Source organism: Phragmites australis, chromosome 5, assembly GCF_958298935.1.
Source record: "Phragmites australis chromosome 5, lpPhrAust1.1, whole genome shotgun sequence".
Taxonomy (NCBI): domain Eukaryota; kingdom Viridiplantae; phylum Streptophyta; class Magnoliopsida; order Poales; family Poaceae; genus Phragmites; species Phragmites australis.
The window spans coordinates 41,529,469-41,670,916 of NC_084925.1; the positions used below are offsets into that span (position 1 = coordinate 41,529,469).

General features: G+C 46.4%; 9 protein-coding genes, 1 long non-coding RNA gene and 3 pseudogenes across 16 annotated transcripts; 3 read left to right on the plus strand and 10 right to left on the minus strand.

Annotated features, from left to right (window-relative positions):
• Positions 1–5,999: 5,999 nt before the first annotated feature.
• On the minus strand, positions 6,000–7,231 carry LOC133917699 (uncharacterized). Its single transcript, XM_062361567.1, has 5 exons — positions 7,034–7,231; positions 6,847–6,963; positions 6,516–6,775; positions 6,369–6,444; positions 6,000–6,271 (listed from the first exon to the last, which is right to left on the minus strand). The coding sequence occupies exons 1-5, from the start codon at positions 7,151–7,153 to the stop codon at positions 6,158–6,160; spliced, it is 687 nt and encodes a 228-aa protein (XP_062217551.1). The 5' UTR covers positions 7,154–7,231; the 3' UTR covers positions 6,000–6,157.
• A 3,274-nt stretch (positions 7,232–10,505) lies between these two features.
• On the plus strand, positions 10,506–13,312 carry LOC133917700 (uncharacterized; annotated as a pseudogene).
• Positions 13,313–14,233: 921 nt separating this feature from the next.
• Positions 14,234–17,482, minus strand: LOC133919746 (replication protein A 70 kDa DNA-binding subunit B-like). Of its 4 annotated transcripts, none has more exons than XM_062364238.1 (6): positions 17,192–17,482; positions 15,591–15,764; positions 15,224–15,503; positions 15,040–15,139; positions 14,672–14,968; positions 14,234–14,592 (listed from the first exon to the last, which is right to left on the minus strand). In XM_062364238.1, the coding sequence occupies exons 2-6, from the start codon at positions 15,756–15,758 to the stop codon at positions 14,556–14,558; spliced, it is 882 nt and encodes a 293-aa protein (XP_062220222.1). In that variant the 5' UTR covers positions 15,759–15,764; positions 17,192–17,482; the 3' UTR covers positions 14,234–14,555. The 4 variants fall into 4 exon arrangements, with proteins under 4 accessions (XP_062220222.1, XP_062220223.1, XP_062220224.1 ...); XM_062364239.1 differs by lacking the exon at positions 17,192–17,482 and having other exon boundaries at positions 14,672–14,750; positions 14,847–14,968; positions 15,591–15,868; XM_062364240.1 differs by lacking the exon at positions 17,192–17,482 and having other exon boundaries at positions 14,847–14,968; positions 15,591–15,868.
• A 618-nt stretch (positions 17,483–18,100) lies between these two features.
• Positions 18,101–23,420, minus strand: LOC133918082 (uncharacterized). Its single transcript, XM_062361841.1, has 3 exons — positions 22,831–23,420; positions 19,181–22,544; positions 18,101–18,970 (listed from the first exon to the last, which is right to left on the minus strand). The coding sequence occupies exons 1-2, from the start codon at positions 23,418–23,420 to the stop codon at positions 19,181–19,183; spliced, it is 3,954 nt and encodes a 1,317-aa protein (XP_062217825.1). The 3' UTR covers positions 18,101–18,970.
• On the minus strand, positions 23,284–24,492 carry LOC133917701 (uncharacterized). The gene is made up of 2 exons (XM_062361568.1): positions 23,870–24,492; positions 23,284–23,783 (listed from the first exon to the last, which is right to left on the minus strand). Exons 1-2 carry the CDS (start codon positions 24,411–24,413, stop codon positions 23,566–23,568), a joined length of 762 nt encoding a protein of 253 aa, XP_062217552.1. The 5' UTR covers positions 24,414–24,492; the 3' UTR covers positions 23,284–23,565.
• A 2,856-nt stretch (positions 24,493–27,348) lies between these two features.
• On the plus strand, positions 27,349–30,155 carry LOC133917703 (uncharacterized; annotated as a pseudogene).
• A 921-nt stretch (positions 30,156–31,076) lies between these two features.
• LOC133919747 (replication protein A 70 kDa DNA-binding subunit B-like) lies at positions 31,077–34,325 on the minus strand. 4 transcript variants are annotated; one of them, XM_062364242.1, is made up of 6 exons: positions 34,035–34,325; positions 32,434–32,607; positions 32,067–32,346; positions 31,883–31,982; positions 31,515–31,811; positions 31,077–31,435 (listed from the first exon to the last, which is right to left on the minus strand). In XM_062364242.1, exons 2-6 carry the CDS (start codon positions 32,599–32,601, stop codon positions 31,399–31,401), a joined length of 882 nt encoding a protein of 293 aa, XP_062220226.1. In that variant the 5' UTR covers positions 32,602–32,607; positions 34,035–34,325; the 3' UTR covers positions 31,077–31,398. The 4 variants fall into 4 exon arrangements, with proteins under 4 accessions (XP_062220226.1, XP_062220227.1, XP_062220228.1 ...); XM_062364243.1 differs by lacking the exon at positions 34,035–34,325 and having other exon boundaries at positions 31,515–31,593; positions 31,690–31,811; positions 32,434–32,711; XM_062364244.1 differs by lacking the exon at positions 34,035–34,325 and having other exon boundaries at positions 31,690–31,811; positions 32,434–32,711.
• A 618-nt stretch (positions 34,326–34,943) lies between these two features.
• LOC133918083 (uncharacterized) lies at positions 34,944–40,263 on the minus strand. The gene is made up of 3 exons (XM_062361842.1): positions 39,674–40,263; positions 36,024–39,387; positions 34,944–35,813 (listed from the first exon to the last, which is right to left on the minus strand). The coding sequence occupies exons 1-2, from the start codon at positions 40,261–40,263 to the stop codon at positions 36,024–36,026; spliced, it is 3,954 nt and encodes a 1,317-aa protein (XP_062217826.1). The 3' UTR covers positions 34,944–35,813.
• LOC133917704 (uncharacterized) lies at positions 40,171–41,335 on the minus strand. The gene is made up of 2 exons (XM_062361569.1): positions 40,713–41,335; positions 40,171–40,626 (listed from the first exon to the last, which is right to left on the minus strand). The coding sequence occupies exons 1-2, from the start codon at positions 41,254–41,256 to the stop codon at positions 40,409–40,411; spliced, it is 762 nt and encodes a 253-aa protein (XP_062217553.1). The 5' UTR covers positions 41,257–41,335; the 3' UTR covers positions 40,171–40,408.
• Positions 41,336–47,628: 6,293 nt separating this feature from the next.
• On the plus strand, positions 47,629–52,983 carry LOC133919749 (microtubule-associated protein 70-2-like). The gene is made up of 11 exons (XM_062364245.1): positions 47,629–48,068; positions 48,174–48,259; positions 49,655–49,720; positions 49,797–49,967; positions 50,118–50,288; positions 50,390–50,545; positions 50,646–50,792; positions 50,920–50,991; positions 51,079–51,609; positions 51,932–52,119; positions 52,501–52,983. Exons 1-11 carry the CDS (start codon positions 47,903–47,905, stop codon positions 52,538–52,540), a joined length of 1,794 nt encoding a protein of 597 aa, XP_062220229.1. The 5' UTR covers positions 47,629–47,902; the 3' UTR covers positions 52,541–52,983.
• Positions 52,984–58,862: 5,879 nt separating this feature from the next.
• LOC133919750 (MACPF domain-containing protein At1g14780-like) lies at positions 58,863–85,235 on the minus strand. The gene is made up of 8 exons (XM_062364246.1): positions 84,550–85,235; positions 82,662–82,903; positions 81,104–81,293; positions 80,924–81,010; positions 80,633–80,816; positions 80,321–80,490; positions 80,139–80,203; positions 58,863–59,744 (listed from the first exon to the last, which is right to left on the minus strand). Exons 1-8 carry the CDS (start codon positions 84,787–84,789, stop codon positions 59,105–59,107), a joined length of 1,818 nt encoding a protein of 605 aa, XP_062220230.1. The 5' UTR covers positions 84,790–85,235; the 3' UTR covers positions 58,863–59,104.
• Positions 85,236–100,849: 15,614 nt separating this feature from the next.
• LOC133919751 (nicastrin-like) lies at positions 100,850–106,038 on the minus strand (annotated as a pseudogene).
• Positions 106,039–112,266: 6,228 nt separating this feature from the next.
• Positions 112,267–113,442, minus strand: LOC133917705 (uncharacterized). The gene is made up of 2 exons (XR_009909713.1): positions 112,959–113,442; positions 112,267–112,654 (listed from the first exon to the last, which is right to left on the minus strand). It is a non-coding gene; the product is annotated as an uncharacterized LOC133917705 (long non-coding RNA).
• Positions 113,443–141,448: the final 28,006 nt, after the last annotated feature.

Below are 141,448 nucleotides of genomic sequence, written 5' to 3' on the forward strand. Positions count from 1 at the left end.
AGTGCTTCTGAATACATTATAATTTGCTTACGATTTTTTGAAAACTTGTTCATTACTTTACAAAACTTGCTTATCCGACTGATGGTTGATAAAGTAAAGTAATGATGTGGATGTTACGAAGAGAGTATGAACAGGATATGTATTGAAATGTGGTGAATAACTGAGGTGCATAAGGGAGTTTTTTTTTAATGTAGTAATATAGGTAATTTTAGAAAACCACTTAGGTATTTTAATTGGATTAGTCTAGTAATTTTTCAATTCTGATGTAGGTAATTTATCTCTGTCTAAAAAATTACACCAAAATATAATCAAGATGGATCTCATTTTGTTGATAAAAATATAAGGATTACAAACGTGCAAATGGGATCAGAGATTAGATACACGGTTTAAAAAATATAAGCATTTGTATTTGATAAAATTCTACTTTTCGTGTGCTCACACCTATCATCTTCTTTGTATGGAACACATGGATTTGATTTACCTTCACACGGTTCTATTTTTGCTTTTTGGATCATATGATTTTGCTTATATATTTTTGATAAATTTGCTTATATAATAGGGGTGTAAAGGGAAGAATAGATGTATTTTCATCAAGATTGTGCTTGGTTTTTTTCACACAATAATCATGAGATAAAAAAATTAAGCTCTAAACACGGGATGTTAATTATCAAAAACGAAAAATAGATATATGTATTCAGACCAACTTTTACTTAAATACTAGTGTGCAGGTTAAACAACTGTAGCATGGACGTCAGAAATTTAGCCATGTCCTTATAATATGTGATGGTTGGGGCAGTATGCTTAACTGCATATTTACATCCAGCTCCATCGTCCTTCAAACGCAAGCATGCCATGTGTGATGTGTCCATCATTGCTTTTTCCTCTATTCATGTACATTATCCCCTTTCAGTTTGGGCCCCCCCTAATACAAATTTTGGATTAGTGGGGAAGAATGTGGTTTGTGCTGTCACTACTTCACTAATGGATGGTTTGTGATGTCAAAGTCTTATTGGCTTGAACTTTTTGATGCATGCATGTGTCCAGGTAGTCCAATCTTGATGGGCCCACGCAATCTAATCAGGCAATCTAGTGCTGAGCAGAGAAGTTGTTTACCAACTACCAAATTCATTATTCCATCGATTATTTGTAGTTCAAATGGCAAACGATGTCCCATTCTTCACCCATAACTAATTATTGACCAGTACGACGCATGATAGCGCTCTTATTTTGTACACTTTTTTCTACATCCATCATCAATTATTACCCCCTCCGTTAAAAAATATAAGGCACATTTTGTTTTGAAAGAAGTCATTAAAAGCAAATTTTAACTGTTAATCTTTTATAATATATTGTTGATTGCTATAAAATTAAGATCATATTAAAATTACTTTACAATACAAATATATTGAAATAAAAATTTATATACTAAACATACCTATAATTTAACTAATTATCGATCAAAATATATTAAATTTATTTTTTAGAATAAATTACGTCTTATATTTTTAAACTAAGGGAGTGCAATTTTGTATGCGTGCTAGGATACCAACATCCTTCGACGAAGTAGTAAAAAACAGGTGTGAATATGTTGACCAGACAGGGTAATATCACTTGCATTCAATCGACACAGACACACGTGTTGGTGTATGCGGTGAAGAAGCGTAGCATATGACATCTGAAAATTAAGGGAAAATTAATTTGGTGCAGCCAAGCACGTAGGTAGCGGCGGAGCAAGAGCAACAAATTTCGACGTGCGCGCCAAACAGATTGAGACGGCAATGCACATCGATCGGTCTCGTGTAGGAATGCCACAGGGATCCTCGAGCACCTCTCTGAATTTTGGGGACCCGGCAATGAGATGATTAGGCAGTACTCTTCTTCTGATGTGACGCGAGCCTTTACCGCCTCGGATCCCCTCCAGGCTACACCAAGCTAGCTAGCTCACTGATTGTTACCCGTGCATGGGTACTTGGAATCTGTTTGGAACCTTTGGGGAGCTTCAGTTGTGAAGTTTGTAACTCGAAACAAGAAGTTTTTTTATGCCCTCCTAAACAAAATGTGTAGCAATGTATACAAAGTAAGCTTAACTCCATTTACACTCAGAAGCCGAACTTTACCTTGGATTATCCAAACGCCGGTTTCTGAAGCAAGTAGAACCTCACAGCAAAGGCCACTGATGAACTAGTTGGTTAAAACTTACAAAGGAGAAAACTTCTTTTTTTTGTTAGAGTGCACAACAATCTGTCTCAGCTCATTATACTTATGATCGAGCCAACCCTCCCAGTCCAGATATTAATGAAGTTGATATCGTACATGAATAATCGGAGCCACCATCAAGTTCCTAACCTAACTCAATTTAAAAGACTAGCTTAGTAGATGATGGATTATCATCTTTTTAAGTTGTGCTATTCCGTCATCAATTTTTAATATGCGAATAAATCCAACACCTTTCTGGCTTTGGTTTCGGTTTCTACTATCGGCGCATCAAGCTCTTGTGCGATCGGTAACAACGACCTCACAACCATAACCCTGGTAGTCCTTCTAGCAAAAGTGTAGTAGCAGCATCTGCAACCTGCACGTTGCGTGTAGGAGTAAGGGACGCGCCCTTGCTGGTTCTCTCGCTTCGTTACACGGCAACACATGCGCGCGTGCATCGGTGCATGTGGCCGCAGCTGCAACGACAGCGAGGCGGCAGCGGGCGACCCAAGGTGCGCCGCCCATACTCCCCTCATCGCTGGAAGATCACATAACAGCTAGCTCAGAGTTTTTATTTTATTTTTGAACATTTTTATTCTAATATTTTGATACTCCTTGCTCGTTAATTCCAAAAAAATATTAGAATATTTTAATACTCAGAGTTTTTATTAGAACAGCTAGCTCAGAGTTTTTAATATTTTTATTCTAATATTTTAATACTCCTTGCTCGTTAATTCTAAAAAGAAGAGATTTTATTTTAATCGCCCATACTCCCCTCATCGCTGGAAAAGTACGGACAGACAGGAATGGACCTTGTGTTCACGCCACCATATGCTGTCATACGAAAGGAAAAATGTGACATGACATATATGAGAAGACACCAAGCAAGAACTTTTTTGAATATGTAACATGAGAATAGTTAGGACGACTGACGCGATCATGGGTTAGGTCATGAAAATATAGTTTATTCTAGGTTAATATTAAAACATTAGAATAACAAGGTTAAAATAAACGAAAAATAAATCAACAGCTCCAGCCTCGGTTGATTTGCGTGCGATGCGCGGACGGATTACCGCGAAGACAGCAAGTCGAGTCAGATCGCATCACGCGGGCCAGTTCGGTACAGCGCGGCTGTACCACCGCTCTCGTGCTGACGGACGGCGGATCTCGTGCGCGTCACATGCGGATAGAGCAACGACGACGACGCCGCCGCGTGTAGGCGCGGGGCAGGCCGCGCCGTGGACCGCGCGCGTACGTGCTGCGGATGCATGCGAATACGCGGCACCGGCGGACCGGGCCCGCGTCGCCGACGGCTGGCGGGGAACGACCGGCGCGGAGGGGGAGGACCATGGGTTGGGTTGCATACTTGGTGGCCAACGGCGTGCGGCCGCGGTCCCCGGCCCTCGCGCGGGATTACGGCGTCGAGGGGTGGTCCATTCGTGCGAGCACGGCGGTGTTGGCCTACTGCAAATAGTACGAGGGAGCAGGGTGCAGTGCCGACGTCTGAACTAAGTTCGAGGAGCGTCACGTATTCGTAATCTCGCACACGACCAGCCGTGGGCGATTCGGGTATGTTCAGTAGATAACACAAGGAAACACCAAACGGTGAAAGTAACACTATTACCTGTACTTTTTTTAGTTGCTTGGACACTACTGCCTCTGCTTAAGCCCGGTAACCTGATTGCAACTTGACCAAGCAAAGCGTAACAAAAGAAGTGCGTCGAGAGGTACTCTGCGTCTGTCGCGATGTGGTGTGCTAAGTCATGCCTGCACATAAGCATCCACTTGCCTCTGGTTAACGCAGGCAGCACAGAGAGCAGTGTCAGTTAACCACTTTTCTAACCGGCCAACGCGCATGGGAACTGACCTGATACTGCAGCGCCAGTTTTGCTCACGTGCTCGTGATGGCCTAGCTAGCTTTTCTTCTTGGGCGGCGGAGAGATTGGCAGATTGCTCAGCTCAATAGCGTCCTGGGCTCTGAACTTCTGAAGACCGCACTTGAATCATGAGGTGCTTGCGACGTGCTGTGCAGTGGATGGAGCTGAGCATCCTATGCGCCTCACAGCTTCGTAGTTCATACCATTGAACCATCGAACGAGCATCATGTTAAGCATGGACGTAGAGATCAAGTGCTTAACTCCTTTTGGCTGTAGTGAGCTCTTTGTGATTAAAGCTCCTGTCGGTGTATAGAATAGAGAGTTTCTTATTCTGATGACTTATACTAGTTAATATCAGTTGGTAAAAGATTTTTTTCAGATTAGGATCACACCGTTCGATCAGTCTGCATCTTTAAGATCATGATCCTTACCACATAAGGGATTCTCATATCGCATGACATGTACACATCAAACCAGTCTATTCTCATTAAATATATTCTACTCAAGTGTTTCCTTCCCTGTGTACTCTTCCCTAACGAACAGGTTGTGACTAGCGCATTGGTACCATGTCCCGCCCCATAGCATTAAACGTTAAGAGACGGGCTCGCGGATGTGTTAGACTGCTTCATAGGCGTGCATACAAGACCGGTGATAGGACGAGGCGCATCGGCTGACCGGGTGACGTAGGCATGGAGGTGTCCAACGGATAGGATGTGCTCAGCTGCTTCACCAAAACAAAAGTGGCACATGCATCACCTATTTTAAATTGCCTTTGGGTGGGAGGTTGAGCTAAGGTATGAGTTAGCAGAAAAGAGTCCACTTGTACGATCTCATTCTCTCTGGTATATAAAGAGAGGAGAATCTAGTTTGTAAAGGAGGAAGGATAACCAATTCACGAATACTGATAACATAATACATAGAACGTAGGACTGTTATTCTTCGGGAGGCCTGAACTTGGATAACCCTGTGTTTTTAGTTCATCACAAACACCCGCATACTGCAAGAATCATTCACGGCCCATCGATCGGTACACCCCGAAATCATCGTTAGGGATTAACCCTCGACAGCTCGAAAGTAAAGATGGCGTACAAATGACAGAAAGGGAGATTAGTGGTGAGACCTCGTCTTGGTGGCTTTATGCCTCATTATGTTTGAGGTCTTGCTTTGGTGATTTGGTAGCTCAAGAGTTATGATCGGAAGAGACTTGGTGACTAAAAGTCTATCTTTTGTGGAGCTTCAACGTGGACTAGGGTGACTTACGTATCACTGATATTACATGATAAAAATTCTTTGTGCCAAGTTTGTCTCTATACATTATTTACATTTCTGTATTTATATATTTACAATATAATTTGCTAGAGTAGGTTATAATCCTCTTAGTAGTAGAGTAGACATGCTAGATAAATTTAAAACACATTTAGATAGAAATTAAGATAAATTTATCTTATAGAGCTTTTAGAATTATTAATTTTTAAATATCCTAACCCACTCTTCTTATAGGACGGCACAATTTCTCACATATTAAAGTATATACACTCATCTCTACTGGTTGGATTTTAAAATTTATTTAGATTTTTTTAAATTATTAGCTTAAGCCTATATATCTAACAAGTATTGCCTTGATTATGTGGACCATTCGAGCAGCGACGCATGGTTCCATGACTCCACCCTAAGTTGCCATCATGGTGTTATTATTAGGAATGGAATTTTACTATTGAATCATAGGTGCACTGCCACTCCGTTTGACCTCATTTTCCCCATCTCGTACGTGTCTTCAGAAGCACGCAAGTCCAAAACACGAAACATGTATCACAGCGGAAATGCAAAATATGGGTTTACATGCAAACCGCTTATCCTAACTGTTCATTTCTTACCTCTAACTAGTTGAGGGCCCGTGCGTTGCAACGGAAGATAAATTGTACAAGGTAACATCAAGTATTACGGGTAGATGTTTACGGTAACCTATTACAATTATAGATAACCAAAGTTATGAGCAAAAACTTAGTTAAAGAGAAAAATTAAACGGTACAATAGTCATAAGCAAAAATAATAGCACAACTAATCTTTCATTCCGAAACGATACACTATCTGATGCGTTTAACTAATTCTTGTACAACTTCAGGGATGTTGTCTTTTGATTCATTCCCATTGTATTTCAGCAGGTCAACCAAGAACTTCTTTCTAAGTTCGCGCACATCCTGTAATCGCATTATATTTCATTGTAATTGTCAAAAAAGTGCATAACCAGATGTCCAATTGCTTAATGTAAACAACAATTCTGTTGAGAACACTCACAGTGCAAATCGGTGGTTGTAGTTGTTTACCGTTCCACGCGCGCATGAAGTTAATAACAAAAAACCCCGAGTCGAACCTGCAAAAGAAAAAAATGTTACATATACGTTGATAGTCTAATTGATATAACCGATGTTGTAAGAAATTTACCAATCCTTTGTCTTTGGAACACAATTTGGTAGTATACGACGCCAATCACATATGTCGTCATTCCACGGGGGGTTTGCTACTTCTAAAGCTAGATTCAATTTATTGGAAATTTTGAGAGTTCTCAATAGATAGAAGCATATGAGTTCATGTCCTTTAAAAAAATCCGGTATAGGCAGTGGGTCCAATACCGATACACTTCTAGCCTCCATGTCGAATGCAAATAGTATGAAATGCCCATGTTGACATATCGGTAATAGAATCTGTAAACAACAGTCACTATTGTTAGGAGAAACTAAACCACGACACAAATAAACAACGAAACAAAACATACCAACTTGCACTGTGAAATATTGTACACCATCCCAGGCCACGTATCAAATGTTTTTGCCAACAACTGGACATCAAGCTTCCTTTTATATTTTGGATGTCGTCCGAAGTCACACAACAACTATGATAAATAAGAAAGCTCGTAAGATTATGTGCAAACATGATGATTACATGAATATATTATATCGTACCCAGAACTGAAGGTCCATGTAGTGATATTGGGTGTCCATTAACAAGTTGATCTCGTCGCAAGCGAACATCCTCACACCCATATTGAAACAATCCTTATCCATAGGCTTTTGCACATCCATTATTTCCTGTATCTTTTTTAGGCTTAAACTAATCGGTTGAGGCTTATAGCTCCGAATCCATTCTTTCCTACAAAACAATGTATTGCATTAGGTGCAATAACAAATAAAAATAATGTATATAAACAATACATATTATATGGAATTAGATAGACGTACTCCAAAGTTTCAGCATGGTCTATAGACATGATAAATTTGCAAAGCTCGCCTACTAACTCAGATGCATTTGTCGGCATGGTGACAATAGGAAGAGCACATAGTAACGATTGATCTTCCGTCTGATGTGATGTCTTCAAAAATTTGCCACACTTGGCAGGACTCTCTACCATCACAGCATCATCTGAACTTTTTTCTTCTTCGCTGTCATGTTTGAAATATGAATGTTCTTTCCTCGTGTTTAGTTTGGAGTCCAACAAAATTGCTCCTAGTTTTAGTCTGAAATTCGTCATATCACGCTACAGAATTGTAATTGAAATTAGTCGGATATCTGAATATAATATAAATATTTAAACATGTCGCAAACCTTTATGATCTAGCTTAAAATACCTGAGTCACACTATCAGATAGTTTATCTCCTGTCCAATATTCCATGAAGTTTAGCATGAACAGACCACAAGAGACGCTACAGTATTGCAGAAACTTCATTTAGTTATTAATTTAATTTAATCAATCAATGAAAGGTAATTATTTCAGCAAGTAATGATGTTTTAGTATACCTGTCAGTTTGTATTGCCTCTGAGAATTTCTCTATAACAGGCCATGTTCCAACCCTGAGGTCTTGCCACTTGTGGTCTTTAAACTCTTTCAACTGTGATACAATATTTATTTGTTTCTCCAATCCTCTTATCTGTTAAATAGAAATAGTAGAATCAAAGGTAAGATAATAACCAAAAAAGACTAATATTATATTAATAATAAAAAAAGTCTTATTATATTATAATGAAAGAAGAGAAAAGAAAACAGAAAAAAAAACAAAAGAAGAGGCTCTGCTATGTAGTCTTTTGTTTATATTGGAAATCGAGAATTTGTTAATGTTGTGCTTGGAATTGGAATTGGGTAGTAAGAGGTAAGAGCCATGTAGCAACTGTTCGGGTACAAGTTTTTATGTGAAGAGAGGATGTCCATTTTTCAGGCTTGGGAGATCAGTTGGATCAATTTGGTCACAGCTATCCTGGAAAAAGAAACTGTTCTTCCTACACGTAAAAAAATGGACCGTTCTCGTCAAAGAAATGGTATAATTTCTCTAAATTTTCAAGATACTTGAATGAATTCCATCAGTACTTAGTATTCAAGAACCGTGCCTTTTCTTGTGTACATTGCTCTATTTCCTTGAACATCACATATGGAGAAGTTATATAAATACTTACAGTAAGAGTGAGGTCGTTGCGGTCCATTGTAGGCCCTAGCGAGTCGAGAACATGTATCTCATATTTTTGGGCGTTCACAACTGCTAGGTACCAATGGCATCGTGTGATATTAATTGGAATGAATACCTAAAGCACATATTTGTCGTAAGCATTAGTCACAGATATATATTAACATAAAATTGATAGATATAGTGTTGATCATTACCATATCATGCTCCAGATAATTAACCACCCTTTTTTCGATGGTGTCATGCTTAGGATCTATTTTGTCCATCGTAAGCTCGCCATCACGCTTTAGAATGCTAGAAATGTAAGTATTCTCTAGGAAGACTTTTGCACCAGCCCTATAATGTAGATGCTCTTCAGCCCTTATACAATGAATATATGCGCTTATGACCTATAGTTACAAGTTAAAAATTATGATTAAATTATAGGACCGTGTTATATAACTGATTTATGCATGTGTACTTACTTCATCATTTAAGAATTCGTTAGGCTGTAGAAGGCATTCGAAATGGAACTTGTCTACAAATGCATCGTCGATGTCCACAAGCATTCTATTTTCAGGTAATGATTTGATGGATTCGACAATGGCAATATCTTCTTCAGTACAAATATAATCTGTAACAAAACAGATGAATAAGAGACTAATATAGCTAAAGAGAAAGAATAACAAACGTAGCGAAAATATGTACCTTGCGGTGTAACTCTAGTTATATGTGTCTTCTTTGGTTTGTTATACCGTGATATAACTTTTGATAGTGTACAGCTTAATGTGTTCTGGCTCCCTTCCAACATCTGAATGTCAGGACTTATACCAGTTGATTCTTTCTGATCCTCAAAATAATCCATCTATGACACACATGCATGTAGAAGGCAATCAATCTCTACCACCTGACATGCAAATATGTAAAAATTCGTTGCATGATTTTTTTATAGAATGAATAAGTTAGGCACACATGTTATCATGGGAGCACTGATGCATGCTTAAACAACAAACAAAAACCACAAGACGAGCAAGACTACTCTTATTGGGATGAGCAGTACAAGAATCATAGAAAGAATTCCAAAACAGTCAGCAAAGCTAGAAAAAATATTGTACGAAATTCTAGAAACCCCTCGCTTTTTGCAAAGCAAAACCAAGCATCCAAAACGTTTCTTACTTTGGCTCAGAGTATTTTATTCGATTCTATGCACCACAGACTTTCCTGGCTGCATGTCTCACATGCATATGGCATACGAACAATTTCGTACCAAAAATTGCCGTACTAATGGCGAACTTTGTTGTAGCAAGCTCGATAATTTGGGTTTACAACCAAATAAGCCATTAGTACCACTAATACCCAATGTATTATTTGATTTATGCACACTGTATGTATGGTACGTAATAATAATTAAAGAAAACAACCAATGAATGGCATAGTAATTCAAGCAAACATCTAATGAATGGTTTGGCAGTTCATCTAATAAAAAATCTATCATTTAATTTACACAAGTAACCATCAAACCCACATATACATGCTCAACATCTGATTTCAAAATTCCAGACCTTATATTCAGCATACAAATAGGTGACCATATGCACATTTAGAATAGATTGAAAGTTTCAAAAAGATGTTAAAATACGTAGCACCACTTATGCATGGTCGCTACTGACAACGAATATGCAGTTTGACACCGTGATCTAATCAAAAACACTAACTAATATATTCTATTTATTCCTTGATTAACAAACACTCAAACAGCCGAACTAATGTTGAAACTCACCAAAACGTCGTCGAAGATCTGCTTCGTGCTTGTAGGACGTCAGCGTCGGATCCCGACGAACTTTGGCGATGGAGGAAAATAGGAAATTTTCTCGGCTTTGGCTTGTGCTCCCTGCCGTGCGGTGTGCGCCGCCACCGTGTGCCGTCAATCCATCGTGCGTCCGTCCGCGTATATATATATATGAGAATACAAACGTTTCCATCCATCCGTCTGTCGTTCTGCGCTCCCCCGCCAAAAATGGGCTGAGTAGCATGTAGACGTCCCAACCCGGCCCATTCTACCAGCCGCCGCTTCTCGCAAACACCAATGAACGTGCAGCCTCATTCGCCTCCGCCTTCCTCTCTCCCAAACCCGCACCCCCAGCACCCGACCGATTCCCCCATGGCATCCCACCTCGACGAGGGCCTCGTCGGCGAGCGCGGCAAGCGCAAGCGCCGGGAAGAAGATGCCGAGGAGGCCGCCACTGCTGGTGACTCAATGGACCTCGACGCCGACATGCCCCGGCCGTCGAAGCTCCGTGCCGTCCCTGTCTGACCCATCGAGGCAGCCGACCTACGACGGCATCATCACGGGGCGCGTGTCGGGCCGCCGCTGGAAGGAGCCCCGCACCCGGCGCGCCTCGGCCGTGGTGGCGTTGCAGAAGCCGATCCCGTTGGAGCAGCGCACCCGGGAGAAATCGCTGAAGCGCGCCTACCAGGCCCGCGTCCCGGAGCTCAAGCAACTCAATGTCGCCAAGTCCAAGAAGCGCAAGCAGCTCAAGTCGTCCTCGACGAGCTCCTCGGTGGCAAGAAGTCCGAGGCCAGCCGCCGCATGCAGGTGCCCGGACTCTAGAGCTGAATCTGACGGGCTGATTTTATCTTTGTATGCTTTACATTGTTCAGCAAGGATTTTGTACTGCTTTTGGTTAAGTATGCATTCTAAGTGTTCAATTGGATCATAATATTATGGCATATTAAATTATGAGAGTTGTGATGGGAGATTTTACTGATACATTGCTAAAGTTGGTGCACACTGAACGTCTCGGATTCCTGACCTTTGTACCCGGCTTCATGTGGTTTCTTGCTCTTGATCAATGTTAGATTACATGTTCCAGTTTGTGTGTTGCAAAGGCTGGTGAGTATCAGCCTGAATACAATCTAATTGATTGAATGTGGGCTGAACAAAAGGTTTGTGAGGAAAGTGAAAGGTTGCGACAGCAGGAGCGAGAGCAAATTGCAGAGAAGCATAAGCGTGACATGGTAAAGTTCTATGCAATGTTATATGACTGGTATTCGTATGCCATAATTACACACATTTTTAATTGATGTGTTTGCATTGTAAGTCATAATTATTTAATCCTTTTTCGTAGTGGTAATTATTTAATCTTTGGATGCTCTTGTTTAGATGCTTTGCGCTCGTATAGCTGCTAAGGCAGAAGAAAAGAGGTTGGAGCTGTAGTACATTCTGTGAACTCAGCATCATAAAAAGCTATCCAATTTCTTAAGGTAACTTTACTGCTTCGCATATTTCTTCATTTTTACTGAAATCCACAATTGGGATCCTTATTTTCTTCAGTTGAGTTTTGCATACTTGGTAACACTGAGAACCGGGAAGAGTCAGCTATGGCTTTATCAACGGATCCGGACACTTATGAGAGGAATCAGATGGTACCAACCCTTCTCATCTCACTGCTTTGTCGGTCTGTTGTACTGCGACAATCATTACATGCTTGATATTTATAGAACTATTCGTATTTAGTTTTTGGAGGTTTCTGAGGTGTTTATAAAGAATTGTTTGAGTTTGCAACCTACAGGCTTTTGTGGTGTTTATAAAGAATTGTTTGAGTTTACAACTCAGCTCTCCGTGTTGTTCCTTTGACTTTGGCATGGGGCTGCCATGTTTTGCTTTCATCTGTCCATTTAAGTCAAGTGACAGCCACCTGATGAAAATTTTGTCGAATACATCCAGGTCATTAGTACTGTCTGCACATGGTCTTCCAGCTTGCCATAGCCAAAAGTCCCTACCAGTGTTGGGCCGTTGGCCAATTCCCATATAGAGGAAAGCACCTCTTATTCAACTTTTTAACAATAACCAAAACCTGTAGAGTTCTGTTGCTGACATCCAATAAATTGGCATTGTGGTTAGAATTCACAACCCCAAATAAATGGCTACTTGACAAGTTGGCATCATGTTTTATGTTCAATGGTGACTGCTAACATCTGAGCCAAATAGAAATCTATGAACTGCGAAGTTGATTGGCACCCAAACGTTAATGTATAGTTTGTGCTCGTAGTTAGGTAAATTGACGTGCCTAATACAGAACAAAGCTCTGCTATCATGTTTAAATTTATTATCATGAGTCTCAACTATGAGTACATAATTTCACAGTACCTCACATATAATCTTACCATATGCTTGATGTTATCTTATACAATTTTTATTTCCATTGCAATGCACGGGCACTCAACAACAACAAAAATACAAGTGTAATGATACTTGTTTTAAATGGTTGTGAGGTAAGGAAATACTAAACAGATGACCAATCGCAAATACAATATCTTACAAAATGTAAACCAATGCTAGCTCTTTACTTCCTTGTGGGTTCAGAGGTCCTAATGCTTCAAGGACATAAAATTGGTGATGTTCAGTGACTATCCAAGGTTGATCGGCCAATGCCTTTTGACATTGAATTTGTTTCCATTTTGTAGTTTGTATTCCAAAAATTCAGTTATCTCTGAACATACTGCTTTATCAAGATTTGATGCAACTTCATCAAAAAATCAGTATGCAACCTCAAAAGGCATCAGACCAAACAAAGGCAATTCGTAAAAAAAAAATCATCTAGACAATTTGAGTGCAATCAGTATGCAAGCATGCTGCATGGTAGGTTTCGATGTGCTCATCAGGGTTGTCTGCCTATCCCAGATTCTATTACTCCATCGTCTATTTGTCTTGCAAGTGGAGACTATGATTGACATAGTTGAGCCAATTACGGTTAGAATTTTTGTACTTCAGTTGAGTTTTGCATACTTCAGTTGAGTTTTGCATACTCTCATAATTTCTTTGCATGCTTTACAGAGCTTCCTGGAGGGTTAGTGGTTAGGGAGTACATAGTTGGAGATGCAAGCTACCCTCTACTTCCCTGGCTCATGACCCCATACCGAGGACAGGGTCTCCCGACGGCCATAGCGGAATTCAACAAGCGGCACACGGCAGCGACGACGGTGGTGCAGAGCGCATTGGCGATTCTCAAGGGGAGGTGGCGTGTTATTCAGGGAGAGCTGTGGCGCATTGGCGATGCTACTATTTGGACTTTATAACAGTTTCAAATTTGTAAATATGTTTAATACTGAAATGAAGATTGCTTGACAGCTAGAGGGCAAGCAACTCGTGTATGTAGTAGTACCATGAATACTTTCTCTGTAGTCTGCAAGTGCTCTCTAACTGAACATTATATGCCCACTGACAATAGTTGTCATACTTTGTTGGTGTAACCTGCACCCATTATGCCCATCATGGCATTGAGATTTTGCTCCAGGCAAACACTGCTCATTTAAACTGCAGGATAAAGATTCAAGTAGGTAGGATTGTGGGAGCTCAGGGATAAACAATGTCAAGCAGCAGGAACTTAAACAGTGCAAATATTGTTAGGAAATGGTAATTTTCCTCCAAAACCTCACATACCCATATAATATGAACATGTCATCTAGGGAAGGTTGCATGTGCCGCATTTTCATGGCGGCTCTAATCAGTCCTACTTGTTAAGCTTTTTTATGCATTCGTTACCCAAGAACATTCAGATTGCATATTCAGATTGCATATTGCTCACTTCGCCAAAAAAAGATACTCAGTACATCATGTCAATCGATCTTTCTCTTGTGTGAATGTTAACCATGCCCAGTCATTGCATCATCAATTCATGATTATGTAAATATTAAGTCCAGAGACCTAATTCATTTGTCATGAACTTGTACAAAGGTTGAAATGCTACAAGATACAAATAAAGAATTTCTTAAGCAGCAAGACTATTTGGAACTTAATATATATGTTCATTGACACGAAGTTCCCATATGCTTTCTCAATAAAAAAGAATGACTAAAGATTTCAGCGTCTACCGTCACAACTTAAACTTTGCTACAAATCATCTTCCCCTGACCTCATCTTTGACAGTCTATACTACTTTATTGAGTACTGGTTCTGCACCATGTACAAGATCGACGCTTAAATAAAACATAGTCCTATTATGCTAAGACTCCAGTTCTGCAACATGACCATAGTTCATCTTCTTTGACTCATGGAGAGGGTGGCCCGCTGAGCTCATTATTGATCCTACACAATTATTTGCAAGTAATAATTAATATAGCACATCGACCAAATAACAATATAGCTGCAATCAAACTTCAATTACCTTCGTCGTAATTCATGTGCAACTGCGATATCCGGATCAAAGTAGACCCTACTAAAATCCGTAGTGTGCAGGCTACGGTCTAATTTATTGAAGACAGAATAACAGTGTATATTAGGTAAATTTATTATCGCGTTTTTGATAAGGAATAGAATAATGCATGCACTTACGGACTTACCATCGCGCTTTGCATTTAACATCGTGGCCACAACAATAGCACGGTCCTCTGCGATTTTCTCCCAGGTACTTAGATTACCAGTCACTAACTTGTCCCATACAACTAACTTCACAATATTATAGCTGCAAAAACAATTACGATTTCAGAATCTCACTATTTTAGAATACAAATGTAAGAACTTTGAATTAGATACCTGCTGTGCATTAGAACAATATTTCTCAATGGGATCTTTCGATTGTAGAAACTGTACTTGTGCCCCATAGAACTCACATACATAACCATGCCAATGACATCTAGCATTTGAACAGGAAAAAAATTAATAGGACTTTTGTTAAAAACAACATTTGAAAGACGTAAAAAGAAACTGAAGCACTTACCAACATACATATCATTATCCAGAGTGAACTGCCAAACTTTGTCAAAAGGCATAAACGGTGGAAATAATGGGATAAATTGCTCGTTCACATTTCTTATCTCATTAAGTGCTGTCACTGATGTGAAACGACACACAAAGTGACTATCTGCAAACATGTAGTCTTGATTTCTCATAACTGGTTCTGCTGACATTCGCCACACATAATATACCCGTCCCTCTACAAGTAATGGCTCAAAACGATCCACCTCGTCATCATATATGACAGCTGCCATTTTCTTACCCTAAAGAAGTAGATAGATTGTGACAATCTAACTTTGATTAAAATATTATTTATTGCAGCTGAAATTAAATGTGTGCATAAGTACTACCTTCTCATCCAGTAACACCATGCTGAGCCTCTTCCTGCCAACAGCGAACCTCTCCGCATGGAATTTGTGGTACACCCGGACACACATACTCCACGTGGTGTAAGGATGCACGTCCTCGAGCGTTGGGATCCGTGGCGCTTCAACTCTCTTACGCTTCAATGGCCTCATCCTAACCTGAAAGAACAAATGAGCATCACAAGTAAAGCAAATAATTCCCTTGTGTAACAGAAAATGCATAAGTAACAGCGAGTTCTATGGGGGCATAGTATAGTCTTTGATCTTTGTATTTGGTTTTTCAAGTTTCATCAGTGCAACACAGAACATGCATAAAGTGAGTTCATATCATGGAATCAAATAGGGACCAGCTTCATTCAATCCTACTCTAATTGCTCCCTCAGACCATTGAGTCATCCAGAGAGGATACACAGGCAATCCTACGCTAAAGTGGAACAAAATTATAAAGGAGCTAGATATAAGTTTCATTAACCTGAGCAACGCAAAGGACATCCAATTCTAGAACAATGGGATTGTTACACTTACACAACCTTGTTATACTGTAGACCACACAGAACAGTGGTTGCACAATAACAGACTCTATTTTGTGTTTCATTTTTCATTAGCCCTAGCCATAAGTTGATCATCATATGTTTTCATTTTTTTGCAATATAAATATGACTCTGCAGCATGTGAAATTGAGGTACCACATTCAAATAAAAATCTGGAACAAATTAATGTAGCTGCAAATGTGGCAACAGATAGATCAGTTCATAATATGGCAATTATGTAGTTTATAGGTGCAAAAACACTGTAACCACATTTATAACTTATGCATTGAAACTGTTTCTAATGTATTTGTAAAATAGTATAATAAGATTCTGTTTTAACCATTAACATCAGTAAACAGTGAAATGAAGAAATAACCAAAAACACATCCAGGTACCTAGCCAATCATTCAATTTGCACCTTCAAGTATTTTAGGTTGCACAGTACTGGTCTGTATTTTCCTTTTTTCCTTTTTTTTTGTGTTGACCATTGGCATAACTTGTTAGATGAGGAAGACTGCTCTGCAATACAGCTCTAAGGGCTTGTTAGATGAGGAAGACTGCTCTGCAGCTCTCACACTTGGTTCAAACTTGAATTTGAGAACTTGGTTCAAGTCCTGACCTCAGGTTGACAATGAAATTGACAGGAACAAAGGTTGGACTTTGGTGTGCTCAAGCAACAGTGCAATTTCAAGGGTGATAGTTAGGCGCGTCCTAACACAAGCACACCTCCATTTGAGATTGATAAAGTTTACCCAACCATGTCTTTAGTTAATCAACCAGAAATGCCCGGTGCGAGGAAACATATTTTGCTAATATGTTACTTGTTAATGTGTAAAGGATTGCACAACAGAAGTTAGCATGTATCTAATACGGGTACGAAGAAGAATCATTCTCAGTAAACCAAACAGGTAAAAGTGAATAGCCTCAAACCAAAGCTACACATAATTTCAGGTTAATATCAGAAAACTAAATACAGAAATATATCAAAATCAAGGTAGAACTAAAGAAATTGCTTTAGCATAGATTTGCTTTCGAAGGGGGAAAGAAGCGCCTTACCTCAGTGTCAACTCTTTCGTCGTTGTCGTCGTCACTTGGAGATGGAAAGGAACAAGCAGCGAAATTCTTATAGGGGGCACGGAGGAGCCCGAGGGCGGGGCTAGCGGTGTTTTCGGCGGTGCTGTTGGCGGGCTAACCTCCATGGGCCCACGATGGGGTGCCGGGCGGGGCGCGGAGAAGGCGGAGGGATAGGGAGCGCGGAGGAGTCGGAGGGGGGGGGGCTGGCGGTGTTTCCGGCAGGCTAACCTCCATGGGCCCATGAAGGGGCGCCAGGAGGGGGGCGCGAAGAAGACGGAGGGCGGGAGGGGGGAGCGCGGAGAAGCCGGGGGCGGAGGGCGGGAGGGGGGGAGCGCGGAGAAGCAGAGGGCATTGTGCAGGGCGATGAGGGCCCACGACGGGGCGTCGGGGGCGCGCAGAGAAGGCGGCCGGGGGCGGTGCTGGCGGCGGCGGGTTGAGCGGATGAGCGGGGATTGATAGCTTCTAGATGGTTTTGCCTCGTACTGGAGTTGGATTGCAAAGGGTTGGAGGTAGGAGATGAGTCCTGCGCCTGAAAGGAAAAGGCAACGTGAGATGTGCTTTGGTCCGGACCTCAGCCCAATAGAGAGAGCAAGGGCCTGCTGCCCAGGTGGAAAGGGGAATGGTCTCAGAAAGTCTGGAATCAGCCCAAATAATGCGTCTCAATCTGAAATTCTCTTTTTTTTTTGGCCTTTCTTTATCCTTTTATGTTTGCTGCCAATGACCGTTCTTGTTACAGGGAACGTATCAATGAACGATCTTGTTGTTACAGGGAATATCGCAGTAGCAGAGTGTTTACAGGGAATGCGAATCGGCTTCGAGAACACGTGACTCGAGGATACCATTGATGGAGCACGAAATGAGATGAAAACGAATTGAACCAAGTACATAAATTGTATCAAATGAACCAGGTACATGGAAAAAGATAACTATCATAAACTCCTCTAAAAAAGATAACTATCATAAATAAACTGTATCAAATGAACCAGGTACATGGTAAAAAATAAGAGGCAAGAGATTTCTGCGGACGATGCTCTCCCAGAGGACCTCTCTCGCACATGGAGATGGGTCATGTTAGATTACATGGGTATAAATTGTACAATCGTACGGACAGACAAATCAGCAAACAATTCTCTGTTTGCTGTTTCAGGGAGCCAACTGGTGCTCCAATAGATACTTCAAATCTTCAATGTTGAATTCTGCATGGCCATTATGGGAGGAATGAAGCACAATCAGGGTTCCCACTGGGAATCTGAACTCTGATTCCTAAGCTTTCATTAGTCTTGAGCAGGCAGTGGAGTATGTCCATCGACTGTCACCTAACAGTGGAGTATATATTATGAATTCCCTTTAAGTAAAATGAAATGGTTGGTGGGGAACAGGGTTCTGAAAACAAGAGACATCATAAGAATGAGGATTTCAAGAGTAACAGCAAATTCAATCAAGGTCATATAGGAGGCAAAGTATTTGACATTATATAAGCATCCAATTCTACATTGATTCTATTCTAAGCTAATGGATCATCAACTGAATGCTAACATTATACAATGTCTGGCATTTACCTTTTCCGCCAAGCCAGTATCAGAACTTGTCAAACATAAACTATCCTAAAGAAATTAATACATGGATAGATGGGTGCTTGTATGGAGTCCAACTTACGGGCGTGGGCCATATATCTTGACTTGTCGGATATGAGTGTCCCTCCTAGTCAAGTGATTAGACAAAACCGCAATTTGGAGCATAAATGTATGAATGAATGTTTCTCTGCAGAGACATGCCAAGAAAGATAGTTATGCAACGGTAGACAAAACAGCAATTTGGAGCATAAATGTATGAATGAATGTTTCTCTGCAGAGACATGCCAAGAAGATAGTTATGCAACGATCTGCATCACATCATCAAAAGGAAATCGTGATGTCAGACATTAGTTAACCTAAGCTCTACAGAGTACCAGAAAAGGAAACAATATCTCACCTATGCCGTAAGGACCTCTCTATAGACGATGTTCTTCGTGTATGTCCCACTTTGCTTTGAGCACTTCTTTTTTTTGTCATCAGCTGGGACGACGAGGATCCTGATGTTCGCTCTGGCGGTGGCTCTAGATAGCGCGACATATAATTGACCGTGAGAGAACACCGGCTCAGGCAGGTAAATGCCGACATTGGGGATGGTTTGCCCTTGTGCCTTGTTGACTGTCATGGCGAAGCTGAGCCTGATAGGAAACTGCTTCCTCTTAAACTGGAAAGGGAACATCTCATCATCAGAGGGGCACAGGGGGATCCGAGGCAGAAAAACCCTCTTTCCAGCATGCTGCCCCAACACAATCTCTGCATCTATTGCATTTCTCTGGAACCCCCGGACCACCAGCCTCGTACCATTGCAAAGTCCGTTCGCGGGGTCAATGTTCCTAAGTAATATGATAGGACAGTTCATCTTGAGCTTTAGAACGTGTGGAGGTAGCCCGTTTGGTGTCAGCGAGTTAAGAAACTCAGGGGGGTAGTAGTTATGGGGATCGTCTTCTGCACGATCAAAGCTATGATATACCACCTCCTCCCCTCGGAAGCGACCGATCATCTTCATATTAATTTGGTCCACACAATCGTTCCGTGTGGACAAGATGGCTCTCGAGGTGATGTAGTTTGGATCCGACATATTATCATCAAGCATTGGAAAAACGTTATCTATCAGTTTATCGAGGTTCGTGTCCTCCCCTGTATACGACACGCATATGTCGCTAGGAAGACGTACTTCGCCATCACCATTGGCCTCCTCAGTGCCACCACCGATGCGCAGTAGGTACTCCGCAAACCACGGGTCGCTATGTGCCCTCATGTTGCGTACAAGTTTTAGGTGACGCATGCAATTCCATAGGTACGACCTACGCAGCGACGCATCAATTATCTGAGCCCTTGATCCCTTGCGGACAACAGGGAGGACCTGCCTGAAATCTCCACCAAACACAACCGTCTTCCCACCGAACGGCACTTCTGGTCGGCTCATTATGTCACGCATGCTGTTGTCCAGCGCCTCCACCGCCTGTCTCTTAGTCATGGAGGCTTCGTCCCAAATAATGAGTGAAGTCGCCCGCAGAAGCTTGGCAATCCCACTCTGTTTTGTGAAGCTACAGAACGCACCATCGTCAACATTAAGTGGTATCTTGAAGCGTGAGTGCGCGGTTCTTCCTCCATGCATTATGGAAGCTGCAACACCGGACGTAGCTGTTGCCACGGCAATCTTCTCCTGCCCGCGTATCGTTGCAAGCAATGCCTTGTACAAAAAAGTCTTCCCTGTCCCTCCTGGTCCATCCACGAAAAACACGCTGCCCTCGTCACTGTCAATAGCAGATAGAATCTCATCGTAGGCGGCCCTCTGCTCGGCATTGAGGGAATCCGACAAAGTTGCGTGCTCATGGTCAATCTCGATCGTGGACTCCTCAAAGATCTCCCTAGGCACACCGTTTGCCGTGTCATGTGCCTCGTCGATCTCAGGGAGAGGGAACGACCGTATATCTTTACCCATTGATTGTAGCATGTTTCTAATATCTATTAAAACCATTTGTTGGACCGCGAGTGTGCATGGATTGATGCGACGATAGTCTTCCGACATTGCCTCCCGGTGCTTGTTCCAAAGTCCACGCACGTCGCTGGGCTCACAGAATACCAATATTGTTGCAAAGAGCCTTCGGAGAGATGGTGGCATTTGGAACAACTCGGCTTCCATAAGACACTCGTCCAATGTGTTGTCTGCCTCAATCAGGCCCCTTCTCTCTGCGGCTTCACGAAAGGTAGGTAGGATCTCACCGTCAACCATCCTTAGGTTAGCAAAGGAGGTGGCGCCAGTCACGTGGTTTAGGAGAACCCGTAGGTAGTAGCGTTCCCCCTCGGCTGGATGAGCTGACACGATTCTACCAACCTGTCCACCTTCTCGTCTCCTTCGTTGCCAGAAATTTTTATTTTTACCTTTCTGCCAAGTATACCACTCGGGAAAATCCCGATACAAGATATCCCGAGCATGCTCATGTACTCTGTTCGCCTCGAAATACTCTGTTAGCATTGACTTCTCAGCATCTTCCCGATTGAGCACTTCTTGGATATCTTGGCCCTCTTGAAACGAAACCATGTGCATATTCGGGAGATGAAGTTGTAGTTGCATCACAGGTGGTGAGTTCTTGCTCAGGTCAAAGCCGTATATCCTCCACAAGGCTTCCGGAGGGGTCACCCATCTCGCGTCCCTATACTGCCTGATCTCATCGATGTTGCCATTGCTGTCAGCCTCGTTCACAGTCACAGACGCTCGGTCGTGGCCCTTGTATATGTACTTGAATAGGTATTTAACCGCTTTTATACTCGAGCATACCTCAACATTGATGTGGCAGTTGAACAGTCGTAGTAGGTAAGGGTTGTATGGGACGACCCACCTATTGTCTAGCTCGTGTTTTCGAACCATTGCATGCCGGCCATCATCACGTCTCCTATACACCGGGTAGGAGTCTTTGCCTTGTAAGGTAGTCACGTTGAAAGGTCGCGGATAATGATTCTTGCATGTGGGACGGTCCTTCGTGCATGGGCAATCGCGGTTCAGCACACCGCAAGGGCCATGCATCATATGCTTGACGACCATCTTGTATAGCTCTGGGTACTTATGCTTGTCCGGGAGCTCGGCAGAGATGATACAATCATACTGCTCCGGACATGTGAGCTTGTACCGCCCCTGCATGATGAGCAGGAAGTGGGCATGCGGTAGACCCCTCTTCTGGAACTCTACCACATAGACATAGGCCTTCACCTTGCCAAGCATGTGCTTATCAAGCAACTGCTTTTTTAGTTCCTCTAGCTTCGCCCTGAAAACACGCACGACGAGATCCGGACGATCCTGGGGTATCTGCCCAGGGTAGAGCACGCGTGTGATCTCATCCCAATTTGGGTTGCATGTCATTGTGAGGAAGATGTCCGGCTTCCCATATTTTTGCACTAAAGCCATAGCATCCAGGTACCGACGCCTCTTATCCCGAGGTCCACCGATAAATGATGTAGCCAGCACGGTCCGTTTTCCAACCGCGTCAGCTCTACCCTCCCCGGCATGCACGCTGTCCACCAAGCCTTGGTACAAGTCCGCCCTTAACTCCTTCTGATGAGCCCATATGTAGTCCAGCCGCGAGCTTTCGATCTTGATGTATGTGTCGACCGCGAACTGCTGAAAAAGACGCTTGCCAAACAGTATTGGGTTGAATATCCCTGGCCGTATCTGGAATTTGTAGCAGTAGTAATCCCGCACAGACACGCATAGCATGCCATTAGAATCTGCATAGAGCATATGACGTTCAAAGTTAGTGCCGAAACTAAGCGAATACAATGACAACAATTGACATTGCAAACATCATTTAAACAAAACACTAACTTGGGTCCCCCTGACGAGCCTGACGAGCTGCCCTCACCGCATCCATGGACACACCAACCTTTGGGATATCGGGATGCCAACCGAGTTCACCTCTAGGGAAAAAGAGAGGGTATGACAGAGCATCATAGCATCCATGATACGACCGGATGCCATATATTTGCTTATTCTTCCCCTGTAGGATAACGCTATTCTCGAAGTTCCTTCGCCGTTCGCTTCCCTCGACCCACACAGCGGCCACCTCTGAAGTCGCCGGGACGTTATATGTTCTCTGGTCCAACCTATAGTCAAGGTTCAGTGTCACACGGTAGTCCTCGAGGTCCTCAACCTGTCCCATACTCCTGAGGTGTTCAGAGTATGGGTTGCCACGAAGTATGCCAACCAGCATTGCAATGACTTTCTTGTCTTGCTGATACTGCTCTCGGCGGCAGTGGTGATACCGGTGCTCTAAACTGGGATCGTCATCATAGAAGTAAAGTTCCAGATGCTTGGGTTCCGAACCATCTCTACCAAACGACCGTATGTTGTGGTACATTTGGCCGTGGGCACGAAACGTATAAATACCACTTTTTTTCATGTCAGTTGTCTTACTGTCAAGGTGACAGTAAAGTGAGGTGAATGAGAAATGACCATTGAAAAATCTTATATTGTCACGGAAGTGCCTAGCATCAGTATCTGCACTCGACCAGAGCCTCATGAGCTCGGGTGGCGTATCTGGAGTGGACAATCCAATCTTTCCATTCCTGCAGCAGAACCCATTCGTCTCATGCTCAAACTTATTCGCACCGCAATATTTGCAGTTTTCAACAGGCTTCAGCATGTGAGTGGTTGAGGGTATGTTGCTATACACATGGTCATACGGATCGGGTACGCTGGAGATAGTGGCAGAGGCATCGTCAGCTTCATCGAATTCGACATCCTCGTCGGTGTCCCCGTCTGAAGTGATTTTTAGCATGCATGTGGAGTTAGATAAGGCTCCACAATATATTGATAGGAGAGGAAACAATGGCGAAAGTACCTTGACCAGCGAACATGTAGCCCTTATCCTCTTCGGAGTCCTCTTCGAATACGATGTCGTCATCATCACCTATCGAAATATCAAGAAAATTACCGTTATCGATAATTGGTGTCTGTGTTGGAGACGCTGCGGCGTTGGCAGTTTGAGGGGTTGGAGAGGTATTTTCTGTCAATACAACATGAGTATTGTACATCAGGATCTATATTTTGTATTGGAATCTGGGGAAAGCTGAATACAGGTACGAACATTACCGTTGTTAATGACGATTGATTGTGTTGTTGGCTCTATACCATTGGTGGATTGTGAAATTAAGGTTGGATTTTCTTCCTCCGAGGCAGAAGCTTTCTTGTCCCGTCTAATTGTAAAGCTTTCATTACGACAGGCTAGCAATGCTTGCCTTTCTCCGGGTGTTACACGTTGTCTACGTGATATTTGACTGGCATTCATCTCCCGGATCTCCACATCTGGCATCTGCTCCGAACCAGACTGGATGTACACAGGGGAGCCTTTGACTAAAGGAATGGTCCGATCACCAGTGATTACAGATCCAACCGACGGGATATACGTAGGGTTCTCCATTGCGATGGAATCTTGACTTGGAGTGTTACGTCGCAACTGACGGAGAGTGTTTCCTCGATCATACTTTGCCTGCTTCTGCTCAGGTGTCATATTTGCACAACGCACCCTCTGACGTGCGCGCCTTTCTTTAATTTCCTCCTCACTTAGGGAGTTACGTCGCAATGCGTATTGCACATTTTGATGATCACGTCTCTCCTGCCTCTGCTCGGGTGTCATACTCGCATGTCGCGCCCTCTCTCTCACACGCTTTGCTTCGATTTGCTCACTTGTTAACTTTCGCCTACGTGGATTCTCAACAGGGGAAGTAGGGGTAGCAGAATCACCATTGGTTATGGATTCAATTAAATCAAGGGGACATCGTGATTGCCTTCGTTCATCTGACATGCTAGTATGATGCGCTGCATCGCGAGGACGCTTCTTTCCTAAATATGAAGGCATCAGACCAAACAAAGGCAATTCGTAAAAAAAAATCATCTAGACAATTTGAGTGCAATCAGTATGCAAGCATGCTGCATGGTAGGTTTCGATGTGCTCATCAGGGTTGTCTGCCTATCCCAGATTCTATTACTCCATCGTCTATTTGTCTTGCAATAGTTGTCATACTTTGTTGGTGTAACCTGCACCCAGTATGCCCATCATGGCATTGAGATTTTGCTCCAGGCAAACACTGCTCATTTAAACTGCAGGATAAAGATTCAAGTAGGTAGGATTGTGGGAGCTCAGGGATAAACAATGTCAAGCAGCAGGAACTTAAACAGTGCAAATATAGGAAATGGTAATTTTCCTCCAAAACCTCACATATACCCATATAATATGAACATGTCATCTAGGGAAGGTTGCATGTGCCGCATTTTCATGGCGGCTCTAATCAGTCCTACTTGTTAAGCTTTTTTATGCATCCGTTACCCAAGAACATTCAGATTGCATATTCAGATTGCATATTGCTCACTTCGCCAAAAAAAGATACGCAGTACATCATGTCAATCGATCTTTCTCTTGTGTGAATGTTAACCATGCCCAGTCATTGCATCATCAATTCATGATTATGTAAATATTAAGTCCAGAGACCTAATTCATTTGTCATGAACTTGTACAAAGGTTGAAATGCTACAAGAATCGAGCGTGGATTGGGGTTAACCGAAGGTGCTGAAAAAGCCTAAGCCGGACTGGAATGGAATGAACAAAGATAGCACGGGCAAGAATCGAGCGACCAAGCAAAGTAAGAATAGCTCACCGCTTTTAGGAGGAACCTCCTGAGCTGGAGTTTGGTGGCGCCGGAGATCTTCTGGGCGACGGCTGCGGTAAAGGGACCGGATCCTAGCAGCAGCTCAGGGGAGGAATTAGGAAGCGGCGGCGAAAGCAAGGGATCCCGGCTGCTTCGGCTGCTTCGGGCGGAGTCGAGTCCGGCGATGTGGGGCGGCGTGGAGACCTGACGGCGGCACGAAAGCTTCGGGCGGAGATAGTCCGGTGAACATGAGAAAGGAGGGGGAGGTCGCCGCCGTGAAGGGCGGGCGTCGGAACGATGAGGGGCGCAACGTCAACGCTCGATCGCGGCGGACGACGGGCAGCCACGGCAGCTAGCTTGGAGCGGTACGGCGTTGAGGTGGGATGGGAGCGTGGGGGAAAGGGGCGCGGAGTGGCGGCGGTGGACGGGCGACGAGGAGGTGCGACAGGCGTGGTGGAGAAGGGCGGCGCGTGATTTTCGGGCGGGATCTGCTGGACGCGCGACGGGCGTGGTGGGGAAGGGCGGAGCGTGATTGCCGGGCGGGAGCTGTTGGACGGGCGATGAGGAGCACGGGCGCGCGGAACTGATCGGACGGGCGAGGTGCGGGCGATCGTCCAACTGGGGCAGACGAAAGATGCATTGCAAACGTTTTAAGTAGTGTCTTCTTTGGTTTGTTATACCGTGATATAACTTTTGATAGTGTACAGCTTAATGTGTTCTGGCTCCCTTCCAACATCTGAATGTCAGGACTTATACCAGTTGATTCTTTCTGATCCTCAAAATAATCCATCTATGACACACATGCATGTAGAAGGCAATCAATCTCTACCACCTGACATGCAAATATGTAAAAATTCGTTGCATGATTTTTTTATAGAATGAATAAGTTAGGCACACATGTTATCATGGGAGCACTGATGCATGCTTAAACAACAAACAAAAACCACAAGACGAGCAAGACTACTCTTATTGGGATGAGCAGTACAAGAATCATAGAAAGAATTCCAAAACAGTCAGCAAAGCTAGAAAAAATATTGTACGAAATTCTAGAAACCCCTCGCTTTTTGCAAAGCAAAACCAAGCATCCAAAACGTTTCTTACTTTGGCTCAGAGTATTTTATTCGATTCTATGCACCACAGACTTTCCTGGCTGCATGTCTCACATGCATATGGCATACGAACAATTTCGTACCAAAAATTGCCGTACTAATGGCGAACTTTGTTGTAGCAAGCTCGATAATTTGGGTTTACAACCAAATAAGCCATTAGTACCACTAATACCCAATGTATTATTTGATTTATGCACACTGTATGTATGGTACGTAATAATAATTAAAGAAAACAACCAATGAATGGCATAGTAATTCAAGCAAACATCTAATGAATGGTTTGGCAGTTCATCTAATAAAAAATCTATCATTTAATTTACACAAGTAACCATCAAACCCACATATACATGCTCAACATCTGATTTCAAAATTCCAGACCTTATATTCAGCATACAAATAGGTGACCATATGCACATTTAGAATAGATTGAAAGTTTCAAAAAGATGTTAAAATACGTAGCACCACTTATGCATGGTCGCTACTGACAACGAATATGCAGTTTGACACCGTGATCTAATCAAAAACACTAACTAATATATTCTATTTATTCCTTGATTAACAAACACTCAAACAGCCGAACTAATGTTGAAACTCACCAAAACGTCGTCGAAGATCTGCTTCGTGCTTGTAGGACGTCAGCGTCGGATCCCGACGAACTTTGGCGATGGAGGAAAATAGGAAATTTTCTCGGCTTTGGCTTGTGCTCCCTGCCGTGCGGTGTGCGCCGCCACCGTGTGCCGTCAATCCATCGTGCGTCCGTCCGCGTATATATATATATGAGAATACAAACGTTTCCATCCATCCGTCTGTCGTTCTGCGCTCCCCCGCCAAAAATGGGCTGAGTAGCATGTAGACGTCCCAACCCGGCCCATTCTACCAGCCGCCGCTTCTCGCAAACACCAATGAACGTGCAGCCTCATTCGCCTCCGCCTTCCTCTCTCCCAAACCCGCACCCCCAGCACCCGACCGATTCCCCCATGGCATCCCACCTCGACGAGGGCCTCGTCGGCGAGCGCGGCAAGCGCAAGCGCCGGGAAGAAGATGCCGAGGAGGCCGCCACTGCTGGTGACTCAATGGACCTCGACGCCGACATGCCCCGGCCGTCGAAGCTCCGTGCCGTCCCTGTCTGACCCATCGAGGCAGCCGACCTACGACGGCATCATCACGGGGCGCGTGTCGGGCCGCCGCTGGAAGGAGCCCCGCACCCGGCGCGCCTCGGCCGTGGTGGCGTTGCAGAAGCCGATCCCGTTGGAGCAGCGCACCCGGGAGAAATCGCTGAAGCGCGCCTACCAGGCCCGCGTCCCGGAGCTCAAGCAACTCAATGTCGCCAAGTCCAAGAAGCGCAAGCAGCTCAAGTCGTCCTCGACGAGCTCCTCGGTGGCAAGAAGTCCGAGGCCAGCCGCCGCATGCAGGTGCCCGGACTCTAGAGCTGAATCTGACGGGCTGATTTTATCTTTGTATGCTTTACATTGTTCAGCAAGGATTTTGTACTGCTTTTGGTTAAGTATGCATTCTAAGTGTTCAATTGGATCATAATATTATGGCATATTAAATTATGAGAGTTGTGATGGGAGATTTTACTGATACATTGCTAAAGTTGGTGCACACTGAACGTCTCGGATTCCTGACCTTTGTACCCGGCTTCATGTGGTTTCTTGCTCTTGATCAATGTTAGATTACATGTTCCAGTTTGTGTGTTGCAAAGGCTGGTGAGTATCAGCCTGAATACAATCTAATTGATTGAATGTGGGCTGAACAAAAGGTTTGTGAGGAAAGTGAAAGGTTGCGACAGCAGGAGCGAGAGCAAATTGCAGAGAAGCATAAGCGTGACATGGTAAAGTTCTATGCAATGTTATATGACTGGTATTCGTATGCCATAATTACACACATTTTTAATTGATGTGTTTGCATTGTAAGTCATAATTATTTAATCCTTTTTCGTAGTGGTAATTATTTAATCTTTGGATGCTCTTGTTTAGATGCTTTGCGCTCGTATAGCTGCTAAGGCAGAAGAAAAGAGGTTGGAGCTGTAGTACATTCTGTGAACTCAGCATCATAAAAAGCTATCCAATTTCTTAAGGTAACTTTACTGCTTCGCATATTTCTTCATTTTTACTGAAATCCACAATTGGGATCCTTATTTTCTTCAGTTGAGTTTTGCATACTTGGTAACACTGAGAACCGGGAAGAGTCAGCTATGGCTTTATCAACGGATCCGGACACTTATGAGAGGAATCAGATGGTACCAACCCTTCTCATCTCACTGCTTTGTCGGTCTGTTGTACTGCGACAATCATTACATGCTTGATATTTATAGAACTATTCGTATTTAGTTTTTGGAGGTTTCTGAGGTGTTTATAAAGAATTGTTTGAGTTTGCAACCTACAGGCTTTTGTGGTGTTTATAAAGAATTGTTTGAGTTTACAACTCAGCTCTCCGTGTTGTTCCTTTGACTTTGGCATGGGGCTGCCATGTTTTGCTTTCATCTGTCCATTTAAGTCAAGTGACAGCCACCTGATGAAAATTTTGTCGAATACATCCAGGTCATTAGTACTGTCTGCACATGGTCTTCCAGCTTGCCATAGCCAAAAGTCCCTACCAGTGTTGGGCCGTTGGCCAATTCCCATATAGAGGAAAGCACCTCTTATTCAACTTTTTAACAATAACCAAAACCTGTAGAGTTCTGTTGCTGACATCCAATAAATTGGCATTGTGGTTAGAATTCACAACCCCAAATAAATGGCTACTTGACAAGTTGGCATCATGTTTTATGTTCAATGGTGACTGCTAACATCTGAGCCAAATAGAAATCTATGAACTGCGAAGTTGATTGGCACCCAAACGTTAATGTATAGTTTGTGCTCGTAGTTAGGTAAATTGACGTGCCTAATACAGAACAAAGCTCTGCTATCATGTTTAAATTTATTATCATGAGTCTCAACTATGAGTACATAATTTCACAGTACCTCACATATAATCTTACCATATGCTTGATGTTATCTTATACAATTTTTATTTCCATTGCAATGCACGGGCACTCAACAACAACAAAAATACAAGTGTAATGATACTTGTTTTAAATGGTTGTGAGGTAAGGAAATACTAAACAGATGACCAATCGCAAATACAATATCTTACAAAATGTAAACCAATGCTAGCTCTTTACTTCCTTGTGGGTTCAGAGGTCCTAATGCTTCAAGGACATAAAATTGGTGATGTTCAGTGACTATCCAAGGTTGATCGGCCAATGCCTTTTGACATTGAATTTGTTTCCATTTTGTAGTTTGTATTCCAAAAATTCAGTTATCTCTGAACATACTGCTTTATCAAGATTTGATGCAACTTCATCAAAAAATCAGTATGCAACCTCAAAAGGCATCAGACCAAACAAAGGCAATTCGTAAAAAAAAAATCATCTAGACAATTTGAGTGCAATCAGTATGCAAGCATGCTGCATGGTAGGTTTCGATGTGCTCATCAGGGTTGTCTGCCTATCCCAGATTCTATTACTCCATCGTCTATTTGTCTTGCAAGTGGAGACTATGATTGACATAGTTGAGCCAATTACGGTTAGAATTTTTGTACTTCAGTTGAGTTTTGCATACTTCAGTTGAGTTTTGCATACTCTCATAATTTCTTTGCATGCTTTACAGAGCTTCCTGGAGGGTTAGTGGTTAGGGAGTACATAGTTGGAGATGCAAGCTACCCTCTACTTCCCTGGCTCATGACCCCATACCGAGGACAGGGTCTCCCGACGGCCATAGCGGAATTCAACAAGCGGCACACGGCAGCGACGACGGTGGTGCAGAGCGCATTGGCGATTCTCAAGGGGAGGTGGCGTGTTATTCAGGGAGAGCTGTGGCGCATTGGCGATGCTACTATTTGGACTTTATAACAGTTTCAAATTTGTAAATATGTTTAATACTGAAATGAAGATTGCTTGACAGCTAGAGGGCAAGCAACTCGTGTATGTAGTAGTACCATGAATACTTTCTCTGTAGTCTGCAAGTGCTCTCTAACTGAACATTATATGCCCACTGACAATAGTTGTCATACTTTGTTGGTGTAACCTGCACCCATTATGCCCATCATGGCATTGAGATTTTGCTCCAGGCAAACACTGCTCATTTAAACTGCAGGATAAAGATTCAAGTAGGTAGGATTGTGGGAGCTCAGGGATAAACAATGTCAAGCAGCAGGAACTTAAACAGTGCAAATATTGTTAGGAAATGGTAATTTTCCTCCAAAACCTCACATACCCATATAATATGAACATGTCATCTAGGGAAGGTTGCATGTGCCGCATTTTCATGGCGGCTCTAATCAGTCCTACTTGTTAAGCTTTTTTATGCATTCGTTACCCAAGAACATTCAGATTGCATATTCAGATTGCATATTGCTCACTTCGCCAAAAAAAGATACTCAGTACATCATGTCAATCGATCTTTCTCTTGTGTGAATGTTAACCATGCCCAGTCATTGCATCATCAATTCATGATTATGTAAATATTAAGTCCAGAGACCTAATTCATTTGTCATGAACTTGTACAAAGGTTGAAATGCTACAAGATACAAATAAAGAATTTCTTAAGCAGCAAGACTATTTGGAACTTAATATATATGTTCATTGACACGAAGTTCCCATATGCTTTCTCAATAAAAAAGAATGACTAAAGATTTCAGCGTCTACCGTCACAACTTAAACTTTGCTACAAATCATCTTCCCCTGACCTCATCTTTGACAGTCTATACTACTTTATTGAGTACTGGTTCTGCACCATGTACAAGATCGACGCTTAAATAAAACATAGTCCTATTATGCTAAGACTCCAGTTCTGCAACATGACCATAGTTCATCTTCTTTGACTCATGGAGAGGGTGGCCCGCTGAGCTCATTATTGATCCTACACAATTATTTGCAAGTAATAATTAATATAGCACATCGACCAAATAACAATATAGCTGCAATCAAACTTCAATTACCTTCGTCGTAATTCATGTGCAACTGCGATATCCGGATCAAAGTAGACCCTACTAAAATCCGTAGTGTGCAGGCTACGGTCTAATTTATTGAAGACAGAATAACAGTGTATATTAGGTAAATTTATTATCGCGTTTTTGATAAGGAATAGAATAATGCATGCACTTACGGACTTACCATCGCGCTTTGCATTTAACATCGTGGCCACAACAATAGCACGGTCCTCTGCGATTTTCTCCCAGGTACTTAGATTACCAGTCACTAACTTGTCCCATACAACTAACTTCACAATATTATAGCTGCAAAAACAATTACGATTTCAGAATCTCACTATTTTAGAATACAAATGTAAGAACTTTGAATTAGATACCTGCTGTGCATTAGAACAATATTTCTCAATGGGATCTTTCGATTGTAGAAACTGTACTTGTGCCCCATAGAACTCACATACATAACCATGCCAATGACATCTAGCATTTGAACAGGAAAAAAATTAATAGGACTTTTGTTAAAAACAACATTTGAAAGACGTAAAAAGAAACTGAAGCACTTACCAACATACATATCATTATCCAGAGTGAACTGCCAAACTTTGTCAAAAGGCATAAACGGTGGAAATAATGGGATAAATTGCTCGTTCACATTTCTTATCTCATTAAGTGCTGTCACTGATGTGAAACGACACACAAAGTGACTATCTGCAAACATGTAGTCTTGATTTCTCATAACTGGTTCTGCTGACATTCGCCACACATAATATACCCGTCCCTCTACAAGTAATGGCTCAAAACGATCCACCTCGTCATCATATATGACAGCTGCCATTTTCTTACCCTAAAGAAGTAGATAGATTGTGACAATCTAACTTTGATTAAAATATTATTTATTGCAGCTGAAATTAAATGTGTGCATAAGTACTACCTTCTCATCCAGTAACACCATGCTGAGCCTCTTCCTGCCAACAGCGAACCTCTCCGCATGGAATTTGTGGTACACCCGGACACACATACTCCACGTGGTGTAAGGATGCACGTCCTCGAGCGTTGGGATCCGTGGCGCTTCAACTCTCTTACGCTTCAATGGCCTCATCCTAACCTGAAAGAACAAATGAGCATCACAAGTAAAGCAAATAATTCCCTTGTGTAACAGAAAATGCATAAGTAACAGCGAGTTCTATGGGGGCATAGTATAGTCTTTGATCTTTGTATTTGGTTTTTCAAGTTTCATCAGTGCAACACAGAACATGCATAAAGTGAGTTCATATCATGGAATCAAATAGGGACCAGCTTCATTCAATCCTACTCTAATTGCTCCCTCAGACCATTGAGTCATCCAGAGAGGATACACAGGCAATCCTACGCTAAAGTGGAACAAAATTATAAAGGAGCTAGATATAAGTTTCATTAACCTGAGCAACGCAAAGGACATCCAATTCTAGAACAATGGGATTGTTACACTTACACAACCTTGTTATACTGTAGACCACACAGAACAGTGGTTGCACAATAACAGACTCTATTTTGTGTTTCATTTTTCATTAGCCCTAGCCATAAGTTGATCATCATATGTTTTCATTTTTTTGCAATATAAATATGACTCTGCAGCATGTGAAATTGAGGTACCACATTCAAATAAAAATCTGGAACAAATTAATGTAGCTGCAAATGTGGCAACAGATAGATCAGTTCATAATATGGCAATTATGTAGTTTATAGGTGCAAAAACACTGTAACCACATTTATAACTTATGCATTGAAACTGTTTCTAATGTATTTGTAAAATAGTATAATAAGATTCTGTTTTAACCATTAACATCAGTAAACAGTGAAATGAAGAAATAACCAAAAACACATCCAGGTACCTAGCCAATCATTCAATTTGCACCTTCAAGTATTTTAGGTTGCACAGTACTGGTCTGTATTTTCCTTTTTTCCTTTTTTTTTGTGTTGACCATTGGCATAACTTGTTAGATGAGGAAGACTGCTCTGCAATACAGCTCTAAGGGCTTGTTAGATGAGGAAGACTGCTCTGCAGCTCTCACACTTGGTTCAAACTTGAATTTGAGAACTTGGTTCAAGTCCTGACCTCAGGTTGACAATGAAATTGACAGGAACAAAGGTTGGACTTTGGTGTGCTCAAGCAACAGTGCAATTTCAAGGGTGATAGTTAGGCGCGTCCTAACACAAGCACACCTCCATTTGAGATTGATAAAGTTTACCCAACCATGTCTTTAGTTAATCAACCAGAAATGCCCGGTGCGAGGAAACATATTTTGCTAATATGTTACTTGTTAATGTGTAAAGGATTGCACAACAGAAGTTAGCATGTATCTAATACGGGTACGAAGAAGAATCATTCTCAGTAAACCAAACAGGTAAAAGTGAATAGCCTCAAACCAAAGCTACACATAATTTCAGGTTAATATCAGAAAACTAAATACAGAAATATATCAAAATCAAGGTAGAACTAAAGAAATTGCTTTAGCATAGATTTGCTTTCGAAGGGGGAAAGAAGCGCCTTACCTCAGTGTCAACTCTTTCGTCGTTGTCGTCGTCACTTGGAGATGGAAAGGAACAAGCAGCGAAATTCTTATAGGGGGCACGGAGGAGCCCGAGGGCGGGGCTAGCGGTGTTTTCGGCGGTGCTGTTGGCGGGCTAACCTCCATGGGCCCACGATGGGGTGCCGGGCGGGGCGCGGAGAAGGCGGAGGGATAGGGAGCGCGGAGGAGTCGGAGGGGGGGGGGCTGGCGGTGTTTCCGGCAGGCTAACCTCCATGGGCCCATGAAGGGGCGCCAGGAGGGGGGCGCGAAGAAGACGGAGGGCGGGAGGGGGGAGCGCGGAGAAGCCGGGGGCGGAGGGCGGGAGGGGGGGAGCGCGGAGAAGCAGAGGGCATTGTGCAGGGCGATGAGGGCCCACGACGGGGCGTCGGGGGCGCGCAGAGAAGGCGGCCGGGGGCGGTGCTGGCGGCGGCGGGTTGAGCGGATGAGCGGGGATTGATAGCTTCTAGATGGTTTTGCCTCGTACTGGAGTTGGATTGCAAAGGGTTGGAGGTAGGAGATGAGTCCTGCGCCTGAAAGGAAAAGGCAACGTGAGATGTGCTTTGGTCCGGACCTCAGCCCAATAGAGAGAGCAAGGGCCTGCTGCCCAGGTGGAAAGGGGAATGGTCTCAGAAAGTCTGGAATCAGCCCAAATAATGCGTCTCAATCTGAAATTCTCTTTTTTTTTTGGCCTTTCTTTATCCTTTTATGTTTGCTGCCAATGACCGTTCTTGTTACAGGGAACGTATCAATGAACGATCTTGTTGTTACAGGGAATATCGCAGTAGCAGAGTGTTTACAGGGAATGCGAATCGGCTTCGAGAACACGTGACTCGAGGATACCATTGATGGAGCACGAAATGAGATGAAAACGAATTGAACCAAGTACATAAATTGTATCAAATGAACCAGGTACATGGAAAAAGATAACTATCATAAACTCCTCTAAAAAAGATAACTATCATAAATAAACTGTATCAAATGAACCAGGTACATGGTAAAAAATAAGAGGCAAGAGATTTCTGCGGACGATGCTCTCCCAGAGGACCTCTCTCGCACATGGAGATGGGTCATGTTAGATTACATGGGTATAAATTGTACAATCGTACGGACAGACAAATCAGCAAACAATTCTCTGTTTGCTGTTTCAGGGAGCCAACTGGTGCTCCAATAGATACTTCAAATCTTCAATGTTGAATTCTGCATGGCCATTATGGGAGGAATGAAGCACAATCAGGGTTCCCACTGGGAATCTGAACTCTGATTCCTAAGCTTTCATTAGTCTTGAGCAGGCAGTGGAGTATGTCCATCGACTGTCACCTAACAGTGGAGTATATATTATGAATTCCCTTTAAGTAAAATGAAATGGTTGGTGGGGAACAGGGTTCTGAAAACAAGAGACATCATAAGAATGAGGATTTCAAGAGTAACAGCAAATTCAATCAAGGTCATATAGGAGGCAAAGTATTTGACATTATATAAGCATCCAATTCTACATTGATTCTATTCTAAGCTAATGGATCATCAACTGAATGCTAACATTATACAATGTCTGGCATTTACCTTTTCCGCCAAGCCAGTATCAGAACTTGTCAAACATAAACTATCCTAAAGAAATTAATACATGGATAGATGGGTGCTTGTATGGAGTCCAACTTACGGGCGTGGGCCATATATCTTGACTTGTCGGATATGAGTGTCCCTCCTAGTCAAGTGATTAGACAAAACCGCAATTTGGAGCATAAATGTATGAATGAATGTTTCTCTGCAGAGACATGCCAAGAAAGATAGTTATGCAACGGTAGACAAAACAGCAATTTGGAGCATAAATGTATGAATGAATGTTTCTCTGCAGAGACATGCCAAGAAGATAGTTATGCAACGATCTGCATCACATCATCAAAAGGAAATCGTGATGTCAGACATTAGTTAACCTAAGCTCTACAGAGTACCAGAAAAGGAAACAATATCTCACCTATGCCGTAAGGACCTCTCTATAGACGATGTTCTTCGTGTATGTCCCACTTTGCTTTGAGCACTTCTTTTTTTTGTCATCAGCTGGGACGACGAGGATCCTGATGTTCGCTCTGGCGGTGGCTCTAGATAGCGCGACATATAATTGACCGTGAGAGAACACCGGCTCAGGCAGGTAAATGCCGACATTGGGGATGGTTTGCCCTTGTGCCTTGTTGACTGTCATGGCGAAGCTGAGCCTGATAGGAAACTGCTTCCTCTTAAACTGGAAAGGGAACATCTCATCATCAGAGGGGCACAGGGGGATCCGAGGCAGAAAAACCCTCTTTCCAGCATGCTGCCCCAACACAATCTCTGCATCTATTGCATTTCTCTGGAACCCCCGGACCACCAGCCTCGTACCATTGCAAAGTCCGTTCGCGGGGTCAATGTTCCTAAGTAATATGATAGGACAGTTCATCTTGAGCTTTAGAACGTGTGGAGGTAGCCCGTTTGGTGTCAGCGAGTTAAGAAACTCAGGGGGGTAGTAGTTATGGGGATCGTCTTCTGCACGATCAAAGCTATGATATACCACCTCCTCCCCTCGGAAGCGACCGATCATCTTCATATTAATTTGGTCCACACAATCGTTCCGTGTGGACAAGATGGCTCTCGAGGTGATGTAGTTTGGATCCGACATATTATCATCAAGCATTGGAAAAACGTTATCTATCAGTTTATCGAGGTTCGTGTCCTCCCCTGTATACGACACGCATATGTCGCTAGGAAGACGTACTTCGCCATCACCATTGGCCTCCTCAGTGCCACCACCGATGCGCAGTAGGTACTCCGCAAACCACGGGTCGCTATGTGCCCTCATGTTGCGTACAAGTTTTAGGTGACGCATGCAATTCCATAGGTACGACCTACGCAGCGACGCATCAATTATCTGAGCCCTTGATCCCTTGCGGACAACAGGGAGGACCTGCCTGAAATCTCCACCAAACACAACCGTCTTCCCACCGAACGGCACTTCTGGTCGGCTCATTATGTCACGCATGCTGTTGTCCAGCGCCTCCACCGCCTGTCTCTTAGTCATGGAGGCTTCGTCCCAAATAATGAGTGAAGTCGCCCGCAGAAGCTTGGCAATCCCACTCTGTTTTGTGAAGCTACAGAACGCACCATCGTCAACATTAAGTGGTATCTTGAAGCGTGAGTGCGCGGTTCTTCCTCCATGCATTATGGAAGCTGCAACACCGGACGTAGCTGTTGCCACGGCAATCTTCTCCTGCCCGCGTATCGTTGCAAGCAATGCCTTGTACAAAAAAGTCTTCCCTGTCCCTCCTGGTCCATCCACGAAAAACACGCTGCCCTCGTCACTGTCAATAGCAGATAGAATCTCATCGTAGGCGGCCCTCTGCTCGGCATTGAGGGAATCCGACAAAGTTGCGTGCTCATGGTCAATCTCGATCGTGGACTCCTCAAAGATCTCCCTAGGCACACCGTTTGCCGTGTCATGTGCCTCGTCGATCTCAGGGAGAGGGAACGACCGTATATCTTTACCCATTGATTGTAGCATGTTTCTAATATCTATTAAAACCATTTGTTGGACCGCGAGTGTGCATGGATTGATGCGACGATAGTCTTCCGACATTGCCTCCCGGTGCTTGTTCCAAAGTCCACGCACGTCGCTGGGCTCACAGAATACCAATATTGTTGCAAAGAGCCTTCGGAGAGATGGTGGCATTTGGAACAACTCGGCTTCCATAAGACACTCGTCCAATGTGTTGTCTGCCTCAATCAGGCCCCTTCTCTCTGCGGCTTCACGAAAGGTAGGTAGGATCTCACCGTCAACCATCCTTAGGTTAGCAAAGGAGGTGGCGCCAGTCACGTGGTTTAGGAGAACCCGTAGGTAGTAGCGTTCCCCCTCGGCTGGATGAGCTGACACGATTCTACCAACCTGTCCACCTTCTCGTCTCCTTCGTTGCCAGAAATTTTTATTTTTACCTTTCTGCCAAGTATACCACTCGGGAAAATCCCGATACAAGATATCCCGAGCATGCTCATGTACTCTGTTCGCCTCGAAATACTCTGTTAGCATTGACTTCTCAGCATCTTCCCGATTGAGCACTTCTTGGATATCTTGGCCCTCTTGAAACGAAACCATGTGCATATTCGGGAGATGAAGTTGTAGTTGCATCACAGGTGGTGAGTTCTTGCTCAGGTCAAAGCCGTATATCCTCCACAAGGCTTCCGGAGGGGTCACCCATCTCGCGTCCCTATACTGCCTGATCTCATCGATGTTGCCATTGCTGTCAGCCTCGTTCACAGTCACAGACGCTCGGTCGTGGCCCTTGTATATGTACTTGAATAGGTATTTAACCGCTTTTATACTCGAGCATACCTCAACATTGATGTGGCAGTTGAACAGTCGTAGTAGGTAAGGGTTGTATGGGACGACCCACCTATTGTCTAGCTCGTGTTTTCGAACCATTGCATGCCGGCCATCATCACGTCTCCTATACACCGGGTAGGAGTCTTTGCCTTGTAAGGTAGTCACGTTGAAAGGTCGCGGATAATGATTCTTGCATGTGGGACGGTCCTTCGTGCATGGGCAATCGCGGTTCAGCACACCGCAAGGGCCATGCATCATATGCTTGACGACCATCTTGTATAGCTCTGGGTACTTATGCTTGTCCGGGAGCTCGGCAGAGATGATACAATCATACTGCTCCGGACATGTGAGCTTGTACCGCCCCTGCATGATGAGCAGGAAGTGGGCATGCGGTAGACCCCTCTTCTGGAACTCTACCACATAGACATAGGCCTTCACCTTGCCAAGCATGTGCTTATCAAGCAACTGCTTTTTTAGTTCCTCTAGCTTCGCCCTGAAAACACGCACGACGAGATCCGGACGATCCTGGGGTATCTGCCCAGGGTAGAGCACGCGTGTGATCTCATCCCAATTTGGGTTGCATGTCATTGTGAGGAAGATGTCCGGCTTCCCATATTTTTGCACTAAAGCCATAGCATCCAGGTACCGACGCCTCTTATCCCGAGGTCCACCGATAAATGATGTAGCCAGCACGGTCCGTTTTCCAACCGCGTCAGCTCTACCCTCCCCGGCATGCACGCTGTCCACCAAGCCTTGGTACAAGTCCGCCCTTAACTCCTTCTGATGAGCCCATATGTAGTCCAGCCGCGAGCTTTCGATCTTGATGTATGTGTCGACCGCGAACTGCTGAAAAAGACGCTTGCCAAACAGTATTGGGTTGAATATCCCTGGCCGTATCTGGAATTTGTAGCAGTAGTAATCCCGCACAGACACGCATAGCATGCCATTAGAATCTGCATAGAGCATATGACGTTCAAAGTTAGTGCCGAAACTAAGCGAATACAATGACAACAATTGACATTGCAAACATCATTTAAACAAAACACTAACTTGGGTCCCCCTGACGAGCCTGACGAGCTGCCCTCACCGCATCCATGGACACACCAACCTTTGGGATATCGGGATGCCAACCGAGTTCACCTCTAGGGAAAAAGAGAGGGTATGACAGAGCATCATAGCATCCATGATACGACCGGATGCCATATATTTGCTTATTCTTCCCCTGTAGGATAACGCTATTCTCGAAGTTCCTTCGCCGTTCGCTTCCCTCGACCCACACAGCGGCCACCTCTGAAGTCGCCGGGACGTTATATGTTCTCTGGTCCAACCTATAGTCAAGGTTCAGTGTCACACGGTAGTCCTCGAGGTCCTCAACCTGTCCCATACTCCTGAGGTGTTCAGAGTATGGGTTGCCACGAAGTATGCCAACCAGCATTGCAATGACTTTCTTGTCTTGCTGATACTGCTCTCGGCGGCAGTGGTGATACCGGTGCTCTAAACTGGGATCGTCATCATAGAAGTAAAGTTCCAGATGCTTGGGTTCCGAACCATCTCTACCAAACGACCGTATGTTGTGGTACATTTGGCCGTGGGCACGAAACGTATAAATACCACTTTTTTTCATGTCAGTTGTCTTACTGTCAAGGTGACAGTAAAGTGAGGTGAATGAGAAATGACCATTGAAAAATCTTATATTGTCACGGAAGTGCCTAGCATCAGTATCTGCACTCGACCAGAGCCTCATGAGCTCGGGTGGCGTATCTGGAGTGGACAATCCAATCTTTCCATTCCTGCAGCAGAACCCATTCGTCTCATGCTCAAACTTATTCGCACCGCAATATTTGCAGTTTTCAACAGGCTTCAGCATGTGAGTGGTTGAGGGTATGTTGCTATACACATGGTCATACGGATCGGGTACGCTGGAGATAGTGGCAGAGGCATCGTCAGCTTCATCGAATTCGACATCCTCGTCGGTGTCCCCGTCTGAAGTGATTTTTAGCATGCATGTGGAGTTAGATAAGGCTCCACAATATATTGATAGGAGAGGAAACAATGGCGAAAGTACCTTGACCAGCGAACATGTAGCCCTTATCCTCTTCGGAGTCCTCTTCGAATACGATGTCGTCATCATCACCTATCGAAATATCAAGAAAATTACCGTTATCGATAATTGGTGTCTGTGTTGGAGACGCTGCGGCGTTGGCAGTTTGAGGGGTTGGAGAGGTATTTTCTGTCAATACAACATGAGTATTGTACATCAGGATCTATATTTTGTATTGGAATCTGGGGAAAGCTGAATACAGGTACGAACATTACCGTTGTTAATGACGATTGATTGTGTTGTTGGCTCTATACCATTGGTGGATTGTGAAATTAAGGTTGGATTTTCTTCCTCCGAGGCAGAAGCTTTCTTGTCCCGTCTAATTGTAAAGCTTTCATTACGACAGGCTAGCAATGCTTGCCTTTCTCCGGGTGTTACACGTTGTCTACGTGATATTTGACTGGCATTCATCTCCCGGATCTCCACATCTGGCATCTGCTCCGAACCAGACTGGATGTACACAGGGGAGCCTTTGACTAAAGGAATGGTCCGATCACCAGTGATTACAGATCCAACCGACGGGATATACGTAGGGTTCTCCATTGCGATGGAATCTTGACTTGGAGTGTTACGTCGCAACTGACGGAGAGTGTTTCCTCGATCATACTTTGCCTGCTTCTGCTCAGGTGTCATATTTGCACAACGCACCCTCTGACGTGCGCGCCTTTCTTTAATTTCCTCCTCACTTAGGGAGTTACGTCGCAATGCGTATTGCACATTTTGATGATCACGTCTCTCCTGCCTCTGCTCGGGTGTCATACTCGCATGTCGCGCCCTCTCTCTCACACGCTTTGCTTCGATTTGCTCACTTGTTAACTTTCGCCTACGTGGATTCTCAACAGGGGAAGTAGGGGTAGCAGAATCACCATTGGTTATGGATTCAATTAAATCAAGGGGACATCGTGATTGCCTTCGTTCATCTGACATGCTAGTATGATGCGCTGCATCGCGAGGACGCTTCTTTCCTAAATATGGATTCACATGACATCATTAGAAATGTAATAACTTGAAAGCTGACATGTGTCGTATTAGGTGAGAGCGAGGCATATCTGTTAAGTGTGTGTGTCACATTTGTATCATGGATTGGGTTTGAGATGAAGTCACGGTAGCTCATCATTTTTACTACATCTAGTGCTTATTAAGTAATGGTTAACATAATGTCGACAACCGAGGCTCTATAAGATGTATAGAAGACATAAATAACCTTTTTAATAGATTGCATAGATATCCTTATCGAACTCTTTGATCTTTGAGAAATTGTGTTATCACACTACCTATGACCAATAATGATAACTCAATAATTGTTAAATGTACCTGGAATAGGGCAGTTTGGGGTTTGAGTTAAGTCAATGATGCTTCCTTGTCCAAGAATCTCTCCAGATTGTGGTGTGCAGTCACCTGCATGTGTTTCACTTTTATCCATCAGTTAAATCCTAAAACAAATTCTAAAGGATCAAACATATATCATATTGATTAGGGAAGTCATAGTAAAAGAAATATATCCTATCTACTCATATGACACTTGACAAAATAATGTCAGCTGATAACTATTCACAGTACCTGGCAATTGAATACAGAAATTTGTTGCCTGAGTACTGGTCATGACGCTCTCTTGTCCCTGATTTGGCACATGGACTTTTTGCCTCTCGTACGTATCACTTCTGTGCAACCAATCAGAACTTTCAGCTGGGCCCATGTTTTCCTTGTTGGGTGCGCATTGTAGTCCAACATTGACACGGGCGGCTTCAGCTTTCTTCCTGTGATACGCTTCACGACGCTTTTTTAGTAGTTCATCTTTTTCTTCGACAGACATTTGAGCATACCGGTCCCTTGCCATTTGCCTCTTACGTTCTCTAGGATCTATATTGTTTAGATCATCTGAAAAAGTACAATAGTATTTAATTGTGGAGGATCAAACAAGACCTTTAGACATAAGTTGATTTGAATTACTTGTGCTGGTGGCGTTGGATATGTCTCTGAATGGAGTGCGATCATCAATTTGTTTCGAAGATGCCATCTGCGAGGAAGACAATCAATGATAGGTCCAAACCACAAAGGCAGTGAACACTTCAAACTACAATGGACTTATTGGCAATAAAAATGGAGTGAAATGTCACACGTGTTTTTTTTGTGGTTGCTGTGATATCCTCTTCTTCTAAACTGTGAGCCTTTTCCTATTGTCGGGTCTGCAGTTCGAGAGTATAAGAGATCAACATCAGCATGCATTTTCAGACAAAAATTTATCAAACTGAGCAAAGTTGACATACAATAGCTCTGATCAAAGTTTTTGGAGCTTTCTGAGGTGTTTATAAAGAATTGTTTGAGTTTGCAACCTACAGGCTTTGATATTTCAATATCATAAATGCCCTGAACGAATTTTAGGCATTAAGGTTCCCTTGCACAAATAATATGGGTGGTGCATTAGATAAATCCTAGCATGCACCGGTACAATTTCCCCTCAATCTTTGATGAACCATTGCATACACAGTGAAAGTAGTAGTATTTAGGCAATTGTTGATTAAGCTTCAAAGTGTCAACCTCTACCCAGCTTCAAAGTCCATATTCTCTACCCCAAGATAAATCCTAGAATGCACCGGTACAATTTCCCCTCAATCTAATTAAATCGGTACTGTCACACAGTCATTCATTTCAGAAACTGACCTTATTTTTGTGGTTGCTGTGATATCCTCTTCTTCCAAACTGTGAGCCTTTTCCTATTGTCGGGTCTGCAGTTCGAGAGTATAAGAGATCAACATCAGCATGCATTTTGAAAGATCAAGCCCAAGAGATTATTTAGGTTTGACCAGAAAGCATGGTGCAAACATGCAAAATTGCGTGAGAGTGGGCATAACAGTGCAAGTACCTTAGTAAGAACTAAAGCAAAGGGGGGGGGGGGGAAATCATGCACAATTGCACACATAACACGGCACTGATCTGAGTCTCACACACAACCTCACTTGCACAACTGGGGATGTAAGGTACAATTCGGCGAACTAAAAGCCAAAAAACTTGCAGCTTCAGGTAAAAATTTTTCAAACTGATCAAAGTTGACATACAATAGCTCTGATCAGAGTTAATCAATAGGTGATAAAAACAGCTCTGATCAGTCTGAAAAAATCGGAATTGATATACATGACCAGCATGTTTCTGAAATTTTAGGACATTTATAACATTGCAATCACATGTGGACGTAGATTTCGGAACATTTGAGGTTGACTTGTGTCATCAGATTGCATATTTCAGTTGACACATGGTTGCCTTGTGTCATCAGATTTTGCATATTTCAGAATAATCAGATTTGGCATCAGAAAATACTAAACAGAATAATCAGAGCAACTTCCAAATTGCAATACAGTCAAATTATGTCAGTCAGTGGTGCAAACAACCCGTAAAAAATAAGAAAATACTAAACAGATATAAAGGAAATCAACAACAACAAAAATACAAGTGTAATGATACTTGTTTTAAATGGTTGTGAGGTAAGGAAATACTAAACAGATGACCAATCGCAAATACAATATCTTACAAAATGTAAACCAATGCTAGCTCTTTACTTCCTTGTGGGTTCAGAGGTCCTAATGCTTCAAGGACATAAAATTGGTGATGTTCAGTGACTATCCAAGGTTGATCGGCCAATGCCTTTTGACATTGAATTTGTTTCCATTTTGTAGTTTGTACTCCAAAAATTCAGTTATCTCTGAACATACTGCTTTATCAAGATTTGATGCAACTTCATCAAAAAATCAGTATGCAACCTCAAAAGGCATCAGACCAAACAAAGGCAATTCGTAAAAAAAAATCATCTAGACAATTTGAGTGCAATCAGTATGCAAGCATGCTGCATGGTAGGTTTCGATGTGCTCATCAGGGTTGTCTGCCTATCCCAGATTCTATTACTCCATCGTCTATTTGTCTTGCAATAGTTGTCATACTTTGTTGGTGTAACCTGCACCCAGTATGCCCATCATGGCATTGAGATTTTGCTCCAGGCAAACACTGCTCATTTAAACTGCAGGATAAAGATTCAAGTAGGTAGGATTGTGGGAGCTCAGGGATAAACAATGTCAAGCAGCAGGAACTTAAACAGTGCAAATATAGGAAATGGTAATTTTCCTCCAAAACCTCACATATACCCATATAATATGAACATGTCATCTAGGGAAGGTTGCATGTGCCGCATTTTCATGGCGGCTCTAATCAGTCCTACTTGTTAAGCTTTTTTATGCATCCGTTACCCAAGAACATTCAGATTGCATATTCAGATTGCATATTGCTCACTTCGCCAAAAAAAGATACGCAGTACATCATGTCAATCGATCTTTCTCTTGTGTGAATGTTAACCATGCCCAGTCATTGCATCATCAATTCATGATTATGTAAATATTAAGTCCAGAGACCTAATTCATTTGTCATGAACTTGTACAAAGGTTGAAATGCTACAAGAATCGAGCGTGGATTGGGGTTAACCGAAGGTGCTGAAAAAGCCTAAGCCGGACTGGAATGGAATGAACAAAGATAGCACGGGCAAGAATCGAGCGACCAAGCAAAGTAAGAATAGCTCACCGCTTTTAGGAGGAACCTCCTGAGCTGGAGTTTGGTGGCGCCGGAGATCTTCTGGGCGACGGCTGCGGTAAAGGGACCGGATCCTAGCAGCAGCTCAGGGGAGGAATTAGGAAGCGGCGGCGAAAGCAAGGGATCCCGGCTGCTTCGGCTGCTTCGGGCGGAGTCGAGTCCGGCGATGTGGGGCGGCGTGGAGACCTGACGGCGGCACGAAAGCTTCGGGCGGAGATAGTCCGGTGAACATGAGAAAGGAGGGGGAGGTCGCCGCCGTGAAGGGCGGGCGTCGGAACGATGAGGGGCGCAACGTCAACGCTCGATCGCGGCGGACGACGGGCAGCCACGGCAGCTAGCTTGGAGCGGTACGGCGTTGAGGTGGGATGGGAGCGTGGGGGAAAGGGGCGCGGAGTGGCGGCGGTGGACGGGCGACGAGGAGGTGCGACAGGCGTGGTGGAGAAGGGCGGCGCGTGATTTTCGGGCGGGATCTGCTGGACGCGCGACGGGCGTGGTGGGGAAGGGCGGAGCGTGATTGCCGGGCGGGAGCTGTTGGACGGGCGATGAGGAGCACGGGCGCGCGGAACTGATCGGACGGGCGAGGTGCGGGCGATCGTCCAACTGGGGCAGACGAAAGATGCATTGCAAACGTTTTAAGTAGTACAGATATTTATCTATATTTGATTTTTCTCACTCATTTTATAATTTTTTCATCTATTTCTTCTTAACAAATCTCAATCCAAATAAATATCTAAATAAATCACATGCACGCCACGGTGCACGTCAAGATTATTGCCCCCCCCCCCCCCCACAACACCGATAACAACACCTGCTCGCCTCGAGTAGGCAAAACTCGCCGCTCTGAGAAGGACAATGTTGCTTCGTTTGCCACATTTCCCTCCTACCTGCAACGCAAAGCAATGCAACGGAACTGTGCGATGCCAGTAAGAATGCTTCTCTCTTTCTGGAAAACTGTGACGAATGGATGGCACGATACGATGGAGTGCTACAAGATTTAGCTGGATACGGACACGACGATGCTGGCAGCACACGCATCCACATCGATCAAATGCCACCGCATGGATGGATGATCAGAGACGACGACGAAATAGTGGCACCGTTGAGCATAGGTAAACAATCAAGAACGAAAGCGACGCAATGGTGCATTTGTCAATGCCCCGATGTAGGGTAGATATGAAAACTATTACCGTGCACCACAGTAACAGCACTGTCATCAACATTAAGTAGTCGTCTATGGAAAAGAAACGTCAGAGGGAAAGCTGCCTCTCCAAGTGAGAGTGACGGTAAGCATTGCACAAAGTCACCGTGTGCAAAATCAAGATTAAATCAGGGAATTCATGTGCTGCAAATTAAGGGCAATATTTGACTGGCACAGGTAATCTAATACATAAATACCAAGGAGGACCTAGATATTTATTTACTAAAAGTACTACATGCTAGAACTAATTCAAAGACGAGCTCACAACTAAGCTATCACACTTCGTGAAGGGGCGATTATGATCTGAGTTCTTGCATTTGAACGAATTTCGGAAATTTAGGGGGAAAATTTCTCACCTAACTGTATCATAATTTAGCTATATACATCTTAATTATACAAATATATTGTCATCTTAATATGACGTTAAAGGTACAAAGTTTTTTTTAAAAACTGTAACATTACCTCGTCCTAATTTTGATGTAAAAATCTAATCATTTTCGAAGCCAGACGCTTTAGAGTATTTTTAAGAGATCCTATAAATAACTCTCTATAATTAAATATAGTGATTTTGATCCTAAAACATATCTCAAACAGCTTCCTAATATCACTTATAATATTTACTAAACCATAAAATCACCTCCCCCGCTATCTATTTATAGAGAGCGTCCCTTGGCTTTTAAAACACTCGAGCGCCCTCATGCCTACTCCTTCGTTCGTCGTGAGCAACTGTTTCTTCCTAACGATGTGTTTCTGCTTGTCGTGTTTCTGGTCAACCTAGCCTGATGCGGTTCCTCTCTCGGCTCCTCTTTAAGAGATCCTATTGGTCGTTTATCGGATTCCATGTTGCCGGTTTTCAAAGTCGGCCTGCTCTTCGTCGACCTCACCTTCAGCTGTCCCGGGCAACATCGGACGCTGCCTCCATCTTGGTTTGCTGGCTCGCTTGAGCTCCTACGTGCGTTGACTCGTATCTCCGCAATACCGTCGCGCCACCACTTGCCATTGTGCTTCAGTGCACTGCCGTGAGCTCACTGTGTGCCAACTCGTCGTTGCTATCGAGTTCTCCATCGTGCGTTGTGGGAGTTGCAGGTTGTAGCTGCTCGCCATCCTCGCCACACATGAGCGGGGCTACGTCGCCATCCACGCCGGCTACAACGACCTACAGGAGTTCAATGGAGCCGTGTCCTCGCCGGGACAGAGAAAAGAGGGGAGAGAGATGATAGGTAGGACTTATCTATTGGTGACACATAAAAGAAAATATAAGAATAAATATGAAGAGTTTGTTAGAGAGGAAGAAGATTTAGTGAGCCAATATTACTATAAAGATTCGTTATATAAAAATATATGAAGTGAGTTTTAAGAGTCTTGCCGGAAGCACCTCCCATCCGCTTCTCTCTCCACCGGTTTTTGAACACACTGTTGCGAGCAAGACAAACAACTAGCGAAGCAAAGCGCTCACCGCCCTGCAGCTAGCAACCACCGAGCCCCGGCACCGCGGCTAGGGTTTCCCCCGATCGGGCATTGCGGAGGCCTCAAGCCACACCCCGCGCGGCAGATTCGGAGCTCCGCGGCGGGGGGCTCCTGGGCAGTCTCGTCTGATTTGGATGTTGGGTTGCGGCGCCGGGGCTCAGATCTGAGATGTCCGACGGCGCCGGCGAGGAGGGGAATGCCTCGGCGCACAAGGGCTCCGCGCGGCGCCGGGGGCCAGCGCAGGTGGGCCTGGATGCGGACGAGCTCCTCACGCTGATGCACGGGTCGGATCCAGTCAAGGTCGAGCTCAACCGGCTCGAGAATGAAGTGAGGGGTGAGTTGATTCGTGGCTGTTGTAGCTTCGGTTTAATTTTGGTGGTGTTTGCTGTATTTTGAGGAACCTTATGGGGCAATGTTTGATTTTTTTGTGAGGTTTTAGACAAGGATAGGGAGCTGTGCGAGGCGCACGCGGAGATAAAAGCGCTGCGGCTGTCGGAGAGAGCGAGGGAGAAGGCCGTCGAGGAGGTAATCTCCAAATGTTCTTTAGACTTGTGTATAAAAACGTTGATTTCAGTGATCATTTCATTTGGTTTGGAGATTGGAGTAGTGTCGGCGTATGAGATATTAAGTGCAAAATTTGTTGGATTTGGGGAAATAGCTCTTGAGGGGCTCGAAACTAGGGTGGTTTTAGCAGGATTTTGAGGGCAAAATGTATGAACCTGTGGTTGTTTCTGGTAATGTATTATTCAGTTGGACTGATAGATTCTAATGAATTTGTAAAGCTCATTTCTGGGTGGCATGAATTTTTTCGTTCAGCATGTGCTTATTGTTTTGTTCAGAATTAGTTTGATTTAGCTTTTTTTGTCATCTGAAACAAATTTGTTTATTTTTCGGCTGAGCGTGAGATGAGTTACTCCATAGCAGCGTGCTGCTTCTTTTATGGCTTCGTTTTCTTTCTTTTCTCTAATGCCCCAGAAACTGGTAGTTTATCATTAGTGGATAGTGAACCAGAATGTCAGTACTAGGGACTATCTATGGAGTCTCTGTTCTGAACAGGCGTTTTCCCAAATATCTAAGATTCTGGTTCCCTGATCCTGGATCTTCTTTTACAACTATCGTGGAACCTATTTTCATTTTCATTATAGTTTCAATATTTTTTGAGTCTGTTATATACGAGGAACCATGTCCAGTGTGATCTTAGTTTTGTGAGTGAAATGTAGTTACCATTTTTTGGAGAAATTAAAGTTATTATATCGATTTTCGGCTTTTCCTTTGTGTTACCGTAAGATGAGATATCTTGTCTTTGGGCATTTATGATTCATCTGGATCCATAGTTTCCTTTAAGATCCTCCATTCCCTTCTCCCTTTGGACCTCAACATGTCATAGGTTTTCTGAGCAGTTAAATATATCAGGCTTTTATAGCATGCCTGCTTATTGGCAAATCCATGTAGCTCCTAAAAAGTGAGTGACTCAACCTTTGATTTTAGGATCAGTTAACAAAATCTATACTTCAATTGAGCTTTTGTTCCATTTGGGTCTCAAGGTAACGGTCTATGCATCTTTGGTTTCTGTTTAGACATTTATTTGTGCCTCCAGATGTTTCAAAGTAAATATTTCACCAGCTAAGGCAATGTTTGTCAAATGAAGCTACCTTTTGTCCATATTAAACTGGTGTGATGCAATGCTCCCTGGGACAATTTAATTTAGTTTATAAGCCATTAGTGAATATATAGGTGACCTCACTCACATACCAGAATTAGTACTATGTTTTTCACGAAGTTAGCTTACTTGTTTTCATAATGAGAACTGGGTTGTGCCCTTCAATAAAGGGGAAGAAGCAAGTGTTTCCTTGCATTTTGTTAATGATGCTTATTTTCCGTTGTTAAGATGATTGCTAATTTGTTGTATTGTGATGACAGCTCACTGCTGAATATGAGAAGCTGGATGAGAAACTCAAGTTGACAGAGTCTCTCCTTGAAAGCAAAGTATATATCCTATGACTCTTTTTAGTTGTTTCTGACCCCTCTATTGGTTGCTCTCTGATAGAGTGAAATTTTGCAGAACCTAGAACTCAAGAAAACAAATGATGAGAAAAAAGCTGCTATGGCTGCTCAGTTTGCGGCCGAAGCAACACTACGAAGAGTACATGCAGCTCAAAAGGATGATGATATGCCTCCTATTGAAGCCATTCTTGCACCACTTGAAGCAGAGTTAAAGCTTGCTAGGCAAGAGGTAATACTGTACAACCCACCTCTTACCTATCTTTGCATCTGTGATGAAGTTGTCATGTTCTTCTCATGCTTTTTTATCTATTGATTTCCTCTTGATTGCATAGATTATATGTATCTCCTTTTTATCCAAAGAATACCTGGTTGTTTTCAGATTACAAAGCTGCAGGATGACAATAGAGCTTTAGACCGTTTAACAAAACAAAAAGAGGCAGCACTACTAGAAGCAGAAAGGACTGTACAAATTGCATTGGCCAAAGCTGCTATGGTTGATGACATGCAAAACAAGAACCAAGAGTTGATGAAGCAAATCGAGATCTGCCAGGTAAATGGAGGCTATTGTATTTTACAAGGCCTTTATAATAAAATAACCACTCAAGTCATTCCAATTAAACTATTCTGCTGGTTATGCTTCCTGGATTGCAGGAAGAGAATAAGATCTTGGACAGGTTGCACCGCCAAAAAGTTGCGGAAGTAGAAAAGCTGAGTCAAACTGTGAGAGAGCTGGAAGAGTCTGTTCTTGCTGGTGGTGCAGCTGCCAATGCTGTTAGAGATTACCAACGGAAAGTTCAAGAAATGAATGTAACATACACTCCTTCAACTGTTTTAATTTCAGCAATTCATCATTAGTTTTTTACACAAACATGTGTGACCTGTGCTATTTTCTGATCATGACACTTAGGAAGAAAGGAAACTTCTTGATCGTGAACTTGCTCGGACAAAAGTTACCGCAAACAGGGTAGCTGTTGTAGTTGCAAATGAGTGGAAAGATGCTAATGACAAAGTAATGCCTGTTAAGCAGTGGCTTGAAGACCGCAGGTTCCTGCAGGTAGGATGCTTAAACTGTCAAACGTCTTCAAATGTCTTGCAACAAAAAATGCTGTGGTGATCAATGCGAAGTTAAACGTATTAATCCTCTATTTAAATATCTTACAACAAAAAAAATGCTTCTTCAGGGTGAGATGCAGCAACTTCGTGACAAACTTGCTATTGCAGAGCGAGCGGCCCGATCTGAAGCTCAACTAAAGGTAGTAGTCGTGATTTTCATTTTGTTAAGCTTTTAAGCATGAGAATTGTTAATTTTGAACTGATTATTAAAAATTTTCTGAACTCAGGAAAAGTATCAGTTGCGCCTAAAAGTTTTAGAAGACGGGTTGAGGGGGCCACCGAGTGGTTCAAGTCGTCCTCCTACTGAAGGAAAGGGCATAAGTAATGGACCTCCCCGTAGGCTTTCACTAGGTGGTTCTGATAGTATTTCCAAAGTCTCTCCAAACAGTGTGTTAATAAGGAGATCTCCATCTTCCAATTCAAGATCGGCTCTCTCTAGCAGCAGCAGTATGGTCCTGAAGCATGCAAAAGGAACTTCAAGGTCATTTGATGGTGGTACCAGGTCATTAGACCGGGCAAAAGTTCTTGGGAACGGACCTCATTCACTCAATAGATCTACAGATGCTGTTAAAGATTGTGAAATGACTGATAATTGGAAGGCTAATGCAGAAGAAAAAAACAATGAAACCACAAAAAGTGATTCAAGTGACATGGTCTCTGGCGTACTCTATGACATGCTGCAAAAGGAGGTAGTTTCCTTGAGAAAGGCATGCAATGAGAAAGACCAAAGTCTAAAGGACAAGGATGATGCAATTGAGGTATGAAGCTTTTGTACTTCCCTTTGTAAGGTGATGCTTTAGTATTTAGGACTTTGTCCATTCTGTTTTAAATGCTGTCCTAGGATGTATGCTTTCGACATTTTAAAACTTTGATCACTAATATACATAAGTTTTTAGATTTTTCACATGGAATTGTATTAATGTGTTAGTGAGATCACTAACCTGTTGGCTGACATAATTCGAGGCCATGTCAGTGTCCAAAACAACAACTATAAAACAGAATGGACGCCGTACTTATTATTGTATTTGAGGGAACAGCAACTGTGGCATTATGCTTTTGCTTATCACCTGTTGTTTGCAGATGTTAGCAAAGAAAGTAGATACATTAAATAAAGCAATGGAAGTGGAGGCAAAGCGGATGAGGCGAGAGATGGCTGTTATGGAGAAAGAATTTGCTGCTGTGCGCCTGAAGAAGGAACAAGAAAACAAAGCCGAACGACCTGGTAATATTAAAGGACCTGGAACTTCTTCTCAGACACTTTCTGGAAGGTATGCCCTTTGAAATGCTTATATTAGAACTTGATCTTTCCTGTGTTGGAATGCTCGAAGTCATGTACCTGAGATATTGAAAGATTTGTTACCTAAGTATGTCATCTACTTCAATTCCAGTTATTCATGTGTCAATTACTGTCAACCTTTCAATTGTTGTCATGCTTAATCTGTTTAAGCAGATTGACTTTCGTTCTGTCAGTTGACTGAATTTGTTAGGCAAAATTGTCCAGCTTAGTTATGTGTTTGTTTGTAAACAATGAATTACTTTTTTGCGGTAATGTTGAACAGTAGGATTCACCAGTCCTAACACTAATGTAAGCCTTATATATATTTTGTGAGCCCCTTTATTTTACATCTTCATTTGTTTTATTGCTGCAGAGCTGTGCCACGGGGTGGGTTGACGCGCAATCTCCAATAACATGACCTCTAACATCAGGCAGCATGGAATTCTTGGATAGGCTTTATCTCCTATTGGATTTGTTCCCCTTGTCCTACTCATTTTGTGATGAAATAGCACAGATGGCCCTGCGTACCTAGATTGGGGAAAAAGTAGGTTTGCATCTGACACGACTTTCTTTAATGTAGTGGAGGTAATCCTTCGGTAGGGTTTAACCTTGGGGCACGCTCTCATTTTGTCGAGGCAGTGCACGTTGTGGTTGTATAGGTTGGACGGTCTTGCAATATGTAGTTGAGCTAGTGTGTGTGCTTTTTGCATGTCCGGGCTATGAATATTCTTTGTATTCTGCTATGGTCTCCTTTCTACTCTGTTTGCCCTTGGAATTGGCTCCTGGGACACCGTTTGTATAACCATCTTGTTCAACGTCGAGCTGAATCGGAATGGAGTGGTTTACCATTTGATGAGATCATGTCTTGTATATTGCGCGCTGTGACCGGATTTGCTAGTGCAAATGCCGAACAGACCAGAACTTAGCATGGAACTTTTGTTCATGTTTCAGAGGTGGGCTGCATGATTTTTTTTAGATTTCTTTGGGGTGCTGGCAAAAGTGTATGGTTCGATTACATGTCTTGCTAAAGTGCAAACTGCAAAATGGATATGCATTATGTTTTCCCAATTGACCTCGCAGTCTCCGTTGCCTCTGAGCGGATCAGGTGCATGATTAGGTCACTCTAGTCTGCAGGCTGCTATAATCTGTCTGTTTCGACAATCCTCCAGCTCGTGTGTATTATATAGCGCATGTGGACAGAGACGGACAGGGAGCAGGAGGCATCTTCGTCCGTTACACTTTTTTTTGTCCGGGCCTCTTTGCGACCGTTTTTACCTCCCATTTCCCTTGGCTTTCCACGATGGTTTCATGTCCTTTTCGCTTTGTTTGCATCACACAACAATACGTGAAGCGAACGAGCCGTGGTTACTTCGCCTTGCCTGCAAGCCCCTCCTCCCCTACTCATCTGAGCTACTCCTACTATGGGTGCCCTTTTGCTTTGCATCCGTGGGGTTATGTGTGTTAAAACTTGCTTCTTTTTTAGCCCTTCGTCCTTGCTCTTTGTAGAGATTTTGGCTTGGGATCAGGGAGTGTTGTTCGTCCCCTTTTCGTTGTCGACCATGGATTGGTGGGAGAGACTGAATAACATGGTTATCAGCTCATCGGTCTCCCTCTGTTGCAAATGGGCGATAAAGGCATGCTTCAACTTTCTAGGGGACTACATTCTCCCTCTCTCTTTGGAACCGGTTCCTCTGAAGTTCACGTCAGAGGGACACGGTCACTAATATACAGGTCTCTCACATCTGAGTTCACATGTCAATAGTAACTATCCTTGATGTTACGTCAGATGATCCCCATCCCTCTCTTTTCCCCTCATTTGGACTAATATGCGATTGCTTGCCAATGAATTGTTAGTTTTGTTACTAAGCGTATCTTTCTAAGGAAAAATTGTTGTAAATAAAGGGATAGTTTGAGCATTGATGTTATCTCACATATAAATATACAAAAGTATAACAGTAAGAAACCATTGCGCATGACCTTAGAATAAAATGACAGAAGAGTAGCAAAAACATTATCCAACTGTTTCGTGGATTCAAAAGAAACTCGCATCGTCGAGTTGTGTATTATAACGTTGAATGTAATATTGCGGATGTACCGGTATACAAAGTATATGAAAGACATGAGTATGTAATAGTTGAAAACATGTATACTTTATTCATTCATGTCAAATTCATAAAGTATAGTTTCTCTCCTTATACATGTTACTCTACAACGCACATGCTATCTGACTATCTTAATAATTTGGCGATTGCTTCGTCTTGATTCCTGGAGCTTCGTGAAGCTCTCCGGTTAATTATGCCCGTCTTCATGCTACCTCCGATTAAGTTACGCTAGCGGTCGTCACATCGAGGTCATCTTTGAGTCTACAAGACTATAGTCATACGCAACAAAACAGAGCAAAGCGATAACTTTAAAAATAAAAGTAGTAAAGTAAAGACATCCAAATGGGCCGTGCTTACTGGGCTGACCCGCGACCCGGCACTGTAGGCACGACCCAGGCATGACCCGACCCGAGGCGAGTTGGGCTGGGCTGGCACCGCACGAAGCCACGGGCTGTGCCTGGGCTGAGCGTGCGGCACAGCGTGCCGGCACGCCACGACCCGACTGAGATGGGCCGGCACGGGCACGGTCAGGCACGGCACTGCCCAGCACGCCTCTGCCTGGCTAGACACGGCCTGGCCCGGCCAGGCATGGCACAACTCAGCCTGGCTAGGCACGATCGACCTGGTTAGGCACGACCGGCCTGTCCAGGCACGACACGGCACGACCTACTTGGGCCAGCTGGGAGCCGTTGCGCGTGGGGTCGGCCCGGCTAGGCATGAGTGGCATGAGAGGGCACGCGGGGGCACACTCGTGTTAACGGGTTGTGCTCGGCCTGTTTAACCCGTTATTTTTGAATTTTCTAGCTATTTTGTTACCGTTTGGGCTCCAAAAAAATCACCATTTTCACCTATCAACATGGCATCTTTGTAGAAGCCATCTGCAACCAATCGTGGATAGAGTAGCTGCTAAGATTTCGGTATGGCAAGCTAAGTTGATTTCTAAATCGGGTAGGGCAACCTTGGTCAAGTCTGTGCTGTCATCAACCCCGCAACACACTCTCATTTCCTTTGTTACATCGTCTTGGGTGTTCACAGAAATTGACAAGATTCGCAAAGCTTTCCTTTGGATTGGTGACAGGGCGACGCCCAGAGGCCGCTGCACTATAGCCTGCCTGGTCCACGGTTTGGCGGCTTGTGGAATTTGACAGCTTGGGTATACAGAACCTCATACTTGCCAGTTTGGCTTTGCGTCTCAGGTGGTTATGGTGGCAACATTGCGATTGTTCGAAGCCCTGGGCCATTATGCCAATCAAGCATGAGCGGGAAGTCTCTGCTCTCTTTGACACCTCCACCATATTCAAGGTCGGCAATGGAGAATCAACATTCTTCTGGACCGATGCATGGATCGAAGACCAGTCTATTTGGTTGATAGTGCCGGACCTATTTGCCTGTGTGCCGACGAGCTCTAGAAGCAGAATTGTCAAGGCGGCTATGCTCTATCGATGCTGGGTTCGAGATATTAAGGGCCCCCCTTACCGTTTCTGCTATTACCAAATACATGCATATCTGGTTGTGGCTCCAATCAGTGACCCTGGGCACCGAGGAGGATTAGGTGATTTGGCGCTGGACTACATCTGGTCAGTACTCGGCTTCTTCGGCATATCAACTAATGTTTCAAGGTGCAATTCGCTTGGAAGGTGCTCAATTGCTGTGGAAGACCTAGGCACCCATGAAGATCAAGTTCTTTGGTTAGCTCTTGCTAAATAATCATCTTTGGGCTGCGGCTCGAAGGAGAAGGCAAGGCCTCCAGGCCAATGATGCTTGCGCTCACTGCTCTCAACTACCTGAAACCAGCGATCATCTCTTAAACTGCAACCTGGCGCGAGAAATCTGGTGGCGTGTTGTGGGTGTTCAGACTCTGACACAAGACTCATCCGTACTACTCTAGTGGTCTGAGCTGAGGGAACGCATGTCAAGAGAACTCTGAAGAGGGTTAGACTCCATGTTTTTGCTAATCTGCCGACGTATCTGGCTTTCGCGTAACAACATCACTTTAAACAGAAAATGTGCCTCCACTCACTTACTAGTAGCTACCATCTGGGAAGATGTTGAGAGTTAGTGTGCCGTCGGAGCTAAACATCTGTCCGTTCTTGTAGAACGCTTACAAACCTATGGATAGGTCTTTTAGCTTACGCCGATGCTTAGTTATCTAGTTGCGATTCTTCTGTATAAGCACATAACCAGAACTTCTTAGCTAGACCACCTGTTCGGGTGGTCATCTTGTATTATCCATCTGGGAACTTTTTTTCTTTTTATAAAGATACGTAGCTCTCCAGTGTATTAAGAAAAAAAAAACTCTCATCCCAACTTGAATGGTGGCGCCTATGAACTACAGTCCAGCACCAACAGAAATATTAGATCATGATGTTACGACTGAGGTATTATAACTTTCTAACCAATACCAACCATCTTCCATTTCATTCATCCTAAAAGCTCATTTATTGACATCACTGCTGTCATTAAGTTGTGCTTTGGACTGTGAGTTGCTTTCTCATGGACCTGGTTCTCTTACTTCTGAATGCAACTATTTAGTCCTACTTTTTTTAGCCTTGCGTGATTTTGACTGTTTATTTGGTGGACGAAATAGAGAAATGGCAGTGCACACTGTATATGTGGTCTTTTTATTTTAAATAAGATCCTTCATTGCTACCTGCTCCCTGTTGCTGTACCTTTTGATGGGGTTCCTCCATATTAGAAAACTATTTCATGTTGACTTACAAAGTTAGTCCAGACTCCAGACATTGCCCATTGGCTGGATTTATAATTTTTTTTTCATTTTTTAGTTAATTTTATATAGGAACAGCAGCGCTCTGCTCGATTGTATTCCCTCAAAGTGCACCATGTAGCCTGCTTCAAGTTCTATGTTTTGTGGTGAGTTTACATGTGAAGAAGATGCTCATTACCTAAGTTGCTACATGACTTTTTATATCTCTACAAGTATCTCCACCTTTCCTCGTTAAATTTTGCACGTCTCTGCGTGAAAACAGTTCTTGTGCAGTTGATTATTAGAATTAGCAATCTTCTCTTTCCCATTTGAATTAAATTGTTACCTGCTTCATGTTACTTGCTGAGCTAATAGTGCAGTTATGCAAATTACATAAAATTGCCTTCAACTTTTGAACAAATCTCATACCATATTTTGAAACAATGTTATTATATCATGCAGGAAATAGAGGAGTACTTCACAAAATACATAGTTAATGAGAGTCTGGGAATTATCTCCAATGCGCATGTAGTCTATGCAGATAAGGAATATCTGAAGGCTGAAAGTGCGCCGTGCATTGAACTGGCCAAGCTCTCCTCTGTAGCTGATTTCCCAAAGACAGGAGTGCCAGCTCAGATTCCACCTGAGCTACATGTCAAGGAGTATCCCGATTTCATGTATCAAAGGGTGTCATCGGGAAGCTTTATAGGGAAATAAAGAAGCACACACCTCACATAAAGTACTTTACTAAGGATGTGGCAAGACGGTCTTATGATGCTGATTTTTTTTTTCTCGAACGCGTAGGACAGCTACGTGTCATTATATTAAGAAAAGAGCAAAGTCGAATTCTTACGACGCTGATTTGATGTTGATGGTTACAAAGATTACATTATTGAGGCTATAGAGTTCAAGGAAGAGTACAATTTTAAGCTGGGTAATCTTATGGACCACTATGGCATAAAAAGTGAAGCTGAGATAATAAGCGGATATATACTAAAGATGGCAAAGAATTTCGCCAAGAGTAGTGATGCTGAAGCAATTAGAATGGCAGTGACATCTTTGAGGAAAGAAGCTATGTCATGGTTCAATGAGACTAGCACAGACGAGAATGGAATTGATCAAGATGCCTTAGATGCCAAGGCCTCTGCTTGGTATCATGTTACTTATCATCCAGAGTTCTGGGGCTGCTACAATATTAATGAAGGATATGATCGGCCATATCTTATTAGTTTTCCATGGTGTGTATATGACATGCTTTTATGCATCAAGCAGAGGAGGAATTTCCTAAGGATGATGGAGCCTCATCTGGTGTCCCTCTTGAATAACATGAATCAGAACTTGAGACTCCGTTGAGTATTACCAACAGGTTTACTCTTGTATATATCTTTCTGGTCGTTTGCAATGAGCATGTTGATTGTGGCGCACGAATGATCTGATCGATGAAAACAAGCGAACTACTACGAGCTGACATCTAGTTTATATGCGTCTTGAAACTTTTGGATACTGCCGTTTCACTTCATGCCTGTAGCTTGATTTGCATTGGAACCTTGTGTTATTTCTCACCTTTTGCTAAAGTGTGTAAATATCTATCTTTTCCTTAGTACGATTAACCAGAAATATGTTGCTTATGAATGTTTTTAATGTTGGATTTTTATTATCGGGCCATATAGCGTTCCAAGTCCAGTAACAATAGTGTATCTGTGCTCTCTGTTTCTCTGTTTTCTACAATAACTTTTGGTTACAATTAATGCCATACCTTCTATTCTGGATTTCTGTTATGGATTTAACAAGTGCTGCTATGAACTGCATGGAAGACCCAAGCTCAGTATGAACAATAAATCTATTTCTTCCAGTACCAAAAATAAAATGATACATCTGGTTTTCAATATTAATTTGCCATTTAAAAGCAATAAAAAGCAAAGCGAAGGCTCGTGGTAGTTCACTACTTGTGAAATGTTTAATTATTCGAATGTATCAGTGGGTTTTTTTGGATCAATTCGGATAATCTGCACTCACCTCGCAGTAACATTCACAGGACTCGTACCAAAACCAAAACATAAAAGAACGGTTGGGAAAAACTCTTGGGAAAATGGCAAACAAGATGTGTGTTGTTACAGTGGTCAGTATTTAGCTCCAGAAAACTGTACAACTCTGGATGAATGAACACCTTGTCAAGAAGCCGGAGCGAGCAGGGAGAACTTGACGTGCAGCGAGATTCTCCCCTTGTCGACAACGAGCCTTGCACCGGTGACGAGCCAGTACCCAGGGCTGTCCTGCGGCCCCATGGTCACCTGCGAGGTGTTCACGAACCTGAGCATCTTCTGCGCGCCGATGGGCACTGGTGGGCCCCCGGTGAACACTCCGGAGTCGAGGTTGATACCCTCCGGCGAACCCGTCTGCTGCCTCTCCTTCTGCGCGCCACTACCACCACTGGAAGACCCCGCGGAGGACACGGACAGGAAGCTCGATTTCCCCGACAACCTCGCCGTGCTGCGCGCCCACCTGGACTGCACAACGGCGCAGCCGGGGAGCTCGGAGTAGAGGAGCCTGAGGTGCAGCACGTCGGTGGCGTCGTGCGCCGCGACGTGGAGCTGCGCGCCGATCACGATGCATGCCGCCAGCCGGTCGCCGCACCACCGGGGGTCGTACTTGATCGGCGCGGTGCAGACCCGCGCGAACATCCGCCACTGGACCGGCTCGAAGTACTGGTCGTCGGAGGCTGCTTCCAACCCTCGCCACACCGGCGGCTTGTCGGCCCGCGCCGCGATGAACGTCGGGGTGGTCGACAGGTGTTGCAGGTGGATGCCTAACCTGGTGCGTGATCACGACAAGTTATACCTCATAGGAGTATAAAGGACAATTCTTCCTCTGAAAAGAAGATTTAGCTGTCCAAGGTCGTGTCCATTGATCCAGAAAACAAAGCAAACATGTTCCTCTCCCAAGTGTCGAATGCTTCGTTTGCTACCGCAACACAACAAACACTCTCATGTCTCCTCATGTCTCCAGTGTTATTCGGTATGGATACATGTGTTGGAATCTGACTTAGATTCGAGTGTTCGATTTGATAAAAAAAATTAGACACATGAAATATGACTCCAACTTAGATTCCGAGTATCCGTTTCAGCAAACAATCTAGGTAGCACTAGGGTGGCATCTATTAAAACGACAAGACTCATGTCTCCAGTATTGACATACCATCAACAACAATGTGTCAGGACTAGAGTTAGGACGACAATAGCTATAAGGGAGTGTTCGTGAAGAGATCCAGTTGGCGCTCGCGTTATGAGGTGCTGATGTGTTGATGTGCGTTGGCGTGTGTGGGGTCCTGAGGGCGGGTGAGTTCCTAGGGTATATAACTTGGCGTTGTTACTGTTTTTGGTATCAAAATTAATAGTAAAAGTTCATACCATTCTTCCTTCTCCTTTCTCTACTTCTTCTTCTTCATGCAAATGAATTCACTCAATTCTCTCGCTCACGTCTTGATGAAGTTCACCGGCGGCAATAGGTACAACAGTTGGTATCAGATTCATCGATCCTTGGTTTACCCTTCATCTCTGATCGCGGATTCCTTTGGTTGGTGCGGTAAATCCAGCTATTGGTTGAGATTGAGTTCGTCTAATTTCGATCGTGATGAATTCGACATCCCATAAGTCCAGTTTTGGTTCGCACAACTCGAGGGCGATCATCATAGAGCCTTCGCCATAGACTGTCTTCGTCCTTCAGGCCACGGAGGAAGCAGATAAGCGAGCATATGATTGTTGGGAGCGGGCTTTGGCGAGTCTGGATATGGTAGTGGCGTGGATGGGGAGCATCGATGTGGCTCAACAGCAGACACAGACACAACTGGATCTCACAGCCAAGGCAGTGGAACAATTTGCGCACGGACACAAGATTCTGATGAAGCAAGTCGAAGCTAATGGTCAAGCCATTGCTCGATTGACGTTAACGCAGATGGCGTCCTCGGTGGAGGAGATGGCCGAACATTCACCTCACCCAGAGCTCCTGCATCCAGAACCTCTGCTTCCTCGACCTGGTGTTCGTTCATCTTATCCCGTTCGCCCAGCTGTGGCACTAGATTTGCCCTTCAACTATTCGACTTGGGGACCCAATAGAGGTATGAATGATGTTTGTCGGTGTATCAGGAACCGGGGGTCCCTGAGTCCCGAGACCAGGCCAGCCGTCCGCCACGTGTCACCATCCCGCGAGGTCCCTCCTGCAGGATGAGGAAAATCTAAGTTCCGGGAGAAGGTGCTCGGGGCCACAGCCTCTGGTCCCCGAGCACCCCAGTTCCCCGATGACCCGCAGAGTCCAAGTATCAGGAAGAAAGTGCTCGGGGAGGTGCCCGCTCGCCCCCGAGTACCATAGTCCCCCGATGGGCCGAACAGCCAAGTGCTCGAGAGAGAGTGCTCGGGGCCGCACGTGGCAGCCCCCGAGCACTCGGTTCCCCGAAGGTTCTACAAAAGGGCTCGGGAGAGAGTGCTCGGGGCTGCACGTGGCAGCCCCCGAGCACTCGGTTCCCTGAAGGTTCGCGCGAGAACACCCGATGCCCCGACGACCCAGAAGGGCCCGTCGACGAGGTGTCAACCAGTCAAAGTTCCGAGGCCGCATTTAATAGGCATGCGCGGCCTGACATCCTGACATTCCCAACTGCTCCCGGTGCAGTGTCAGTCCCTGCCATGCTTTGGTAGGGGGGCGTGGGTCCATTAATTGTACGGGTCCCGTCCCGTATCATCCGGGGTATCTCGGGATAACGTTGCCAGGATCAAAGCGTTCCGCCTGCCACCCTGCCCTGGCAGAAGAACAAGACAGGGTGGGCGCGCCGGGTGCCTCTGTGGCCGCCCGGTGGGCCCTCTCAAAAGGCGCCAGAACGTCCACAGTGATGGGTGGTCGGATGCGCGTCGCGTTTTTCCACCGCCCCTGTCACTTCGTCCAGAGGGAATGATGACGCCTTTCTCAGTCGTGGCATCTTAGAACTTGAGCCCCCTCTTTCCCATTTGGGGTAAGTCGTGGTCGGCGAGTGTATAAAAGGAAGGGATGGATAACGCAGGAAGGGAGATCCTTGATAAAACACGAAAGCAAACAAGATCAGCAAGACAGAAGAGGCGCGAACAAGATCAGAGAGATACACGAGAAAGCATCCAAAGAACACCGCAAGCAAGCTCGAGCAGATCTAGAGCAAGGGAGCCTCAAGCTCTCTGTTAGATAATATACCCTTGTAACCAGATATATCCTTGAAGGATTCCCTTTGAGGAAGGATATTGCATCCACACAGGAGTAGGGTATTACGCCCCCGTGCGGTCCGAACCTGTCAAAACTCCGGTGCATTTATTTCTCTTTGCACTAGGTCGATCATTCCCCCACCACCGGCTGTTGCATTTATTTCCACTTCCATTTATTTCTCCGACGAACTCATTCAGGATCATCCCCCGGCCGAATCTCTAAAAAGGGGTCTCTCGGGATCCCTGCGACAGGAGTTCATCCTCCGACAGCTGGCGCGCCAGGTAGGAGGGAACATCCCTGAATCTGTTCGTTTGCTTTCTTCCACAGGAAAAGATGGCCGGTGGGAACCGTCTCCAGCGTTCCGGCTCCACTCCCAGTGACGGAGTGCTGCCCGACGCGCAGGAGGCCCCAGTCGCTGCTGCGTTCCAGCAGCAGCCGCTGTCCACGCGCGCGGTTTTTCCCTCCCAAGGGGACCAAGGCGCTGGGCCCAGCAGGGCCGCCGCCGCCGCTGCTGATGCACTCTCCGAACCCCAGCAGGAGGTCGAGACCCCGGCCGCCAGGTCCGCCTCTGGACAGCGCCGGGTGCCACTTCGGCGCAGACTCGCCTTTAGCGAGGCCAGCCCGGGGAGCGCGCTGCTTGCAGCACATGCTCTCCTCAGGCACCCGCTCATCCAGGCCACGCCGAACACTCCGGAAGGCCGGTGGATCCAAGATGTCGTCGCCTTGGTCGGCACTGCTCGCCGCCAGGTGCTGGCCGGGAGTCCTCGCACCACCACCCAGCGTGGCGCTGCCAGAACTGGCTCATCAACAGGCAACGTCCGCACGGACCGGGGGCCCTCCAGGCGGAGTGCCGCCCCCCTGGCCGTGTCCGAAGCCCGGGACCTTCGCTTGCGTCTCAACGAGCGGAGGGGCCACGATGACGCCCGTGTCACTCTCGAGCGCCAGCGGGAAACCCGGCAGGAGGCCGAGGCAGAGGACCAGGCTTCCTCTTTCCCGGGCCACGATCACCGGGAATCCCTGGCTCACCGGCATTCGCCACCAAGGACTCCCGCCCGCGCCGCGGGGTACGGCACCGGTTGCCGTGCCTTTACCGTTGAGCTCCGTCGGGTCAAGTGGCCCTCCAAGTTCCGCCCCGAGCTGCCGGAGAAGTACGACGGGTCCATCGACCCCGTTGAGTTCCTTCAGATATACACTACGGCCGTTCAAGCGGCCGGAGGCAGCGAAAAGGTGATGGCAAATTATTTTTATGTTGCGTTGAGGGGCTCTGCCCGTTCCTGGCTTATGAACTTACCCCCAGGGTCTATTAGCTCCTGGGATGACCTCTGCCACCAGTTTGTGGCCAACTTTCAGGGCACATTCATGCGCCCCGGCTTGGAGTGCGACCTCCACGCCGTCAAGCAACAGGAGGGGGAGACGCTGCGGCGCTTTATTCAGCGTTTCAGCCAGGTCCGCAACACCATCCCACGGGTGGCCCCCCACGCTGTTATCGTCGCTTTCCGGCAGGGCATCCGCGACGAGCGGATGCTCGAAAAGCTAGGTACGCACGAGATCGAGACCACTGCGGAGCTCTTCGCACTGGCCGATAAGTGCGCCAAGGCTGCGGAGGCCAGGGCGTGGCATGCTCCCCGCCCCGCCGCCGACCAGCCAAGTTCTTTCCGTTCCGACAAGCGGGAAAAGAAGAAGAGAAGGAAGCGTGAGGCCGCTCCTGTCGAGCCAGCCCAGGGCCCCACCCATAGGCCGGCTCAAGAGCCCGACCGCCGGCAAGAGCGCCGGGCGGGCACCGACAGACGGCCCGTGCCCGCAAGGGCCCCTGCCAGGGCCCCTCCTCGGGCCTCCGTGCCCGCAAGGGCCCCGGCACCAACTAGGGCACCGGCTTCCGCAAGAGCCCCGGCCCCTGGCCGGGCTCCTGCTCCAGCGAGGGTCCCCGCTCCCGCGGGGCCGATCCAGGCAAATGGTGCCCCATACACCTGACCAGATGGCACGATCTCACGGAGTGTCGCACGGTCAAAGGCCTCATCGAGCAGCGCCAGAGGGAGCGCGACAAGTCCCGCGGGGGAGGCGATGCTGAGGTCGCCCCTGACAACACCGAGCTCGGTTTCCAGGAGCCTGAGCATGCCGTCACCTTCATTGTTGGAGGCGCCTACACGCCTTCCTCGCGCCGTGGCATTAAGGTCATGCGACGCGAGGTGTGCTCGGCAACCCCGAGCGAGGAGGCCGCTAGGCCCCTGAGGTGGTCGAACGCCCCGATCACATTCAGCATGGCCGATCACCCCGCGAGTACTGCAGCCGTGGGGCGACTACCCCTGGTGGTGTCCCCCACTGTCTGCAATGTTAAGGTCGGCAGAGTGCTGATCGACGGTGGTGCAGGCCTCAACCTCCTCTCCAAGGAGGCTTTTGAGAAGCTGCAGGTGTCCTCCAGACGCCTAAGGCCGTCGCTCCCCTTCTGCGGAGTGACCCCCGGGCACTCCCTGCCCCTCGGGCAGGTCGAGTTACCCGTGACCTTTGGGAGTCGGGACAACTTCCGCACGGAGTGCGTCCTCTTCGACGTCGCGGAGCTCCCCCTCCCCTACAACGCCATCCTCAGGCGTCCGGCGCTCGCCAAGTTCATGATGGCCGTGCACTATGTATATCTCACGGTTAAGATGCCGCGCCCCGTGGGCCCCATCTCCGTGATTGCCGACTCCGGCGGCGCCGTCTCCTGCGCTGAGCAGTCCTACATGGCTTTGGTTTCAGCGCGGGCCGAGGTGGAAGGCTGCACAGGGGGCTCGGGACCCTCTTCATCCAAACCCCGACTCGCCGCCGACGCCTCTGTTCCGACGAAGGAGGTCGTGGTGGGCGAATGCGCTACCCAGGTCGTTCGGATCGGCGGTGACCTGGGCAGCAAATAGGAAAGCGCGCTCGTCACCTTCCTCCGGGCTAACGCAGACGTGTTTGCCTGGCAACCGTCCGACATGCCCGGGATCCCTAGGGAGGTGATCGAGCATCACTTGGCGGTGCGTCCGGACGCCCGTCCGGTGAAGCAGAAGGTCCAGCGGCAGGCGCCTGAGCGCCAGGAGTTTATCCGAGAGCAGGTCAGCAAGCTCCTCGACGCCGGATTTATCCGAGAAGTCCTCCACCCCGACTGGCTGGCAAACCCAGTCATCGTCCCGAAGGCCAACGGCAAGCTCCGCATGTGCGTGGACTACACCGACCTAAATAAGGCTTGCCCTAAAGATTCATTCCCTTTACCTCGCATTGATCAAATTGTAGATGCAACTGCGGGATGCGATCTTTTATGCTTTTTAGATGCAAACTCTGGATATCACCAGATCCGCATGGCCGTAGGGGACGAGGAAAAAACTGATTTTACCACTCCGGTGGGGACTTACTGCTATATGTCAATGCCTTTTGGCTTGCGCAATGCCGGATCCTCTTTCCAGCGCGCCATTCGTATTACCCTTGATTCACAGGTTGGCCGCAACGTCGAGGCTTACATCGTCGATCTCGTGGTCAAAACCCGAGACCGCGCCACCCTGCTCGAGGACCTTGTCGAGACTTTCAACAGTCTCCGCACTACCCACCTCAAGCTCAACCCCGAGAAGTGTGTCTTCGGGGTGCCGACGGGCAAGCTCCTCGGTTTCTTGGTTTCTGGCCGAGGAATCGAGGCCAATCCAAAGACGATCCGGGCCATCGAGCAGATACGACCCCCGGCTCGACTCAAAGATGTCCAGCGTCTCATCGGCTGCATGGCGGCCCTCGGGCGCTTCATCTCCAAGCTCAGGGAGCGAGGGCTCCCCCTCTTCAAACTTCTGAAGAAGACCGGTCATTTCGACTGGACGCCGGAGGCCGAGCAGGCCTTCCGCGATCTGAAGAAGTACCTCACCTCGCCACCCGTGCTGGTGGCTCCCTCCAAAGGTGAGCCCCTGCTGCTCTACGTTTCGGCCACTCCTCAGGTCGTAAGCATGGTGCTGGTAGTGGAGCGCGACGAGTGCGTGGGGCCAGGTGCTGGGTCCCAGCTCCCAGTGGCCCCCGGGCACTCACCCGTCCTCGCGGCTCCCCCTGAGCGAGGGGTCGAGCCCGAGCACTCACCTGTCCTCGCGACTCCCCCTGAGCGAGGGGTCGAGCCCGAGCACTCTGCTCCTCCCGATCAGGGAGTCGAGCCCGAGTATCCGACCAGCCCCGACCATGCCGCCGAGCCTGGGGGCTGCAGCAGCCCCCCGGGTAAAGCCGCCGTCCGGGCCCACCGGGTACAACGACCGGTGTACTTCATCAGTGAAGTCCTCCGGGAGGCCAAGACAAGATATCCCCAGGCTCAGAAGCTGCTCTACGCCGTGCTCATCGCTTCCTGGAAGCTGCACCACTACTTCCAGGCGCATAAGGTCTCGGTGGTTACCATGTATCCACTGGGACCCATTCTCCGGAACCGGGAGGGCACCGGGCGTGTTGTCAAGTGGGCAGTGGAGCTGGCGGAATTCGACCTGCACTTTGTCAGTCGCCAAGCGATCAAAAGCCAGGCGCTCTCCGACTTCATGGCAGAGTGGACACCCGTCCCCAATATCGTCCCAGAAGAGATCTCTGCCTATCCCAGGCACGACGCGCCCGGGTACTGGGTCATGCACTTCGACGGCTCCCTCTCGCTGAAAGGCGCAGGGACCGGAGTGGTTCTCACCTCCCCAACGGGTGAAGAGCTCTGGTACGTCGTGCAGTTGCAGTTCTGCGCGTCCAACAACATGGCGGAATATGAAGGTCTCATCGCCGGCCTCCGGGCTGCGATGGGGCTCGGGATTCATCGCCTCCTGGTCAAAGGGGACTCCCAACTGGTGGTCAACCAGGTATCCAAGGAGTACCAGTGCACGGATCCTCAAATGGTGGCGTACATGGCTGCGGTCAGGAAGCTGGAGAGGCGTTTCGATGGCCTGGAGTTGCGGCACATCCCTCGCCGCGACAACACTCTGGCCGACGAGCTCTCCCGCCTGGCCTCCTCCCGTGCGCGCGTCCCTGCCAGAGTCTTTGAAGAAAGACTCGCACGGCCTTCCGTCCTGCCTGCCGAACATGACGAAGGGGAAACCTCGAACTCAATTCAGGGGACCCCGGCGGTGCCCTCAGTGGGAAGCCCCGTCAGGGCGCCGCCATCCGACGAGTGCGCTGCACTCGCCGATTGTTCTCAAGATGCCTCGGGGATGTCTGACATCCGAGGGTACTTGAAGGAAAAGTTCCTTCCCGGGGATGAGGCGTCTGCCGAAAGAATTGCTCGGCAGTCCAGACGCTATGCCATAGTAGATGGGGATCTCTACCGGCGTAGCGCAGGAGGTGTCCTCCTGAAATGCATCTCCCAGGCAAAAGGCGGCGATCTTCTCGCTGAGATCCACGAGGGCGAGTGCGATGGCCATTCATCGTTCCGCACGCTGGTCGGGAAGGCCTTCCGGCAAGGTTTCTACTGGCCTAAAGCTCTCTAAGATGCTTCCGAGCTGGTTCGGCGCTGCAGGGCGTGCCAGTTCCACGCAAAGCAGATTCACCAGCTAGCTCAGGCTCTTCATACCATCCCCCTGTCATGGCCTTTCGCGGTCTGGGGGTTGGACATTCTGGGTCCATTCCCTGAGCAATCGGGGGCTATGCGTACCTATACGTCGCCATCGACAAGTTCACCAAGTGGCCGGAGGCGGTCCCAGTCCTCAAGGTGACCAAAAACACGGCGCTCCAGTTTATCCGCGGCATTACCAGTCACTTTGGCGTCCCGAACCGGATCATCACCGACAACGGCACCCAGTTCACGAGTGCCCTGTTCGGGGACTACTGCGAAGACCTCGACATCAAGCTCTGCTTCGCCTCCGTTGCTCATCCTCGGAGTAACGGGCAAGTCGAGCGCGCCAACACGGAGATACTGAAGGGCCTCAAAACCCGGACCTATAACGTGCTCTCCAAGCACGGGAAGGGATGGGTGGACGAGCTGCCCGCCGTGCTATGGGCTAATCGAACCACGCCAAGCCGCGCCACCGGGGAGACTCCATTCTTCCTCGTCTATGGCGCTGAGGCGGTCCTCCCCTCCGAGCTCACTCTAGGCTCCCCTCGGGTGCATGCATATACAGAGGGTGAGCAGGAGCAGCAAAGGCGCGACGACGTTGACTACCTGGAAGAGAGCCAGCAGTGTGCCGCCGTCCGGGCGGCTCGGTACCAGCAGAGTCTGCGGCGATATCATCTGCGCCATGTCCGGGCCCGATCTCTCGAGGTGGGGGACCTAGTTCTCCGACGCGTCCAGTCACGCGAAGGAAAGAATAAGCTGTCCCTCATGTGGGAAGGTCCCTTCACCGTGATCGGGGTCCCGCGAGAAGGTTCTTTCAGGTTGGCGGCAGAGGATGGGCAGCCGCTCCCGAACCCATGGAGCATCGAGCACCTGCGTAGGTTCTACCCGTAGACGGCCATGCTCGCGGCTCAGGTCAACCAGGCCGGGGGCTTCCCCCCGCCCAAGTTGACCGGGGGCTACCACCCATTGGGTAAGTCACCGTCGCCCAACCTTGTAAAATTTGTAAAATCAATATATCAATATTCAGTCGTATGTTAAATTCGTTTTTCTGGATTCCGTATGTTTAATCTGTCTGGTGAGATGCTTGATTGTGCGAGAAAAAGTTTGCTCTCTCATTTTCCCCGCTGATAAAAGAATCCCAATCGGTATGCATGCGGGCAGTTGCCACTGACTTACGTCCGATATGGTAGGCTGTGGTGTTCGGTGTCGTGGCAGACTCCCGGGCACTACCGAGTTCCGGGGTGCTCTGGGTAATCCTATCGCTCGAGCTGCTCGAGTAGTCCGGAGCCCAGGCCCCCGGGACGGGCTGTCGGTGCTCAGTATGGTCTGTCATACCCGGGCGCCACCGAACCATAGGACCTCTGGGTTATGCCTCTGTCTGCTCTCGTCCGCCGGTTTGGGTATTCGAGAGGTCTCGGGTCGAAAATGAGAGCAGTCTATAACAAGTACCGCACTGACAGAGCGCACTAGGCAAAGAAATTCCCTATTCTCTCTTAAGTCACAGGCCGACAATCAAGAGCAGCTCGACCGCGAGGGCTTCAATGCCCAGGTCGCTGGTCGGCCCCAAGGGTCCTCGGGTGGTCCTACCACTTAGGCATGAGTGGTCGAGACCACCCGACCCCGGGATCCTCGCGTGCCCCTGGACGCTCAGGCACTCCGGCTGAAGGAACCAAGTCCCCGGGCACCCCGAGCTCGGAAGCACACACCCCTCCTGGATCGGTTGGCCGGAAGGTCGACAGCTGTCTGGTGAGTGGTTAAATTCAGACAAATTTGCGTTCAATAATATTATGTTCCCGTGTCATCCTCGGGGGTTCTCGCATTTTAATCTGCTCGGCGAGATGATCTCCTCGCGCACAAAACCCTACCATGTGTCTACTTTTTCCTGGAACGACAGAGCGGTTCATAGAAAGGTGTACCACGCGGTCTGACCGAAGCCCTTCGTGGTGATCGTGGTGTTCGGTCCGCTTTTAAGGACCTCGAGCACTACCGAGTCCTTGGGTGCCCTGGGTAATCCTATCGCTCGAGCTGCTCGAGTAGTCCGGAGCCCAGGCCTCAGGGGCGGGCTGTCAGTGCTCGGTTCGGTCCATCTTAAGCCCGGGCACCACCGGACCACGGGGACTCTTGGTCACATTTCCACTTGCGCGCGTCTCCGGTCTACTAACTGAGTGGTCGCGAGGTGAAAAAAGTATTCACCGGTCACAGCGTGTTCCGTGCTGGATCGATCCATCTCCCGAGCAAGGAAGTTCGTGTCTTTATCTTTTGACTTAGACAATGCGGACTCGCGAGGGCTCGAGGGCTGAACGTGCCAAGAACAACGATCGGGACAACTTCGTTCTCGGGGATGGAAAGGTCGGGAACGGTCTGACTGAGTACTCCCCGGGACTCCAAGGCAAAACATCGGAAGGAACACTAAGTACTCAAGAACACTGGAGTTGCGAGCCCAAAGAAAAGCTGCCATTATATTCATAAGGAAAATACAAGCATTTTTGAGGGATCCCTCCCATATTTACATCCGCCCAAGACAACAAAAAAAGAAAAAAAAACAACTACAAAAAGCCTAGTCGGCGGCAGAGGCGGTGTCCGAGTCATCTGGGTCATCCCCGGGGGCTGGCGGCAGCGGCACTTCCCGCCTAAAGCCGGCCGCCACTTCGGCAGCGGTACTCTGAACTGCTTCCCGGGCGGCCTCTCCCTCGGCTTCAACCACTCCTTCCCACGCCGGCTCCAGCGGAAAGTTTGGGTCTCTGCTTCGATAGCAGGCCAGGACGTGCTCGGCCACCGCGTGGGCCAAGCCGCGTCCTTCCCGGGCGGCGAGTTCCTGCATGGCCCAGGGCAGCGCCTCGAGGCGCTCGCAGACCTGCTGAAGCCCTAGGACTTGTCATGCGGGGCTGTCACTCTTCTGGTCCTCGACGAGTCGTCCGAGACCGCCCTTCTCCACGGCCCGCCGCATCCGCCGGAGTATGTCCTCCAACATTTGCTGCAGGTTGACCCGCGAGACGAAGGCAGTCTCGAGCTTCTCCTTCGCAGCCCGCAGCTGCGCCTCGAGTCCCTGGCCCCCGGCCGGGCCGGAAGAACCGCCGTCGGTCGCGGGGCCGGCGGCTTGCTTTGTCTGCGCCACCAGTTCGAACAAGGCGCGCTCACGGGCGGTTAACTCCGCCTCGTGTTTCGCGTTCTCTTCCTCCCTGGTGGCGGCGGCCGCTACCGCCGCGGCAGCCTCCCCCTCTCGGCGGGTTAGCTCCCCCTCCCGACGGGCCAGCACGTCCTCTTGGTGGGCCAGCGAGTCCTCCCGGGCACTCAGATCCGCCGCCGTGATTTCATTGTCCACCTCCCGAAGGGAGATGTCCTCCTCCCAACGACATATATCTTCTCTGATCTTCTGGAGGTCGTCTTCCCAACGTTGGAGGTCGGCGCGCGTCTGTTCGGCCTCGCCCTCCCGACGGATCAGCTCAGCCCGGAGCTCCTCCGCCGCCTTCTCGTGGACTGCGACCGCTGCCTCCTTCTCGTGCGCCTGCCCCGTCCTGGCAAGGGCCTCGGCAGCCTGCTGCCGCGATGCCTCAACCAGGCGGGCAGCGTCTTCCGCTCGCGCGGCCTTCAAAATCTCTTGTTCCCGCGCGACCTCCGCGCGGGTATCTTCCAGGAGTTTCTGCTCCCGCGCGGCCGCTGCACGGGCCTCCTCCTGGGCGCTCGTGAGCTGCGCCCTCTCCAAAATCAGCCGGGCGTGCTTAGCTTCGAGATGCCCCTCCTTCGCATCCACTACCGCGCCCAGCCGCCCGACCGCCACCTGGACGCCTTCGATCGCGGCCAGGAGGGGGTCGGCGGGCCGGCCGGGCGCCGGTGGAGCGTCGGCCTCCCCGTAGATCACCTCCGGGGGGTCCGAGGTCCCCAAGGGATGCCACACCACCATCCGCCTTGGGCTCTGCCTGCCCGGGGTAGGTTCCACCGGTGCCGAAGACTCGGGCGGTGGCCGCATTCCCATCTCGGCCGCCGCGTCCGTCGGCCCCGGCAAGGCCGCTGTCTCCACCATCATCCGCCCCGGGCTCTGCCTACCCAGGGTAGGTTCCGCCTGCACCGAGGGCTCGGGCGACTGCTCCGTCCTCCTCTCGGCCGCCGTTTCCGCCGTCCTCCCCTTGGCCACCGTGTCCGTTGGCGCCCGTGCCGTCGCTGCGTCCGCTTGCGTCGACGCGGCCGGCGGGCTTGGCTCTGGCCCCAGCGCCCGCGCCCCTTCAATCGCGGTAGCGCCTACGGTCGGCCTGCGGGAGATAGGCAAAGATTAAAATCAAAGCTCAGTTCGGGCAAGGAGCGCCCAAGAAAGAGTGGAAATGAAACTTACCTGGTCGTCGTCCCCCGGTACTGCCATTTGGCCGCCGGGAGCCTGAAGTCCGGGTCCGGCGGTGCCGGCCTGGAATCCTCCCGTCTCCTCTTCCGCTAGGGGCTCGGCGGGGCCGCCGCGCGGCTCTCAGGCGCCGGGCCAGTCCCCATACACACGAGTCGTGGTTCCAGGACCGGGAATGCAGCCGCTGCCGACGGCGACGGCGGGGAGTCCGGCACTGAGATATAGACTCGGGGGCGCTTCCCCCGATCCCCCGGTGCCACCACCACAGCAGTGTCGGCGGTGCCCTCTTCTCTGGTGCGGCGGCTGCTGCCCGCAGCGGCCCTGTCGCCAGCTTGCGCCGAGATGTTCGTAGCCTCCTCGCAGAGCAGCTCGTCCAACCCAGGGAGCTCGGAGGCCTCGGGGCTCCGGCTCCTCGGCCGGTCCACGAGCCCCTGAGCATCGAACTCCGGCAGATGTGCCATGATCGCCACACGATCGGGATTGGCGCAGAGCGCCATCTCCGGCCACGGGAGTTCCGCCCGGCTCATGTCTTCCACTCCGGTGATCACTCGGGTCATGCCCCTCTGCTTCGCCGGTCCCAGGTCCCAGTTTGCGCCGATTTGGGTCCGAGTGATGTCCTCAGGCCCGGTGTAGAACCAGCATGGCCGGGCCCGCTCCCGCAGGGGCGCCAGGCGACGGCGCAAGAAGTCCACCACCACCATGACCGAGGTCAGCCCGGAGTCGCTCAGGAGTCTGATGCGCTCAAACACCGGCTCCAACCTCGCATCCTCCGGCGGAGGCACCTCCCACGTCGACCTCCGAGGTTCCGCCGCCGCTTCTGGTAGATCAAGACGCTCGTGGGGGTCGAAGTCGATGAAGAACCAGTCCCGTCGCCATTCCTCCCACTTGCTGCGCAGTACCTGGGGGATGTAGTGCTCCCCCAGGCCGTCTCGTAGCCGAAGGCTGCAGCACCCCGCGACATCCGCCGTGGAGTAACCTCTCTTCTTCCCCACCGGCCGCAAGACGAAGAAGTGTCATAGAAGCGTCGCCGAAGACGCCACCCCCACGAACATCTCGCAGAGGTGCGCGAAGACCGCCAGCACCACGACTGAGTTGGGGCTCAAGTGCACCAGCTGGATGGCGTAGGTCTCAAGAACTTGGAGGAAGAAGGTAGAGAACGGCGGCACCAACCCCGCCACCACAAAAGAAGTGAAGAGAACAATCCGCCCGGGAACGGTTGTCGCCGGCAACAAGTTCGCCGGCGTCACCACCACGGCTCCCTCCTGCCCCTCGGGCACCAACAGCTTCCTAATTTTGGCCGCCGCCTCTTCGTTCCTCAGACGAGACTCCGGCAGAATGCTGTCCGGAGCCTTATCGCGACGGACTCCTCTGACTCTCGGCATCTCGGCAGGAGCGGAGGTGCTTTGGTGGTGGAAAGAAGGAAGTAGAAGTGCTCCAGTCGCCTGAAAAGTTTCTAAGGGCTTCGAAGCACGGAGGAGGCAAGAGCAAGAGTGCAAGAAGGCGTAAAGAGGGGGATGGATCGATCCCCTCCCCCTTTTATATCTCAAAGTTCAAACCTTGCCGCCTAACGGCTCGCTCGGCGAGACGCCCCCCTCGATCGGCGCAACCGCCAGGCGAATCTCCCGCCGATCGTGCGGCGTCAGCGGTTGCCAGGCGTATTTTCCTCGATCTGTGCGGCGGCCGCGCGTGCCGCCCGTACGGTCGTCATGCCCTTCGGGAGTTATGTGGACACGCGTGTACTCGTCTCCCCGCTGGGTCATACCCGAGGCCCGGGTCTAAAAAGGCCACCTCTCGAAAGCCTGCCATGTGGCGTCCACGCCAGCCTCGGCCTCGTCCGCGACGAAGGGCCCATCCGCAATCTCCGTGCCATCACCTACCAATGGGCCCGGGGGCTACTATCGGTGTATCAGGAACCGGGGGTCCCTGAGTCCCGAGACCAGACCAGCCGTCCGCCACGTGTCACCATCCCGCGAGGTTCCTCCTGCAGGATGAGGAAAATCTAAGTTCCGGGAGAAGGTGCTCGGGGCCACAGCCTCTGGTCCCCGAGCACCCCAGTTCCCCGATGACCCGCAGAGTCCAAGTATCGGGAAGAAAGTGCTCGGGGAGGTGCCCGCTCGCCCCCGAGTACCATAGTCCCCCGATGGGCCGAACAACCAAGTGCTTGGGAGAGAGTGCTCGGGGCCGCACGTGGCAGCCCCCGAGCACTCGGTTCCCCGAAGGTTCTACAGAAGGGCTCGGGAGAGAGTGCTCGGGGCTGCACGTGGCAGCCCCCGAGCACTCGGTTCCCTGAAGGTTCTACACAAGTGCTCGGGGCTGCACGTGGCAGCCCCCGAGCACTCGGTTCCCCGAAGGTTCGCGCCAGAACACCCGATGCCCCGACTACCCAGAAGGGCCCGTCGGCGAGGTGTCAACCAGTCAAAGGTCCGAGGCCGCATTTAATGGGCATGCGCGGCCTGATATCCTGACATTCCCAACTGCTCCCGGCGCAGTGTCAGTCCCTGCCATGCTTTGGCAGGGGGGCGTGGGTCCATTAATTGCACGGGTCCCGTCCCGTATCATCCGGGGTATCTCGGGATAACGTTGCCAGGATCAAAGCGTTCCGCCTGCCACCCTGCCCTGGCAGAAGAACAAGACAGGGTGGGCGTGCCGGGTGCCTCTGTGGCCGCCCGGTGGGCCCTCTCAAACGGTGCCAAAACGTCCACAGTGACGGGTGGTCAAATGCGCGCCGCGTTTTTCCACCGCTCCTGTCACTTCGCCCAGAGGGAATGATGACGCCTTTCTCAGTCGTGGCGTCTTGGAACTTGAGCCCCCTCTTTCCCATTTGGGGTAAGTCATGGTCGGCGAGTGTATAAAAGGAAGGGATGGATAACGCAGGAAGGGAGATCCTTGATAAAACACAAAAGCAAACAAGATCAGCAAGACAGAAGAGGCGCGAACAAGATCAGAGAGATACACGATAAAGCATCCGAAGAACACCGCAAGCAAGCTCGAGCAGATCTAGAGCAAGGGAGCCTCAAGCTCTCTGTTAGATAATATACCCTTGTAACCAGATATATCCTTGAAGGATTCCCTTCGAGGAAGGATATTGCATCCACACAGGAGTAGGGTATTACGCCCCCGTGCGGCCCGAACCTGTCAAAACTCCGGTGCATTTATTTCTCTTTGCACTAGGTCGATCATTCCCCCACCACCGGCCGTTGCATTTATTTCCACTTCCATTTATTTCTCCGATGAACTCATTCAGGATCATCCCCCCGGCCGAATCTCTAAAAAGGGGTCTCTCGGGATCCCTGCGACAGGAGTTCATCCTCCGACAGGCTTGCCTCGCAATTCCATTCCCAAGCTATCATTTCTGAAATTTGATGGGGTCAATCCGAAGATTTGGAAGGATAAATGCATCGATTACTTTAATATCTTCCATGTTCATGAGTCCATGTGGACAACGATAGCATCTTTGCACATGGAGGGCAATGCAGCGTGCTAGTTGCAGGTCTACAAAATGACTCATGGCTTGGTATCTTGGTCTCAATTCATACATGCAGTAGAGGAGAAATTTGATGATGATGATTATCGCCAGGTTGTTAGTGATTTGTTGGAACTCAAACAAACTAGATCCATTGATGATTACGTCAAGGATTTTGTGGACCTTCATTACCAGGTGGCGGTATTCAATCTTGGGTATGATGAGTTGTTCTTCGTTTCTCAATTTGTGAAGGGTATGAAGGAAGAATTGTGAGGTCATGTGCATGCCCAACTCCCTGAGATAGTGGATCAAGTAGCATTGCTGGCTAGAATTCATTAGCATATGATGGATCGTTCTTGTCTTCATATTTCATCTGAGTTGCCAATTCATAAGCAATACATTTCTTCCTCAAAGCCTGACTCCAAATAGAATACTCGAGGTAGTTCCCTTTGGAAAGAGCAACATCTCAAAGATTATAGATATGCTCATAGCTTATGTTACCAGTGTGGCAAAAAATATGATGTTGATCATGCTGATAAATGCCCCAAAAAGGTGAAATCTCATGTAAATGTCTTATCCTTGAATGAGTTGGATATGGAACTATCTGATGCAGTCTTGAATGTGTTAGCAGTGGAGGATTCCTTGTCTGTAGACTTTTGCCAATTATCTTTGAATGCTATGGCTGGGACAGCTGATATGGACCATATCAGGATTAGAGCTTTGGTTAAAAACCAAGTCATGTTAATCTTGGTGGATAGTGGTAGCTCCCACGGTTTTGTCGACTCCTCTTTGGTCTCCGGATTGGGTATTTCCACCAATTCAATCAAACCTACTCAAGTGAAAGTAGCAAATGGAGATATCCTATTGTCGGATCAGATGGTTCCTCTACTAGAATGGTGGGCACAAGGCTACACTTTTCTGACAGACATGAGAGATCAGATGGTTCCTCTACTAGAATGGTGGGCACAAGGCTACACTTTTCTGACAGACACGAGAGTGTTAGATTTAGGGGCTTATGATGCCATTTTGGGGTGTGATTGGTTGAAACAACATAGTCCCATGGTCTACCATTGGGATGACAAAATATTGGAGTTCACACACAAGGGACAGCACATTAAGCTTCAGGGTGTTCTTCAACCTGCACTGACTATATCTGAAATTTCAGCTGAACATGTGGTGAAACAGAGTAAGGGCAATGCTGTTTGGGCTCTGGCTGTACTTGAATACTCAATGCCAACATCAACAACTGAATTTTCTCCAGGTGTACAAGAAGTCTTGACTCACTTCCAGGATGTTTTGGGCGAGCCTTTTGAATTGTCACCTGCTAGAACCTATGACCACACCATACCTCTTGTACCAAGTGTTGTTCCAGTAAACTCTAAACCTTATAGCTATTCTCCTTTACATAAAGATGAGATAGAAAGGAAGTAAAAGAATTATTATATGCTGGCCTAATTGTCCCTAGCACTAGTCCTTTTGCATCACCTATGCTTTTAATGCAAAAGAAAGATGGGTCTTGGCGTTTTTATATAGACTACTGAAAATTGAATGCTATGACCATTAAGAACATATTTCTTATGCCAATTATAGATGAAACTTTGGATGAATTGGCTGGGGCAAAGTATTTACTAGTCTGTACTTAAAAGCTGGATATCATCAAGTTATAATGGGTGTGGAAGATGAGTATAAAACATCATTCAAAACCCACCATGGTCATTACCAATTTAGAGTTATGCCTTTTAAGTTGACAAATGCTCCAACTACTTTTCAGCGTGTGATAAATGATATTCTTGAACCATTTCTAAGAAATTTTGCTATGGTATTCATAGATGGCATATTGAGCTATAGTTCATATTTGAATGTTCATTTAGAACACCTCAAACTGATCCTATCCACATTAAGGACACATCAATTTTATATAAAGAAATCTAGGAGTTCTCTTCCACAAAACTAACTTGTGTACCTAGGCCGTATTATTTTTGACAAGGGAGTGGCCACAAACCCAAAAAAGACCGTTGCTATGTTACACTAGCCTACTCCTAGCAATATTACTGAGCTTAGAGGGTTCTTAGGTCTCACATGATACTACAGAAAATTTGTGAGACATTATGGTATTCTTGCTAAGCCCCTCACTAATTTGTTGAAGAAGAAACAGTTTTAGTGGCCTGACACAGCTTAAACAACCTTTGATGCTTTGAAACAAGCAATGTCTAATACACTTGTGTTGGCTCTTACAAATTTCAGTGACACTTTTGTGGTGGAGACGGATGCTTGTGACTTAGTTGTGGGGGTTGTATTGATGCAGAAAGGTAGGCTTATTGCATTTTTAGTAAAGCATTGGGACAGGTTCACAAGCATTTATCAATATGTGAGAAGGATTTTTTTTTCTTTGATTATGGCTGTAGAGAAGTGGAGATCATATTTACAAAGGAATGAGTTCATCATACAAACTGATCATAAAAGCTTGTGTTACTTAGAGGAGCAAAATCTGCAATCTTATATACAAAAGACTATGACTAGATTAATGGGTCTACAATCTAAGATGGTGTATAGAAAGGGCATGGACAATGTGGTTGTAGATGCTTTGTCAAGGGTTGGTCATCCGATGGTGCTACAAGCTACATCCACTGTCACACTTGTGTTGATACAAGAGGTGGTCAATTCTTATGTGACTGATCCTCAATCACAAACACTGTTGACTAAGTTGGCCATCTTCAATCCTGATGAGAATGGTTATTCCTTGCATCAAGGTCTCATTAAATTTTCAGATATTATGTGTATTGGCGATAGTTCTACACTGAGGACAAAACTGATTGCAGCTCTACACTTTCATGCTCTTGGGGGGGGGGGGGGGCATTCTAGAATGCATGCCTCCTCGATTGAGCGGTCCCCCCTTCCACCGCTATTACCCTTCGCGCTGGCACCCCTTGCTGGGCGGCTATCCTTGGCGCAAAAGGGGAAGGCCATCTTGCAGGTCGACGAAAGCTGCCTTCCCTACCTCCATGCCTCGCCCACCGGTTTCATGGACGCTGCTAGGGGAGCCTTGGTTCCCGATGCTCCCCTTCGAGACCACTCCACTCCTTGTGCAGTCGACTTCATTCCGCTAGCCCAGGATGACAACAGGGGGCTGGACCATGGTCATTCGTCGCCGTCGTCCATGGATAGCTAGGTCTCGCCGATCCCCAGCACCACGTAAGCGTAGTTTGCCTGCTACTCTCGATGGGCGCTGCCTCAACTGCCTGTATTGGACGCACTGTCGGGCAAGCTGTCGTCTGCTACCGAGGTGTTTTTGTTGTAAAGGTTTTTGGCACTAGGCCAAGGACTGCAAACGGCCAGGGGGCTCCTCCTCTAGCTCAGCTAGGTCTGGCCTTCGTCACCAGATCTGTTGCGTTGCATCGGGTGGCTCCACACCAGTTGGCTTTGCGGCTGATATCGACACTCCGCCAACTTCCATTGGGAATGCCATTCAAAATCTGGTGGCATCATCCACCCCTACTGGTTCGACAGCTATGGGGCCTACCCCTCCTTGCTCCCCACGGTGCATGTGCTTATGGCTTCGCTGAGAACCTCTTTGGAGCTTGCTATCCAACACCCTGCTCCATCGTTAGAGAGCCGTGTTATTCCTTGGTTAGACGTCTTTGCCTTAGAGTAAAGTTATTTGTGTTGGCCGCTCATTGCTTACGCCGATCGGGCTCGGCAGGGATTCCGAGCCTGTGACCTTTCTAGCATCATCACTGGCACTTTTGGTGTCATGGCGAATGAGTTCCACGTTTCAAGCTTCTTCCCAGATAGCTTCTTGGTCATCTACAGCCAGCACACGACGGGGTCCTAGCCGCCAGCGGCAGCCCCTTGCCTGCTAATGTTTGCTGGTTCTTCTACCCCTGGACGTGGCTGTTATACATGTCCGGTGGTGTCCCGACCTTCAGGACAGTTGTCTCGTTCAAAGGAATTACGCCCCATGCCTGGTCCACCTACACTCAAAGTGACTTCTCGACCGCCACTGCTGGGTTGAGCATCTTGAGGATGACTCCGTCCTTACCGATCGAAGCGATCTCGCCGTCCTCCATGTCATTGCATGGTGCAACCATACGGAGAACATCCCCAGTAATGTCATCATGGAGGTGGTCGAACCTAACTATCTGATTCGCTACGATGACCCAGAGATGCAACAGCTCTTCGAAGCCATTCCACCTTACATCTTGGAGAAAAGAACGTTAAGATACACCATCTCCATCAAGCTACTTTCCTTAGTGGAATTCTGTGTGCCTTCTTCCTTTGGTAGCGACGATTCTGCTCCCTCTAGCAAGGAGGGTGGCGATTTATCCACCAGTCTGGGACGCTCAGGCCTCCCCCAGGGCAGGCGGTTGACATTCCTACCATTGCCGGACTCTTTGGCTGTTCATGAGAAGAAGAAGCCTAAAATTCTTCTTCTTTTTCTTTTTTGAAAAAGAATTGTCAGTTTTTGTTTTTTTTTTGAAAAACATCTCTATTGTTAGTCATCACACCTAAGAGGTTATGTATATTGGAACAAGAACAGAACCCGATAGTTATGGAATGTCTCAACGATTGTAGTGTGTTGGCTATGCGTTTCGTCCTTTTAAAAAAAGAAAAATTAGGCGTGAAATGTTGAAAGATACTGTTACCAATGAGGATTCAAAATATGGTATTTTTTTTCCTGGCTCACTGTCTTACCGGTTGTTTTTCTTGCCCTCCAGGTGCAGCCGCATCCCAGTGACCGGCAACTTAGGAACAATCACCTGTACATTGTCAGTAACCATGCCATTTTTAAAACGAGTGATCATGCGAAGCCAAAAGAATCGAATACAGATGGTTCTCCGGAAAGTGAAAGCATTGGGTAAGTAAAAATTTGTCACCTCACTTGAGCTGACATAGAGCTTGGAACCCAGCAGGCTGAGATACAACGCCGAGCTGGAGCCCTGCCGGTTCGAGCACGGGCCGAGAGGCAGCTCGCCGAGCACCGGCGCCCACATCTTGTGATGCTGGAAGTCCAGGAAGTACTTCAGGTCAGCTACAGGAGGCTTATCTGTAAAATTCATTTCGTCTTATCATTTTTCCTTGAAACAAGAATTCGCTTGTCATTCGTTCAAAAAGAATTCGCTTGGTATTATCTGTCACTTATGATACTTAACCCATGGTCACTTGTGTGTGCCATGGCTGTTACTTACATCTGAGATAGAGGTTGATGGCGTGAGAGAGGTAGCCGGCGCCAGCTACGCCTCTGATGAGGGAGGTGATGGGCACAGCCTTGACGTTGATCACGTCAGGCATCGCCGGCACGGTGAGGAGCCACTCCGAGTGGCTGCCGACCGTTGTGTCCCCTCCCCTCTTGGAGTATATCACTGTCACACCCTGAAAAACCAGGTAAAAAAGCATGAGGAAAATTGGTTCTCTCCACAGGCAACGGAAATGGCAGCTCACGGTTAGTTGAACACAAGATCGTAACAGAAGCCAATTACCTCCTTGCAAGATACCAGAGTGGTGATCCCTGCTTGAAGCCGTTGCTGTGCTACCTGGGCATCGAACACATTGAAAGCCTCCGGTATCTGAGATTCAGTGTCACTGATTTTAGCATAAAATTCCAAGTTTTTAGTGTGAGAGTTCTACTGCGCATAGTGATTAACACCGTTCATTTGGACCTTGAACTTGTCTTTGGACCTGCAGTGACGCGGAGGCACGGCGCACGCCCCGGTGAAGAGCTGGTCGCCGAGCCTGTCCAGATGCTCCTTGATCTCTGACGGCGACGACTTGTCCTGCTTCACGTATACCACGTCCTGCCCGCCCATGCTGAGCCCTACGACCACATGCGTCCCGTACTTCTCGATGAAGCTGCATTGCACGATCGCGTTGCATCCAGGTCAAGTCAATAGCGTCTACCAGCTACTAACTATAAGCAATGTCAGTGTCGTTGTCAGTTATCTGAAAGCTACGCGTCTGCCTGATGAAACCAATCAGGTAGCATGTCTCATGCTTTCACTAGTCAATGCCGACATGTTCGGAGTTCAGACTAATTCAGATTCAATAATGACGGACAAAGAAATGAAAGAAAAGAAAATGCGAGTGTGCACAGGTCAGTACATGGTGCATATTCAATTAGCTGAATAGGTGTCACGATACTAAAACAGTCTATTCATCCTGTTGACCTGATGCATCGTGTTATTTAGAGCTAATACCCTCAGTTTGTTGCAGCTGGCTTGGGCTTCTGAACTGTTTGGTGCAGTTACTGACTCAATCGCTGCAGCCTGCAGACCTGGAACGTCCAAGTCCTGCAACTGCTTTCGCTTTTCAGGCTCGCGTGTTCTGAAGGCTTTGGAAAGGTGAACACTCTTCTTGTTGGAGGAGCCAATAAATCTACGTAGTTGTTCCGCATAGAATTGTTAATGGGGATCCGATTCCTAATTTTTTGTGAAGAATTTCTCTATTAGGAGATAGGGATGAGAAAATTTTATCACCCGCAGGGATATAAATGGTACAAATCATATCTCATCGGGTCTAACAGGGACGGATATGAGGAAGCATTTCTCGTCTCCGTTTCCCCACAGGGATCCGTTTTGGCTCAGCGGTGGTGGCCCAGGCGTGCGCGACCGGCTCAGGCAGGAGCCAGATATGCGGCCCAGGCGGGCGCTAGTGCGCAGCCCAGCTAGACATGGTCTGGCGCCGTGGCATGGTGCGGGTCGACCCAGTGGGCTGCCTCGGCCCAGGTAGGCGGGGACGGGTTCCCTGTCGGGTCTTCATTCCCCACGCGAAGATAAAAATAAGAAGAAAATAGTACCCACGAGCTAAGATAGAGATAGAATCGAGGAATTTTCCTTGGTGCAAGGACCAAGATAAAAAGTCATTCTCCGATAGAAAATTCCCTATCGATATCCTTAGTTCCGCAGGCATCTAGCCTTTTCAATCTCTGTCCACATCTCCACATGGCGCGCACAACCGCGTCCAGTGGCGTGCTTGGTCCTTTCAGGACGGCCGTACCGCGACAGGCGCCGTCGTGCATGGCCCTGATCAGCAACCGGCTTGTGAACTTTTGAGTTCAGAACTTTCGAGTTCATTTTAGGTGTGAACTTACTATTTGTGATGCTGCGTTCTTGCCTATCAAAATCACGGCCGCAAGAACGCCTATCAAAATCGCAGCAGGACTAAACCATCAGCCAGTCAGAGTCAGCCAATGCCACACAGTGCAATGCTTCGTGTACGCACCTTGCAATGGCCGAGGGGTCCCAGGCAGCCGGCACGTCCCTGAGGACGTGGTCGGCGAGCACGAGCGGGCGGCGGTCGAGGCGGAGGTCAAAGAGGGATATGAAGTAGCCGTCCATGGCGAGGCATTTGGTGGCGGACGCGTCCTGAGCCCAGGAGCCGCTGTCCAGGTCAAAGGACGCGTTAAACAGACCCGACGGGATCTTCCCCTCCACCGAGCTTCGCTGGTTGAACAGCTCCGACATCTGCATGCCATGCCTCGAACAAATCAGTGGAATTTTTAGTTTTTTACTACTGGTAGTATATATCTCTACGGCTCTCTATGGTCAAAGTAAAACGAGGCGTTGTCCAATTCGACGTGCTGTAGTTTATATGGAGAACTACAAATTTACACGAAATTTGATTCCATTCACAAAGAAATGAAATGGATAATGTAGAAGAACATGACCACCTCGGCCAAATATATTGAACTTGCAAGGGCACACGCTAATAGCGTGACTAGTCTTGCTGTAATATTTTATTATGCTAATATTTAATTAAAAATTAGTCTATTTAGTTTTTATGTAATTAGTGTCGTTTAGTTATAAAACACATAAAATAAGAAGAAGAGGTAGAAATTATGTTAGTGGAAGAGAAAATTATTTATACTTCAAACTTGTACTAAATCATATATATGTATTGGTTCAATTTGTATATGTTTTGATCAACTGTGAAAATTATACATCAGATGTAAACAGCCTAATCAAAATTAGAATATATTTGATTTTCTTGTTGTCTGCTTCATACGGCGACTCTGAGTTACACAGTGCTTCTTAATCTATTGTCTTAGTAATAATTTTAATTTTTTATTTCTTATAATGGATTCTTATTATGAATTTTAGCTATTAATTAATTGTATTTTACAGGGACTTTTTATTTAGATATTTTAATTTTTTAAGACTACTTGATATGGATTCTTCTTTTTTCTACTCTAACCCTAACTTTAATTATTATTTATTATATTTTATTTAGACTCGTTGTTTAGATATTTTGCTTCCCAAACTGTATAGAAATAATTGAACTGCTAATTTTCTATAATTTTTAATTCTGAATTTAGCTATTTCTTAATTATATTTGATATGAACTCTTTGATTTAATCTAAACCGTTAGATATTCATAACAATGAGTGATCTAGATCATTTTTTTATTAACGTGGTAATTTTATGATCTTAAGAGCGAATATGGTGTCTCATTTTAACACTCAAATAGTAATAATATAATAGATTAAGAAGAATATATTCGACTCTTCTATTTTATTTGGATATTTTCTCTGATTCTTGTTGGTATTATATATCCCACTGAGATGCCGCATATATACTTGACACCGACAGTGCACCAAAGTTAGAACAAATGTTTATTCTCCCTCCGAAATATTGAGTAACCATTCATGATTATTTTGATACGTGAGATCACAGAATCGTGCAAGTCTAGTCAACTCGCGCGTTTAAGGGGAAAAAATAATCTCTCGTCATCATTCACCGACCCTAAACCTTCTGTTGTTACGTGATAATTTCGCTACTGTATCCAACTTGGATGAGCTAATTAATCTGGCATCTGAATTCTGGAATAGAAAGCAACTCATACAATCAGTTTCTACAGACAAGACAACGCGTACTCAACAGAAGTTTCAAAATAGCTTAGCTAATAATTGAACACCATCCTCCTTGATTAGATTCAAAGCAATGAACTTACAAAAAAACAGCTCGATTTTACTTGGTTTTTTTTTTCTCAATTCGCTCCAATTTACACGTCATATCAACAAATCTTAATTATCACAATAACTAAGCTCAAATGGGACAAAGAATCTGACGATCACAATGCCAGCTTTTCATGCATGGTACGCAGTGCTCACCTTGTTGAACTCGAGCACGCCGGACTTGAGCCGGATGCGGTCGCCCTTGCCGCACTTCACGTCGGTGGGCACGCCACAGACTGTCCCAACGCCGGGCACGGCCAGCGGCGCCGTCTCGACGCCGCTCCTCTCGACCAGGCACCCCCCGGCGTCCTTGCAGTACTTGAGCCTCATGTCGCTCGCCATGTCGAAGCCCCGGCCGAGGCACCTCACCGCCTTCTCGGCCGCCGCCACGGCCATCGCCTTCCTCAACTCTCTGGCTCTCGGCCGCGCTCTCCTACGTCTTGTTGGTAGCTTGCTAGTTGACTATATATGCCATCACTCGTGCCAAGAAGTTGCATGTCTAATAAACCCAAGTGACATGTGGGGATTACATGATAACAAGGATGCCAAGGATTTGTTATCGGTGTCAAACCAGAGAGGGATGCGTCTCTTTCTCTCTCCAATCAAACGAGGATTTCTTTGTTTCTTTTTTTCCCTATTGTTTGTTTGTTGAACTGAGGCTGGTTCTCGAGGTGTGAATCATGACTCATGAGTTAATGGCTTCATATATGGGCAGAGACATGGGTATGAAGAGGAGGCAGAGAGGCGATGCTAGTGGGAACTAAAACGTTGACTGACGGCGTGGTGTTTACCTTGGGATATCTTCAGTTTTGAGTTTTATCCCATGTTTACAGGCACTCCAAACATGAAACAAGAATCTGTGAAGAAGATAGTGGAATAGCTAGCCCCATGTTCCGTTTATGAAGGCACATCCATGGTTTCGATCAAAGATACCAGATACCTAAACACTTCGAAATATGATGCGAACTTGACTTCGGCTGAATCCCTTTTCCAAAAGATGAACACCGTGTCACTCGCAATTGCTGCATGTTCGTCAGTTACGCAACAAGTGCCGCACTAAGTGGCAGGCGCATTTGGTGAAGACTTGAAGTTGGACCTGACCTGAAGCTGAGGCCATCATTTCCTCGCACATCACACAGGTACAAGAAACTCCAGAGACCCGGCCGTACTGGACTTCAGTTCTCGAAGTATTACCAGGTCAAGTCCAGAATATCATTCAGCCAGTGTTGCTACTTCACGTTCACATGGCAATATATGACGCAATGTTACTGGTTGTCACAAATCATCAAACGCTGAAAACGACTTGTGAACTCGTGACTTGTATCGCCTGATGAAGGCCCAAGGTTCAGATCCATGTACAGATCAGATGAAGCAAATGTTTATGCTGTCTTTCCTCGAACACGAACCCGTTTATGCTGTCTTTCCTCGAACACGAACCCGGTTTAGTCACAAGTTGGAAGTATGGTGGAACGGATGGGAATTCAGAGGTCCATCAGTTGGATACCATGCTTTCGGTCTCCTTGACAAACCCGTCACCTGTCCAGTCCTGGTCTGATTGAAGGCCCTTCCTGATGTCCTTCCTCTGCTTGATTGCCAGCTGTTCGCGCCGTACCAAATCGGTGTGCGTCGTGAAGTACGGGAGTGAGTTCCTGAGATGATAAGAAGACCGGGTCTTATTGATGTGGTTCAACAACAACAGAAAGCAGAAAATAACAGCATATTTATCTCAAACTTGAAAAGGGGCAGGCAGCCTTCACACAGAGTAGGGTCAGGCGTGCAAAGCAGGGCACAAGGAACGTGTCTGTAGTACGCATAATTAAATCAGGCCTTGATTTTTTATCAAGTCTTTTTTTTAATATGTAAGAGAACTGTGCATCCTTGTATTAAGTAAGAAAAAATATAAGGTGTCTTATATGATGATCAAATATTAGTCAGATATTAGGAGTCTAAAAGCAACTAATACAAATACAAAATCAACTGTAAGTTCTAATGCGAAGGGACGCTAGACTACCGCGCCATAGATACTCAGGTGTTGCAGGAGGATGAGGAGGTTCTTTGCTCCGGTTTGGCACCAAGTTTTAGCCTTCTCCCTAATAAGAGCGACAAGGTTGTCTGTTAAAGAGCGCCGCTTGTTGAAGACAACATCATTGCGCGAACGCCAAATGCACCCGCTGATTAGGAGGAACAAGGAGTCGAGTCCTTTGCGATGTTGTGCAGCCACGCGCCCGCGCAGTTCACTCCACCAGTTCAAGAGTGTGCCCTGGGCAGGAGCATGAGCGCCCAGGATGCGCCACCACATCTCTGGCGCATAGGTACAATGCATGAAGAGATGATTGACGGTTTCCACGTGTTGATCATAGTGAGCACATGAGTCATCGGCCTGCAGTCTGTGCCTCCTTCTCCTAGCAGCAATCCAAAGTCGTCCATGGAGCAGAAGCCACCCGAAGAACTTGATTTTGGACGGTGCCAATGCATCCCAGATCAAGTGGGTGTTCTCACAAAGGATTGAGCCGTGAAACATGGACTGATATGCGGAGCATGCCGTGTACTCCCCTGAGTTGTTCCACCTCCAAATCACGCGATCTTCCTCGGTGCCTAAGACGACGGAGTGGAGCTACAACCAGAGACGAATGAATTGTCGTAGAGCTGGAATAGATAGGGGGCCGGTAATGTCCCTTATCTATATACGATCTCTAACGGCATCCCTGACTGATTGCCTCCTTGCTGAAGGTATTATACATGCATAGAGCTCAGGTGCCAATGATCGAAAAGAGAAACTGCCCAGCCACGCATCAGTCCAAAACCGTGTGGATCGGCCGTTGCCAACCTCGAATTTGGCAGAGGCTTCAAAGAGGATAATGGCTTCTTTCTCATGGTGAATGGGTAGAACAACCCATGGTTTGGAGTGGTCATATTGCTCCCACCACAGCCACTGCAACTGCAGAGAAATTCCGACCAAACGCAAGTCCTGGATCCCCAGACTGTCGTAGGCCAGAGGACAACAAGCCTTCGGCCAAGCAATCAAGCATCTGCCCTTAGCATTCGCCCGATCCCCAGCCCAAAGGAATGCTTTCCGGATTTTGATATATTTCTTTGAGTAGTCATGTTGGGACAGGAATGGAGATGATTGTGTGGAGGGGAGTAGCAGACAGCACAAACTTGACCAGAGCGGCACGTCTATGTCTAGAGATCAATTTGGCTTGCCAAATTGGTAGCTTAGCAACCACTTTATCCATGATAGGTTGAAGCTGACTCTTGCAAAGCCAGCCAGTGGTGATTGGCACACCCAAATAAGGGATTGGGAATGAAGAAAGGCCATAAGGGAGAAGATCGTTGATGGTGTTGATATGATTCTCTCCACAACAGATAGGCATCGCTGCACATTTATTAAGATTTGTTCTTAGACCTGAGGCTGTCCCAAAGAGTTGAAGAAGTGCCAGGTGCGCTCTGATGTCCTGCGAGGTTGGCGAGAGGAAAAAATAGCATCGTCTGTGTATAGTGAACAACGGTGCATGATGAAGCATGGCTTGCCTTGGAAAGAAGTCTCGAGAGAACATCCATAACCATCACGAAGAGGAAAGGGGAAAGAGAGTCCCCATGGCGCAGCCCTTGAGCATGCCTAATCATCAGACCTGAGATGGAATTGAGGAGGATTTTGGTCAACGATGATCCGAGCGTTGCCATTACCCATTGGCACCAACGGGAGCCAAAACCCTGGGCACGAAGAATCTCCAGGAGAAACGGCCAATTCACCAAATTGAAAGCTTTGGCAATGTCCAATTTCAGAAGTATCTTCGGGCATTTGGCCTTCTTGAGCAATTTTTGCTATGGAATGAACTAATTTAAAGTTATCATGGATTGATCGACCGGCAATGAAGGCACTCTGGCTATTGGTGATCAGAGAATTCAAATGTGGCATGAGCCATAGCGTCGATGGCTCTGATCTTGTCAGGGTTTGCCTCAATCCCCCGATGAGATATGAGAAACCCCAGCTCTGAGTAGATTCATCTCAAGGCTGGGGGAAAAGGGACTGCCACTCTTCAAACTCTTGAAGAAAAACGACCGCTTCATGTGGACAACAGAGGCGGAAACAGCATTCCAAGAACTCAAAAGGTACCTCTTCACCCCTCCCGTACTAATCGCACATCGGCCCAACGAGGAGCTCTTGCTTTATGTTGTCGTGACACCACAGGTCGCAAGCGCGGTTCTAATCACCGGGCGAGAGGGCCTCCAGCGACTAGTATACTATGTTAGCGAGGTCTTACACGACGCCAAGGATCGGTAGCCACAGGCTCAGAAACTGCTGTACTCCATGATGATAGCCTCTCGCAAGCTCAGACACTACTTTCAGGCTCACAAGATCAAAATGATCTCCTCATTCCCAATTAGGGAAATTCTCCATAATAGAGATGCAACGGGGAGAATAGCAAAGTGGGCAGTTGAGCTCGGGGGATTCGACCTCCATTTCGTCCCCCGAACTTCTATCAAGTCCTATTAGAGTCTGTCTTTACCAATACCCTCCGGGTGCCCAAAGCTTGCGCCTTGCAAAGGCAAAGGAGAACTGCTTCGTACTCCATGATGTTGTTTGTCGATCGAAACTCGAGCCTGGCGATGTCTCTCAACTTCACTCCTGAAGGCGAAGACAGCACTGCCGCCACACCAGCGCCCGAAGCCCCCCAGGCTCCATCACAATATGCGATCCAGACCCAGTCTAACGGTACTTCTTCTGGAGCTTCGGCCTGCGACATCCAATCTACCATGAACTCCGCTAATGCCTGAGACTTCATCGCTGTTCTTGCAACGAAAACTATCATGAATGGTGCGATCTCTGCAGCCCATTTTGCAATCCTCCCTGTAGCTTCACGATTTTCAAACATGTCACGAAGGGGTAGGGAGGTGGGCACTGTAATCTTATGAGCCGTAAAGTAATGGCGAAGCTTCCGCGATGCCATTACTAGTGCATAGGCCACCTTTTCCATTTCGGTGTAGAACCTCTTCGGGGCCGCCAAAGCCTCCGACACATAGTATATCGATAATTGGTGCAACTTGTTATTTTCTTGCCTTTCTTGCACGAGTATGGCACTTACCGCCGAAGGGGATGCTGCTATGTAAGCAACAACTCAGCCTTGGGATCGGGGCTGGACTGGGTCGTGAGCTTCATTAGATATTTCTTCAACTCGTCGAAGGCTTCCTACTGCTCCGCACCCCATTTGAAGGGGTCAGAGTCTTTTAGAGTTTTGAAGAAAGGTAGGCTTCGCTCGGCTGATTTTGCGATGAATAGGTTTAGCGCTGCCAACTTGCCTGCCAGGCGATGTTCTTGTTTCCTGCTCTACGGGGGTCTCATGTCAATTATTACTTGAAATTTTTGGGGTTCCACCTCGATGCCCCTTTTCGAGACTAAGAAGCCTAGCAACCTTCCAAACTGCACCCCAAACGCGCATTTTTCAGGATACAGCTTTAGGCCTGCACTTCGTAGGTTTTCGAAAGTTTCTCGAAGGTCTTCGATGTGGTGGTCCTTTCTGACGCTTTTGACCACTATGTCATCGATGTATGACAAGACATTTTGCCCTAGCTGTGAATTCAGCATTGTTTGTACCAACCTGGCGAAGGTGGCGCCAGCATTCCGAAGGCCAAAGGCCATCCTTACAAAGCAATATATACCGAAGGAGGTTCTGAAACTTGTTTTTTCCTCGTCCTCCTTTCCCATCCAAACCTGGTGGTACCCAGAGTACGCATCCAGAAAACTCAACATCTCATAGCCAGCAGCAGAATCTATCAGCTGATCAATTCGTGGCAGTGGGAAGTCGTCATTCGGACAAGATCTATTTAGGTCTATGAAATCTACACACATTCTCCACTTGCCGTTACTTTTCTTGACTAGCACCGGGTTTGCCAGCCACTCCGAATGCAATAATTCGCGCACCACGCCAATGTCAAGCAACTTCTTCACTTCAGCCTTAGCTGTTTCTTCCCTCTCTTTTGAAGCCTTCCGAAGCTTTTGCTTCTTGGGCTTCTCATTTGGGTCTACATTTAAAGTGTGTTGAATGATTTCTCTGCTGACTCCTTGCAAATCCTTCGAAGATCAGGCAAAGATATCTTCGTTGTTGCGAAGGAACATTATCAACCTTCGCTGATCTTCTTCTGTGTTTTCTGCCCTGATGATGACTTTTTTGTTTGGCCTGTCTAGACACAGCGGCACTTTCTTGGTCTGCCCTTCTGGTCCAGCCTTCGCCACTTTATGTACCTTCGGTTGCTCTTCGCGCTCTTCATGATCCATCAAAGGTCCAGCCACTACGTGGACAGTTCGCCGACCTGGAGTATTTCCCACTTCAATCCTACGAGCCACCTGTTGATCTTCGAGCACTGTTATGACACCTCCAGGACCAGGCGCCTTCATGCACAGATATGCATGGTGCAGTATTGCTCCGAATGTATTCAGGACTCCTTGTCCGAATATTGCATTATAGGGATAGTTGATATCAACCACATCGAAGGTGATATCCTCCGTTCGAAAGTTTGACCCTTCGCCAAACGACACCGGGATTGCTATCTTCCCCAAAGCATTGATTGCCTTTCCCCCGAAGCCTAGTAGTGGGGACCCAGCCTGGTGAAGGTCACTTCGCTGCAAACCCATCCTGTCGAAAGCATCGGCAAAGATGATATCTGCCGAGCTTCCGCCATCTATCGGAATTCTGTGCACTTCACTTCCTGAAATGTTTTCCGTAACCACGAAGGCATCCGTATGTGGGTAATCTAGAACCCTCATGTCCTCTTGTGAGAAGGTAATGGGCACATCGGACCACCTTGAATGAACATAAGTTGGCCCTACACCAACGTGGTTAACCCTTCGCACATATTCTTTTCGCTGCCTCTTCGATTCTGTTTCCTGATTGGATCCTCCAGAGATTGCCAACACAATGTTGTATCCACGGTTTACTGTGCTCACCGATCTGCTGGTCTCCGGGGGGCTTCTATCGCTGGTGTTGGTGGAGGCGGAGGTAGCTCTCCTTGGAAAGCCAACTAGCTAGCCGTCTGGTCTGGCTGAGCCGAAGATACAGGAATATATTGGTGTGCCGGCGCAACCATTGGTTGGCACTGGTTAGTGAACGTTGTGTTTTGGTTGCGGTTCTGATTGTTTTCCCACGCTTCGCCCTGCCTGAAATGTGTGGCATGATGCACGATTCTTTCATGATCGAAGGATTGCTTTGCTAAGCTTTCTTTCATGGACATGACCTGTGGGCACTGCTTAGTCCTATGACCAGCACCTTCGTCATGTAACTCACAGTAGAATGTGGCTGGGTCCTGCAGAGCCCATCCACCTCGGCCTCCTCGGCCTTGGCCTCTGACACTCCGGCCTTCTCGAGTAGCCCCGCCTTGCACTTCTCTTATCGCCTGGGCGACTTTGACTGGTCCGGAATCTATCTGGTTGACTTCTTTTTGCTTTGATGTGTACTCAAATGCTTCATCGTTTTTGACATGATTCTATCTGTCTATGGAGTGTCCAATGCTTGCCTCTCTGGCTGATGCATTTGTCTTTAGCGTTTTTGAAGCTGCCATCTCTTTCTTCCTCCGAAGGTGATCCAACTCGGACCTTGCGTACTCTTCCATCTTATTGAAGAACTCATGTACACTCTCTGGCCTCTTTCGTGTAAGCTTTCCTGCCAGAAGCCCTCCTCTGATGCCCTGTATAGCGGCATCAATGATGGTGTCTTGGCTCAAGCCCTTCGCTTGGCAGCGAATGTGTACGAAGCGACGTATATAGCTCTACAGTGTCTCCGTGGGCTGTTGCTTCAGTGCGAAGAGGTCGCTGGCGGTAACCTTGTTCGCTTGATTTCCTTGGAAATTGCTATATAGGGCATTGTGCAGTTGCTCCCATGAATAAATGGATCCTGGAGGCAACGCGAAGTACCACGACCTTGCTATCCCATTAATGGCCAATACAAAGGCCTTTGCCAGTGTCGCGTCGTCTCCTCAAGTGGATTCGACTGCCGCCTCGAAACTCATTACAAACTCTCACGGATCTGACTCTCTGTCAAACATTACCACTCTAAGAATCTTGAAGCCCGAAGGCCACGACTGGTTCTGCAAGCCAGCGCAGAGCGGTGACTCTGGATCACCCGCGCATGACCGTCGTCGAAGGTCCTATGCTGGCTGTGTTATGACTTCTGACGGAGTCATGTGGCGAGCTGTTTCATCTGCACTATGCAGCATGTCAATCTCTTCTTGCATTTTCTCCAGTGTTCTTCTGGCTTCTTCTGCTTGCCGGCGATATTCCGTTGCCTTCTGACTTGTTGCCAAGCTATCCAGCATGCACTATTTCTGCGCAATCTGCCTCTCCAATTCTTCGGCTTCTAGCCTGGCTGTTCTTTCCTCTTCTGTCTCATCTTCGTCTTCATATTCTCCGAAGTTACCTAGGTCATCCCACTCTTCATCATGCGCCTTTCTTCGTTCTTCTGCTGAAGCCTCGAAGCGGGAGTGAACATTAGCTTCTAAGCCTCGCATTGCTCCTGCTGTGTCTTCCTGGATGGCCGCTTCATGGTTGTCTCCGTTATTGCCCGGGGGTGCCACATCGACACCATCGTGTTCTTGGTGGCCGCCGCTGGCTCCACCGGTCAAAGCGTTGCTCGGACCCAACACCGCAGAAGGGAGCATTTCGGCCGAAGCCCTGGCTGGAGTAGGGCGCTCCAGCAATGTGTCCGATGTACCGAGTAGCTTCGTCTTCTTTTTAGGTCGCATGGCTTCGGTCTGTTCGGTCCCCACGGACGGCGCCAACTGTTGGAACCTAAGTCCCCAGACAAGAAAGGCCTTCCGATTGGAGGGGAAGCCGAAGGCTTCAGAGTGTGACACGTGTTTAGAGGGTGAGATAATATTAATTCCTTTGTCACCTCAGTTACAGTACCAACCTATTTATAGCCCGTACTCAACCACTCCACGCTAGGATTTACGGTTTCATCCCCCTAACTGCCACATTCCCAACATATTCGGGGGTATTATGGTACCATCAAGTACATCTGCATATTTAAAACTATACCCTGAGCGGCTACGCGGGCTTTGACGCCCACCAGGTACCTTCGGCCAGTCCCAGTGCTGCACCTCGGGTCACCCTTCGGTCTCCACCCGAAGGTTCGTCAGGATCTTCGTCTATCCTAATCCCAGGCGTCGCGGGTCAACCTTCAACCTTCGACCGAAGGCCTGCCAGAGCCTTTGCCTATGCTGGCAGCTGGTGTCACGGATCGACCTTTGGCCTCCGAACGAAGGCCCGCTAGAGCCTTCGCCTACACTTCCCGAAACACAACTAGAATATTTATTAGTGCTCAACCACCGGCGGACTTCGACTTGCCATCCTAAGGGGTACGGGAGATCATCTCCCAACAATATCTATCACAAAAATAGAAATATGAATATCAAGAACCCTTATCTTTTAAAAAATATTGTGATAGAGTATTATCCATATAGAGACATTGGAAACTTTAGTACTTTGATGAATTCTTCATCTTCAAATAATATTTCCAAGTCTTCAACGACCTCCTTTTCACCTATATATCAATTGATTGGCCTCTTGTAATATATGTTCTTGACATGATCATTGAGCTCCTTAATTTTCTCTACAAGGTTAATTTCAGAAGTAGAACTAGAGGGGGCATTTTTGTTAGAGCAACAAGAAATAATAGGTAATTCATCATTGAATATAAATTACGTATCAATTGAAATTCTAGGACAAGCACATAAGTTATTCACTAAGCTTGTTTCGATCTTGCTCTTCCAATTCGGCACATTGAATATCTCAATTCAATTTTTGCCTTCATATGGAACCTAACCCTAACTTACTCTCAAGCAAATAGCACATGAGTTAGTCCATAAAACTAATTGATAATTTCATACCTTTAGTTACTTGATCTCCACAAGTAACTTTGATCTTCATACTTATTGTAAATATTCTTAAGATCATCCTCAAACTTTGAGGTCTCTTTCTCTCTAGCTTCTTCTTCTTCACATGAGCATTACTTAGAGCTCATTTATCTCAATGAATTTCTCTTGATCACATGACATTCCTTAATGAATCCATACTCAATCCTCCATGCATCACCTATAGAACAACCTACTAACAATTCTCAATATAATTGTTAGTCCATAGATATTGTCATCACTTACCCGAGCATCACCTAGAGCTCATTCATCTTGATGCATTTCTCTTGATTAGATGACATTCCTCAATGAATCCATGCTCAATCCTCCATGTATCACCAATGCAAATAACCTACTAACAATTCTCAACATAATTGTTAGTTTATAGGTATTATCATTAATTACTAAAACCACATTTAGGGGCTAAATGCACTGGGTGTGTACAAATTTCGCTGTTGATCACAACCGCACATCACCCAAGTCGATAGCCACCAAATCATAGTGAGAGTCCTATAAGATGATGCCTCCAAGAAGGACGTAACGCTAATGGTGCCGCCATCGCCGGTCCAAAGCATAGAATGGATTTTCACCCAGAAGGGCCCATTGAGGTGGGAAGAGAAGCCCCATCGATATGCAGCTCCATGGAGAGGGACAAAGCCTGAAGGCATCACCATCATCAACACCAGCAAAACTAGGCTAGACTTTCGCCCTAGGCTCCCCTAGGCCACCTACTATGAAGATAGCTTGACATTGAGAGCACCGCCACTATTATTGCCACCATCTTCATGAGAGCATGCCACCTTATAGCCTCCCGCACACCAAAATGCTACCCGCGGGCCAGATCTGGGGGAATAGATAGGTCTGGCGAGGGGAGGAGCCCGAGTGACAGAGAGACGGGGGTGGCAACACAACCATGGAGACTGGCAGCTGCAGCAGCAAGTGGCAATCACATGCAAAGCGGCCGCGGGGAAGGTTAAACCACTGCGATGGCCGTCGCGGCCCACCACGAAGCCCTAACCATCCATCCAAAACCCACCCAAAGTTCCTGGTTGCCCATCGTGTCGGTTGATGGTGCACATCCTGGTGGCGGTGAAGGCAGAATGCAGATCAACCGCCCACGCGCACCGCAAAGCAGATTTGGCCTGCACCCCGACCGATGTCACGCAGCATTGCAGTGGAGCGTAGACCCAGTCATCCACGTGTGCCACCCCACCCCACCACCATGTGTGAACCACCCCCTCTGCAGAAACCACTCCCGTCGGTTGCAGCCAGCTCCGCATAGCCTATAGGTCTACATGGGACCTCTGGTTGGGGTTCAGTCGGGCATGCTGTATTGCTGTAGCTTGTCACCTAGAGACGTAAACTATTGTCAGTCCATCATCTCTTTTTTTATGGTGTCTTTGAAATTGCATCTAGACCCTAAGTGTGGTTTTTGTAATTAATGATAATACCTATAGACTAACAACTGCGTTGAGAATTGTTGGTAGGGTGTTTCATAGGTGATACATGGAGAAGAAATATACATCAAAATGAATGAGCTATAGGTGATGCTAGGGTAAGTTAATGACAATACATATGGAATAACAATTATATTAAAAATTGTTATTAGAGTATTCCATAAGAGATGTATAAGAAATAAAAGCATGGATTCATTGAGAAATGACATGAGTTCAAAGAATTGTATCAAAGTCATTGATATCTTAGTGATGCTCATAAGAAGAAGAAGAAGCTTGAAGCATAAATGCTAAGTTACTTGTGGAGATCAAGTAACTTAAGTTACAATGTCGTCAATTAAGTTTTATGCACTAACTCATGTGATTTGTGCTTGAGAGTGAGTTGGTGTTAGGACCAATAAGAAAACATAAGTTGAATTGAAATCATATATGACAAGAGTGAAGAATAAGATTTGACTCCATATGTGATAAAATGAATTTATTGAAGATGTCGGATACAAAATGGTTTTCTATGACAATACGGTGAAGGGCAAACAAGACTTAACTGTGACGGACCATCCGGTAGTGAAGGATAAGCAAAGGGCTTGGTGTCAAATAACCAAGACGGTGGTGAAGGGCGAGTGGAAGTTTTACGTCAATACCGTGCCATGCTAGGGGAAGCTATGTGTGATTCGCATCAATCACATGAAGAATCAAGAAAAGATGGAGTGAAGACGATAGAAAAGTTGGCAACCCTCTAAGTTGGAAAGAAGTAAATGATACTTGAAGGTATTCAAAAGCTCAAATATGTTCAAACTAGTTTTACATTTGAATTTAAGTATAGCTATGCTACACTATTAAGAGGGATGTAACGTAAAGCAAATTATCATGTCTCATTGCTCAAGAGTTTATAACCAAACCAAAGTGAGAGTTCTCTTTAAGAGTCCAGGGCGGAAAGTGTGAAAGTGTCTGAATTGGGTTTTGGAGTGTTCCTAGTTTTGATCCAATGTTTTTGAGATCATGATTTCTGGTGGGATAGGTAGCTCTCTTAATAAGCTTTCCATACAATCCAAAATCATCGAAATCAAACATCATGATCTAAAGTTATCGTCTTTTTCAGAGGGTCTGCTGTGCCGAATTCGGAAGTTCCGGGTTAGTTTGAAAGTTCTGGATTGACAAGAAGTTCAGATGAAATTTGGGTTGGGATTCTCGGTTTTGGTTTGAAGTTTCAATCTGGAAGTTCCAGATTGAACCCGGAGGTTCCGGATTCTGTGGTCGGTTCGGAGGTTCCAGACTTGATCTGGACAGGGATCTCGGGTGGGTCTAACTCGAGTAACTTGGAAGTTCCGGGTTAAACTTGGAAGTTCCAGGTTAAGCTAGAAAGTTGCATAACGACTAATTTTTAGAGCTAGGTATAAATACCCTCTCTCTTCATTTGCTGTTGGTGCTCCCACGAAAAACACTCAAAGCCAAAGCCAATAAAACTCTCCATACTCTATTTTAGTGTGAGATTTGAGAAGAAAAATGAGTTAGGTTGAGAGATTGAAAGTTTGAGAGCAAGTGAGCATAACTCTCATCTTGAGCACTCGAGTTGATCGGCAAGAAATTCCTTATCGTGTTTGTTACTCTTAGAGCTTAAAGCTACTAGACGTCTAGGTGTCGCCGGCGAGCACTCAAGGTTTTGGTGTGTTGCAAAAAGTTTGTGAAAGCTTAGATTTAGCCTCCGCAAGGGAAGACATCAAGAGTGAAAGTTCAAACTTAAGTGTGACTGAGCTTGGTGAGAAAAAGAGTTGAAAGAGACCAAACTCAAGTGTGACCGAGTCTCTCAACGGAGACATAGGAACCTCAAGTGGAGGTGTCAGAACTGCGAGAAATAAATCAATGTGTCTCCTCTCTTGATTTGCTTGTTCTTTGTGTTCTTGGGCTCATTAACCTTCATACTTCTTGGAACCTACGACAATTTTTGGTTTGAGCTAAAACTCATGCGGCAACTTTCGGTTTGACCTAAAACTCATTACGCATAGTTAGATATCATTTCGTTGCTCTGTATAGTTGAAAGTTCTTGATTAAATCTGAAAGATTCGGTGAACAGTAATTTCAGAACTTTTGATTAGAATTTGTGTATATCTTGCTAAATTTGAATAATCTTTGTCACACCCTAGTATTATAACCTTCACACTTATTTAGAGTGATTGTCCACTAGTTGAATATAGCATATTTATGATTTTCGCTTGTGAAAAATCTATTAATTTATTTTCTGCTGTATGTTTAGACCAACAGTAAAAAAAGACAAATTTTTTAGCAAAGTCTATTCATCCGTCTAGATGATATTATTGTCCTTTCAATCATAGTAGGCAAATGAATTTTATTAAACGTGCACGCCATTTCTGCTATTTAAACCTGGTAATTATCTTCGTGAACACTCTCATCTGTACTCTCTACGTCTCTAAAAAAAGAGAGACTGTTCTGTATCACCTCGTGGACCTTACCTCCATCAGGGGCGAGCTCTAGCCAATCTCTCCACTATCAATAATTACTAAATTATCAAGCTAGTTCAACAATGTTCTCTCTGCATAGTTGGATTGCAAGGAAGCAGATGAATAATCAGAAAATGGAGTGTCGTATTAGTCTAGCAAGTGAGAATATTTCAGGGTCACAAGTTGATTCACACGCAGTGTGATTGGTTGTGTATAGAGATTGTTACTAGTATGGACCATATATAAAGTTAAGGGAAGCAAGTAAAGTTATTTGGTTGGTTGTACCTGTCTGGATAGGTTGAGCTGAGTTTCTGTTTGATTGACTGAATATGAGATCGTATAAGCGGATGCAAGAGCTGAAATTCTGATTAGTTACTCGTATGAATGTGATTTTGTGACCCCGACATGTAGACCGCCTACATAAGTGGATGTAACAGCCTGTATCCGCTGGATCAGGCTATGGAGGGAAGCTCAAATCGAGCTTCTCTCCCGAGCTAAGCTACAAACGTACATTTACATCCGTCAGATCAGATTAGAATAGTACATACGAACAACTAAACACACTTATAATCAGAAATAGGTTTTAATATAAGTAAGCCTCTAAAATTATACACATCCATCAAACCAAAATAGACTCATACGGACAACCGATCATCTCTTAAGTCACACACTCACAAAGACATCGTTGGCGATTTCAGCAATCATAAAAAGGTAGTATGATTTTACATGAAGGAGAAACATGTTAACAGTAAACTCAACCAAAAGATTCTCCACGGTGGTTATCCTTTCCGGCGAACCTGATTAGAATAATCAAGTTATAAAATCACGCTGCTAGTTGTTAGTGTCTTCCTCTCTCCGTATCTCACCATCAACACAACGAATAAAAGATACAAACACAAATAGATAGATATAGAGAAATACTCTTTTTATTATTTAAATATAATGATCTGTACCATCTCTTCATGCGATTGTATGTATGTGTGTATATATACACACACACGCGCGGGAACAAATCTTAGTTGTGATTTGTGAACGTCCTGCCCACCGGGTGATGGCTTCGCTGTCCTGCTGCGCTGGCACGATCGGGAACAAAAGGCCGCTCGCCTCCGCCAGCGGAATCTCCGATCCGTCGCTTGTTCCCGGCAGGATTAGACTTGAGTATTTAATCAACTGCTTAAGGACGAGTCTTTTAAGCATACGTGCAAATCGAGGTACTCATTCACTTTACCTGGTACAGTTATAAATTTAGCAGAAGCTACGAACCAGGGCGTGTTAAAGCTCTCTTTGGACCAAAATAAAAACATAGGATTTTTATAGGAATATAATTTTATAGAAAAATTTCCTATACGTCCCTTTGGAACGAAGGGAATACCATATAAATTTTCTATGGATTCCTAAGGGATACATGAATATATAGAAATTTTGGAGGAAATTTAATATGAGGTTAACCTCATGGAAACTTTCCTCTGTGTCTGTTTCACTCTTCGAATATGATAACTTTCCTATATTGTGAATTCCTATATAATTGCAAATGTAAGCAACTCCAATCTTATGTTTTTCCTATTACTATGTTTTGAGAACCCTAAGTTACAAGTAGACCCTAATTGGTTTGATCGACCTCGATAATCTGTGCAAGAGATTTGGTATGGCAAACGACCTCATGATCAAATCAAGATGGGAGTACCTGTATTATAACTGGAGCAACAAACCCATAGTCGTAACAAACAGACGTACGCAACAATAACTGGAAGATGACGATACGTGCACGAGAATACACCCTAATGATTCACCTAGAAGCATCTTCCTAGAGGCATCTGATGGTCTATCTACCAATCGTGCAAAGTAAGTGCCAGGGGCATCAGTACACATTACAGCGACCCATGACAAGAGCTCTTTAGCTGTTGCGTTATGATATGAAGGAATAAGGATTACGTCCAAGGATGCTCCATAATTCCATGACTAGTCGCAGTGCAATCACCTTATCACATGTGCTTACGTGCTACATGCACGCCACAGTGCACATTCCCAACCTAACTCGATGAGCTCTGTACTCCATCTCCAAATCCCAAGTCACATTACGCAGATAAATAGTAGGATTTTACAGTCCGGGTTATCAGAATCAGTGGAGCAAGAGAATAATACTTTTATGCTTCAGTCGCGCTTTATGACCTTTGAAATGTATGATCTGCCAATGCACACTGCACAATATGACGCGGCAGTGATACTGACCCCGGCAACAAGAACAAGCCAATCATAAGTTGTAGCTTGCACTGCATAGACCCTGAGTCCAATAGTATTCCAGTAGCTTTCAGTCCACACAGGATCTGCAGCAGTCACTGGATCTGACAAGTTCGCCGGAAGAACATGCCATACATTGTCCTCAAACTTCAGCCGTGTTGAATACGCAGGAACATACCTGGGAAGTGATGTGTTACAAGGAAATATGATGTCATTGCATTATAGAAGAAATAAAACAAAAGGATTATAAGTGAATTCATTACAAGTTGGCTAGCTAACATAAGAATGTACTAAAATGAGAGCTACTTCGTTCCATAATTTTTTCTTTCGTAGCAGTTGACTAGCTTAATATAATGCAGATTACACAAAGATTAGCTGCATAACCATTAAAAACACAGAAGGTTACCTTGTTGTAGATACAACACATCTACCTCCACCGTCCACCTCTGCACCTATGCATACTTCACCTTCATCACTGCACTTTCCAGTACAAGAGCTTTTATTGCCCGCTAAAGTAGAAGTTCTGTCTGCCAAGAAGTTCCATACAAACCGAGAGGTATCATCTGCATATGAAGGAAACTGTGTGCCAGAAGGGGAGTCCAGAAAAACACCAACATAATGACTAGGGCAGGAATTGCTTGGAAAAATAAAGCTTTTCACAAGGCCACAAGAAAGACCAGGATTGCAAGTAAGTAGACATCCAATAAGTTCTTCGACCAACGAAACATTCACTTTTATAGTGTTCAGTGTCATGAGATTGACAGGTAAGTCAGCACTAGCAAGAATATACAGCGATCTGGCAACCAAAGCAGCTGCTGCCACTATTGATGAAGAATTGATGTTTGCTGCAGAAAAAGGAAACATCACAAGTTAGCAGATGGGTTTGAAGAGACATAATGTCACATTTATTCATTACCAGCTTACCAGGGTTATCCAAATAGCTATGATAAAATCTATTGGAAAAGTGAGAATCAAAGTCCTCCAACACAACTCCAGAAGTTGATGTATTCTACATTGATTTTTGATAACAGATCATGACACCTTCAAAGAAAAACATCTTCGAAAAAATAATATTATGAATGTTCAAAAGAACAAAAAATGTTCCTCAAGTGATGGTCTACACAATGAGCTCACTAGCAAAGAAGGAAACAGCTACAAATCATGGATATTTGGTAAACATAAGTGGTTTTACCTTTCTCATGAATGACATTAATGAGGATGGTGGAACACCAGGATTTGATGAAACTGCTTGTTTTACTTTAACATTATCAGAACCAAGCGACTTGCTGGCACTTTGCAGTGCATCTAATATTTTCTTTGAAGCTGACGAATTCTGTACAAGCAGAAGACAAATATAAATAGGAACGAATAGTGTCTATAAACACCATTTTTAACCCCCAAAATTCACAATTTTAATCACAGATACAGGCACGGCCATTATTCGAACACCCAGTGTGCATTACGCCTTAACTCAAGAAAGAAACAACAATTACTCGGGTAAATCTCCAGGCAAATCTCTTCACATAAGTACCTTCATAACATCATCTTAAGAACATGTTTGCCTATAAATTTGACAGAAGTTTTTTTTTCCCCTAAATGGAACAATCAACAGGATTGCAGACAATTAATTGTACATAGGGATGTCCCATAGACTCATCTACCACAAAAGTTCAGTATATGATCATACATTTATTTATTAACTAAATTCACTAAAATGTGGACTACCTACCAGTACAATATGGAATTTTACATTGCCACTTGCCAGTCTGGGCAATGTGAAGAACTAGCACAGAATGAATACAATCTCCATGGTCAATGTTGGCCAGCTCAAATATCATTATATCAAGAAAATGGGGGTTGTTTAACAAATAACAGTGTACTAGTACTAACGCATCATAAAAACATATATTGACGACAATATTCTAATATGCACCACGTGGTGATCAACCATTTCGGTTCTCACAGTTGCACTTCAAGAAATCCTTACCCCTGCAGCATGTGCATAAAATGATGGATAATCTTCAATTACACCCTTGCCAATAGAACCGATCTCCAGTACCTGAATCATGTCCAAAGTGAGTGCAGAGGTTGGGAATGATGTTAAAACAGAAATGAATATTGCTTGAGATTCAAAGCTGTAAATCAATTTCACAAATGAATATTCATTACAGTTAGTAGAACACAAACTCTGCAGAAAGCCAATATCGTGACACAAGGCCAGAGAACAAAACGGTTGCAAACAAAGCCTTTATATGTCTGAAAATGATAAATGATAGTTTGATGCTGCCATTGCCAGTGTGAACTCGTCTGGCACTCACCTGGTCAATCATTAAGCTGCTAATTCCATTCACAGAATCAGCACCTTCATCTAATTCCTGTAAGAATTTCCGGCTACCAAGATAACCCCAGGCTTCACCATTAAAAACAGCAAACACAAGCTGTATGAGATATAGGAAAATGTCAGGAAGAAGATGTTGATATAGGAACCAATCAGAACAAAACCTCAATAAGGCTGATATGAAGAACCACATTAAATTTACCATTCCATGCATAAACTAAGGTATATGACATTAATAAAGATGCCAAAAGCTCACGATGAGTATAATAAAAGTAACATAAATAGGTGGAGAAGTTCTGCTGGATACCTGCTCTAAGTAAGAGAGGAAAGAATATCCAGCATAATAAAATGGAAGCAACTAGTATACAAACTTCCAGTGATATCATACCTGTTTCTTAAGATTGCTCAGATCATGAACGTGAGAAAGAGCATCAACAGCAGTGAGCAAGGCAATCAATCCCTGTGAATAACTGAATAATGATTTTTTATGCAAACAAGTAATATGTATAAGACAATCACAAATCAGCAGCAACTTACAGATATGGGAGAATCTGCACCAAGACTACGGTCCCGAAAAAACGATGCAGAGTCTTGAGATGCAATAGTCAATATTATTGGTTTCTGATGCTTTGTAGATTCATTTTTGATTGGCGGTAATGAAGCCCATACACTGCCCTTCAAATATGAGGATAAAAAATGATATTAAACTAAATACAAAGATGACACTCAACAGATACAGGTAGCAATTTGTGGAAGACATCTTGGAACTTTACTATATGTGCATACATGATTTTGCACACATAAGAGCAATGGTTGCAATATGCCTATGCAAGAAAAAGTACTCACCTGTGTCCTCCTAAGGGCAGGCATGACTGTTCCTTGAGGCAGGATGCTGAGTCATGTGTTTGAGCTTTAGTTGTCTGAAGTTCATTCCAATTAGAAGAATCATAATTCCGCTTGATCAAGATGCCTTCTTTTATGGATAAAAATGTGTTAATGGAAAACAGGACGAATGATTTAAAGAAATCCAAACCTGCATAACAAGGTCAAATTCTGCAACATTTTCTTGATATCCATTGGTAATCATCTCATTCTTTTCTCCAACCTTTTATTGACAGTCATCATCCTTATATAAGCACATAACTTTTTCATTTTGAAGTGACAGAAGGAAGGAACTAGAGTTTGACAAGATTATAGTAGTACAAAGCAGAAGGAAGGCTACCTTTCGCAGAGTCAATGTACTCTCCTCTGAGAGTAGAAATACAGGAAAGTCATATCTGTTCCACATAATACCTGATCCCTACAAGATAAGAGAGTAACAGTGGTATATTCAAAGCATGAATCAGCTTTTACATTGCAGGGAAGCAACATGTTTGACTAATTGACTCTCAATAGGTTGGTACCATTCTAATCAACCCGGTAACTTACAGAAGGATTCCAATCATGGCTGAGATTGGAGTATGGAGCAAAAGCCTCTTGAGGAAATTTTCTATCCGGTGACAACTCTACAGTCATAAACAGTACATTATTTTGGTGTTGAGGCAAAAAATGCAAACAGCACACACAAAGAAAATATGGGGAGAAGAAGCTACTAACCTAGTAAGGTGTTTTCCACACCATTTGACTCAACCAGTACACCAGCCACCTTCTGGTGAAGTTCTGGATCATTAGATACCCTGGGTATAGAATACAAACTATCAAATGATATCATCACTTAACACCTCAAAGTGATACAAATTTAAAAGACAGCCACAAATATTATGAATCAGTTTGGTTGTCTTTGTTTTTATAATAAGGCAAAGAAAACAAAAACTGCAACACTTTGTGTTTCACAGGCACACACAAGATTAAAAACAAACAAACAATTATAATTGTGATTGCTTGTACCTCAGAAAGAAATCTGGCATCTGATCTAAGGGAAGAAGAACAGTAGATGGTTGATCCAACTTGCTGCTGCTGTTTCTGAATCTTACAATTGGTGCAATGATCTTTTCGCTCCCAGGATCTGAAAGCATTAAAAAGATTCCAGTAACCAGCTACTCTTAACAACACAGTTGGTCCACTTTTACTGATGATAGAAGATGACAGCCATATCTATTTAAGTATACATCATAAGAGTAAACTAGAGAGTGGAGACTCACTAGAACAGCCAATTTCACCAGAAAGATTCAGCAGCCTCACACAAGGGAAGCTTTCAATGTTAAGGTACATTGCCTTCACAAGGTCTGGAACTGACTCCAACGTGGCAACATCTCCTAAAAAATGGAATGGTAATAGCAACCTCCAGTTATAATAGAACAAGCGAGTAGAGAAATATGAGAGCTATAGAGAAGCCATATGGCATAGCATGCCACTCTATTTGCAAAATTATCTCGCAGGTATAGAACAAGCAAATGAGAAGTATGTGAACATACACCATACAATCATGACTCATCCCTACTAGATTTAAACCAATTTTCTGACCCAAGAGACCATAGTCACAATCCTAAGCTGTAGTCGACCAACGGCAACAGTTCCTAGAATGAGAAGTACAAAACAGCGGAGAAGGGCGGGGGGGGGGGGGGTGCATCTCAAAGCGCCATTTGTGCAACTCCAATCTCAAGTTACCGGCACAGCTGAGCAGGAGTTCGCCAAAGCATTAGAGCTAACTAGGTCTACTACTCTATTACCTAATCCACCTCGAAGTCGCACTGAAACCTAACACCTAATCCCCATAAAATTCACCCCAGAATTTCAGCATCGTGTAACGGAGTAAGCGATGGAAGCAAGCGATCGTCTCGATTCGATTGGATCGAACACTTTCAGCATGAACAACCCTAGTAGGCGATGATATTAGAGGACCAACTCACCGGAGACGGGGGGAGCGAAGACGACGAGGGGGATGCAGACGACGGCCACGAGGAGGGGCACCACGGAGGCGGCCGCCATGGCCGAGCCGGGCAAGGAGGCGGCAAAATGTGGCGGATCCAGCCAGAAATTTGAGCTAGGGCGGAATTTTAGAGAAGATCAGAAGAATACCTCAATAAGACAATAATGAAGCGAACATCTTAATTCCCAACAAATGACAATAGAAAAATATGAACCCGCAAAATAAGCATAGATGGATTAGTGGTGGCATGATGAGATGATCATTAATCATATAAGATGTGTGAGAAAAGAAATAAAGAAATTTACGAAACCACAGCCACTAATCATGTATATATGTTGTTCGTTTCAACAAACAGTGAAACAGTTGGTGTAACGGTGTTCATTTCAACTACCTGAATGGCTGAATTGGAGAATGGAGATTGGAGAGGATGTTGTGCGCGCCCGCCAGCGGTCTGAGTGTCGGACCTCTCATTCGGATCATCTTGTATAGTTTATATTAGTCTTTGAATCAGTAGTGGATACGTATAAATTTTTAACAAAAGTAGATATTATAGATATACATCGATTAAGTACGATAATAAAAAAATATAATACATAGTTTATTATAATAAATACCCATAGGTATAATTAAACAAACCCTCACAGTACAACAGAAACAACGCAAAAACGACCCATACTCTACAAACAGCTTAAGTGCAGATAAAATCATCTTCTCTATTCTTCATCTTCCCTTCCAACAAATTCAACTTTTGGATTATCTGTATCCACAATTAGCAAGTGTGAGTACATAAAGTACTCAGCAAGTTCTATCTAAGGGGGAAATATTATATGCATATGAGTAGATCAAATGTAAGGCTGTAAAGCCTTTTTGGTTTTGCAGAAAGCTAGTTTTTGATGGAAGATTTATTTTGCAAAGACTACCTTAAAAAGTATTTCTGAAGAGAACACGTAAGTTGAGCTTATAGGGGTTGACGGCCCTGGGGGAGATATTTCCATCCGCCCAGTTGTCACAAGTTTTTTACCGGTAGACACACAATCCAGGAGGCTTAGGGCACAAAGCCAAAACCCTTCTTTTCGAAAACACGCGCACACTGCCCATTCACACACCAAGTAGGTACTCACGCCGAAAAACTAATCATTGTGATCAAACCATAGCATGTCATTGACCAAGGACACAACTATCCGGATAGGTTTAACACTCTGGAGAGGTTGTACACTTTACCCACAAGATATGCATAGACTCCCACCTTAGCAACTAGTGGAGCTGTTATAACGAGACGCAACGACCTCACAACGTAGTCGCAATATCCACCCATAGAGCACTAAGATACCAGGGGCCTTAGAAGATCCACGGGAATGATCACTTAGCAATCCCAAGGTTTTGACATAGCCTTATCAATATCACCAGCCAGACCTTAGGCTACGTACCACCCAAGTCTTCTCCGGGTCCCCATTGCCACTACCGGTCTTTGGGTGGGTTCCGAACTAAGTTGGAGGGGTTAGGTTAAATCCTGCCCATTCAGACCATGTGTTTGTACGAGTAGATACTAGGTAAGATGTCACAGTAAACCGGTCCTTATACGACTGAGACAAGAGTCTCCCAGCAAGAACACCACAAAGGCGAACCTTGCCCCAAGGTAGTTTCCACCTTTGTGGGGTATCTTACTCACCCTCGTCAACACTATTATAGAGTTTTCCCTAAGAACACAAGTTTTACACGCACACGCACCAAGCACAAATCACTTCACATTTTCGAAAAATATGATTAACATATGTAAATAATCTAGTTATTTCTTTTGAGCGAAGCAATCCTAAGCATACTAGTAAACAAGCATTCATCTAAACAATCATTATAGTTGATGTTGAGAACCTTCTAGGCTTTCAACGGAATAAAGGTAACAACATCAAGACATGACATAAACAAGCTAGGTCATAACTATTCTAGCATTTCTTTAAAATCACAACTATTAACTTAATCATGTATATCCCTATTGTTTGAAATAATGGCTCTACGGGTTGTATTTGAAAATATAGGATCAATATGATCAATAGTTATAGGACTTGCCTTCGTTGAAGTCCTCATCCGCTCCTTCTTCAAACTTCAGATCCTCGAGGTCTTCCTTAGGTGCTACTTCCTCTAACAATCGCAACAACGATAAAGGCGCACACAATCAATCAAACGATTAAAACAATGACTAAATAATTTACAAAAATTAAGAAGTTGACATGATTGTGTAGATCTCGAATTTAGATGAATATCGGTGAAAGAATCGTTGAAAACGGAGTTAGGATGGAGGAGAAACGGGCTTTGAAAGTTTTACCGGGAGAGAAAATCAGAAAAAAGAAAAGGGGGAATATTCCCAGAATATTCTGTTTGAGTCGGCTCGGGGCTTGGCTCAACGGCTCGGCTCTCGGCTTGGCTTGGTTTTATCAGTGGCTCAGCTAGGTTTTAGTTGTGGTGGGGCTCGGTTTTGTGGCGGTGGCTTGGTTTTTGTGGGGCTCGACTACTAGCCGCAAGAGAGAGAGAGAGGGATAAAAGAGAGAGAGAAGAGAGGAGCCGGCCGACCGGGCGACGGATAGAGCGAGAGGGGCGAGAGAGGGAGAGGGAAGGGCGACGGGGCGGCAGCGGCGCACCGGTGGAGGCCGACGGCGGCCAGATCTGGCAGGTGGGGAGGTGGGGGCTCTTCGGCCGAGGCGAAAGAGCGGCAGCCGACGACGGGAAGTGACGACCGGTGACAGCAAGGGACCCAAGTACACCCATAGAGGGGGAAAAGAGGAGGGAGAGAAAGAAGAATGACGGGGGGAAGCTCACCGGTGGTGGTGGTGTTCGGAGGGAGGCGGCGAAGGAGAGGGAGAGGGCGGAGGTGAGGATGGGGAAAATCATGCACTGTTCACCCTTTAAATAGGGCTAGCGATGGGCGGGCGGGGTCACGAGGAGGCGAAGGGAGAGAAGGAAGAGAGAGGAGAAGGAGAGAGAAAGAGAGGAGAAGGGGGCAAAATCAGGGATCTAACACTGGGTGTGCTCGGCGCTGCTGCCTGCCTACGGCTACTGGCCTACGCGCTTGCGCCCTAGCGCGGCTCCGCCAGCTGCCCGCCGAGAGCCCAAGACGTCCGGCCCAGTGCTTGCCCTTGCCCGCCGCCGTTAGGGATTTTGCCACTTAGGGCTACAGAGAGAGGGAGAGGGGATTGGTTGGCGCCCGGCGGAGCTATGGTATGTGGAGGATTTGAGAGTGGACAATGATTGATTCGAGCTGTAGTCTGTGGACCGTGGGCTTTGCGGAACGGGTGGCCCAACAAACAATGCAAGCTTGTGCAGTTGTGCGGATGCAGATCGGATGGAGAAGCGGACCTCAGGTCTTCTTCATCCTGGAGATATTCAGATAGGAGACCTGAGACCTGGAAATCCGAAATCCATGAGGGGCAGTTAGCCTTTTTTTTTTGTCCGATCGTTTCTCGACATACACTATTACAAAAATTCTTAATACTATTGGCTCCAAAACCCCATTCACTGCCGGTTTTGGAGCTGACGATGAGCAATGAGAAATGATAGTCCCTGACTATCACTATCGGCCTAGAGACCGGTAGTGAAGGTTATCATTGCCAGCTGAAGGCTTCAGCTGGCAGTGATTGTCGGTCCCTGATTTAACATGTTTGTGATCGAAAAGGCAAAAAATATTTTTTTATGACTAGAGGCACCCGATCAACTACTGCTCACCCGCCCTTGACTAGAAGCTCGAGTACCGATCACTGCTCACTCGCTATTTTTTCACGTGAGTTTCAGGACTCAAACTCACGACCTCGATCAGAAGCTCCGCGCGCGTGACCTCTCTAACCATCTCACCTCTCATTCGTTCTTGAGTACAATAGCAAAATCAATCCTTTTGACATCGTTTCATCGAATATTTGAATGGTTATTTGCACATCTAAATGATCCTAAATGAAAAAGTTATCAACTACAAAGTTGTACACCTCGTCGAGTTCTACAATATTAATCTAACGTTTGTCTCCTTCCAACTCCGTATGAGAAATTTTGTATCCAATCCGTATAGTGTTTAGTAAAACAGTGATAACTTTTACATACGAAATCCGATTTCGACGTTCGACCTATACTTTCAAAACTGAAGACGAGTCACGTCTTAAAAAAATATAGGTCTTTGGACCTGTACCTTCCTTGACCCTCAAAAAAGGCTCGGAAGATCCTCAACATAACTTCTGAAGTTTTTAGGCAAAAACTGACCTTCTCCAATTTGCCTGATATTTTTTGGAGACGTAGTGCTACATTTGAAAGTCAGTGCTATGTAGACATTTCATCAATCTGAGTTAACAAATTCATGATAAAAATATTTGAATTTATACTTTTCAATTTTGTGACCTTGTGTGTGACTTTTTCAATGATTTCTACTATTTTTACACTAGATCTAAGCCAAAAGTTTGTGGTCAAATATGAGCTCCCTCTGTATCAGTTTTAGATATTTATTTGTGCATCTATATAGCGTCAAATAAAAAAAAATCAACTACAAACTTGTAGATCTCGTTGAGAGCTACAATTTTCATATAAAGTTTATCTTCATTCGACTTAGTCTGAAAATGTTATGATTTTTTAAAGATTATCTATCATCGACCACGACTGAAACTTTGTTAAGATTATTTGGGTATTTAATGATCTCAAATTAAAAAGTTTTCAACTATAAAGTTTTCCCTATCCAACTTCGTATGAAAAAGTTATGAACTTTGTAAGATATGTCATCTATTATCATTGACAGTTCGTCACACGAGTTGCTAGTGATACTCATTATCACTGTCGGTTTATAACACAAACAGACAGTGATATTTGACGAACTATCACTCTCAGTTCATAGCTAGAACCAGCATTAATAGTTCAGATATCACTGCCAGTCAGTGTTCTCATCCGACAGTGAAGTATCACTACCAACTCAAGCCTTCAGCCGGCAGTGATACCCTTCATCACTGTCGGTTCATAAGTCACATGCGTGACTTTTAAACCGGCAGTGATACCCTATCAGTCAGCCCATCACTACTGGTACCTAATAGATTGGTATATATAGTCGGTTCTGTAGTAGTGATAATTGGCAGCTTCCCTTCCATAGTTTACCTATCAAAGACTACACCAGGCGGTTTCAGATTTTGCATACTCTTTGCTTAAAGGGGATGTCTTGCCATGTGTAAGGGATGCTAAGGATATGCTGGTATCACCATATGTTGTCTTGGGACCACAGTTTCAAAATTCATCAATATTAGGTTAATTTGGTCCGTATCGAATTTTGAAATCGATCGGTTTTTAAATTTGAATTTAAAAAATAAAAAATCACAAAAAATCTTAAAAATACTAGAGACAATTCTAAGATCTTATGTGAAAAAAATTCAAAAATAATATCATTTGCATTATATTTTATAGGGAGGAAGTTTAAAAAAAGTTGAAGTGTGCAGCTCATTTATCAACTCATATTAAGGAAAATCTTAACATGTAAAAATATTTTTTTTAAGTGTACCTTAAATTTGGTTTCACTTTATTTAGAGTTATATTAATTTCTTTATGATTTTTATAAAGTGAACATGTTAAGAAACAATACTGTAATTAATGTTTTCATGTCTACCATTATTTTTGCTACACAAATCATAGTATAAGTAAACTAATAAAAATGGTTTCACTAATTTTGGAGGTGTGATGGGTTAGTTATGAATTAATCTAGTTACAATATATTTACTCAATCCTGCATGTTATCATAACTATTTCATAAGTTCATATACTTTTAAAAGACATAGGATCATAGAAGAAGACTAACAAAATTGGTTTCATGATTTGTGGATTAGCAAAGAATTAACTATGCATTTAACTAGGTTTAGCAAGTATATTTTCTCACAGAAAATATACAACTGTTTCACAAGTATAAATACTTTTATTATGTAGATCATGTTACAAGGAAACCAACAAAATTTGTTTCACTTGATTTGAAGCTCAGATGAATTAGTTATCGATTTTACAAGGTTGAACTATTTTTTGGTTTTTCTTGAACTTTACTGAAATCGACAAAACCGAATATTCGGTTTTCGATAAAACCGGATGGTTTTTGATGGAATTCGAGCGGTTTTTTTTATCACAAACGAAATAAAAAAAAATGCGGTCGGTTTTCGGTAGAATTTGGTCAGTTTTAGTTGAATTCAGTTGGTTACCAAATAGTCGATTCGTCTAAATTTTGTCTTCGATTTATAAATCCTTGCTTCGGGCCTGTCAACTCAAGAAGAGTTGGAGATCTTCTTAGCATGATGAATAAAAAGTTAATCAACAGCTAGACAGCACTAAGGGATGAATGGAATGTTGATCCATATTCTCTATCCTGACATTAAGGTGTGGTTCAGGATAAATTTCATAGCCGGTATGGCGAAATATAGGAGAAGATGCACCAAAAGGTTCTTCTCGGGGGGCATGAGCTTTTCCCAAAGAGATCCAAGGAAGTTAAAGGTTAGTCAAGAAAATCACGGTGCATTTTCTTAGCTGATTGTAGTGGATATTTTCACGAGATAGCCTTTGCATACTCATATAACATCGCCCTGTACTTGTAGTGGAACAGATAAAAAAATATTCAAAAATAGATACAGAGAAACATTTGTTATGATAACATTCAGTATGGCTGAGATCGCGAGGATAATTGCAGTTGGCTAGTAATACGCAGACTCAGTCTAGTGCAGATACTTTTCTTTTGCTGGATTGTCTTCGTTACACCACCATGTTAATGTACTAGTTATTTGTGCCTGTACGGCGATCTTTTTCAATAGGCATGCAGCCTGTGTCAGAAATGAACATGCACACGGAAATTGTGCCAACTTGTACCACCATGACTGCAACAATTGGTAGGCTTGCATTAGCTTTAAAAGTTCAGTAAGTCGCAACGCTGAGAGATGTTCAGAATTCTGATCATTTCTCATGCCATCCTCCTGAAGGCCATCGCGTGCAGCGGTGCTCCTCTCTCAACCACTTCGACCTGTAGAGTTTGCTTTCTTTATAGTAATGTCAGTAGAAACCAAGTACTCCTACGAGCTTCTTCAAATGGAGCAGTTCAGTTCAGGATTTGAGAATTGAGAAACAGAAGACTAATCGAACAAGGTAAATAGCCAGTACTTGAAACGAGGGATCATTAATGGCATAAGATATACCTGCTCAATTGCTTAAAATTATATCTGCAGAAAAAAAAATCACAGCACAGAAAGATGGCAAAGACGCGGCAGAAAAAAAAATCACACGAGACGCTACAACAAGAGCAGAGCACAAACAAGCAGGGCGCGTACTGGCGTTATTGACGGACATCGGACGGCCCAGGTAAATGAGTGGACCGTCGCGAGCCGATCGTAACCGTAAAGTCAGACGAATCCCAACAACGCTGCGCGCCATCGCCGCCTGCCCCGGGCGGTGCCGGCCGCACGCGGCTGCCGCCGGAGTTCACCGGCCCAACCATCACCGGGGGGATGAGGAAGAAGTAGCGGAGCATGCCGCGAATGATCTCCTTCAGCACCGCCCCTCTCTTGGGGACGTAGCGTGGGTGGACACCAACCGGCGGCGGAGATGGCTTCTTGCGGTTGCCGCCGCCGCCGCCGCTGCCCACGCGTCCACTGCCGCACCGCATGGCGTTGGCTACCTTGGAGAGTGTAGGGCTGAAACTGAGATCAGGTGCGGAGGGCGAGCAAACGGGGAAAGCGAGGACGCTGCCGGGGGGCAGGTCGGCTCGTTTATAGCTGTTGCATGTAGAAACAGCGACGAAAGCAGGGGGAAGAAGGCGAGAACTGCAACGGAAGTGGCGCGCGATGGCGACGGACGGACGGGATCGCCGGATGGCACAGTGAAGGTGAAGTGAGGAGTGCAAGTGGACGTTTCCTTTTTGTCGCGTACGCTGGTGATTTGGCTTGGTTGACGATTTTTTGGTAAATTTTTTATTTGCTATCAAAAGAAATGGTTATTCCCTCTAGGCTACTAAATTTTTTAAACTTTCTTATTTGCCATCCATTTTATCTTTCATTGCGATTCCGTCCGTCCAAACTCCTTCGTCAAATTGACTGATCACCAAGTCACTATTTATCAATTCTTTTTTTTTTGTTTCATAATCCATGTGCAACATATTTTAATTGAATTCATCTAAAATCATAATAATTTTTAGAATTTTTCTAGATTTTTAAATTTTATTTGAAACCCTAACAATGGTTAGAATTTATAAAAGCAGTATTTTTTTAGAATTTTAGTTTAAATTTTACATAATTTTTTTAGTGAATTCAATTAAAATAGGTTACACATAGATTATTAAACATATATAAAAAATTTAGAATTTTTGAAGAAACATAAAATTATTGATTTTTTTCAGGAAACAGAATCTATGAATAGTGACTCGGTGAACAGTGAATTTGATGGACTCTAGTTCGGACGGCAACTGGACGGAATGGCAGACAAGGAATAAAATATAAAATGGATGATGGCAAATAAGAAAGTTCAAAAATTTCAGTGGCACAGAGAAAGAGTCATTTTTTTTATAGCAAATTTCAGGGAAGGAGCGGCCGGCCGGCCGGCGGCCAGGTGGCCTCCGGGTCGTGGGGGAAGGTCAATGCCCTGCCCGCACGGCCCCCTCCGGATTGCGGCGAAAGGTGCCGCTCTCCTGCCGTCCACCCAAGCGCTTTTGCCTAGTGGCTTTCCTTTTTAATCCGATGTGAGCAAAAGTGCAAGATTGGGAGTGTACGTAGATGAGATCATGAATTCATGACGGATTCGTGCACTGAACCCCGACCAACCCGGGCACCGAACCTTTCGCGAACTTTTCGTCCGTGACGCATCTCCAGTCGCATGCCGTCGTTCGAAGCAAGCTGGCTCGAAGTGGATGAGGCCAGGCGATGGATCATGGATGGATGGTCCGGTCATCTTTGACATTTCCCACTGCCAAGTGGCGAGTCAGGGCAGAAAGGAGAGAATCGATCCGCTGTCACTCACCGGATGGCCAGATAAGACTGGTAAGGACAGGAATTAGGAATAAAACGGACAACAAAAGAAATACTCCAGTGATATCGAAATGGAATATTAGGTCGTAAAGTGATCCAGCCATCAGCGACTTTTTTCTCTGCCGAGATGGGCCATGTCATTTTTTTTACAGCCAACGTCCAAAATAAAACGGAAGGTAAAGAGACGTCTAAATTATAGCTATAGAATCTTTTGCACGAACGTAGCCCTTCCTGTGGCCAGATCTCGCTACCGGCAGTGGTAGGGAAGCTGCTGCTCGGGGTGAGCTGGCGCCACCGGATCTGTGCTGCCCCGAGCCGTCACCGCCAGACGGAGCCACCACTGTCTCTACTCCATTAGGTCATCTCCAACAGTTACTCAAATTTTCATCATAAAAACACTGTAACACTGTTTATAGAGGTTGACTGTGGGTCTGAAGGGGGGAGAAAAGTAGTAGAAGGTAGGAAATAGGGTAGCTGTTAGAGATAGAAAAAATAAAAAGTATTGTAATAGTGTGAGAGGATACTATAATAATATTATAGAGGATGAATTTTTAGAGTATCTATTGGAGATGATCTTAAAGCAAATTTTGCTCTCTACTCCCCCCATCCTGATCTCCCCATTTGAAGCTCTTCAACACTGGTTGACGACCCCACGAGGTAAAAGAACAAGTCCCCATGCATCACTTATTCACTTTGCACTCCCATGCCTCTATTCTTCGTGTACTGAAGCTTCTCCATATACAGTTTTGCTTCACCATTGTGCCATCTCTAGAGTGCCCTAATGTCCGAACTCACCTAAAAATGAGTTTCCCATGTTTTCACGAGCCTACGAATATTTTTCCCACTAAAAAATATAATCAGGGCCTCCCTATAGGGAAGCTCCGATAAGTTCTACCTGCTGCGAACTGCGGTGCTCGAGCAGCTGGCCGATAGGCAAATTAATGCAGACTATGCTGCTACCGATAGCCAGAAAAAGAAAGAGAAAAGAATATTCTCTTTCTTTTTCTTTTTCCAAATTTTTCTTCAAACCAAATTTGAAACTCATTTTTACTCTGTTTCAACTCTGATGTTTACGATTCTTCTTCAGAAACTTATTTAAATTCATAGTCTAATCATCCATCAAAATTTCATAAATTTTCAATGTTGTTTGAATTTGTGTGGATTTTGTTTGAATTGGCATGTATTCGCGTATTTAGTTGACGGAGAGTTCATATGACTAAGACCCAAGCGAGACATGAGCAATATCATAAAGGGAGGACAGGATGACACACCTGGAGCGTATCCATGTCGAGCGGGTGGAGAGGCAAAGGCACTCGAGCTTCTCCTTGATGACGGCACTAGCGACAGAAAAAAAGAAAACCTCTGGATAGCAGAGATACACGACATATGAACTTATGAAAGATAATGTGTATTTACTAATCACAGATACAACAAGCTCCCAAATTTTGCAGTGTTATATGAACACCCAAAGTCCAACAAAAAAAAAACATATGCAAAAGCATCTTCTTGATCGAAGATGCTCGACCAACTACCGCAAAGCCTGCCAGGCTTGCATAGGTTGCCCTCCAGCAACGGCGCCTAGGCGCGCAAGAGATGGTTGCTAGTATCACCACTTCATAGATACTGACAAAGCAGTTTGATTCAATCACAACAATAAACATGCATGACAAATAACACAAGCAGGGAGAAGAGAAGAGACCACACACACAGTTTATCAACTGCATCGAGATACATAACATGTAGACCAGAAATAGTAGTAGCTGGCAAGAATAAAAAAATAGTAGATAGCGTGGTTAATTAGAAGAAATCTAAATAGAATACGAGCGTCAAGGTCTCCTCGGCCGATACCTTCCTCCGCAGCCCGGATCATCCATTGCCGCATGATCTCGATAGGAAAACTGCTATTAGTCGATCGAGGCGGTGGCGGATCTCACCCACGCGCATGTCCGTCTACGATGGTAGTCGTGTTCATGCACTGTGGTGCCACAAAAGGAGGCAAAATTTGTGCTACGTCCACCGCAGTGTTGCGCTTTGGGAGGACGGGCGTGTTCGCATGCGCACCAAGGTGCACCACCGACGCCGCGTCTCGCCTGAATCCATGATGATCCTCATCCACTATAGCAGGTACTATCCTTTTCACTTGCCTCATGTGATTTTTGCAATTACCTGCTTCATGTAATCTTTTGTTGTATAGATTATAGAAATGACTTTTGTTGTGTAAACGGTTAAAATAATTCGATTGTACTGAATTTAAACTAAAATGCAGGTGTTAACACTTTCTATATATACTTTAATTCAACAATATTTGTAAAGGTAAAAAATATCAACATCACATTATGAATCAGGATTTATCAACAACTTATAGTAGTAGACCTGTTCACACTAAGATTTTCTTTTGGCTATGCAGAATTTAATTATGCTGCTGATTGTGTAGTACCAAGGGCAAATATTAAAGCTATCTTTTAACTATTCGCAAGTTTTAGGCTTACATATAGCTTTGTACCTAGTGAAAAAGAATAGATACCTAGACCATATTGATCTTAGTACGTATGGAGTGACCTATGATGCAATTATCATGTACTTGCTTTCTGAGCTTTGTTAAAGTTCTAAGATTGTGGTAGCATAGTAGGTTTTTTTGCAATTATACTATCGTTTAAATCACAAATGCAACGCTACACTACTAGAAACTACAATTTTACCTAGAACCATATACCCTAGGTAAATGGCCAAAAACCATAGGTGAAGACTTTACCTAGAGCGTTCTCTAGGGAAAGAACCCTAGGCGAAATGTTGTCGGTAACAAGCCCTTTCCCTAGGGTGCATTTGGCAAGCTCTAGGGAACCATTTCTTTACCTAGGGGCGCAGGCGCTAGGGAAAGATTTGAACTTAGCTGTTGGGTCCAGCATGGAAAGGAGGTTTACCTACGACCATGTTAGGCGCTAGGTAAAGCTTGTGGGGCCCTTTTGAACAGCCACATCACCATACTTCCCCTAGAGTTGTTTCCCTACCAGATTTTGGATTAAACTCTAGGGATACATCAAATTCATATGTGTCATAATTCAAATATGTAATTCAAGTTTGAATTCATATCATCCATAATTCAAATAATGCAATTTGGAGCCAGAATTCAGATGTATATTTTGGAGCCAGAATTCAACATATACATGAGATTCATTGCCACCACATGTTAGATTCATTTTGGAGCCATAATTCAAAAAATAGGCTATAGCTAGAGTTTGCTATAGCTAGAAAAACACCTCAATCAGCATGTACAAGCGCTGTAGGTCAGACCAAGTATCAGCTACATCAAAAAACATCTACCAACATGTTAACTATACATGCACCAAAAAGTTGGTTTTCAAGCGTTGTAGCTCGACGCACCAAAAAGATCTAGAACATTAAGGAAGCGGTTAGCTGCCCAGGGGTAGTGACAAGCTCAGTGCACCAGTTCCAGATTCAGTGAAAAAAACCCCATACATCCCTTGAGCACCTGCATCAGGCTCCAGATTCAAATCTTATGTAGGAACATCGGAGATGACAATATGCTCCTGAAAAATAGTGGTGACAAGAAGATTAGCACTTTGCTGTAAGACATGAATAATCTGGTATAAATTTTGGCAACATAACAACTGTAAGTTAGATAATATGGACATAAGAATAGAGAGTATAATCCCTCCCCCACCACACATAGCCCCAGTAATCAAAATCAATCCCAAATGAGCTAACACCACATATAAGCTTCGCACATCACAGAAGCATGCATATCATCACAACAATGTCAACATCACAGCAAAGGGTCCATCACAAGTTGTATCATTTGAAATTAGTTTCAGAAAACATACATAAACATATGAAGGATCTGCTAGTTGCTGAGCACATAAAGCTGGTGGTTCTTGGCTTATTTCCAGAATCTGCAAAAGAAGAGCTAAGTTGTAAATTTTTTAAATGTACAACACCTTGCGTGTTTCTGTTTCAGCTGCATGATTACATACATGGACATGAGATCGATGAAGAGATCCAGGAGGAGGAGATGGTGAACAAGAAGGTGGTGGAACTGGATGTGGAGGAATTTCATTGACATGCACTCCTTAGTTAGTTGCCAAAGTCTGCAAAAGAATAGAGATGCACAAAGTGGTTAGTTCCAAAAGGTAGCAAGTTCATTGATAAACTCAAACTGGATAACAACACCTCAAGAAGCTTTTGTATCCCATTGCAGTGTTCATACATGCCAACACCCCTTAACAAGACATTGTTGGCATAAGCCTATGCCTTTTGAGTCTTCTCAGACTCCCTTTGAAGCTTATCTTTAATTTTCTCAGCATGAGAACACTTGCAGGCTACCGAGGATTCACCAATAGCTCTCACCTTAGTAATGATGTCAGTGTCGTTGACAATTCCATTAAACAATGCCATCTACCATGTGGCTTCCCTAAAGAGCAATCATATAGTGCTTTAGAACTGACATTATTTTTCTTCCAATCAAAGTCCACACCATTTAACTCTTTAGCTCTTTTTGTGTAACGCTCCTATACAAGAAGAAAACAAAGGTGTACAAATGTTTAGAAATTTCAGAAATCTAGATTTGGTCTTGTTGTGTTTAGAACACATACAAAACAGTTAGTAGCTTCTGGTGTGTTCATAATAAGAGGATTGTTCTCATCTGATCCTCTGTGTGTATGGACCTAGACCTCAATTGGGTTAACTTCTTGCCCAATTTGCTCAGACTGCATGAGACAAGCTCAAGTAAATGACAGATATTTATGATGGTTTGTACAAAAACAGAAAAAGGAATAAGTTTAGGTGATAGCCATTTCTTGACTTATAGTAGTCATGGAGTTGGAGTCACCTTTGTGAGGCTTATACTTTATGTTCACACGATTGGCACGAGCTGTCTTGGATTTTTTAATCCACTCCGGATTGCACCATTCATCAACTAGAGCAGCCCAAGCTTCCTTGCCGCACCAACCTCGACTTTGTGCCAAATAATCAACTTTTTCCAAATAGTATTGTTCATCAAACTTATTGTTCATATTGGTCTTCTCAACTTTACAGAAATGGTCAATTATAGCTTGGATTCTAGCATAGTAGAAGATACTTGGTAGGAGTGCCTTGCAGCATATTTAAGCATGTTGCTTTTCCTTGTCTGAATAATCATCTTCATACTTGTACCTTAGGTGCAAAAATAATTTGTAGATGGTTCATAAGAAATGAGAGGAAATCATGTGGGCAAACTCATGTTCAACATTGATAATGTAGGTTTTCATCTTACCTAGAAAGCATATTCAATTTTGTCTGCAACATAATGGTCATCTGTGTCCTTTACTGAATGATAATGCTCCCAGTCTATTGCAACCACCTTTTCACCATAATAATCTACAATACCTAGATGATTACATTTCAAAAGGTATATCAACACACTTGATGGTTGTCTGCCCTTCCTGACCATAGGGATGTCCTTCCAATGCCTACAAGGAAGCATGCTGTAAATACAACACATTGTAGCAGAAGAAACATATTGTTGAAAAAGAAACAAATTGTTGAAAGAAGACTTACTTCTTCCCAATAGGTCGAATGATTGGACGGTCTTCCTTATTTGGAATAACAGGTGGAAGATACGAAATTCCACGTACGTACCCATCATAAGTACCATCAACAATGGCAATGTTCTCAGTTGCAGGTGGCTGTTGGATGCTTGTAGGAGGGCAAGCAGATTGTCATCCAATTCCTGTAATTTGTGATTCTTGAAACTAATAAGGATAGAGATATAGCAAATTAAGAACATATTATGATTAACAAGACACCATCAGAACAACACAATAAGAATAGATAAGCATTTGTTCACAGTACCAATTACAGAATCCTACAATACTTAAAACTGTTCAAAATTGATACAGGAAGACAAATTGGCTAGAAATTATCATCTTCTTCTTCATTTTCCTCAATGTTCTCTTCACGACAGTCTTCATCTTTGACCACTTGCTGCTTAGTCCTTCCACCACCCAAAACTGTGTAGATTGTTAGTATCAGACAATTCACTTGGATCAAACACCTCATATGAACCACTTATTGTTATGTTATAAAGACCTGATCCTAGTGGCACAATGAAATCATCGGCATGTAAATTGTTCTCATCTGAATTTGAGGTTGCTGCTGTTGTGTACTCATCTATTATGGGAATGTCCAGACTGCCTAGAGATGGTACCTTGTAGGCAACTCACCAAGCAGTAAGGATTGCATTAGTGTGCAAGCATAGGGAACCTAATAAACTTGAGTTACCTGGCTAGCAATAACAAAAGGCTCATTGGCTGGATTAGTTGAGTCATGTGCTACTTCAACTAAGACAAATCTATTCAAGTGTCGCACTCCTCTAGTTGGATGAAACCAATAGCAATCAAATAGCACAAGACTAAATTCATCATCACCATCAAATTTAAGTTCTATGATGTCCTTAATAACACCATAGTATTCAAGCTCCATGTCGGTAGCATCATCAATTCCAATAGCAAGCATGCTAGTATTATTAGAAGAAAGGTCCTCTTCTCTAAATTTTTCATATTTCTCTAATCGAAATCTGAACCCATTAATTTCATACATGTCATATGATTTTAATCTCATGCTACAGCCTCTTGAAAGACGGCGTAATTCTGTATGAATTGATGCATCCTTGATGCACTGCAACAAGCCAAAATATTATAAGTTATTCGGTGTTGTCAAATTTTAGGGTGTTTTAATTGCTAGTAGATGATTTATCAATGTTTTGAACCAATCCATAATGTTTGGTTTCCCTGAACCAGCACCATCATACCTTAATTTATCTAGTTCGTTTTGACTTGGTGGTCAAGGACGCCTCCATTGGTCAAGTTCAAATTATCTACATTTTTGTGTAAGCCATGAGCATTAGAAATGCATGGGACAAGATTGATTATATTACAAATGCAAATTCAGAGAACTTATTTCACATACTCGTCCATTTCAACCATGTTTATTAAGATATATATCATACATGTCTTGTAGTCTTGATGTGACAACAGCCTAGGCTCCCCTGTACCAATTTTCCATCCCCTATCCTCAAACAAGCGAAGAGTACTTGTGCTAGGGGAATTCCAGATTGAGCATAAAGTTGGGGGCGATTCTTGAGGTAGGCACATCATCAGGAAGGTACAAAGAAGTGAAGTTTGAGATCCCCTCAACAAGATATGCCTCACCAATGGAACCCTCCACACGTGCCTTATTACGAATTTTGTCTCTAACCTTTTTCATTAATCTACATTGCCATGTAACAATTAATATCTACATAAGAAATGCTATTTTTATATGGACAGAATGCATGAACAACATAACATACCTTTCATAAGTATACATCTAATGATATTTAACAGGCCCTCCAACTTTTGTTTGATAAGGGAGGTGTATCATTAGATGCTCCATTGAATCAAAGAACCTCGGTGGAAAAAATTTCTCCAATTTACAAATTATGATAGGAATGTTTGCCTCCAATTTGTCCATTTGGGAAGGATCTATTTCTTTTGCACAAAGCATTCTAAAAAAATAGCTCAACTCAGCTAAAACCTCCCACACATCATTATCTACAAATCCTCACAGCATGACAAGCAACAACCGCTCCATAAAAATATGGTAGTCATGAATTTTGAGCCCATTCATCTTAAGTTGCTATAAGCTAACACCTCGCTTCATGTTAGCCACATATCCATCTGGAAATTTGAGTTGAGTAAACCACAACATGACTTCCCTTTTTTGGTTCCTATTCAAGCAATATGGTGCTCTAGGCTTATCCCATTTATTGTTAGGTTTTTATTGAAGGTCGAGGTGGCTTCTACTATACATCTCAGTTTGGTCAAGATGGGCTTTATTATTGTCATTTGTCTTGTTGAGAATATCAAGAACAATATTAAATATTGCTTTAGCAAAAAAAATTTCAGTGTGCATAACGTCTTTGTTATGAGGAAGCAAAAGCTTGGGGAAGTAAGACAAATCCCACAACTTAGGAATGTGTGTCCAACGGTGGGTGACTCCATAACCCTCAAATTTGTTGTCCTTAACTTCATTCATGAAAGCAAAAATCTCATCCCCTGTTAACCTACGTGGAGCCATATCCTTCACCACTGTATCTGTTAAAAAGGCATTACGCTGGGTCCTGAGCACATGGTTGGCTAGCAAAAATTAATGGGGGCTGTCAAACCAACTCCATTTGTGCCCATTAGGAAGCCATGTTGTTTGTGCAGCTGCCCCATATTCGTAGCAAGCCAAACCACAATGGATAGACCATCCAACAACCATCCCAAATGCAGGGCGGTCATGAACAGTTGTATGCAAGGTTACCCTCATATTGAAATTTTGCTTAAGAAAACTATCATAAGTTGGTATCTCCTGCCATGTCTCTTTTAACTCATCAACTAAAGGTTCCATGTACACATTGAAGTTCTTACTAGGACCCTGTGGTCTAAGGATTACCATGGGAAGGAAAAAAAATTTGGGCTTTCAAGCAAAGAGCTGGCGGTAAGTTCAAAGGAGCAATAAACATAGTCCAACAAGAGTATTGTGATGCCCTGAAACTAAATGGGTTGAACCTATCAACAGACATTACCAGCCTAACATTACATGGATCGCTTGCAAACCCATCCTCATTGAAAGATTTCCATGCCTCACTATCAGCTGGGTGCACCATCATTCTTGGATTTGCTAGGTTGCCTTACTTGTGCCACCTCATGTGCTTAGAAGTTTCTAGCTCCATGTACATCCTTTGCAATCTTGGTATTATTGAGAGGTATCGCATGATCTTACGTGGGATGGGTTTACGCTTCTATTGTGTTGTCATTGCTAAGTACCTTATATCTTGTGTCACCATAGAAATTACACTTCAATTTTTTCTCATTAGCTTTATAGTATAGCATGCAATGATTAATGCATACATTTATTTTGATATATGACATTTTCAAACCACCTAAGATACATTTACACTCATACAAGGTTGATGGCATTTTGTGGCCCTGTGGAAGAACATCTTGATATAGTTTCAGTAAACTATTTATTCAGTCTCTTGATAGATTATACTGCGACTTAATGCCCATCAGGCGTGTAATATACTGAAGCGTGAAATTTGGGTGAAATCATGGAGTGGGTCTCTAACTGCTGACAACATAGCATAAAATGCATTACCATCTGGTGTTGGCTCTTCATCTACATTATCAACATGCACTGAATCCCCATAGTCACACAACATGTCCTCTAAACAATAAGCATTGCTAAGAGTCTCCACTCTAGATACATTGACATGACGCTCCCCATGTGCAGTCCATCTAAAGTATCCAGGCATGAACCCCCACTGACAAAGATGAGAGGTTATCAATTGTTTTGTTCTTCTACTACCATTGTGATATTTTGGACAAGGACAAACAACTCGAAACTTGGCACTGCGAACCCCCTCAAAAACATGGTTCACAAAAGCATTTGTATTGCGTATCCACTCCTTGGAAGGCCTTCCACTATCATTCCACCCATTATACATCCAACTACTCTCAATTTCGAAAGACGTGGTCTGGTTTTCTGCTTAAATCTAAAATAAAAAATAAAAGGAATTGCTGCAACAAAGAAGAAAGACGAAAGTAGCCAGATAGACTAGGAAGAGATTCAGAAAGCTCATGGTGGTGGAGAAATCCAAGTGGCCATTTTAGGTGGGCTGAACTGGGATCTAGAGGCTGACATCATAGTACCTCTGATCGATGGAAGGTATTTGGTCTGTTACTCTGTCATTGTCTATGAATTCTCTCTTGTATGAATTGGTGTGCATATATAGCATTGTGCTATATAGTTTTAGTTTCTATCCTGAAACTATAGCTAAACTAGTGCAATTTGATATGCTAAACTACTGACATGGTGACACTATCTGAATTACTTAGTTTCCATCACATTTCAACATCAGTAAAATCACTCTATCTGCATAGATATATCATTTCAATCAGGTACTATCATTTGATATGCTAGACTACTGAAATCACTATATCTTCATATTATAGCAACCATTTAGTGAAATTTGAGTAACTATGAATTTGGCTGCAGTCATTTCAAAAACCTTAAATCTATTTCATACTAACTTAAGCAAGACAACTTGACCTGTCAACTCTATTTCACACTTAAACCCCTACCTAGAATCAAATCAAAATTCCGGACTTTTGCTGGACATGTACAACTACGACAACCAGAGGCGAGAGAGAGAGAGAGAGAGAGAGAGAGAGAGAGAGAGAGAGAGAGAACCTGTTGGACAAAAGGAGGGGGTACGACGACGGGTAGGTCCGGTGGTCATCCAATCAGTAGGGCACAGCGTGGCCACCACAGGAGGCTCGGTCACCATGAGGCGCGGTCACCACACTCTAAGCAGTCTCCACAAGGCGAGGTTAGCATGACACAAGGTCACCACGGGCGTCACAGGGCTGTCACCACGAGTGGTGCGGCACTGTCACCCCGGCCGGCGTGGCCATGGTCACCACGGTCATCGCGGCGATGGTGATTAGGGTAGGGGTTCGACTGTGGAGCGCTAACGATAGAGAAGGGGATGAAGAGGGGGCATGGAGGGGCAAGGCAGGGCGGGTTGGAGATCTAGGAGGGGAAAGCGCTTGGCTTCGGGAAAGAAGGGGGAAGATTTCTACTCTGGCGGCGCTCAGCTTCGGATAGAGGTGGAGGAGACCTAACTTAGCCGAAATTTCGCCTCCTGCACGGCCAGTTCTTTTGCCCCTTCTCATTGCATAGTGGGCCCAAGTCCACGATCGGAAAAAAGGCGCGAGCACGAAATAAAGTTGTGTGCCAACGACCAAAAAGGCATGAGAGGCCATCTACGTAGCCACAATGGGCCCCCCTTCCTGATGGCATCTACGTGGCGCCAACTCTAGGGAAACCTTATTTCCTAATTTTTTTGGACAGAAATTCACCTTCCCATAGTGTACGGTTCAATACTTTTCTGTTCCTTGAGGAGGCCAATGAGCTCTAGGGAAATGACTTGGCTCTAGATAAAATTGTAGTTTCTAGTAGTGCTAATATACCAACCAAAAGATTAGCACTTCAAAACATACCACTGAAAGAATTGATACATTTTTTTCTTATCTAAATTTTGCTTCATAAGCGAAATGCTAGCGGCAACTTCAGTTTTGGTCTCTAAGATGGATGCACAAACTGCCTTTAAGGTATATATAGGAGGTTACATAAAATTTGATTGAACATAGGCTACAACAACGATGTTGGGATAATTTGTGGTTGATGCTATAGTCAAATAGTACATATTGTTCATAATTTATCAAATCCTTGTTTCATAAGAAAGAAAAAGGAAAAAAAGAGACAAGCTTCCTCTGCCATGGCCTCTATGTGTCGCCGAATTGCCCTCTGTCTCCACCTCACCGCGCCGCCGAAGCTCACCTCGATGTTTCAAAACTGCCATTACAACTGGTCAGAATTGTTCTACAACTAATCTAGGAACTGATCTAGACTGGTATAGGACCTGATCTAGACTGGTCTAAGACTTAGTCTACACTGGTCTAGACTAGTCTAGGACTTGGCCTCTATTGAGTCCCATGCTCCGCTCACTCCACGATCAACTCGCTCCTCTCCCAGATCGAATTCTTTCTCCCCTCTTATTCCATCTGTTTGGTATGTACAACGATATGCCTACTAGCCAGCATATTTTTGTTAAACTACCTTGAACAGATGACCAGTTTTTGACTTGCACATCATGTGTTTGTTAGATTGCTTCACAAGGCTACACCATAATGCTCACAGAGTTTCACCTTGACATTTCAAAACTGCCATCGCAACTAGTCGGAACTAGTCTAGAAACTGGTCTAAGAGCTAGTCTAAACTGGTCTAGTACCTGGTCTAAATTGGTATAGACTGGTATAAGACTTGGTCTAAACTAGTCTAGACTGGTCTAGGACTTGGTCTATACTGATCAAAACTTGTCTAGAAACTGGTCTAACTGTTCACTAGCTTCCTGAGTAGCTCCCAAACTACCTTGACACTTGACCCATAAATACTATATCACAAATCATCGCTCATAACAACATCTAGCCAATTGTTCATTACACATACTGATCATGTATTTTAATTAATGCATATAAATAAAATATTACAAATGAACTCACTTTTTTACCATATAATCTCAGGCTAAAAATAATTTTAGAAATTAGTCCATGATATAAGAATAATATTAATGATTTTTTTCATATTTTTGAAATTTTATTTGAGACTCTAACACTAAATGATGTACTATCATACTAAACCTTGCTTTTTATCAGCGCCATTCACTGCTAGCGGCGTGTGAGGACGCGTCAGTCTCCACTAGTATAATTACTATGACTACGATTCAAACCGCTAACCAGCGGGTAATTACACCACAATTTCTTAAACTTGTTTTCATACCTGCAAAAGTTCTAACCTACTATTCACATTCCACGTATCGCAGGCTGATGATGAAAGCAAAGCACTACCACGAGATGGTGACGACACCACAATATTTTATGAGCAACATTTGTCGTATTTATATAATATTCCTATTGATCTTTTATATAACTATTACTATGTGTAATATATGTATGACACTTTTATTACCTGTTGCTATAAACCTACTACATTGATTGTTCAGTTTTGCAATTATGCAATTTGTGCTTGATTTAGTTGCTTATTTATTCAAATATTGCTTGCTTCATTTTGTATCATTTATTGCTCATCTGATTTATCCCATATTCTAATTAACCTTTTCCTTTTCTTTTTTTTTTCTCTCTCTCAAAGGCTTAATCTGTCAAAGGAGCATAGCTGTGACGATAAAATGGAAAGTGGTTTATCTGAAGTCAACCTTAAATTATGCCCCTCTAGTATCTCTCATAAAACACATATATTTTCTCACACACACACATATATATATATGAAAATTAGTCTGTACTCCTGTGAGTATATATTTTCTACTATGATATAGCACATATACTCGTTTATCACTATGAGTATATTTATATACTCATTCTAAGATGCTCCAATGTAAACTATATGAAAAAATTGAAAAGGAGTTCATCATTTTTAATTTGTTCTGATAATACCTTTATATTTGTACATAAAAATGTAATATACTAAAAAAATATGCAAACCACTTAAAAATGTATACATACTACTTGGATGATCTTTTATACTCACATGATCTATATACATACCACTTATCGTATAAGATACTCACTGTATTATAAGATACATACTTCCGAGAGTATCAAATATGCTTCCTATATATGAAAACTAGTCTGTACTCCTGAGAGTATATACTTACTATTATGATATACAACATAAATGAACTCGTTTATCACTATAAGTATATATACTCTGTTTCATGTTAATTAAAGAGAATCTTTTATTACTCGTCATATGCCACGCTAACACGGACAATTTTTCTAGCCAGGTGACTAGGTGAGGAAGCCTGGGGTGGACTTTTGGGTCAACGCTGTGAAGAAAAGTTGTCGGGTTCAGATGCAATCATGCCTGTTAAGGGGTTGGTTATTTGTCGTGTTTAGATTACGATGTGTTTGGAAGTCCTTGGCCAAACGAATATTTCACGGAAAGCTGATAAGGAATTTAATTAATAATCAATCATTTTGATTCTTTAAAACAACTACATGAATTTAGTGCATCTTTTTAGAGCCCAGTGAAGCTATGCGATGTTATCCTAGCGATGCGATGCTAGCTAATATGTGAACCGGAATGCGATGCTAGCTAATATGTGCACGGGAATGCTCAGATCTTATGACCCAAATCTGATTACACAACTGCAGCCATAAGAACTGCAGTGATTACGGCAACAATAGCTTAAACATGGCAACAGAGAAAGAACTTAAACAGGTTCAAAAAGCCAAGTCTAAAGGCTGACCTGGACTGCTGACTTTTCTCATCATTTATTTTTGTCCTGTCTGTGCAGTCCTTTCACTGTAAATAAGTCATACACAAATCTTCTGCTGACCGTTTCTCCCCTTCATGTTAATTTTGGTTATTAGATGCCGCAGAGATGCAATAGTGGCAAACTAAAAGTCTTTGGCAAGCCACAGACCATTCTTTAGGCATTTGCGCTTAATAGAACTAATCACCTGAAAACTGAGACCCCAGAAGTTCAGAGGGCACAAAAGAATTCAGGGATGCAAGAAAAATCACTAGTAGTACCGAGTCAAAAGGGCAGCATAATACAATTCAGCACGTGTTTACATAGGGAGCGAACAAAATGTCCTAATTTATAGATGGAAACAATTACAAATGGACCCAAAAAACTGGGATCACGCAGGAAAGAGGAAAAACTCGATGAGAAATAGTTAAGCTACAATGGTAGGTACAGTACATTGATTCTAAAGGACCGAAAGAATAAAATGTCAGCAGCATGGCTTCAGCCTTTCAGGTCCATCGGTTGCCTCCGGCACGAGCCGTCCATGGCCTGCCGCCCTTCATCAGCCCCCCGTGGCCGATCGATCAAAGCACGGATCTTGGCCGGGCGGAAGCAGCCGAACACCGCTCCCACCACGTGCCTGAGCACCTGCCCCCTCTCCGGCACGTACCGCTGGTGCACGGTCGCCGCAGCGCCGTCCCTCTTCCCGCCGAGGCAACCAGGCATCCTCGCGCACTTTCCTCTGAGATCGGCCAAAGACGAACAGCTTCACCGACTGCTAACGCCTGCCTCTCGCTCGCTCGCTCGCAAGGCGCCAAGAGCTCGGCGCTTCGAGCGTGCGTGTATGCGCGTGAGCTGGTGTGTCTGTCGGGATGGTTGCTGTGCTGGTTGCGATTTGCGTGTGCTTGGTTGGTGGGCGAGCACTGTGAGCTGTTATTTAAACCGCGCGTGGAGGGCGACCGGTTCTACGCCGTATGTTTCTATCCGCGGACAGGTTGGTGCGTGGGTGCGTCGGGATCGGCGGACCGGCTTGTCGTGGCCGTGCGACGGCGCGGAGCCAGGTGAGGCGCACCCGGGGAGACGAGGAGAGATGCGTGGATTCCCCGTTGGCGTCTTGGCGACTCGTTAAACGAGGCGGCGTTTGGAGAAGCGAAGGGGAAATTTGGCATAGGTTTGAGTGTACCAGGCGCCCACCCGGCGCGGTGAGGATTTTTTAGCCTCCTTTAAATAAATATTTTAAAAACAGTATGAAGAATTTAATTTTTTTACGAAGTAACTATTTTTGTCACGTCAAGTAGACGTGGCTCCCAATTTGATCACACTAAAAATATTAGTGTGATCAAAGTAATCACGCTGACGTAAGCCCCAATATCTTTACACGTGAGGCTGACATTGCACCGCGAGTCACGCCAGTCCAATACAGAGCGCTACACTAGCTGCCCTCCTTTCCCTCCTCCTCCTCCTTTCAGACCGAGCCCAAGGATCTTGCTTTCGCCCATCTTCTCTCTCTTCTAAATCCTTCATCAAATCTATCAATTTCGGACCTAAATTAAAGGGGTTTCCCTAGAGATTGCTCATGAAGGTAAATACTCTATTACATCCATTCAATTTCAATTTTCTCTATAGTTTTAGATGGTTTTGGGATAGCTAGGGTTTTGTGGTTAGGTTATGAAAATGTTGAAATTCGGTTAGATTAGCTAATGGTTGTTTGTTGTTGTACAATGCTCAATATAGCATGTTTATTATACTTATATGTAGACTATTTTACTACTGTAGTTTGTGTTACGAAATTAACCATTCAAGATGGTAACTAAGTTTAGTGCATAGGATTTGATAGTGTTGAATGTAAAAGTGATGGGTGCATGTTAAATTCGTAATAGATTAGTATTTATGCAGTTGTATGCTATGATAACCAATTTATGGCGTAAGCAAAAGTGGGCACATATCGGCAAGATGTATCTCAATATTAGTTGCAAGGATGCCACATTCCTTCCACTCTCCACGTCTCAACTTGTGACTGTAGTAAGTCTGTCGTGGTCTCTTAGTCGCTATATGAAGATATTGCTAGCCGCGCTTACTACCTGTGCAAGGATTATCTTGTGAGTGTATATTTCTTATGAATCAGGGTAGAGGCATATGACATTACTTTTACTGATATGATGTTTAATAATTTGTAGGAGTGGGAGATGTGCTACTTCTTTTAATGGATTGACGGGCCCGAGATGTATAACCCTAGGATTATAAAGGTGAAACGGTTTAGTCAATATTCAAAGCCATATGATAAGTTTGTTCGTTGGGTTCTTCCTCCACCATATGCAAAAAAAAATGATGAATAAAGAGAAGTGAGAAGTAAGCAGAAGACGTGTAGCGGATTCTCCATTGTGCAAGTGTGGGAAGTGTTGGGAATGGTCTCACAGGCCCCTTCGGAAGTGTAACATCCTAGTTTTAGCCAAAATTGAATTTCAAATTTTTTTGCAAAAGAAATTAATTTCAAAGCCAATCCAAATAAAATATTCAAATCTATTTCTCTCCCCCTCTCTCTTCTGGGCTCAATCCCCTTCCCAGCTGGCCCATCCTTTTTCCCCTCCTCTTTTCCTTTTTCCTGGCCAGCCCATCTTCTTTCACCAGCCCAGCTCACCCCTGGCCTTCTTTTACTCTCTTTAGGCCCGCTCGCCTAGCCGACCCCGTCGTCTCTTTCTTCTTCCTCTCGCACGCATGCACGCGCCTGAGCTTGCTGTTGCTCTCTCCTGAGCCGCCGGTCACCGCAACACCACCACCCTTCCAACCGCCAACCACCAACCACTCCAACACGGCCCTGTATTGCCACCGAGGTCACCGGTTCACACCACCTTTCGCCACCCCTCTTCCACTGCTGCCGCATACGGCAACCATGGGCGAGAGACCTGCCAGCACAAGCAGCGTGCACGAAGAAAGCCATCGCCACCTCAGTTGTCGAGCCAGACTTCCTCGCCTCACCCTATGCGAAGTTCGTCGTGCTACACCAGCGCTTTTTAACTCTCTTTGACAAAGCCTCACGCTGTACTGCACGTGCACGTCACCGTGGACCCTCACGGCCGGCACTGTCGCTCCTCCGCCCCTTTATAAAAGCTGGCCGTTGTCAGAGGATTAACTCCTGTCGCAGGGATCCCGAGAGACCCCTTTTTAGAGATTCGGCCGGGGGGATGATCCTGAATAAGTTCATCGGAGAAATAAATGGAAGTGGAAGTAAATGCAACGGCCGGTGGTGGGGGATGATCGACCTAGTGCAAAGGGAAGTAAATGCACCGAAGTTTAGACAGCTTCGGGCCGCACGGGGGCGTAATACCCTACTCTTGTATGGAAGCAATAACAATCCTGAGGGAGATCCCTCCAGGATGTAGCTGGTTACAGGAATATTGTGTCTAACTAAGAGCTTGAAGCCCCTTGCTCTTGGGCAGGGACTATGGTTTTTGTTCTCGGTGCTCCTGTGCTCGATGCTTACGGTCTCTTCTTTGTTGGTTGCGGCACGGTTGACTGCTTGGGCTCGTTCATCCCCTCATTTCTCCCTGTGTGCCGACCCTTTTATGCACTCGCCGGCCGCGACATACCCCGAACGGGAAGGAAGGGGCACAAGTTCCAAGACGCCACGACTGAGAGAGGCGTCATCATTTCCTATGGGTGAAGTGACTGGGGCGGTGGAAAAACGCGGTGCGCGTTCGGTCACTTGTCACTGTGGACGCCCTGGCAACGGGCGCTATTGAGAGGGCCCACCGGGCAGCCACAGAGCCACCCGGCGTGCCTGCCCTATCTTGTTCCTCTGCCACGGCAAGGCGGCAGGCGGAACGCCCTGATCCTGGCAACGTTATCCCGAGATACACCGGATGATACGGGACGGGACCCGTGCAATTAATAGCCCCACGCCCCTCTGCCAAAGTATGGCAGGAACTGACGCTGCGACGGGAGCAGTTGGATATGTCAGGCTACGCGCGCTCATTTAATGCGGCCTTGGACCTCTAACGGGCGGACACCTCATCAGTGGGCCCCTTGGGGGCCTCTCTGGGTCGTCGGGGAACCGAGTGCTCGGGGGTACTATTCACCTCCTCGAGCACTCTCTCCCGAGAATGCCTATCTTTGTCTTCGGGGTACCGTGTGCTCGGGGGTACTGGTTACCTCCCCGAGGACTCTCTCCCGAGCACTCGCGCATGATCCTTCGGGGAACCGAGTGCTCGGGGGCCACCACGAGCAACCCCGAGCACTTTTGCATAGACCCTTCGGGGAACCGAGAGCCCGAGGGCTGCCACGCGCAGCCCCGAGCACTCTCTCCCGAGCATTCTCACGCTGGCCCTCGGGGAACCGTGCGCTCGGGGACTGCTGCGCGCGGTCCCCGAGCACTCTCTCCCGGAACTTAGCTCTTCTAATCGTCGGGGGACTAGGATGCTCGGGATGACCGGGCACCTCCCCGAGCACTTTCTTCCCGGTACTTGGACTCTACGGGTCATCGGGGAACTGGGGTGCTCGGGGACCAGAGACTGTAGCCCCGAGCACCTTCTCCCGGAACTTAGATTTTTCTCACCTCGCAGGAGGGACCTCACGGGGCGGTGACACGTGACGGATGGCTGGCCTGGCCTCGGGACTCAGGGACACCCGGTTCCTGATACACCGACAGTAGCCCCCGGGCCCATTGGCAGGTGATGGCATGGAGACTGCGGATGGGCCCTTCGTCGCGGACGAGGCCGAGGCTGGCGTGGACGCTATATGGCAAGCTTTCAAGAGGTGGCCCTTTAGACCCGGGCCTCTGGTATTGCCCAGCGGGGAGACAAGCGGACGCGTGTCCACACAACTCCCGAAGGGCATGACAACGGTACGAGCGGCACGGGCGGCTGCCGCGCAGATCGAGGAAAATACGCCTGGTAGCCGCTGACGCCGCACGACCAACGGGAGATTCGCATGGCAGTTGTGTCGACCGAGGAAACCGTCCCACCGAGTGCACCGTTGGCAGGAAACGTTTGAATCCTCTGAGATATATAAAAGGGGGAGGGGATCGATCCGCCCCCCTCTTTACGCTATCTTGCGATCTTGTTCTTGTTTCCTTCGTGCTCTGGAGCCCATAGAACTCCTTTAGGCGATCAGAGCGCTTCTCCTCCTTCCTCTCCACCGCCCGACAACCTCCCTTCCCGTCAAGATGCCGAGAGCCGAAGGAAACCACCGTGACAGGACTCCGGACAGCGTGCTGCCAGAGTCTCGCCTGAAGAATGAAGAGGCGGTGGATAAGATCTGGAAGCTGCTGGTCCCCGAGGGCCAGCAGGGAGCCTCGGTGGTGACGCCGGTGAACTTTCCGCCGGCGACGACCATTCCTGGGCGCATTGTCTTGTTCATGTCTTTCGTGGCGGCGGGACTGGTGCCGCCGTTCTCAACGTTCTTCCTCCAAGTCCTCGACACCTACGGCATCCAGTTGGTGCACTTGAGCCCCAACTCCGTCGTAGTGCTGGCGGTGTTCGCGCACCTGTGCGAGATGTTCGTGGGGGTGGCGCCTTCGGTGACGCTTCTCTGACATTTCTTCGTCCTGCGGTCGGCCGGGAATAAGAGGGGGTACTCCACGGCGAACGTCGTGGGGTGCTGCAATCTTCGGCTGCGAGATGGCTTGGGGGAGCAGTACATCCCCCAGGTGCTGCGCAGCAAATGGGAGGAGTGGCGGCGGGACTGGTTCTTCGTCGACGTCGACCCCCATGATCGTCTCGCTCTACCGGAAGTGGCGGCGGAGCCCCAGAAGTCGACGTGGGAGGTGCCGCCGCTGGAGGACGCGAGGTTGAAGCCGGTGCTCGAGCGCATCAGATTCCTACGCGACTCCGGGCTGACCTCGGTAATGGTGGTGGAAGACTTCTTGCGCCGCCGCCTGGCTCCCTTGCGGGAGCGGGCCTGGCCGTGCTGGCTCTACACCGGGCCCGAAGATATCACCCGGACCCAAATCGGCGCAAGCTGGGATCTGGGCCCAACAGAGCTGAGGGGTATGACCCAAGGGGTGACCGGCGTGGAGGACATGAGCCGGGCGGTGCTCCCGTGGCCGGAGATGGCGCTCTGCGCTAACCCCGAGCGCACGGCGATCTTGGCGAAGCTGCTAGAGTTCGACGCCCAGGGGCTCGTCGACCGGCTGAGGAGCCGGAGCCCCGAGGCTCCCGAGCTCCCTGGGTTGGACGAGGTGGCCAGCGAGGAGGCTGCGAGTAGCCCGGTGCGGGCCGGTGGCCCGGGCACCGCGTGCAGCGAGCCGCAGGCCAGCGGTAGAGCCGCTGCGGGAAGCAGCCGCCGCACCGGAGAAGAGGGCACCGCCGACAACGCAGCGACGGTGGCGCCGGGAGACCGGGGGAAGCACCCCCGAATCTACATCCCCGTGCCGGAGTCCCCGCCGTCGCCATCGGCGGCGGTGGCGTTCCCGGCCTTGGAGCCGCGCCACATGAGGATGGGGCCTGACTCGGCGCCTGGAGACCGCGTGGCAGCCCCGCCGAGCCCCCGACAAAAGAGGAGACGGGAGGATTCCGGGCCGGCACCGCCGGGCCCGGAGTTCAGGCTCCCGGCGGCCAAATGGCAGTACCGGGGAACTACGACCGCGTAAGTTTCATTTTTCGCTCTTTCTTGGGCGCTCTTCGCCCGAACTAAACTTCGGTTTTGACCTTCGTCTGCCTCCTGTAGGCCACCCACGGGCACCGCCGAGGGCGAAGGAACGCCGGCGCTGGCGCCAGCGCCCGAGCCAAGCCAGCCGGCGGAGCCGAGGCAGGCGGACGCGGCGATGGCGGGGGAGCCAGCGGACGCGGCGGCTGAGGGGAGGACGGTGGAAGCGGCAGCTGAGGCGGGGACGTAGCCGTCGCCCGAACCCTCGGCGCCGGTGGAACCTACCCCGGGCGTGCAGAGCCCGGGGCAGATGATGGCGGAAGCAGTGGCCATGCCGGGGCCAGCGGATGCGGCGGCCAAGGCGGGAACGCGGCCGTCGCCCGAGCGCCTGGTGCCGGTCGAACCTACCCCGGGCGTGCCGAGCCCGGGGCGGATGATCGTGTGGCGACCCTCGGGGACCCCGAACCCCCCGGAGGCGGATCGCGGGGAAACCAGCGCTCCACCGACGCCCGGCCGGCCTGCCGACCCCTTCCTGGCCGTGATCGAGGGCGTCCAGGTGGCGGTCGAGCGGCTGAGCGCGGCGGTGGACGCGAAGGAGGGGCAGCTTGAAGCGGAGCGCGCCCGGCTGGACTTGGAGAGGGCGTAGCTTGCGAACGCCCGGGAAGAGGCCCGCGCGGTGGCTGCGCGAGAGCAGAAGCTTTTGGAGGATACCCGCGCGGAGGTCGCGCGGGAGCGGGAGATTTTGAAGACCGCCCGCGCCGAAGCCGCGCGGGAGCGAGAAGGCGCCGCCCGCCTGGTTGAGGCGTCGCAGCAGCAGGCTGCCGAGGCCCTTGCCAGGGAGGCGCAGGCGCAGGAACGGGAGGAGGCGGTCGCGGGCCGTGAGAAGGCGGCGGAGGACCTCCGGGCTGAGCTAACCCATCGAGAGGGCGAGGCCGATCGGACGTGCGCCAGCCTCCAACGTTGGAAAGATGAGCTCCAGAGAATTGACGGAGATGTCCGACGATGGGAGGAGGACGTCTCCATCCGGGAGGTCGACAACGAGATCACGGCGGCGAAGCTGGGCGCCCGGGAAGACTGCTGACCCGCCGGGCGAGGGAGGCTGCCGCGGTGGCGGCGGCCGTTGCCACCAGGGAGGAGGAGAACGCCAAACACGAGGCAGAGCTGGCCACCCGCGAGCGGGCTTTGTCCGAACTGGTGGCGCAGACGAAGCAGGCGGCCGGCCTCGCATCCGGCGCCGGCGCTTCAGGTGCGGCCGGGGGCTAGGGTCTCGAGGAGCAGCTTTGGGTCGCGAAGGAGAAGCTTGAGGCTGCCTTTGTCTCGCGGGTCAACTTGCAGCAGATGTTGGAGGACGTACTCCGACGAATGCGGCGGGCCGTGGAGAGGGACGGCCTTGGCCGACTCGTCGCGGACGAGAAGAGTGATGGCCCCGGACGACAAGTCCTGGGGCTTCAACAAGTCTGCGAGCGCCTCGAGGCGCTGCCCTGGGCCGTCCAGGAGCTTGCCACCCGGGAAGGACGCGGCTTGGCCCAAGCGGTGGCCGAGCACGTCCTGGCCTGCTACCGGAGCAGAGACTCAAACTTAACGCTGGAGCCAGCGCGGGAAGGAGTGGTTGAAGCCGAGGGAGAGGCCGCCCGGGAAGCAGTTCGGAGCACCGCTGCCGAGGTGGCGGCCGGCTTCAGGTGGGAAGTGCCACCGCCACCAGCCCCCTGGGATGGCCAAGACGACTCCGACGCCGACTCTGCCTCCGATTAGGCTTTTGTAGTAGCTTTTTTCTTGTCTTGGCTGGATGTAAATATGGGAGTGATCCCTTAGAAATGCTTGTATTCCCCTTGTGAATATAATGGAAGCTTTTCTTTTGGCTCGCAACTCTGGTGCTCTTGAGTACTTAGCGTTTCTTCTGAGGTTTTGCCTTGAAGCCCCGGGGAGTACTCAGTTGGACCGTTCCCGACCTTTTCGTCCCCGAGAGCGAAGTCGTCTCGATCGTCTTTCTTGGTGCGTTCAGCCCCCGAGCCCTCACGAGTCCGTATTGGCTAAGTCAAGAGACAAAGACACGAACTTCCTTGCTCGGGAGGTGGATCGATCCAGCACGGAACACGCCATGACTGGTGAGCACTTTTTCACCTTGCGACCACTCAGTCAGCAGACCGGAGACACGCATGGGCGGGAATGCGACCAAGAGTCCCCATGGTCCGGTGGTGCCCGGGCTTAAGACGGACCGAACCGAGCACCGACGGCCCGCCCCTGAGGCCTAGGCTCCGGACTACTCGAGTGGCTCGAGCGATAGAATTACCCAGGACACCCAGGGACTCGATAGTGCTCGGGGCCCTTAAAAGCGGACCGAACACCACGACCACCACGAAGGACTTCGGTCGGACATTACCGCACTTACGGTACACCTTTCTACGGACCGTTCTGTCGTTCTAGGAAAAAGGTAGACACACGATAGGGTTTTGTGCGCGAGGAGATCATCTCACCGGGCAGATTAGAATACGAGGGCCCCCGAGGATGACTCGGCAACAAAAATACTATTGAACGCAAATTCATCTGAATTTAATCACTCACCGGACAGCCATCGGCCCTTCGGCCGGTCGATCCAGGAGGAAACGTGCGCTCCGAGCTCAGGGTGCCCGGGGGCTTGGTTCCTTCAGCCGGGGCACCCGAGCGTCAAGGGGCACGCGAGGAGCTTGGGGTTGGGTGATCTCGATCACTCATGCCTAAGCGGTAGGACCACCCGGGGACCCCTGGGGCCGATCAGCGACCTGGGCATCGAGGCCCTCACGGTCGAGCTGCTTTTGCTTTGATTGTCGACCTGTGACTTAAGGGAGAATAGGGAATTTCTTTGCTTGGTGCGCTCTGTTAGTGCGGTACTTGTTATAGACTGCTCTCGTTTTCGACCCGAGACCTCTCGAATACCCGGACCGGCGGATAAGAGCGGGCAGAGGCATAACCCAGAGATCCTATGGTTTGGTGGCGCCCGGGTATGACAGACCAGACCGAGCACCGACAGCCCGCCCCTGGGGCCTGAGCTCCAGACTACTCGAGCGGCTCGAGTGATAGGATTACCCAGAGCACCCAGGGACTCGGTAGTGCCCAGAGATCAGCCACGACACCGAACACCACAGCCTACCACATCGGACGTAAATCAACGGCAGCTGCTCGCGCGCATACCGATCGGGATTCTTTTATCAGCGGGGAAAATGAGAGAGCGAACTTTTCTAGCACAAACGAGCACCTCACCACACAGATTAAACATATGGAATCCAGAAAAAAAAATTGACATACGATTGCATATTAACATTTTCACTGAATTGACAATTTTTACAAGGTTGGATGACTTACCCAGCTAGTGGCAGCCCCCGGTCAACCTGGGGCGGGGGTGAATCCCGCGGCCTGGTTGACCTGAGCCGCGAGCATGGCCATCTACGGGTAGAACCTGCGTAGGTGCTCGATGTTCCACGGGTTGGGAAGCGGCTTCCCATCTTCTGCTGCCAACCTAAAAGAACCTTCTCGCGGGACCGCGATCACGGTGAAGGGACCCTCCCACATAGGGAACAGCTTATTCTTTCCTTCGCGCGACTAGATGCGTCGGAGAACTAGGTCCCCCACCTCAAAGGACCGTGCCCGGACATGGCGCTGGTGGTAGCGCCGCAAACTTTGCTGGTACCGAGCCGCCCGGACGGCGGCACGCCGCCGGCGCTCCTCCAGGTAGTCGACGTCGTCGCGCCTCAGCTGCTCTTGCTCACCCTCAGAGTATGCATGCACCCGAGGGGAGCCTAGAGTGAGCTCGGAGGGGAGGACCGCCTTAGCGCCGTAGACGAGGAAGAATGGGGTCTCCCCGGTGGCGCGGCTTGACGTGGTCCGATTAGCCCATAGCACGGTGGGCAGCTCGTCCACCCATCCCTTCCCGTGCTTTGCGAGCACGTCATAGATCCGGGTTTTGAGGCCCTTCAGTATCTCCGCGTTGGCGCGTTCGAATTGCCCGTTACTCCGAGGATGAGCGACAGAGGCAAAGCAGAGCTTGATGCTGAGGTCTTCGCAGTAGTCCCCGAACAGGGCACTCGTGAACTGGGTGCCGTTGTCGGTGATGATCCGGTTCGGGACGCCAAAGCGACTGGTGATGCCGCGGATAAACTAGAGCGCCGTGTTCTTGGTCACCTTGATGACTGGGACCGCCTCCGGCCACTTGGTGAACTTGTCGATGGCGACGTAGAGGTACTCATAGCCCCCGATTGCTCGGAGGAATGGACCTAGAATGTCCAACCCGCAGACCGTGAAAGGCCATGACAGGGGGATGGTGTGAAGAGCCTGAGCTGGCTGGTGAATCTGCTTTGCATGGAACTGGCACGCCCTGCAGCGCCGAACCAGCTCGGAAGCATCCTGGAGAGCTGTAGGCCAGTAGAAACCTTGCCGGAAGGCCTTCCCGACCAGCGTGCGGAACGATGAATGGCCACCGCACTCGCCCTCATGGATCTCAGCGAGAAGCTCGCCGCCTTCTGCCCGAGAGATGCATTTCAGGAGGACGCCCCCTGCGCTACGCCGGTAGAGATCCCCATCTACTATGGCATAGCGTTTGGACTGCCGAGCAACTCTTTCGGCAGACGCCTCATCCCCGGGAAGGGACTTTTCCTTCAAGTACCCTCGGATATCAGACATCCACGAGGCATCTTGGGAACATTCAGCAAGTGCAACACACTCGCCGGACGGCGGCACCCTGACGGGGCTTCCCACTGAGGGCACCGCCGGGGTCCCCTGAATTGAGTTCGAGGTTTCCGCTTCGTCCTGTTCGGCAGGCAGGACGGAAGGCCGTGTGAGTCTTTCTTCAAAGACTCTGGCAGGGACGCGCGCACGGGAGGAGCCCAGGCGGGAGAGCTCATTGGCCAGAGCATTATCGCGGCGAGGGATGTACCGCAACTCAAGGCCATCGAAGCGCCTTTCCAGCTTCCTGACTGCTGCCACGTACGCCGCCATTTGAGGATCCGTGCACTGGTACTCTTTCGACACCTGGTTGACCACCAGCTGGGAGTCTCCTTTGACCAGGAGGCGACGAATCCCGAGGCCCACCGCGGCTCGGAGGCTGGCGACTAGACCTTCATATTCCGCCATGTTGTTGGATGCGCGGAACTGCAGCTGCACAACGTACCGGAGTTCTTCACCCGTTGGGGAGGTGAGAACCACTCCGGCCCCCGCGCCTTTCAGCGTGAGGGAACCTTCGAAGCGTATGACCCAGTATCCGGGCGTGTCGTGCCCGGGATACGCAGAAATCTCTTCTGGGACGACGTCGGGGACGGGTGTCCACTCTGCCATGAAGTCGGAGAGCGCCTGGCTTTTGATCGCCTGGCAACCGACAAAGTGCAGGTCGAACTCCGTCAGCTCCACCACCCACTTGACAACTCGCCCGGTGCCTTCTCGGTTCTGGAGGATGGGTCCCAGTGGATACGTGGTAACCACCGAGACCTTGTGCGCTTGAAAGTAATGGCGCAGCTTCCGGGAAGCGATGAGCACGGCGTAGAGCAGCTTCTGAGCCTGGGGATACCTTGCTTTGGCCTCCTGGAGGACTTCACTGACGAAGTACACCAGTCGCAGTACCCGGCGGGCCCGGGCGGTGGCTTCACCCGAGGGGCTGTTACAGCCCCCAGGCTCAGCGGCGTGGTCGGGGCTGGCTGGGTGCCCGGGCTCGACTCCCTGGTCGAGAGGAGCAGAGTGCTCGGACTCGACCCCTTGCTCAGGGGGAGCCAAGTGCTCGGGCTCGACCCCCTGCTCGGGGGGAGCCGCGAGGACTGCGGAGTGCCCGGGGGCGGCTGGGAGCTGGGACCCAGCACCTGGCCCCACGCACTCGTCGCGCTCCACCACCAACACCATGCTTACGACCTGAGGAGTGGCCGATACGTAGAGCAGTAGGGGCTCGCCTACGGAGGGAGCCACCAGCACGGGTGGTGAGGTGAGGTACTTCTTCAGATCGCGGAAGGCCTGCTCGGTCTCCGGCGTCCAGTCGAAACGATCGGTCTTCTTCAGAAGCTTGAAGAGGGGGAGCCCTCACTCCCCAAGATTTGAGATGAAGCGCCCGAGGGCCGCCATGCAGCCGGCGAGATGCTGGACCTCTTTGAGTCGAGCCGGGGGTCGCATCTGCTCGATGGCCCAGATCTTCTCTGGATTGGCCTCGATTCCTCGGCCGGAAACCAAGAAACCGAGGAGCTTGCCCGCCGGCACCCCGAAGACACACTTCTCGGGGTTGAGCTTGAGGCGGGTGGTGCGGAGGTTGTTGAAAGTCTCAGCAAGGTACTCGAGCAGGGTGGCGCGGTCTCGGGAC

What these genes read in the sequence shown, in the direction of transcription:
- LOC133917699 (XM_062361567.1), bottom strand. Translation starts at nt 7,153, where the DNA reads ATGGATGTGCAAAAGCCTATGGATAAGGATTGTTTCAATATGGGTGTG. An exon ending in ACATGGACCTTCAGTTCTGG is followed by an intron (nt 6,964 to 7,033) that starts GTACGATATAAT and finishes TATTTATCATAG; the next exon opens with TTGTTGTGTGACTTCGGACG. An exon ending in ATATTTCACAGTGCAAGTTG is followed by an intron (nt 6,776 to 6,846) that starts GTATGTTTTGTT and finishes TGTTGTTTACAG; the next exon opens with ATTCTATTACCGATATGTCA.
- LOC133919746 (XM_062364237.1), bottom strand. Translation starts at nt 15,827, where the DNA reads ATGCATTTTCTGTTACACAAGGGAATTATTTGCTTTACTTGTGATGCT. An exon ending in TGGTGTTACTGGATGAGAAG is followed by an intron (nt 15,504 to 15,590) that starts GTAGTACTTATG and finishes CTACTTCTTTAG; the next exon opens with GGTAAGAAAATGGCAGCTGT. An exon ending in ATTGTTCTAATGCACAGCAG is followed by an intron (nt 14,969 to 15,039) that starts GTATCTAATTCA and finishes TTGTTTTTGCAG; the next exon opens with CTATAATATTGTGAAGTTAG.
- LOC133918082 (XM_062361841.1), bottom strand. Translation starts at nt 23,420, where the DNA reads ATGCTGAAGCCTGTTGAAAACTGCAAATATTGCGGTGCGAATAAGTTT. An exon ending in ACTTCAGAGGTGGCCGCTGT is followed by an intron (nt 22,545 to 22,830) that starts GTGGGTCGAGGG and finishes GTATTCGCTTAG; the next exon opens with TTTCGGCACTAACTTTGAAC.
- LOC133917701 (XM_062361568.1), bottom strand. Translation starts at nt 24,413, where the DNA reads ATGACACCCGAGCAGAGGCAGGAGAGACGTGATCATCAAAATGTGCAA. An exon ending in ATCAATCGTCATTAACAACG is followed by an intron (nt 23,784 to 23,869) that starts GTAATGTTCGTA and finishes TTGTATTGACAG; the next exon opens with AAAATACCTCTCCAACCCCT.
- LOC133919747 (XM_062364241.1), bottom strand. Translation starts at nt 32,670, where the DNA reads ATGCATTTTCTGTTACACAAGGGAATTATTTGCTTTACTTGTGATGCT. An exon ending in TGGTGTTACTGGATGAGAAG is followed by an intron (nt 32,347 to 32,433) that starts GTAGTACTTATG and finishes CTACTTCTTTAG; the next exon opens with GGTAAGAAAATGGCAGCTGT. An exon ending in GCACATGAATTACGACGAAG is followed by an intron (nt 31,436 to 31,514) that starts GTAATTGAAGTT and finishes ATAATTGTGTAG; the next exon opens with GATCAATAATGAGCTCAGCG.
- LOC133918083 (XM_062361842.1), bottom strand. Translation starts at nt 40,263, where the DNA reads ATGCTGAAGCCTGTTGAAAACTGCAAATATTGCGGTGCGAATAAGTTT. An exon ending in ACTTCAGAGGTGGCCGCTGT is followed by an intron (nt 39,388 to 39,673) that starts GTGGGTCGAGGG and finishes GTATTCGCTTAG; the next exon opens with TTTCGGCACTAACTTTGAAC.
- LOC133917704 (XM_062361569.1), bottom strand. Translation starts at nt 41,256, where the DNA reads ATGACACCCGAGCAGAGGCAGGAGAGACGTGATCATCAAAATGTGCAA. An exon ending in ATCAATCGTCATTAACAACG is followed by an intron (nt 40,627 to 40,712) that starts GTAATGTTCGTA and finishes TTGTATTGACAG; the next exon opens with AAAATACCTCTCCAACCCCT.
- LOC133919749 (XM_062364245.1), top strand. Translation starts at nt 47,903, where the DNA reads ATGTCCGACGGCGCCGGCGAGGAGGGGAATGCCTCGGCGCACAAGGGC. An exon ending in TAAAGCTTGCTAGGCAAGAG is followed by an intron (nt 49,968 to 50,117) that starts GTAATACTGTAC and finishes GGTTGTTTTCAG; the next exon opens with ATTACAAAGCTGCAGGATGA. An exon ending in GATCTGAAGCTCAACTAAAG is followed by an intron (nt 50,992 to 51,078) that starts GTAGTAGTCGTG and finishes TTCTGAACTCAG; the next exon opens with GAAAAGTATCAGTTGCGCCT.
- LOC133919750 (XM_062364246.1), bottom strand. Translation starts at nt 84,789, where the DNA reads ATGGCCGTGGCGGCGGCCGAGAAGGCGGTGAGGTGCCTCGGCCGGGGC. An exon ending in CATCAACCTCTATCTCAGAT is followed by an intron (nt 80,491 to 80,632) that starts GTAAGTAACAGC and finishes TGAATTTTACAG; the next exon opens with ATAAGCCTCCTGTAGCTGAC. An exon ending in GAGGGCAAGAAAAACAACCG is followed by an intron (nt 59,745 to 80,138) that starts GTAAGACAGTGA and finishes ATCACGCACCAG; the next exon opens with GTTAGGCATCCACCTGCAAC.